Source organism: Carcharodon carcharias, chromosome 26 (genome assembly GCF_017639515.1).
Source record: "Carcharodon carcharias isolate sCarCar2 chromosome 26, sCarCar2.pri, whole genome shotgun sequence".
Lineage (NCBI taxonomy): Eukaryota > Metazoa > Chordata > Chondrichthyes > Lamniformes > Lamnidae > Carcharodon > Carcharodon carcharias.
Window position 1 is genome coordinate 37134094 of NC_054492.1, and position 144179 is coordinate 37278272.

At 42.8% G+C, this 144179-nt stretch overlaps 5 protein-coding genes across 10 annotated transcripts; 2 read left to right on the forward strand and 3 right to left on the reverse strand.

The window, feature by feature from the left end:
* Positions 1–332: 332 nt before the first annotated feature.
* si:cabz01068815.1 (solute carrier family 51 subunit beta) lies at positions 333–29607 on the forward strand. 6 transcript variants are annotated; one of them, XM_041175196.1, is made up of 7 exons: positions 334–492; positions 1821–2204; positions 2767–2893; positions 14880–14980; positions 22365–22514; positions 27354–27444; positions 29227–29607. In XM_041175196.1, exons 4-7 carry the CDS (start codon positions 14923–14925, stop codon positions 29498–29500), a joined length of 573 nt encoding a protein of 190 aa, XP_041031130.1. In that variant the 5' UTR covers positions 334–492; positions 1821–2204; positions 2767–2893; positions 14880–14922; the 3' UTR covers positions 29501–29607. The 6 variants fall into 6 exon arrangements, with proteins under 6 accessions (XP_041031134.1, XP_041031130.1, XP_041031132.1 ...); XM_041175198.1 differs by having other exon boundaries at positions 1821–2190; XM_041175197.1 differs by lacking the exon at positions 1821–2204.
* Positions 29608–46466: 16859 nt separating this feature from the next.
* Positions 46467–54662, reverse strand: rasl12 (RAS-like, family 12). The gene is made up of 5 exons (XM_041175377.1): positions 54462–54662; positions 54053–54109; positions 51905–51978; positions 49877–50067; positions 46467–48648 (listed from the first exon to the last, which is right to left on the reverse strand). Exons 1-5 carry the CDS (start codon positions 54598–54600, stop codon positions 48258–48260), a joined length of 852 nt encoding a protein of 283 aa, XP_041031311.1. The 5' UTR covers positions 54601–54662; the 3' UTR covers positions 46467–48257.
* Positions 54663–67649: 12987 nt separating this feature from the next.
* Positions 67650–69116, forward strand: kbtbd13 (kelch repeat and BTB (POZ) domain containing 13). Its single transcript, XM_041174909.1, has one exon. It carries the CDS (start codon positions 67650–67652, stop codon positions 69012–69014), a length of 1365 nt encoding a protein of 454 aa, XP_041030843.1. The 3' UTR covers positions 69015–69116.
* A 20831-nt stretch (positions 69117–89947) lies between these two features.
* LOC121269872 (ubiquitin-associated protein 1-like) lies at positions 89948–124048 on the reverse strand. Its single transcript, XM_041174910.1, has 6 exons — positions 123935–124048; positions 117011–117153; positions 102308–103063; positions 98383–98592; positions 92314–92415; positions 89948–90723 (listed from the first exon to the last, which is right to left on the reverse strand). Exons 1-6 carry the CDS (start codon positions 123969–123971, stop codon positions 90589–90591), a joined length of 1383 nt encoding a protein of 460 aa, XP_041030844.1. The 5' UTR covers positions 123972–124048; the 3' UTR covers positions 89948–90588.
* Positions 124049–131071: 7023 nt separating this feature from the next.
* pdcd7 (programmed cell death 7) lies at positions 131072–139101 on the reverse strand. Its single transcript, XM_041174687.1, has 5 exons — positions 137623–139101; positions 135913–136051; positions 133734–133970; positions 132193–132277; positions 131072–131287 (listed from the first exon to the last, which is right to left on the reverse strand). Exons 1-5 carry the CDS (start codon positions 138799–138801, stop codon positions 131158–131160), a joined length of 1770 nt encoding a protein of 589 aa, XP_041030621.1. The 5' UTR covers positions 138802–139101; the 3' UTR covers positions 131072–131157.
* Positions 139102–144179: the final 5078 nt, after the last annotated feature.

The following is a 144179-nucleotide window of genomic DNA, read 5'->3' on the forward strand; positions in this document are numbered from 1 at the left end:
TTGGAATTATTGGTCCTTCAGGGAGTGGGGGAAATCAAAGGATTGAATCAGAATTTTTTGTGTTAAAAATGTCACGCTGTTTGATTTAGAAGTTAACACATCATTTGAGCTAACGTTAGTCCATACTTCTGTTAACAACTCTTGAGGTGCTGGATGCTAAAAAAAATACTGGGGTGGGGATGGGTGCGGAGGGGGTGAGTGAAATTCGTTTGCATAGCACCACTGCCAGGTCGATTCCCTTGGGCGCAAGCAGCATGGGTAGTGTCACCAGTGCTCTACTTTCCCCCCGCGGAAATTGGCGTAGTCTTGTGTGGCGCCACTAGCGCTCCACGGACTAATTTTTTTGGTTGTCCACCCGCCCTCCTCCTGCCCCTCAATCATCCGTCTCAGTATTTATATTGCACCAAAGAAGCCGTTTCGGCCTTGGTGCCTCAACTTGCCTTCTGAGGTCACTTTTCAAACGCTGGAATATTTTGATCCAGAAGTTGTACGGTGGGTACAATAATCGGGCTTGATTTTCACAGTCTCCCATAGCACTGAGCTTTAATCCACTCCAAGTAAAGTGTTTTTAGATCTATGTTTTTTTTTCATATGAATTGTGCACAGAAGTGTAAGGGTTTCTTTCCGTGTTGCGGTAGTTTACAAACAATTTTTAAGATTCTTGGTTTTGGCAATGGGTCTTACTGTTGCTTCACAGTCACTTTTACTCAAAATGAAACTTGATCATTTTGTCATAAAATGATCATTTCATCGTAAAGTTAGAACTTTGACAACGCCTAACATTTTCATTTCCCTTACTCATTCTTTGGAAATTTCTTTCATGGTTGACACTTACCATTTACTCCAACATTTAGTTTCATTTTTATGACGTTGGTTGCAGTGTTTGGCACAACTGGTTTAAGTCAGTAAAACAGAACTTGCATTAATGTTTCCAGTTCCGATGAAAGGTCATCGACCTGAAGTGTTTTTATGGCCCCATCACCATAAGCAAGGGGCTGTAAAATGCGGCGAGCCATTCTAAAGTCCGTTGACTTTAGCAAAACGTAAAATCCCACCGGTAAAATTCTGCCTGTCAATTGAGTTTCTTTCTCCTCAGATGCTTACAGAATATTTCCAGCACTTTCTGTTTTTATTTCAAATTTCCAGTGCCTGCAGTACTATACTTTTGCATTAATACAACACCCTTAATGCAATAACTCATCCCCGAAAGAAGCATAATCAGGCAAAAAAAAAAATGACATGGGGGCAAAAAAGGAGATAATTGGAACAGAAGCACAAAGGCTTGGTCAAAGAGATGGGTTTGAAGGAGCATCTTAAAGGCTGAAGAGAGGTGCAGAGGCGGAGAGGTTTAGGGTAGTTACCTTGGAGCTCCGGACTCTGATGGCTGAAGGCACAGGAACCACTGCTGGGATGATGGAAATGGGAGATGGACGAGGCCAGAACTGGAGGAAAGCAGAGTTCTTAGAAGTTGTAGGGTTGGTAGAGGTTACAGAGATGGGGAGAGGGTGACACTATGGAGGGATTTGAACAGCGCGACAAGAGTTGTAAAGCTGTGTTTATTGATTTAGGAGATCTTAAGAGTTGCTGGAAAGAGAGACATGTTGCTGACTCTTTTCGTCTTGTACTTATAAGGACAAATGCAAGAATGCCAAATTTCAAAGGATCACAACAATTCATGCTGTAGGAGAAAAGGGCACTGATTGGTGGGCAAGTCGACTCTGATTGGCCAAAGCATTGCCTTGGAGAAAGCAACAGGCTCCACAAACTACCTGGGAATTGAAAAAAGGCACAAAGCTTTAACATATTCCTTTTGTTTGCAGAGGACGAGTTCCTGCGTGTGAACGAATGTCACTTCTGCCCAGCGTAGATGAGCCTCATTACGACCTCGACTGATTATCTTAAATTAGTTGTTACTGCAGCTACTAACGCATTCAAGATTGTTCGGCAAGTGCTTCTCAATCACAGAACGACGTCTGACAGGAAACATTACGGCACAGAAGGAGGCCATTCAGCCCATCGAGTCCATGCTGGCTCTAGAGAAACCCAGTCAGGCATTCGTGATTGCTGCGTGGAATTTAATGATCTGAATCCAGGATCCAGTTTATACCATGGTTACCACTGGACTGGAGTGGGATTTTCACCCAAACATCATGTCAGAATCTGAAGTATCAGGATCCGGGCCATCGTAAGGTAGAGGCTGAAATGTTAGTTAGAATCTTCAGGTTTCTGTAATACGCCTTGAGGTTGTGTCTCAGTAGTTTTACAGAGGTTGGTAATTACAGTGAGAACATGTCCTGATTGTTGAGTAATAGCGAGTTAGGCAATCGAAGTAGTTACTCAGTAAACTGCTCGCGGGGTCAATGACACCGTCAGAATAAACGTAACGAAACAAGAAACATCCCGCTCACAACCGCAGAGAAAAACGCTTCAACGCAAACTGAACTGTGCAGGGAAAATCGTCTTTACCAAAGGGCAGAGAAACAATGACAAGGTTTAGTTAATTAGAAATGCCAGTCTATTGAAGTCTGCAAGGTGGGAGGGCACTGAAAGTAAAAGAACGACTCCCAGGAAGGTCATGCCGTAATCAAACTAATGCAATTTTTTATGACCACTTATTATGTCTATAAGTGTTTGACAAGAGACTTGGTGAAAGGACATGTTGCTTTCTAACCGCGGCCACTTCCTGTCCAGGGAAATTTGATTTGGGATTTCCAGTCTCCTACCATTCCCCGTGTGTAACCCTTTCCTTTGGGATGTTAACTGCAGATTGAGGACTGTGAAGAAGTTTACGGAGGACCACAATTATCCAGATCAGCCTTTGCACCGCACGGACGCTTGGATTTGACGCTTGCCTGATCAAGTTGACTTGTTGCCCGCTGTACAAGAAGCAAAGGTAAAACAATCCCTGTCTCCCGAATTTGGTAATTCGGTTCAAATGCCAGGACGGAAAATTGATTCAGTGGGGTTGGAATTTCATAGTGGACGGAGGGAGGTAGGTTGCAAAATTCAAATCTCCCAGTCTGCTTCTCCAGGCGGTTCCTCCTCCTGGGGATTTTGTTGGTAATGTAGAGAAGTGTGAAGTGACTCATTTTGGTGGGAAGGACAAGGAGAGGCAATATAAACGGTAAGTGTGCAAAGTGGCAGGGGAGGTTGAGAACACGGTTAACAAAAGTGAATGGAATCCTGGGCTTTGTAAATAGAGGCACTAGAAAAGCAAGGAAGCCCTGAATAATCTTGTAAATTGCACTGGTTCAGGCCACAGCTGGAGTACTGCATCCAGTTCTGCACATTCCAATTTAGGAAGGATGTGAAGGCATTAGAGAGGGTAAAGAAAAGATTCACTAGGATGGTTCTAGGGATGAGGAACTTCAGTTACGTGGATAGACTGGAGAAGTTGTGGCTGTGCTTCTTGGAGAAGAGAAGATTAAGAGGAGATTTGATAGAGGTGTTCAAAATCATAAGAGCTCTGGACAGAGTAGCCAGGGAGAAACTGTTCCTGCTGGCAGAAGGATCGCGAGCCTGAGGAGACTGATGTAAGGTGATTGGCAAAAGAAGCAAAGGCAACACAAGGAAAACTGGTTTATATTGCTTGTGGGTAGGATCTGGAATGCTCTGCCTGAGAGTGTGGTGGAGGCAGATTCAATCGTGGTCTTCAAAAGGGAATTCGATCATTATCTGAAGAGAAAAGTTTTACAGGAAAGGATGGGGGAATGGTACTAGATGAGTTGCTCTTGCAGAGGGCCAGCACAGACACAATGGGTCAAATGGCCTCCTTCTGTGCTGTAACCATTCTATGAAAATGTGATTTTGGAAGGGACATACAGGAAATACACAACTGGAGATGAGGTGGCAGTACAACGTGGAGTTAGCCAAAGAGGTGGGAGCCATTCAACAATGAATAAAAGGAGGGAGGACCCTGGTGCACTTCATGCATTGGCACACAGTGATGATTGCCTGAGCAAAGCTCACAGCAGGTTTAACGTGTTGGGGCAATTAGGAGGGATTGAACCTGCAGGGCTTAGTGAGGCAAAGCAGGGGGTAGGTCCAGGCAACCATAACAGTGCAGCTGGTGGCAAGTAAGGCCATCATTGGACATGGGGCTTAGCAACTTTGAGTTGCTATGAGGAGAATGTGCTCCAACAACAGGTTGGTCCTGAGGGATGCAGAGGTGATGCACGAGGGACAGGGAGGACACAAAAGAGTCAGGATGCATAGAGTCCATCACCAAAGAGTCAGCTTCCTGGATATGTTGGTGCATCAGTGCTATCAAAGTCTGAACTATCAATTGGTTACTGACTGTGTGCCCTTGTGGAGGAGTACCTCAGACCTCACTGATTACGTGGGCACACCCTGCTGGTAGCTGTGAAATTCTCAGTAGCATTGAGCTTCTTTGCTTTTGGTTCGTTTCAAGGACTGGCAGTGGACCTGAGGGGTATAACACACATGGCTACCTATCAGGGCATCCGATAGGCAATGGATGTCTGGTATGGGAGGCCATCGGAGTAACATTGAGTTCCAGACTTATGGTTCCACATAGACACAGAGGGCTGTGGGATTTGCCTCCATGGCAGGATTCCCTCAGGTGCAGGAGTCTATGGATTGCACCCATGTGTTCAACAAGGCCTGGCTGAGCTGCCAGGGCCATTTCTCGATAGAAAGATATTCCGCTCCCTCAGTGTACAGCTGTTGTGCAACCACCACAATTGTTTTCTGCAGGGGTTTGTGTGACATCCTGGCAACTGCTGTGATGCCTTCATCCTGAGGCAATCATAGGTGCCACATCATTTATGCCAGTGGAGTGACTGCATGGATAGCTGTTGGGGGACAAAGGCCATCCATTGAAGCAATGGCTATTGACAACTATGTGCGACTTTACAATGGAGGCACAGAGGTGGTAAAACCACCACCACCTCAGCACAGGACCACCATAAAGCAGGCTATCGGTCTCCTGAAAATATGGTTCTGGTGCCTTTACTGTTCGGGGAAGGGTGCCCTTCACTATGATCCCTCAAGGGTTTCTCACATTGTGGTGGTATGATGTGCTCCTCATAACATGACCCTCCAGAGAAGCCTGGAGAGGAAGATGCAGAGGACCGGTATATGCCTTGGGTGAAGGAGGAGGAAGAAGTGGTGGAGCACAGTAACCCAGCTTTGCAAGGCCCTCCACAGGTCTGGCTAAAGTGTCAAAACCATTGACCAAGATGGCATGAATACACAAGGCAACCAACTACACTAGCATGAGTCACACAAATACAGGCACCCTTCCCCTGAATGCTTCAGATCCTGGAACGGATTTTTAAAAAGTTAATTCATGGGATGCGGGTGTCGCTGGCTAGGCCAGTATTTATTGCCCATCCCTAACTGCCCTCGAAGGTGGTAGTGAGCTGCCTTCATGAACTGCTGCTCACAAGGAGTGAATGCATCCAAGATGCATATGACACAGAGATATGTCCTTTCTCTCCTCAATATTGGAAGACAAGTTGCCACTGGTGACACAATGGGTGGAATTTTACACCGGTGGGAACTTATGGTCCTGCTGAAGTCAATGGACTTTTGAAAGGCATGCCATACTTTACAGCCCCATCCCCGCCGCTTCAGAGCCATAAAATTCCGCCTAGTGTCTCTTTGCACCAGACACCTACTTCATCATTCTTAACGCCATCAAAACATTGGAATCACAGAAGTTTGGGTTCAGTCATCAAACATTTCATTATATTGAATCATTATCACTGAAAATAACCATGACATACGTTGTTCAAATGCACCACAAAATGAAACCACTGACAGGGCACCTTGCACTCGTGGTAGCTCCTACATGGCTGAGACTGAAGTGAAGACAGGGTGCTCGCGTCTGTGTGCCTGTGGCTGAGATGCTCATGGTGGTTGTCCTCGGTGTTGTGGCGCGAGTGGCTGCCCCCACCCTCTGCCATCCCAAAGAATCTGGAATACACATTAATGGCTGCCAGGCTGCCTTTAAATGGTGCTTTGAAATTATGCCCGCCATATTTAGCTTTCACCCCTTCACTATGCCCGCCACCCCTAATTGCACATCAAGCATTCCATCAGGTCACTAATTGGCGGCCTCCTTGGAAATTGTGTTGAACGTCAGGCGCTGATGTGGAGCAGAGTCAGAGTCTGGGAGTGACCGTGATGACAAGGTCCTGACCCTGAAATGAAAATCTAGCCCAAAGACTTTTTTCACTATTAGCTGGGCAAGCTGAAAATGATGACCTTGACTCCTACTCATTGCAACAATGCGATACAAACACCCCAGTTGAGGCCAATAGTTAAATTTGACTCGCTGAATAGGTTGAATAAAGCATGGGAGAAAGTTATTGAATTGTGGACATCATCTGTGTACCAAAACATGACATCAGGGCAAATGAAGAATATAAATCACTGCTTAGGCCTCAATTCTGGACATCACTTTTTGGGAAGGATGTCACGGCCTTAGAGAGGGTGCAGCGGAGATTTGCTGGAATGATACGAGGGATGAGGAATTTCTCTTTTGTGACAAGACTAGAGAAGATGGGATGGTTCTATTTAGAATAAAGAAGATTTGGGCAAAATTTAATAGAGGTGTTCAAAATCATGCAGGATTTTGATAGTGTGAATAAGGAAAAATTGTTTCCACTGGCAGGAGGGATGGTTACCAAAAGATGCCAACTTAAGATAATTGGCAAATGAACCAGAGGGGAGAGCCACATGGAGCATGGAGGATTTCGTGCATTGACGCACACTACCTGAGCAGAGCTCACAGTGGGTTTAATGTGTAGGGGCAATTGGGAGGGATCGAACCTGCAGGTCTTAGTGGGGCATAACAGGGTAGGAGGTCCAGGCACCCAGAATAGTGCTTTAACAGTAAATACAGCACTATTATTTGGAAGTCTCCGTCAAAGATTCATAACTGCAGCCATTTTAATCCCTCATTCAAGAGCCTGCACAGCCATTTAACTGCATGGATGTACTTAAAGAAAAGTTGTATCCTTGTTCTGGCTCACTGCCGAATATTTGGGTTCCCCAATCATCCTTGCCAGTGCGCCACCTTTTTTTTTATCCCACCAGCATTGTTTAAATGACTTAACATCTGAATTATAACGGAGGTAACCTCTTGCTGGGCATTGGTCCCACTCCACCACACTCATGACACGGAGAGGAGCCTCAAAAATCTCCAGGGCACTGCAATGACTCCTCCATATCCATATCACAGAACAGCTACATTGTGCTTGCTAAGTCTCCTTCCATGTGCATTTTCTGGCAGCAGCAGCAGCCAATACACTGAAAAGTGAGCATTAGCATAATTATGTGATCATAAACACTGACCTTTGATTCAGTTGAATTTTTTTGAAGCAGTCTGAAAGATACATGACAGTAGGATTGATGATTTTGGAGGTGTCATTAACCTCACAGTTACAAGGGAGATGGAGGCCACATTTTTGACTTTGCTCATGTTAGTCTTGCATAAGTTAGCCAATGTCATTCCCCTCTATGAATTTAATACATTTTCATCTTCCTGTCTGTTGCAATATTCATCACAGCATTATAAGGGTATATCAGTGAACGATACAATGCTATGAATAATCAGAACGCATTCTGCTATTACTTTGATCAATGTGTCATGAGAAGGACACAATAATTGCATTTGCACTTTTGTCAAAGTCTTTCAAAGCATGCTAAACAAAAGCCACTAGTTTAATTCTATCAATGTGAAATATGAATTCTTCCACATAATTTGGCAACACTATAGTGATTTTTTTTTCAGAGTAGTGAATCTTGCTTGGCATTGCTTATGACAAGTTGGGGGATACGGTATTTTGTAAGTACGCAGCATTGAGGTGTAATGCATGATGCTTTCTTTATTCCACAGTTAATGTGTAACTGGTGTTTTTTTAAGGCCACAAAATACAATTGCTGTGCTTCCCTCAAATCAGTTAGAAGCTATTTTTCTGAGGTCAAATAGAGTTTAGAAGAAAGAAGTAAAAATACATCCGGGTGTATTCTGAGATCTAGCAACATCCTCTGAATCACTTGCAGCTGAAAGGATAACAATGTTGTAATTCACACGTTATATAAAAGTTAATCGCATAAAGTCGTTTAGTTGCATTAATCTTAAATCTGGATTTTCTCCTATTAATTTCTATGGAAACAGGAGCTGAGTAATTAAATACAACAGTATCCTGTTGTAACACAATGGTTAGTACAAGCCAGAGAATACAAAGCACAGATTGTCCCTTAGAGCCATGATCAATACAATTGTTTATTGCACCCAGATTTATAAGGACATTGTAAAATCGCATATCTAATATTGAATTACTTTAGCCAATTATATAAAATGGACAGGTTGTGAATACTGCCATAGTTTTGATATTGGCATTTATTTCAGTACTTAACTAATCGTTAAATACTAAAATATAAAAACAATAAATATGTAACATGTAAAATTCTCAGCTGCACAGAAGTCTAAATTCTCAGTTTCCTGCCATTATGATCTATGTTTAACACAATATGTTTACTATATCAAAATATATGCAGAAATTATGTGTAATTCAGTTTGTTACATAGAGTCACATTGAATTTACAGCACACACCCAGGCCATTCTGCCCATCTCGTATATAACAGTGTTTATGCTCCACATGAACCTCCTTCCACCTTCCTTCATCCAACCCTTTCAACATATGGTTCTATTCTTCTCTCCCTCATGAACATATTTAACTTTCCCTTAAATACATCTATACAATTCGCCCCAACTACACTACATGGTAACAAATTCCAAATTAAACACTCTGTCGGTTTTTTAAAAAGTCCTGTGAATACCTTATTGGATTTTTTGGTGCCAATCTTATATTGATGATCCCTAGCTTTGGACTCTCCCCACAACTGAAAACGCTGTCCACTTGCCTGGATGAGTGCAGTTCCAGCAACACTCAAGAAACTCCACACCACCCAGGACAAAGCAGTCTTCCACAAACAGAACTGTCCCAGTAGACCGATTGTGTCAGCTTGCTCCTGCCCCACGGAACTCATTTCTCGTTATTTTGACTCCCCTCTCTCTCCCCTTGTCCAGTTCCTTCCCACCTACATCCGTGATTCCTCTGACACCTTATGTCACATCAACAATTTCCAGTTCCCTGGCCCCAACCTCTTCCTCTTCACCATGGACGTCCAATCCCTCTACACCTCCATCCCCCACCAGGATGGTCTGAGGGCCCTTAGCTTCTTCCTCGAACAGAGGCCCGAGCAATCCCCATCCACCACTACTCCCCTCCGTCTGGCTGAACTTGTTCTCACATTGAACAATTTCTCCTTCAACTCCTCTTACTTCCTCCAAATAAAAGGTGTGGCTATGGGTACCCCCATGAGCCCCAGCTATGCCTGTCTCTTTAAGGGGTATGTGGAACATTCCTTGTTCCAGTCCTACTCCGGCCCCCTTCTACAACTCTTTCTCCGGTACATCGATGATTACTTCAGTGCTGCTTCATGCTCTCATCGGAACTTGGAAAAATTTATTAATTTTGCTTCCAATCTCCACCCCTCCATCATTTTCATGTGGTCCATCTCTGACACTTCCCTTCCCTTCCTTGACCTCTCTGTCTCAATCTCTGGTGATAGACTGTCCACCAATATCCATTACAAGCCTACTGACTCCCACAGCTACCTCGACCACAGCTCCTCACACCCCACTTCCTGTAAGGACTCCATCCCATTCTCTCAGTTCCTTTGCCTCCGTCACATCTGTTCTGATGATGCCACCTTCAAAAACAGTTCCCTTGACATGTCATCCTTCTTCCTTAACCGAGGTTTTCCACCCACGGTCGTTGACAGGGACCTCAACTGTGTCCGGCCCATCTCCCGCGCATCTGCCCTCACGCCTTCTCCTCCCTCCCAGAAACATGATAGGGCCCCCCTTGTCCTCACTTATCACCCCACCAGCCTCCGCATTCAAAGAATCATCCTCCGCCATCTCGGCCAACTCCAGCATGATGCCACCACCAAACACTTCACCCCCCCGGCGGCATTCCGTAGGGATCGTTCCCTGCAGGACACCTGATCCACTCTTCCATCACCCCCTACTCCTCAACCCCCACCTATGGCACCACCCCATGCCCACGCAAAAGATGCAACACCTGCCCCTTCACTTCCTCTCGCCTCACCGTCCAAGGGCCCAAATACTCCTTTCAAGTGAAGCAGCATTTCGCTTGCATTTCCCCCAAATTAGTCTACTGCATTCGTTGCTCCCAATGTGGTCTCCTCTACATTGGAGAGACCAAACGTAAACTGGGCGACTGCTTTGCAGAACACCTGTGGTCTGTCCGCAAGAATGACCCAAACCTCCCTGTCGCTTGCCATTTTAACACTCCACCCTGCTCTCTTGCCCACATGTCTGTCCTTGGCTTGCTGCATTGTTCCAGTGAAGCCCAACGCAAACTGGAGGAACAGCACCTCATCTTCCGACTAAGCACTTTATAGCCTTCCGGACTGAATATTGAATTCAACAACTTTAGATCTTGAACTCTCTCCTCCATCCCCACCCCCTTTCTGTTTCTTCCCCCTTCCTTTTGTTTTTTCCTATAATTTATATAGATTTTTCTTTTCCCACCTATTTCCATTAGTTTTAAATCTTTTATGCCCCCCCAACCCCCACTAGAGCTATACCTTTAGTGCCCTACCATCCATTCTTAATTAGCACATTTGTTTAGATAATAGCACCAACTTCAACACCTCTGTGTTCTTTTGTTCTTTTGTCTGTGACATATTTTGATTATCTGCTCCTATCACTGCTTGCTTGTCCTTACAACCACACCACCCCCCACCACTTCTCTTCTGTCTCCCCCCCCACCCCCCCTAAACCAGCTTATATTTCACCCCTCTCCTTGGATTCACCTAGTTCTGTTGAAGGGTCATGAGGACTCGAAACATCAACTCTTTTCTTTTCCACCGATGGTGCCAGACCTGCTGAGTTTTTCCAGGTAATTCTGTTTTTGTTTTGGATTTCCAGCATCCGCAGTTTTTTGTTTTTATCTGCTTGATTGGCACCCCATTCACCAGTTTAAACATTCATACCCTCCACCATTGACGCACAGTGGCAGAATTCACAAGATGCACTGCAGCAACTCGCCAAGGCTCCTACAACACCACCTCCCAACCCCACAACTCCTACTATCTAGAAGGACAAGGGCAGCAATGCATGGGAACACCACCAGTTGCAAGTTCCCCTCCAAGCCACACCCCATCCTGACAGGGAACTATATCGCCGTTCCTTCACTGCCCCTGGATCAAAATCCTAGAACTCCCTCCCTATCAGCAATGTGGGTGTATCTATACCACATGGGCTGCAGCAGTTCAAGAAGGCATCTCACCACCACCTTCTCAAGGGCAATTAGGAATGGGAAATGAATGCTGTCCTTGCCAGCACAGCAATGCCACATTCCATGGAAGAATAAAAACTATTCTCTACATGTACTCTATCAAGTTCCTTCATAAATTTAATGATCGATATTATATTAGCCTCAGCATTTTCTGGTGGAGAGACCCCCAGCCTATTCAGTCTTTCCTGATAGTAATAAGGTGGCATAATGGTATTGTCACTGGACTGGTAATCCAGAGACACAGAGTAATGCCCTAGGTACATGGGTTTGAATCCCACAATGGCAGATGGTGGAATTTGAATTCAATCAAAAAAAAAATCTGGAATTCAAAGTCTGATGATGACTGTGAAACCATTGATGATTGTTGTAAAAACCCACCTGGTTCACTAATGTCCCCTTAAATAATTCCCTTAGGGAAGGAAATTTGCTGTCCTCTGCTGGTCTACATGTGACTCCAGACCCACAGCAATGTGGCTGACTTTAAATGCCTTTAAATAAGGGATGGGCAATAAATGCTGGCCTAACCAGTGACACCCACATCCCATGAATGAATATGTAAAAAAAATGTAAAAAAAAACCTTGCAGTTGCTGACACATGCTATGGAAAAAATATAATTGAGGTCAATAATGTGAACACACTCTGGAGCTGGGAATACCAGAGATAGCAGCTATCTTCAATAGAGCTACAAAATGGCTATTCACAGCCCCACAGAATCATCTAAAGGCTAGCCCAAAAGCAAGGTGAGCTCACATCTGTGTTGTGGTCCCACCAGAGACCATTATGCTTTACAGTGATCGCTGAATGATGGATCAAGTCCTTTCTTAGCAATCAGTTCAAAATGATGCCTATGACTTTACAATGTATTAAAATAATATGTTAAAAGCCATTAATATTTCTTCAGTTCTTAGCAAGAAAATTGCTTTTTCTTACTGCTATTGTTGAACGCTATCTTTACAATCTTGTGATAATCAGATTTCCCTGAAGTTTACCACTTTTGTGCTGCCATTCTCTCTATATTATTATTCTTTAGAATTTGCTTTTTCAGAAGGGGAATATAAATTAATTTAAGCCACTGCTCAGCTATTGTCTAGCACTGACCCTGCGGCAATGACCAGCTTCAGGGTGGATAATAAGAGAAATACTGCAGAAAACTAATCTCATAACGACTGCTAGAAAATAATTTAGTTTGGCCATCTGGGCATACATCATTATTTTTAATTGGTAGAAAGAATACAGAAACAATGACAGATCAAATGAAAGGCTTCACTTAGTAGAATAGCAATTGTATGAAACATGAGTGAAATTATTGGTAGGATAACAAAGTAGGGGAATTATGCCTATTAGCTTAATGGAAAAAGTGCTCATTAAACAAAGGAAATAAGGTTACTGATAAAGGATAAGTCAATAAAATTCTCATTGTACAGAATCATATTTTCAACTAAATGTAGAATGATGCGGACTGTCACAGGTGAGAGAAATGTATAAAAACTGGTAGTTTGTGATGGGGATGTCTTGTAATGCAGTGATAGCATCCCTACCTGTGGGTTCAAGTGCCACATCAGGACTTGATGGCCATAGACGGTCATAGTGCGGCCAAACAGTTCACTGCCAATCAGTAAATCCTTCTGATATGCCTCTGGCAGCCGGTAAGAGTGGGAGAGTTTCTGGGTCAGCCATTTGCTGAAGGCAGTAGCAAACCACTGCAGTACCTTGCCAAGCATAACCTTGGACCAAAACAGAAGCCTTTTCACCAGGGCCTTTTCAATTATGAATGGCTTTTAACATTGTTAAGAGAGTAAGTTTGTAATGGGTATTTAGTTTTCTAAAGACCCAAGATATTGAGCTCAAAACTCACCTGAATCACCAAACCAGACCAGACTCTCATCAGGTATGATTGTAAATACTATCTCTTCAAATGTTCAAATACTATACCTAGCTTTTATGCTCAAGAGCCTTATTGTAAACTTCATACACAGGATAAATGAAGAAGGTCAGTTGAACTATCTTATTTCATCTATCTAGAAAGACCATCCAGTTGAATGTACGGACAAGTCATGTCTACTAGAAGCCTTAGATCCCTTTCAACTTAATCCTTAGCTGTGGAACATATTTTCCTCTTTGTGTAAAATTAAGGAAAAAATATTTTAGCAAGTTATCACGATGAACCAAAGAGTTAATCCAATTCACGTTAACTTTATAAACAGGAGAAAATAAAGTCCACCAAAGGTCTTTTTATCATTCTTAGAAGATAGACCAGTGAGTATGGCTGCCGCGGCTTTCCAGATACTCAGTGATACAAGACCCTTGCATTTTTCCAACAATACAGTATACCTAGAAAGTAAAACACAATATTTTAGATTTGCTAGACCTGTTTATTGCTGTTTAAATTGCTATAATAGAAATTAATATCTATAGGAGAAGTAATACCAAGAAAACTTTGAGGACAGGAAAGAAAAACTTACCTCATATTTCTATCTTGATACTTAACAAGCATAAAAGCATAGTATCTTTATAAGCTAATTACAATGTCAACTGATATATAGAGCAAGAATACCATCAAGATGTGCAGCTCGAGTTGGGAAATTTCCAAACCCAGCATACTCATCTCCATAAAAATGCCCTCCGCATGCACTATTTTCACTCAAGGGAGATCTGGGCAAGATCAATTCAGAAAGCCAACCTTGGAAGTAGCTCTGATGCAGCCACGGAAGTGGGTGAGTGTCGAGGTCGGCTGGTTAGAAGGCCTGCCTCAGTTCTCTGGGACTTTGTTATGTTAAAGGTTGTTAGGCCCTTTAGCTCCTCACTCTCCCACATGCCACCTCAATGCCTCCATGCTACTTCCATGCCCCAATGCCATCTCTTTGCACCCATGTCCCTCCCATAGCACCCCCCCTCCCCCCACATCCTTCATGCCCACTCACCCAGTATGCATTATAGAACCAATAACGCAAGGGCAAGTGTTGAAATGCACTTAAAAATGCTCAAATATTTGCTTTAAAAATACTGCTACTCTTATAAAAGTATCAATCAGACAGATCCATTATAATATCAATAACAGAAGCTTTACATCACTTCATACCTCGAAATCTTGTCGAATTAAAAATAATAGCTCATTAAACCTCATAAAAATGTCAATCAATCAAAGCAAACACTCTGCTTCTACCTGTGAAAACATATCCCTGTCGAGCTAATCCGTTAGAGAGCCTTGGAGCTCAGCCAAACATTCATTACTAGGCCATCTGTGAACTGTATCATCAGAAGTAGATGACCAGACATCTGTTTCTGCAGGTAGCCATATGACTTCTGGTTCATATTTACCAGCTGATGATGGGAATAGTTCATTGGATTAATAAATTACAGCTTTAGCTAATAAATTTACCAGCAGGCTATAGCTTTGGTTCATACTCACCGCTTCATTACTTTGACTGAACGAAGCACTTTCTTTGTGAGAAGGAGGATTTCAGGTTATACATGAGTTCTGTTAAGATTCCTTTTATCTTTTTTCCTGTAGATCTCGATATATTGGACTTCCATGTACTGTAATATAGGAAAAAATGTGTGAGTTGAAGAGAGGCCCTTTTGGTTGGCTTATTCTGTGTGTGCTCCTGCAAGGTAATAAATACTGATGTCTTGAGAGGGAGAGTGTCTGAAACACTCATCAACAATTTGCATCTATATTGCCTATCCTTCATGGAAGTGATGTCTCAGAGTATTTTACAAGTGCAGAGAACAACATGTAAAACGGGAAGAAGAATTTTGGGTGGTGAGAGTGCAGGTTGGGACTAATGAATACGTTTTTCCATAGAATCTTACAGCATAGAAGGAGGCCCTTTAGCCCCTTTTGCCTAAGTTTATTTCTTTGGTAGAGCTATCCAATTAGTCCCACTCCCCCATTCTTTTCCCATGGCCCTGCAACATTTTTCTTTTCAAGTATGTATCCAGTTCCTTTTTCAAGAGACTTTTGAAGACAGTGAGCAGGTTAGGAAAAGAAAGTGATTTTTGTGGGACATTTCCAGAGGGGCAGAAATGCGGTGCCAATTTGCTGCAAAGCAAGTTGAAGAATATTTAAATTTTTTTTATTGTTGTCGCAAATGAGAAACATGAGCCCACTTCATACTGTAATAAACCATTAACTGTTTGTCCAATCAAAATCTGGTTAGTAATCCAATATCTAGTTACATCAGAATGTCTTATGTTCATAAGTGTCTTAGAAATCTATGCTGTTGTCATATTTCAGTTCCTGTTCTGAGATTGAGGTGTGCTGGCTCCATCGCACAATAAGCAAACTTTTATTATACTCCTCTAACACATGCACAGAGCTCCATTCCTCAAGGGCCAGCTTTTAATGTAAGCAAAACATGGGCAAGAGTGTCCCCTTTTTCCTGGATTGAAGAAAATCCATATCAATGTTTAACACTTCTCCGATGATCCAGGTGGCCCACCAGATGTTGCAGCTAGATGAAATTTCAGCTGGTGTAAACTCGGAATGTGAGATGGGCTGCTTGTAGGGGTGGTGAAGTCCTGCACTGCTCAGATATGTTATGTTCTGATGTCAAATCAGGACCTGAGTCATAAAATAAACTGCTATCTTTTATGGCAATCACATTGGAAACTTGATGTCAAAACAAAATTATAGTGTAGTGTAACCATTCCCAAAGATAACAGATTGGCCTGTATTTTTAGGTCTGAGATCAAGCCAGTCTGTTCGCAACCTTGATGAGCTTCCAGCCTATATTAGTGCAATCACTAATACTGCCTATTTCCACCTCCATAACATTTCCCAGCTTCATCATTGCCCAAGCTCATCTGCTGCTGAAACCCTCATCCATGCCTTTGTTACTTCTAGACTCAAACATTCCAACGCACTCTTTGCTGGTCTCCCACATTCTACCTTCCGTAAACTTGAGGTAATCCAAAAAGCTGCTGCTTGTATCTTAACTCACTTGAATTCCCATTCCCCTATCACCCCTTGAGCACGCTGACCTACATTGGCTCCTGGTCAAGCAACACCATGATTTTAAAATTCTCATCCTTGTTTTCCAATCCCTCCATGACTTTATCCCTCCCTATCTCTCTAATCTCCTCTAGCCCCTTAACCCTCCAAGACATTTACACTCCTCTAATTCTGGCTGTTTTGCATTTGCAATTATAATTGCCCCACCATTGGTGGCTGTGCCTTAGGTTGCCTAGGCCCTAAGCTCTGGAACTCCCTCCCTATGCCTCCCTGCTTCTCTACTTTGCTTTCCATCTTTAAGGCACTTCTTAAACCCTGCGTGTTTGGCTAAGCTATTGGTCATCTAGCTTAATATCTCCTTATACAGCTCGGAATCATCCTTTCTTTTATAGTGTTCCTGTGAAACACCTTGAGACATTTCATTATGTTAAAGGTGCTAAATAAACATTTGGTGTTGTTGTCCCAACAGCAACAAATCCTGAGATGTTCACCACTATTGAGAGTCGGGACTGCACTGCAACTTCCAGTGTGCGCGATTTTGCGCAGAGGCCATACTTTGACAATTTGGGCTGATTGCCCACAAGTTACACTGATTTTCAGGTCCTTTTTATTTAGAACTGACGTTAGGAAGTGCAGAGTCTGCTCGGGAGCACATCCACCATGCAAGGCTGTCAGTGGAAGGGGTGACAAGCACAGGTGGCTGTCCCTGCCAACTTAATTAAATGAAACAAATAAACAAAGCACTTGTGTTTTTCCGCTACCTTCTTTCGCCACAGTGGAAGATCCCAATAAATTTGCTAAAGTAAAAACAATTGTATCTCCCGTGTAAGCATATTGCCATCATATCTGGAGTTAGGAGATACAACTCACATTAAATCGCTCCAAATGTACTGCACTAAAATATCTATGTAAGCAATTGGGACTAGTTTAATTTTGCCAGCAACCCATGATTTTGAATTGTTTCATGTAAATTCTGCTCACAGAGACTACCTATGTAACTTTAATTAAAGACCACGGTGTTTAGCTCTTTGAGAAATGAGTAAGATTGGAGGTTGGCAGCAATATATTCACAATCACTCAAAAATGATATTGTGCATTATTAAGTGAACAAGGCTTTGATGAAATGTTATTGTAAAGATTATCTTTAATCAGAGAGTGGGGGAGGGATATATGTAAACTCAACGTTAGCTTATAACAAACAGGACTTACATAAGTTTTTATTTTTACACTTATTCGATCATGTTATTTTTAAGGGTGAATTCTGATCGTGATTGCAAAGTTATTTGCATGAAATCTGAATTTTACAGCCACAAATAAAGCATTGACATTCAATGTATTAGTCGTACCTCAGTAGAGTTCAGATACCGGTATTCTTTAAATATAGTTGTGACACAACACTCTCCTTTCTCCCTGTATGCTGAATATATAGGAAACTCTCTCTTTAGTGGCCATCATGGTGCAATTAGGTTTTCTTAAATACCAGGCAAAACCGCAGGCTGGTGTTGTATGTACAGTTACTTCATAAGGGCAGACTATGATGTGGCTTTCGCGGTTCTTTTAAAGAATCACAGAATCTCACAGTGCAGAAGAGGCCCTTCAGCCCATTGAGTCTGCACCGACACATGAGAAACACCTGACCTACCCACCTAATCCCATTTACCAGCACTTGGCCCATAGCCTTGAATGTTGTGATGTGCCAAGTGCTCCTCCAGGTACTTTTTAAAGGATGTGAGGCAACCCACCTCCACCACCCTCCCAGGCAGTGTATTCCAGACCGTCACCACCCTCTGGGTAAAAAAGTTTTTCCTCACATTCCCCTAAACCTCCTGCCCCTCACCTTGAACTTGTGTCCCCTTGTGACTGACCCTTCAACTAAGGGTAACAGCTGCTCCCTGTCCAGCCTGACCATGCCCCTCATAATCTTGTACACCTCGATCAGGTCACCCCTCAGTCTTCTCTGCTCCAAGGGAAACAACCCAAGTCTATCCAACCTCTCTTAAATGTTTCATCCCAGGTGACATCCTGGTGAATTTCCGCTGCACCCCCTCTAGTGCAATCACATTCTTTAAGTCAGGGGCTACCCAAGTTGTTCCGTTTACCAGGGCTATACACTCAAATTCTGATTATTTGGCCTTTGTTTTCTACTCTAATGATTTCAATTCCAAACAAGGGACTGGCTATTTCTCTCACTCATTTCAAGATAATACAGGACAATTCCAGCTTTGTTTGTGTTACTTTTCAGGTGCCATCCAAATTTTACTGGGTATAATTACACTAAACCCCTCATGGCACAAGTGTCATGTTGAAGCTGGTGAGAGGACAGAGTCTTCAGGTGCATGTCTGTGATTCAAGAAGGCACTTTCCCTTCTTCAATTCATCGTAAATTATCTCTAGTCTGTTCTGTGATCCAGATGCCATATACATCCATCATTTTCTGCTGCCTCCAATGATGCTTGCTGACTTTCCCTAAGAATGACCTTCGTTTGGTGGGCATGTTCTTTGAGTTGTGCTACCACTTCCCTTAGATGTACTGTCATGACCTGATCCTCAGAAGGTTCTTCCTCAGAAAGTTCTTCCTTTTCTATCTTATTTGTTTCAGATAGTATCTTTCTCAATCTATTCCGCATGGTGTTTACTGAATGCTCTGTGTTGAATGCAGTGGCAACATCATTGAGTTTAATTCTTTGTGTTCAGTTATGTTTTGTGTTGCTCTTGGGTTCCCTATACAGATCGGCGATTTCTTTCTTGTCTACCGTGGTACCTGTTCTCTCCCAAAATTCTTCACTTAACTGACCTAACTTTCTTTCTTGCAAATCTCTGGTTTTGTGTTTGCACCAAGTGGTAAATCCCATTGTCAGTTAGGTTGAGCATTACTGGCAGCATTTCATGATGCACATCAAGGTATAATACTGTGTTAGGAATGACAGCTAAACCATTGCTATGGCTCTGTCTGAGTTGAGGACATTCTACTTCTCCAATGTCTGGAGGTGTACTAACCGGAGGAGGTGGCTTGATGTCAGGTTTAACTGCTACAATATTGGTGATAAAATCTTCCAAAATGCATTGAGGAACAGCCCACTGTGCCAATAATTGGGAGTCTCCAGATTTACAGGTGTGATCATAAGCAGGGCTGCGTGGAATCAATCTTCTCCAAATGATAGGGACAGGTTTACTTTGCCTTGTCTTCAAAGTACCAATAATCTGGTGTAAAAGCTGTTTAAGGTGTTGCCCTCTTAGTTACTTCCCAATTTTGGTTGTCTGGTCAACATCGTCTGCTCTCATGCACATGTAATTACCTGTGTGAAGTTCACTCCACCATCTAGGCCAACATAACTTAACCTAATACTCAAGTGCATCCGTCATAATCACAGCTGGAATGGTCCTGTTGTCCCAAAGATCCTCTACTTTTCCCAGGTGTCACCGTCTGTTGCCTGTCTCATGAACCAAACAAAGTTGTGAAACTTAGTTCTTTCCCTAGTATATTTCCAGTGGTATTCACATACTATGCATATTCCTTGTCCTTCCTTAACTGTCCATGTCTGTTGTCTACCTCTCAGGACACATACAGTCAGCAAGATAATCTCCCTTAATCTGTCCTCTATAATTCCATGATTCTACCTTTCCTGCATTGCCTGGAATCACCTGTGGTCTTTCAAAACAATATCACGTTCAGCTGGATCCCACCAGTCGAAATGTACCTTTCAAGTTTGAACTAGGAGGGTGGTGTGTCATTGGGCTCTGAGAATTATATACTTCCTTCTCAATTGCGATGAATGGCTGCTAGAGGTTGACGAATTGATAACAATATTAAAGTCCACATTTTCAAAGTCTACTTTCTTCTCTCTCTCATCAACCTTTAAGATAAATGCAGTATTTACTCATTTACAGTTTTTAACGATTAATGTGATACCATTTCCTGACTTCCCTCTTCCCTGTCTTTTCTTCTCCATTTGTACTAGGTACACTGCTGGACTCCATTTATCAATTATGGGAAAAAGTCCCCTCCATTTTAGATTGAATGCAATGTCTCTTTTGCCATCATTGAGTCAAGTTAAGCAGACACACTAAATCGTACTAAAATCAAATCTAAAATGGAGGCCAGTTTAGACTACCACACAACAGCTAATTTTCTGAATCCAAATGTTGTCAGTGACATCAGTCTTCTAATCCTTGTTGATATGAAGGTGTAAAATGCAAAGAGGATTATGTAACCTCGCAGATTTCAGTTTCTTTATCAAATGACTTTGCAGAAACTGATGTCAGTTCATAGGTAAATATGAAGTACATGTGGGTTAACAAACTGCAAATCAATGGAGTTTAGAAGATTGGTGTCTGTTGACAGCCTCAGGTATTGGTGTATCAGATATAGTTACCTAATACTTGATGTGTAGCTACCTGGTTGGGTAAAAATCATTTTTTTTATTCATCATGGGATGTGGGCATTGCTGGCTAGGCCAGCATTAATTGCCCTTGAGAAGGTGGTGGTGAGCTGCCTTCATGAACCGCTGCAGTCCATATGGTGTAGGTACACCCACAGTGCTGTTAGGGAGGCAGTTCCAGAATTTTGACCCAGCGATAGTGAAGGTCGATGCCAGGTGGCCTGTCCAGTCTCATTCCTTATAGAATCTTTAGTGGTTTGATTCAATTGAGTGGTTTGCCAGGCCATTTCAGAGGGCAGCTAAGAGTCAGCCACATTGCTCTGGGTCTGAAGTCACATGTAGGCCAGGCCAGGTAAGGATGGCAGATTTCTTTCCCTAAAGGACATTAGTGAACCAGATGGGTTTTTATAACAATTGACAATGATTTCATGATCATCATTAGACTTTTAATTCCAGATTCTTATTGAATTCAAATTTCACCATCTGCCGTGGTAGGATTCAAACCCGGGTCCACAGAGCATTACCCTGGGTACCTGGAATACTAGTCCAGTGACAATAACACTACAATGAATTGTTAAGTGACAGCGAACACTGTGAGACCGGAGAGACTAAACTCTTCAAACTGATTTAAAATATACATTTCTTTCTGAACAACAACCAATGTGCTTTGTTCTGATTAAAACCTGTACAACTTAAATATTTATTTGATTGAGGTATCACCAAAAACAGAAATAATGCTGTAGTATTTGGTTGGAGTTGGCGCAAAAGTTGGTTTTGGGGTGCTACCAAATTCTAAGGGTCCCTGGTCATTGTTTCACCAGGAGGCTCTTCCATTAGCCAGATTTCACTGATCAGCTGAACCCACCTACCACATTCAGCTAGTTATATGAATTAAGTCTTGTCCTTCTTGAAAAGAGCTGAGGTTGCTTGAATCCTAGTAATATATAAATGGGAACAGTAACCACTATTAAAAATTTTAATGATGTAACTCACTGGATTATGAATTAGCTGCCAGTTTTATCTGTTATATCACAAAACATTAATGGATATAGATAGTAGAAATTTTGGCAGCACCAATGCCATAGGAAGTACAATAGAAACAGAAAATACTGGAAAAGCTCTCTGGAGAGAGATACAGGGTTAACATTTCGAGTCATTTGGCTTCTTCTCCTGTTTTTATTGCAGATTTCCGGCATTCACAGTATTTTGCTTTTATCTTTGTAAAAAGCACAGCAGCCAAAATGCTCATAAGGTCCCACAAACAACAAAGTGATAATGACCAGATAATCTGTTTTCTAGTGATGTTGACTGAGGGATAATCATTGACAAGTACAACAGGGAGAACTCCCCTTGAAAAAGTGCCATGAAATATTTTGCTTTTCACCTGAGAGGGCAGTTGGGGCCTCAGCTTAACATCTGATCAATAGAAAGCACATCCAACTGTGTAGCACTTTCTCTGTACCGCTCTGAATTATCAGCTAGGTTTTGTCCTCCAGTTTCTGGAGTGGGACTTACACCTTTCTGTCTCAGGCATGAGCGTGCAATGCATTGAACTACAGATGATGCAATAGTTGCAATTGATTTGCAAAGGATGGGAGTTGTGGCTTTTAGACTCTGCATAAAGATAAAGCCCTAATAAATATTTTCTAATTGCACTGAACAGAAAACCTAGAGATAACATTAGTAAAGACTGAAATGCTATCAGCGGAATTTAAAGAAACTGGCGATGGGGCTATCAGTGATATGAGGCAGAACAAAACGGAAGTGGAAGAAACTACGACAACGAGACAAGTACCTTATCCAATGGAGGACCGTACGTAGTATACTTCAATTTTCCCTTTTTAATATATGTCGCTTGACTTAAAAAACTTAGATTGTATGGGCATACCTTGTACTTTACAATGAATTATGTAATATTGTTAAAAGTTGGTGATTCAGACCGTTCAAGGTCACTTGAAAAATTAGAGAAGGAATGTTCATGGAAGTAAATTTTTCTTTCCAGTAAATTAATCTGATTGGATCTACAGTTTCTTAAACTACGATATTAACATCTGATGTTATACTACAGGTAATAGGTCTGAGAATGGCACCAACTGAGCATGACTCACAGCCAGCAGATCTAAATGATATGACAGGCTTCATGTTCCTTCTTTGCCCATTGCAAAAGGATCTCTGCACACAATTGTTTGGATACAAGCACAACATTCTACTCTGGCATCTACTCTGGGTTAGTCTTTAGTGTCAGTAGATCCAGTGAACTTACCCTGACAACATTAAAATTATTTAAAATGAGGGGTTCATTTGCCCCTCCTTTTCTAATCAGTTTTCTCCCTTCTCTCTCCTTCCCTTGAGAGAGTCAGCTCCACAATGGAGAATGGGTTCTTGCATAGGAATCCTCACCCATTTCCCCCATCAGTATATCGTCCATCACCAGGTTAAACATTTGACCAACAATAAATGATAAAAGAATGATCTTGCAGTGAATGGGTTCTCTACCTCATTTGAGCAGTCTTTCATGATTGTGGCTGTGATTGGTTGATCTATTGTGGTGGTCATTAGCGAGTCCATCAGGCTGGGAGATTGTTAAAATGAAAACACAATGAGCAGGAAAGACATGACAGACAAGACAACATCTGCGGGGGAAAGCAGGTCTATGAAGAGAGGTTGGATAGACTTGGGTTGTTTTCCTTGGAGCAGAGAAGACTGAGGGGTGACCTGATCGAGGTGTACAAGATTATGAGGGGCATGGACAGGGTGGATAGGGAGCAGCTGTTCCCCTGAGTTGAAGGGTCAATCACAAGGGGGCATAAGTTCAAGGTGAGGGGCAGGAGGTTCAGGGGGGATGTGAGGAAAAACCTTTTTACCCAAAAGGTGGTGACGGTCTGGAATGCGCTGCCTGGGAGGGTGGTGGAGGCAGATTGCCTCACATCCTTTAAAAAGTACCTGGATGAGCACTTGGCACGTCATAACATTCAAGGCTATGGGCCAAGTGCCGGTAAATGGCATTAGGTAGGTAGGTCAGGAGTTTCTCACGTGTCGGTGCAGACTCGATGGGCCGAAGGGCCTCTTCTGCACTCTGTGGTTCTGTGAGGGTTAACTTTTCAAGTGGAGATACCCCATCAATAACCTGTCTATTCTTTTTATTTTCTTCCCATTCTTTTTCAATTTCACATTCCAGTATTTTTTCTTCATTCCTTTCCTGGGGTGTGTGCGCCATTGACAAGGCCAGCATTTGTAGCCTATCCCTAATTGCCCATGAACTGAGTGGCTTGCTATACCATTTCAGAGTCAACTACACTGCAGTGGGTCTGGAGTCACATATAGGCCAGACCCAGTAAGGATGACAGATCTTCTTCCCTAAAGGAAATTAGTGAACCAGATGGGTTTGTTCAACAATTGACGACAGTTTTGTGATCACCATCACTGAGACTGGCTTTCAATTCCAAATTTGTTAATTGAATTTAAATTCCACTAGTTGCCATGGTGGGATTTGAGCTCATGTTTGCAAAGCATTAACCTGGGCCTCTAGATTCCTAGACCACTAGGCCCCCGTTGCCTCATTATCCCTGTCCAAAAATCATTTGTGCTCTGGATGCTGATCACAAGTTGTTAGTCAGTTCTTTAAGTTGATATATTGAGGTTTCCTTGATGGATAATCAATGCTAGTTTGCGAAGTGAACCTTGCCTCCAGAGCACCACCCAGAGATATATAGTGCAAAGTTTTCTGGTCTGCCTGCTACTTACTGATGATATATTTATAGCTGACATCAGCAAAACACATAGAGCTTTGTGTAAAATGTCAGTTCTTTGGAAGACAGCTGCTTGACACAATATTAATCCATATGTCTGAATGCTCATTAAAGTCAATAAGGCAAGAGAACTGAGGGTTATGTAAGTTAAAAGTTATCATTTTAAAAGTTAGGAATAAGAATAACCAATCAGGATGGCGTTACTGGCAGAATCAGTTACCTATAAAGGGCCATTGAAGTGAGACAACAATCCCCATTGTAGAAACAAAGAACTTATTTTTATCCACTCTATGGATTAAGTTGTCACTGGCAAGGGCAGTATTTATTGCCCATCCTAAATTGTCCTGAGAAGACAGTGGTGGTCCTGCTTGCTAGACCACCTCAGAGAGCAGGTAAGAGTCAATCACATTGGTGTCGGACTGGAGTCACATATATAGGCAGCACCCAGGTCAGGGCAGGAGGTTCCTTCCCGAAGAACATTAATGAACTGAGTTGAATTTCTACAACAATCTGACAGCTTCAACGTCAAATTTACTAATATCAACTTTTTATTTCCAGATTTTATTTTTAAACTTAATTCAAATTCTCAAGCTGCTATGTTGGGATTTGAATTTATTTTCACTGGATTACTAATCATTACACTGCTGTAGCAGGGAGATGGGGCTCAACCAAAATGACAGAGATTTGTTGGACTACATATTCTCGTGTCCCCCAAACCTCTTAGTTTCTTGCTTTCAAATACTTCCACTGCCGGCAGTTGTAGATATTACTGTGAACGTAGGGCTATGGTGCCTGTTTCTCAGGGTTCTGATTATGTTGGAAATACACAGCAGGTTCATCAGGGGCATCTGACAGAGAGAGGGACAGGTTAATCTTTTGGGTGCATCTGGAAGGTAAGCGAGTCTCTCAATAGAAGAACTAGATGAGGGGATGGGGAAGTTTGGAGAGACACAAGAGAACAGAAAGGGTTTTGTTGTTCTTTCTTTCCAATACAATGTTACCACTTTACCTGGCATTTTGTTCCTTTAATGCCTCCATATCACCATTCACTTTTAACACCTTTTTAAAAAGCCTGTTTGTAGCATTTCCCATTAATTCTCTGTGGCTAGATTTTGCATTCCTAACCCTTGACTTCCATCTGCCCTCTTTTCCCTTTTTATTTTGTTCAGTCGTATTAAAGGCCTCAATTGCCATTTTGTTTTGGTGAAAGGTCCATGTCTAATGTGTTAACCAATTTTTCTATTTTCAGATGCTAGCATATCTACAAAATAATCCCAACATGTGCAGTTTTCTTTTTAATTGTACGGTCAAGATTACGATGTGGTTTATGGTGTCTTATGAATAAAGAACATTTGAAAGGATTTTGTGATAGTTCAGTATCTTACAAAATGCCTTAGGGTCAAGAGACACCAGTCAGTGCCCACAATGATCACCTGATGATATCTGGATATCAGTGCATTGTGTGGAGGTACTAAATGAAGGTTCAGTCACAAGGGAGGAAAGGAATGTTTGAGGGATAGTTACCTCGGACTATTCTTCAGTAACATCCATAACCATTTACTAAGCAGAATGGGCAGTGCTTGGCCATTTGGTCATAAGAACATAAGAAATAGCACACACTGTGGGCTATATGGCCCATTATGCTTGCCCCACCATTCAATAGGACCATAGCTGATCTTCTTTCTCAGCTATCTCAGCAGTCCATGTCCATATGCAGCAAGACCTGAACAACATTCAGGCATGGGCTGATAAGTGTCAAGTAACATTCATGCAAAGTGCTAGGCACTGATCATCTCCAACAAGAGAAAATCTAACCATCTCCACTAATTGACATTCAATGGCATTACCATCGCTGAATCCCTCACTATCGACATCTGGGGATTACCCTTGACCCCAGAAACTGAGCTGGACTAGCCATATAAATACTGTGGCTACCACAGCAGGTCAGAGGCAAGAAATTCTGCAGTGAGTAACCCACCTCCTGTCCCAAAGCCTGTCCACTATCTCCATGTCACATGTGATGGAATATTCTCCACTTTCCTAGTTGAGTGCAGCTCTAACAACATTCAAGAAGCTCGACACCATCCAGGATAAAGCAGCCTGCTTGCTTGGCACCAATCCACCACCTTAAACACTCACTCCCTCCTCCACCATCAATGCACAGTGGCAGCAGCATGTACCAACTACGAGATGCACTGGAGCAACTCACCAAAGCTCCTTCAAAAGCACCTTCCAACCCTCGAGCTTTACCAGCTAGAGGGTCAAGGGCAGCAGATGTATGGGAACATCACCATCTGCAAGTTCCCCTCCAAGCCACACACCATCCTGACAGGGAACTATACTGCTGTTCCTTCACTGTCGCTGGGTCAAAATCCTGGAACTCGCTTCCTAACAGCACTGTGGATGTACCTACACCACATGGACTGCAGCGGTTCAAGAAAGTTGTGAGCCACCACCTTCTCAAGGGCAATTGTGAATGTGCTATAAATGCCGGTCTAGCCAGTGACGCCCACATCCTGTGAACGAGTGGAAAAAAAATCTCAATTTTCCCACCGAATCCTGACATCCTTTGATTCCCCTAGTATCCAAAAACCCATAAATCTCAGTCCTGAAAATAATCAAGGATTGAGCAGCCACAGCCCTCTGGGATACAGAATTGCAAAGATTCACAACCCTTTGAGTTTCTCCTCATTTTTCTCCTCGTCTCAGTCCTAAATGGTTGACCCCTTATCCAGAGTGGTAGACTGTCTAGCCCAAGGTATTGCACTAAAGACCAATGACTAGAAATGTCTGTGTGAGCCTTTAAAAATTGCCTTGTCTACAGATACCGCAAGCAACAAATGTTGATCCCATTGAGCAGGTTACCAGCTATGTTCGTATGATTTGATTATTTTCTCTTACAGCCACTAACTGGAACTATGCTATGTTGGTGCTTGCATTCATTGCATTGTTCCTGGGATTCCTCATTCTGGTTTTATGCTCTAGGGCAAACAAGTAAGTCAGACCTTGCTGTTTACTTCCAAGTATATTAGTTGACATTTTGTAAAACCTTCCTCACTTCTGTTTTCTGCAGTAAAGTATATTTATAGCTAAAAGATCGTGTTCATTCTGAAGATTGTATATTGTAAATAATCTTACAATGGATTGCTCATGTTCAATGTCACAGGTTCTATTAAACAGGTTCCCCAGTAAATTGTCCTGTTTACTCATTTCTTTTCTCTTCAATAGATTCTAGTTCATTTTTACCTATTTTAATAGAGTTTTAAGGACGCAGAGGAGGAATGAGATTAGAAGATGCAGAAAACCAAGATAATGAATGCTAAAAGGGTTGTCGGGAAGAAAAGAATTGTTAAGAGTAAATTGTAATTGTGGGTTGTTAGAGTAAAAGGATTAGTTGGTGTGCTTACAGAATGAGAATATTTCTTTAATCAGTGAGTGATGCTGTGTTACATGGTCATGTAGCAGGATGGAGCCCGGTTAAACCTCACTCAGCTTTTGATTTTAGTTGCGCTGAGTGAGGTTTTTCTACATTCAAAGTATTATATAAAAGGCAAGTTGTTATTGCTTGAAAATGGGAATAAAGTGGCAGGTTCCAAGGAGCTGGCAATGTGCCTTCAACAATGGCTACAACTTGTATCAATATAGTGCCTCAAATGTAATAAAAATTTGCAAGGTGCTGCACAGGACCATTTTAAAACAAAATGTGACACCAAGCCACGAAAGTAGATATTAGAGCAGATGGCCAAAAGATTTGTCAAAGAGTTAGGTTTTAAGGAGCGTATTAAAAGAGAAAAGTGAAATGGAGAGTCTTAGGGAGGAACTTCCAGAACTAGGCACAGCCGCTAATGGTGGAGCAATTAAAATGAGAGCTCCTCTAGAGGATAGAATTAGAGGAATGCAGTATCAAAAATTAATTTACAAAAATTGGTTCAAAGTGTCTATAATTTTCAAGTATGATTAGTAAGCTAAAGACTTTAGGTTGATCTTTAATGGATAAATTTGAACAAGGTCTCTGAATGGATTCGATAAGGTGGATTACATATTTTGTGTGGAAAAGGGAAAAGAGAACTGAATTTAACCCCATCTCAGCTCATCTGCTGCTGAAACTTTCATTTGTGTTATTGTTACCTCTAGACTTGACCATTTCAATACATTTCTGGTTGGTCTCCCACATTCTACCTCTGTACACTTGAGGTCATCCAAAGCTCTGTTGTCTGTGTGTTAACTCACAGCAAATCCTGTTCCCCTATCACCCCTGTGCTTGCTGACCTACATTGGCAGCTGGTGAAACAACATCTTGATTTTAAAATTCTCATCCTTGTTTTCAAATCCCTCCATGCCCTCATTCTTCCCAATCTCTGGAATCTCCTCAAACCCTACAGTCCTCCAAGATATCTGTGCGCCTCTAAGTCTGGCCTCTTGTACACCCCCAATTTTAATCGCTCCACCATTGGTGGCCATGCCTTCAGTTGCCTGGGCCCCAAGCTCTGAAATTCCTTCCCTACACCTCTCTGTCTCTCTAACTCACTTTTCTCCTTCAAGGCACTCCTTAAAACGTACCTTTTTGACCAAGCTTTTGGCTATCTGATTTTATATCTCCCTATGTGGCTCGGTGTCATACTTTGTTCTATGATGCTCTTGTGGTGTATCATCGCGGTTATATTACTATTATGACTTGTTCTTGTTGAGGAAGATAAGCTTGAAGGGCTCTTCTCAGCCCTTTTTTCTGCACTTGGCCCAAATTCACCAGTCTTCCTGATCCCTTTGTTATTGTAGGAAGAAAAAGATGAAGGCACTGAATGAATTAGAGAGCATGAATGCAAAAGAGAGTGAGCCAGTGCAGAAGATGATGCTACAGTATTCAGATGAAATTGACAGCCCTGCAGAGACTGACCAGATGTTACCGACCAAGGAGACCTACATTTCCTTGGACCAGGTGCCACAGAGTTCATCTCCAAAAATCTCACCCGAACCTGGACAGATCGTGATCGAGTGGAAGGATGGAAAAATAAGTTCCCTTTTCCTGGACGCAAAGGAAGATCATGTGTAGAACCTCAAGTTACAGGACTGAGCTTGCGATAAAGAATTTATTTTTTAGATTGAAAGAATTGATTTTTGTAAAATGCTTCAAGCAAATAAAAGGACAAATAGATAGCAGGATGGCTACAGAATAGAAAATGAGAGTAAGTGGTTGTGAATAGTTACTTAGACTGGCAAAAGGTAGGAAATGATATTCTGCAAGGAACAGTGTTAGAACCACGGTTGTTCACAATTCACATAAACAATATGGACTCTTGATTGGCACCTCATACACCCCCTTAAGCATTCACTCCCTCCACCACTGACACACACAGGCAGCAATGCATACCATCTACAAGATGCACTGCAGCAACTCACCATGTCTCCTTCGACAGCACCTTCCAAACCGGTGGCCTCTACCACCTAGAAGCACAAGGGCAGCAGATGTTTGGAACACCACCACCTGCAGGTTCCCTTCCAATCACACACCATCCTGACTTGGAAGTATATCACTGTTCCTTCACTGTCGCTGGGTCAAAATCCTGGAATTCCCTCCCTAACAGCATAGTGGGTGTACCTACACCACATGGACTGCAGCGGTTCAAAAAGGCAGCTGACCACCACCTTCTCAAGGGTAATTAGGGATGGGCAGCGATACCCACATCCCATGAAAGAATTTTTTTAAATCCTTGGGAATTAGAAGTACAATTTCAAAATGTGTTTTAAGATAATAAATTGGAGAGTATAGTTTAATACTGAGGAAGACTGTGACCAGATACAAGAGGGATAATAATAAACTTGCAGAATGTGCATGTAATTGGCAAATAAATTTCAATATATATTTTATATATATATATATATATACACACACAATATATATATGGAAAGCAAGTGTCTAAATGGGGTAGAGGAGCAAAGAGATCTAAGGGTACAGATACACAAATCACTATGAGTAGTGAAACATTAATAAGGCTGTAGTTTAATTCTAGAGGGATAGAATTGAAAAACAGGGAAGTTACGTTAAACTTGTACTGAACCTTGGTTTGGCTACACGTTAAAATTATTAAACGGTGATAGGGTCTGCACAGAGAAGATGCTTCCACTTACAGGAGAGACCAAAACTCGAGACCATAAATATAAAAGAGTTCAACAGTTAATTCATGATAAACTTCTTTATCCAGAGAATAGTAACTATGTGGAGCTCATTACCTTAAGGAAACATTGAGGTGATTATAAGAGATGCATTTAAGGAGAAGTTAGATAAGCACACTAAGGGAGAAAGGAAAAGGTGGGTATACTGATAGGGAAGAGGGACGCAAGGACCAAGTGCTGACAAAGATCAGATGGGCTGAATAGCCTGTTTTTGTGTGGTAAAACTTAAGTAATAAATCTGGACATGTTTCCTATGAAGACAATTAACCCATGTGGGCTGACTTGCTACACGTAAAGAAAGGAGATTATCTCTTTTGCCCTTAAAGAAGGGAGATTATCTCTTTTGCCCTACGTGGTTTATTTTTATACTTTAAGATTCATCGCTGACATCTTTTTAAACCATGTATAGCGTTCAGAAGCTGTTTCCTGATTTTTAACTAACAGCATGCCTCAGTTTGTAACAGGCTCCATTAACAGATTCTTCCCAGATTATCTGTGTCTAGAGAGCATGCCTCCTCCAGTCTGCCTGTCTCTACTTTGCCTGTTTGTATCTGGGTGGCCAAAACTGACATTAGGCTGGGTTTTGATGGAAAAATAATGGCTTGGGAACAAGGCATGTGCAAATTAATATGCAAATTCACCAGCAAATTCAAGGGATTAAAAAATAAGCTGTGAGTTGGGAATCTTTAGAATTTTGCTGGTTGATTTATGCTGCTTTGACTTTTGCTTTACACAAACAGCATCTCACCCTTAACTGAAGAATCTGAAGAAGAGTGATATGGACTCGAAACGTTAACTGTTTCTCCACAGATGCTGTCAAACCTGCTGAGTTTTTCCAGCATTTTCCGCTTTTATCTCACTCTTAATCTCCTTGTTATTCTGAAGAAATTGCTGGATTTGCAGATTAATTGTCCACCGAACTCACTGCCGAAACCTAATTCTGGTAATTGAGATTGTGAGTACCTTTCAACAATGTGATAATTGTTTGGGGGGAGGTGGTGGCACAGTGGTAATGTCACTGGACTAGTAATCCAGATGCCCAGGCAAATCCCTCAGGGGGCATGGGTTTAAATCCCACCATGGCAGCTGGTGGAATTTAAATTCAATTAATAAAAGCCTGCGATGGAAAGCTAGTCTCAGTAATGGTGACCATGAAACTATCATCAATTGTTATTAGAACCCATCTGACCTTTAGGGAAGGAAATCTGCCGCCCTTAGCTGGTCTGGCCTACATGTGAATCTGGACACACATTAATGTGGTTGACTTTTAACTGCCCTCTGAAATGGTGTGAATGCAGAGATGGGTAACAAATGCTGGCTTTGTCGGTGACACCTTTATCCCATGAAAGAATAAATTAATTGTTAATATAATGCCAATCAACTTCTCTGGCCCAGAACAGGAGCAATAAAATATTCAATCTCATCGCTGTATGTAATCAATTGTTAGAGATCTTTAAAATGTCCACATTTGATTATTTTCTTTTCCACTCTGTCACTTTACTACTGCTTAACCCATATTTATTTCCTTCTCGCTGTTTCCCTTTCTTTATCTGGTTCTAATTCACTTAATTCTTAGTTGCTCCTCAGTTTCTTCTCTAATCGCTAACTGTCATTGATTGAGGAGCTAGGCAGTTCCTCCCTCTGTACCACCAAGGTCCCAGTACCCTTTGCACTCACCGTGCTGTTACCAGCTCACACTTTCAGAAAATTATGGCGCAAAAAAACATTTGAGCTGAAGGCTGCAGAAAAATATCTACCTAACATCCTACATCATGAAATGTCCCATTCCAGTAAGATCCAGCCCATTATATCTTCTCACTGGTACATGAATGCTGCCTAGTATAACGATGCATATGGAATTGATTTATTGCATTAATAAAAGAACATCATCCAACAGCATAAATAACTTCAGTTAATGGAAAAGCAAAGACCGGAAGCAGAGGTTTTAGCACAAAGTGCCTCCTGCCTCCCCAATGCAAAACTATTAAAGGTTTGAGGTGTATTTAGCTCTGTGCAGCAAGTTAAAGAATCTTGTTTTCAGTAAGCGTGTGCTTTTTTGATTAAGCCTCTACACGCAAAAGAGAATATTTTCTCTTACTTTCCTATATTTGGAAATTACATCAATGGAGTTACATATATCCCCTGCCACATTAACCTGCTATTTTCAGTCTTTGTCAATGCAGCAGATTATGGGCGGAATTTTACGGCCCTGATATGTTGGGAGCAAGACCATAAAATGCAGTGAGCCGTTCAAAAGTCCATTAACTTAGGCAAGACGGTAAAATCCCGCTGGTGCAGAGTTCTGCCCTATAAACACAAAGAAACTCCATTCCCACCTGTGATAATTGCCCATTTATACTAGCTTACAGGCCAGTCTAGAAGCAGCTGTGCCAGTGCTTTTTAGTATAAACTAAGTGTACTGAGCTTAAGCTAATAGTTTCTAACTCAGCAGAAATTGGCACAGAAAGAAAGGGATCTCACCTTGGAATGCACCTAAAGTGGCAGGTCCCTTACGTGAGGGTTACTGCCGAATTAACAATATCATAACATGATTATTGCCCGAAAAAAGACGCATGTTGTCAAAGCTTTTCGTCCTGCACTCAGGACAATTCGCAAGAATACCAGATGTAAAGGGAACAACAATTTACACTTCGTGAGAAGAGAGTGCTGATTGGTTGGCAAGTGGACTCTGATAGACTCTGATTTAATATCATAACAATACCATGTTAAAACAACTTTAAAAAATGAGGATGCTTTACATCCTCCTTGCACTTCTTCTTTGAATTTGCTGTTTATTTAGCAAAATTCCTGCATAATTTTATGTTGGCAATATAAAAAAGTGCCATTTTGAATTTAAATAAACATTTGTCAAAGAGTTTAGTTGAATAAAACAACATGGAGTTGGGTGTGCTTTTACTTGATCTATGCACCAGGTCCAGGAAGAGAATGTTGAATTTCCATCATGTTCTAATTAGATACGGAATGCAAAAAAAAAACCCATATTGGAGCAGGATGGAATTTCACAGCCCCATCACAGTGCCACGGGGGCTGTAACATGTGGTGAACCATTCAAAAGTCCATTGACTTTGGCGGGAACGTCAAATCCTACTGGTGTAAGATCCCACCCATCGTGTCTGGGTGTTTCCAGCTTTGTGCCAACACCTTCAAAAATGGCATCATCCAGTAACTGAATTCGAGGAGAATGATGGTTTTCAAAACTGCCTGCAAGTAGATGGACCCAGGAGTGGCCAATACAATTTAATGTGGAAAATCTTATGGTTAATGCATATTGATGGCAAGGCCACAAAATATACATACATACATGCGTTGGTCCTGATTTGAAATGGGCCTGTCAGTTGTAGGATTTCCAGGTTAGTTTGATGGCAAGTGCTTTGGCTTATTAGAAATATGTGCAAACCTCTGTCCTAAACAACTGGCCCCACTGATTAAATGGATACGTTGAGCTGCTTTGTGTAGAAACATGGGTGTGATTTAAAAGCTGAAGTAGCCACAAGGTCAATTATTGCATAATTCTTCAACATTAAGGATGTTCTAATTTGCAGGTTTAGCTTTGCTGCAAAGTGGCTTCTGCTTTCCACTAACACTCAATTTGCAGCATTGGAGTTAAGGCCCAATTCCCCTCGAAGGAAAAATGGTTTGAGGCCCCAGTAAGGGGATAAGGTTTGAGGTTGGCACTGCATTGCTCCAGTGTGGTTCAAAACCAGGTTTTAAAAACCGTCCTTTGAGCATGCCAGGAGCTTCTTAAATCCATCTGGAGTTATGATTAGACACTGCTGACACTTCCAACCATCTTCCTAAACATTTTGGGGCCAGTATTCTGGGAGTTCTTCTCCACGATCAGAATCGTGACGTAGCAGAACCCCAGCATTCCAAACCCCAGGGCAGCGGTCATTTAGATTCATTCTTGTGAAGCCAACTTCAGAGGGACCCTCACCAGTCCTCTTGCTCACATCAGTGTGGCACATGGGACTTTGAGTCCCATTCCCAGGCTGAAGGCAAGATACCAGTAGTTTTGCAGCTAGCTCCAAAGGGAACAATTTCCTGACACTTTAAAGTAATCGATCCTCTCTGGGATTAAACTCCCTATGGGGACCTGCTGGGGTCTTCTCTAAGGCCTCAATTGTACCTCAGATAGCTGATGGGAGTTTGTAGGTTCCTTATAAAGGGGTAGAGGTGGAAATTCTGTCATGACCTGGAACGCTCCCTCTTCACGCAGTTGGTAGATTGAAAACTTGCCCTCTTTGCCCTCCCACTGGAATTTAGAGGGAAGTCCCAGCCAAGCTGTGTTCCTCCCCAAATTCCTGGTGCTTAAGGTAGAAAAGTCCTTTTCCACCCTTCCCCAATCCAGGTATTTTGGTTCCTTAAATATAGCCACCTGGAGAGAGATTGTTATTGTCTATGTAAACATTCATGCAAAGAGCTCACTCTTGTGCAATGTAAACGTGCTACTGCCTGGCTGGAACCAGTACTGCAGATGATAGCCTCAGGCCTGTCACTGCAGTGAGAATGCAGCATCAGGCTTGGCCTAAATAGCCAAGTGGTTATGGTACTGGGTTTGTAACCCCAAGATCAAGGGTTCAAATCTCACAATGACAAACTATGAAACAACGTAACTTCATCTGAAACAGATGGAAACGTGTTTGTACTCGAAAGAGTTACAAAAGAAAGAGAATGCAGCATCAATGTTGTTAATGTATGGGATAGGCTGCCACCTAGTGCAGCAATCGTAGACTCCTAGCATTTAGTTGAGCAGTCTCTTCCTCTTGGTAATGTTCCAAGGTTATGGGGTTGGACTGCAATAAATCAATAACTTCACTTTGGTTAAATATACAAATATAATCTATATATAAATATAGATTTTCCCACACTCAACTTGCTAAGGTCAGTTAAAGGAGGCTGACTGGGATTTTCCAGTTGGCCTCCAGTTGCTTCTTGCATCGGGTGCAGTTTAACAAGCAGCAGGTGAGCATTCAGGGGCAGGCCAAGGTGCCAGTGCCCCAGGGTGGCCTATAGGCCCTTCCTGCCTGTAGCCACAGTCACCCTGGAAAGGAATCTCCCACTCCATCCCTCCCCCTTCACCACTCACACCCTGCCCCCAGCCACCCCCCACCCCCACCACAGTGGTGACCTGGTTACTTTTTCTATTTTCTATTTGAATTTTTAAAGGAATTGGTGAGAGGGCACCTTTGTGTTGAAGCACCTTCTCAGTTACTTACCCTTTATTGCAGGCTTCTGCTCCTCACAAGCTGGAAAGTGTCTGATTGGTCCTTCAGCTTCAAGAGCCTGCCTGCCAATCTTAATTGGACACAGAACTTGAATCTATGCCAACTAAGGGGGAGCTCCAGTCAAAACCCCAAAGTATGCCTGTTACCCCTCAGTGGCAGGTTCCAGACCGAGAAACAGTCCCAACAATCCATATCACACTGTAAAGTGAAAATTCAGCCCAGGGAGTGTACAGGGACAGAGGGACCTGGGGATTCATGGGCAGTGATCTTTGAAGGTGGCAGGACATATTGAGAGAGTAGTTAATGAAGCACATGGGATCCTGAGCTCCATAAAAAGATGTATTGAGTACAAAAGCAGGGAGACTATGCAGAACCTTTATATAGCTCTGTTTAGGCCATAGCTAGAACATTGCACCCAGCTCCGGTCACCACACTTAAGGAAGGGAGGGTCCTTGAGATTGTCCAGAGGAGATTTACGAGAATGATTCCAGGGCTGGGGGCTTTTAGTTACAAAGTTAGGCTAGAGAAACTGGAGTTGTTCTCCTTGGAGCAAAGAAGATTGAGTGGAGGTTATATGGAGGTGTACAAAACTATGGCAGATTTGGATAATGTAGACAAAGAAAAGCTGTTGCCATTACAAGGTACAAGGATTAGGGTCACAGATTTAAGATGCAGAAAGGATGAGAGGAAGATTTTTATTTACACAACGACTGATAATGACTTGGAACTCATTGTCTATGAGGGCGTTGGAAATGGAGATAATGAACAATTTCAAAAGGAAATTGGATGGGCATGAGGGAAATAAATTTGCAGGCTAAGGGGATAGAGTAGCGGAATGGGACTGATTAGATTTCTCTGCAGAGAGCCAGCATGGGCTTGATGGGCCAAATGGCCTCCTTCCATGTTGTAATGACTTTGTGATTATTCACCATTATCTGGGACCTCTGTATACTGGTTACGGGCATTTCCTCACATGAATTGCTCTGCTGGCTGAGGAATTGTGCACAGTTCGGGGGCTACGAGGGGCAATAAATATGCATGGGAGGAAAAAATAAATAAAATAGTAACACTACTTTGGATAGTGACTCAAAGACTGGTGTGGGAGAAGTGGGTTCTGGTTAGTGGGAGACTGGCACCAGTACTGGGTAACGTGAGAGCTGTATCGTTGGGATGGTCTACACCCAAACCTTACTGGGACCAGTGTTCCTGCAAACTAGTGAAGTAGAGAGGGACAGTAGTGGGAGCAAGGGATCATATGCACAAAGCTGTGATACATCAAGGAGTAGAGACAAGGTAGGAGAGGAAAAGAGTAATATGGAAAATGAGGGTGGGAGAATGGCAAGGAGGGACAGAGAGAAAAAAAGCCTAAGAATGCACCAAGAATCAAGACTAGATGTCACAAAGATAACAAAAAGACAATGCTTGTAGCATCTGTAACAAATTAAACAAATTTATAGCGCACATTGACGTAAATAAATATGATCTGATAGTCATTACAGAGACATTGCTGCAGGATGACAAGGAATGGGTCCTGAATATTGAGGGGTATATGACCTTCAAGAGGAATAGGAAGCTAGGTAAAGATGGAGGGGTGGCATTGTTAATCAATGATGGCATTTGTGCAATAGAGATAACCTTGGTTCAGGAAATCAGGATGTAGAATCAGTTCGGGTGGAGATGAAGAATAGGAGGGGAAAGAGGACACTAGTGGGAGTGGTCAACAGACCCTCTAACAGTAACCACAATGTAGGACAAAGTTTACAAGGAAAAATATTGGGTGCCTGTGATAAAGGGACGGCAGTAATCATAGGTGACTTTAATCTACATATAAACTGGAAAAATCAGATTGGCAGTAGTAGCCTGGATGAGTAATTCTTCGAATGCTTTTAGATAGTTTCTTAGAGCAGCACATTCTGGAACCAATCAGAGAGCAGGTTACATTAGACTTGGTATTATGAATGTGACAGGATTAATTAATGACCTCTGGGTAAAAGCACCCCAAGGTAGCAGCAACCATAATATCATTGAATTTTACATACAGTATGAAAGGCAGAAGAGTGGGTCTAAGACTAGTATTTTAAACTTAAATAAGGGCAACTATGGCCAGAATTTTTTCCTCGTTGGATGGGCTCGGTGGGAGCAGGCGAGGGCAGTCAGGAAGCCGACCGTCACCCGTGATCGGCTCCACTCCATGATTCCATGCGGGCGGGCCAATTAAGGAATGCCCTGCATGGATTGTGAATGGCAGCGCTCAGCACTACCTGTGCAGGCTGGAGGAGGAGGGATAGCCAGGCCTTGTGCGCAGTTCGCTTTTTAAAAAAATTTATTAAAGACAATAAAAATTTAATAAAACATGTCCCCTCATGTAATTGTGTCACATGAGATGGGACATGTTTTTGATTTCAAAAATAAAGTTTTGATTTAATGTGCATTAGCTTTAGGAAACCTCAACCCGCTCGTGGATGAGGTTTCCTGAAAAATATAAAGGCCGCTTGGCCTTTTCGCCTGCCCACCAACCGTTAGGATGGACGGGCAGCGTAAATCTCAAGTTAATCACCTTGCTAATGGCCTTAATAGGCCTTTCAATTATCAGCAGGCGTGCAGCCGACTCTGCCGCACGTCCCCTGAACAAAATATCGCGCGAGTGCGCAATGACATCAGGACACGTGCCCGACATCATCGCGCGTCATATTACGCTCGGGGTGGCTGCATGCCAAACCTAAAATTCTAGCCTATGTGGGCATGAAACTGAGCTAGCTGAAGTTAACTGGGATACTGGGCTCGGGGATAGATCAATCATTTAAGGGGATTTTTCAGAATACTCAGAATAAGCATATTCCTACTGTAAAGTAAAATTCTAAAGGGAGGTCCCACCATCTGTGGTTAACTAAAGTAGTTGGGGAAAGCATCAATCTTAAGGAAAAAGCATATAACTGCACAAAGATGAATGGCAGGTCAGATGATTGGTCAGAATATAATGAATGGCAGAGAATGACTAAAAGGTTAATCAGGAGAATGAAATTAGAGTACGAGAGGAAGCTAGCTAGAAATGTAAAAATGGATAGCAAGAGTTTCTACAGGTATTTAAACTGGAAAAGAGCAGGTAAAGTGAGTGTTGGTCCTCTCAAGGGTGAGAATGGGGACTTAATAGTAGATAATAAGAAATGGCGGATGAAAAGAACAAAAAATTTCTTCGGTCTTCACTTTAGAGGATATAAAAACCATTCCATGAATAGCTGTAAATCAGGAGGAGGGGGGGGGAGAGGAATTTGGTGAAATTACAATCACTAGGGAAGCAGTACTGAGCAAATTGATGGAGCTGTGGGCTGACAAGTCTCCGGGTCCTGATGGATTTCATTCCAGGGTCTTATGAGAGGTGGCTAATGAGGTAGTGGATGCGTTAGTGTTAATTTTCCAAAACTCCCTAGATTCTGGAAAGGTTCCATCAGACTGGAAACTGGTAAATATAACTCCTCTATCCAAGAAGGGAGGGAGGAAGAAAACAGAAAACTATAGGCCAGTTAGCTTGATATCTGTAATGGGGAAGGTGTTAGAGTCGATCATTAAAGAGGTTATAACTGGGCACTTAGAAAATACGAGGTAATCAGGAAGAGTCAGAATGGTTTTGTGAAGGGGAAATCATGTTGAACAAATTTATGAGAGCTCTTTTGAAGGAATAACGTGTGGTGGATAAAGGGGAACCTGTAGGCGTGCTGTACTTGGATTTTCAGGAGGCATTTAATGAAGTGCCAATCAAAGGTTATTGCAGAAAATAGAAGCTCGTGGTATATGGGGTAATGTATTAGCATGGATAGAAGTTTGGCTGGCCAGCCAAAAACAAAATATGCATAAATGGATCTTTGTCTGATTGACAGGATGTGACTAGTGGAGTCCCGCAGGGCTCTGTGCTCAGCCTCAACTTTTTACAATTTATATCAATGACGTGAATGAGGAGATCAAAGGCATGGCAGCTAAATTTGCAGATGATAGACCATAAGACATTGGAGCAGAAGTAGGCCATTCAGCCCATCGATCCTGTTCCGCCATTCAATGAGATCATGATTGATCTGATAATCCTCAACTCCACTTTTCTGCCTTTTCCCCATAATGCTTGATTCTCTTACTGATTAAAAATCTGTCTATCTCAGCCTTGAATATACTTAACGACCCAGCCTCTACAGCCCTCTGCGGTAAAGAATTCCAGAGATTGGCTACCCTCTGAGAGAAGAAATTCCTCCTCATCTCTGTTTTAAATGGGCACCCCCTTACTCTAAGATTATGCCCTCTGGTCCTAGACTCTCCCACAGGGGAAATAACCTCTCAGAATCTACCCTGTCAACCCCCCGTAAGAATCTTATGGGCTGAATTTTCTGTTTGGCAGGGGGGGAGGGGGCGGAGAGGGAGTGGATGCGGGTGGGCGTGGACCTGATCGCCACTCTCAATTGGGTCTGTGCCGCCATTTTACGCGGGTGGGCCAATTAAGGCCCGCCCAGTGTACTTCATGACTCCTGTGCACAGCGGGAGTGGGTGGGCGGTGGTGGCGGGTGTGCTCAGGCCGCCAGGTCCAATGGCAACCCAGCGGCCTGTATAAAGGAAGCCCTGGCCGCCTCGGAATGGCTGCTCCCAATGGCTGGGCGAAGGGCTCTGCAGAGGGGCAATGACGTTCATGCAAGTCTGGAGGGTAGGCCAACGGGGCAGACCAGGCCGGAGGGTAGGCCATTGTTGCAGGCCAGGCCAGACGGTAGGCCAACGGGGCAGACCAGGCCGGAGGGTAGGCCATTGTTGCAGGCCAGGCCTGGGGGTAGGGCAAGGGAGCCAGTGTGCCCCTCGTTTTACGGATGACTGCCTTGCTGCCCTCAAGGAGGTGGCAGCACGGTGGGAGGTGCTGGTTCCCCAGGAAGGGAGGAGGAGGCCCCCCCAACATAATGAAACGTTCCTGGGAGGAGGTGGCAGAGGTGGTTAGCTCTCACGACGTGGTGTCTACAGGGGACCAGGCACATGCTCAGTCGGTGCCTGATGATGTGCCTCTGGAGTCGTCCGCGACACAGCAGCTGCAGGAAATGTAGCCGGGTGTGCAGGAGCACCTGGGGGAGATACATGAGGCTGTGCTCGGCTTGGTCCCTGTGGTGGAGGAATCTATCCGATCAATCACCTAAGCAATAAGCCTCATGGCCGAGCGCCATGCGTCCTCCATGGAGAAAGTAGCAACTCTCGTGGAGAGGATCCTCCAGGAGACCCATCAGGGGGTTTCCTGGGGATGTGCTCTGACCAGCAAGCCCTCACATCAGTATTGACCTCAGCTGGTCAGTGCCAGTGTGGGAGATGGTCTGGGCACCAAGTTTCCCAGCTCAGTGCCCATCCACCCACGGTGAGCAGGGAGGTTCAAGGTGACCTTACATTGGCACAGCAGCTGCCTGGCGTCTCTATGGGCTCCTCTCAGGGCGCTCCGGATGAGGGTGGTCACTCCTCTGCCCCTCTCCCAGTGACTGTAGTATCCAGTGATGACTGGGGAGACACCAGCTGTGGAACAGGCAGCTCCCTCCCAGGCGGGATCAGCACAGGCTCCACGGGCCAGAGGACAACCACCAAGGCCATCGAGGCCAACAGGACAGCAGAGTCAGCAGGATGTCTCAGATACCACTCCCAGCCATGAGGCAGCACCAAGACGTAGCATCCAGAAACGTAAACATAAGGCACCTTAGACACACCCCGGGTTTATCACTGGTGCTTTTGTGTTGGCCCGAGATGAGGTCTTTATGATTTGCTTTGATTTGGAACACCCTTGTCATTTCTTTGCCTTAAGTTTCTTTGCCTGTGATTTTAAATTCAGACATGTCACCATGTTCGAGAGTGCCTCTTTTCTTCTGCATGTGTATGGTTTCCAAAAATGTAAGGAGTGCTTTGTGGGACATTCAGCTTTATTAACAAGGTCCTTAGTTACTGTTCATAACCTGGCAGATTCGGCACTTAGGTATCAAGTATGGAGCCTACAGCCCAGGCTATGTTGTGCTAGCTGAAGGTTCGTTGGATTAAAGCCTCCCGAGTGTCCCTGCCTTCCTGCAGTATGCCCGAGTCAGTGTTAAACCCCTCAGCATTTCCCTGTGCATGTTCAACCTCGGACTCACTGCCGGACTCATCGTGTGCAGCCGCAGCCACTGTGTCAATGTCTTCATTGTCCACTGAGTCCCCCCTTTCCAGCGCTAGATTGTGGAGAGCGCAGCATGCAACCACTATCACCGACACACGATCTGGGGGGTACTGGAGTGCGTCCTCTGAGTGGTCCAGGCATCAGAAGTGCATCTTGAGAAGACCAATGACTCTCTCCACCACAACCCTTGTGGTGCCCTGGCTCCTATTGTCCTGCTGCTCAGCTTCTGTTCTTGGATGGCGGAGAGGTGTCATGAGCCACCTTCTGAGGGGATAGACCTTGTCACCTGTGGGAGCTGCCTGGGAACCTTGTACAGACTTGTAGAATCCTGTGGTCACACTATCTGCACGTTCATGGAGTGGAAGCTCTTCCTGTTGGCCAAGGCACCGGGCTCACCTGCTGGCGCCTTGATGGCCACATGTGTACAGTCTGGACATGAGGGAAGCCAGCAATGGCTGCGAAGCCTCTGGCTCGCTGTGTCTGACTTGCCTGGTCACAGTGAAGTGGATGAAGGTTAATGCCAGTCTGAACAGAGCATCTGTAATCTGCTTGACACAAGTGTGGACAGCTGATTGGGAGACACCGCAAAGATCACCCACCAAGCCCCGGAAGGAGCCAGAGGAATAGAAGTTGAGGGCAGCTGTGACCTTTGGAGCCACTGGCATGGGGTGTCCACCCCATGGACACCCCAGGAGATCTCAGGGCTGATCATCTGACAGGTATAGTTGACTGTCTCCCTTGACAGACAGAGCCTCCTTCAGCACTGCACCTCAGACATATTGAGGTAGCTGCTTCGCCGCCTGTATATCCCGGCAGCAGGATAGTGGCGTCTTCTGCGGCCCCTTCCACCTTGGACTACCTCTTGGCCCTGCGCCCCTTGTGCCTGCGCCTGGCCTCCCAAAGGTGGCTCCCCTGGAGGCTGAATGTGCACTCCTGGCCTCCTCCCCCTTCTAGCCCTCCCTTCCTCCTCAGAGGAGCTGCCTCCAGTGAACAGTTCAGCTCCCATTCCCAGGCTAAGGGCAGGCTTCCTGAAACCTGTAGGCCCAGAAAAGATTCCTCACTGCAGAGTGCTGACCTGGAGGTTAAGAGTTTAGACAAAGCAGCTGGAATGTGTTTTGAAGTACTGCAGATCACACAAGCAAGTTTCAATAACTTTGAAAAATAAATACTTGTCACTGAGCCCTCTTATCCCGCCCGTGGATAAAGATTATACAAGTGCCTCCTACCCACCTGCCCGTTGCACCCATGCGCCGACCCGAAGATTGCACGGGCACCGAAAAATCAGCGTCAGTGGGTGAGTCAAGGGCCTTAAGTGGCCTGTTAATTAATGGCGGGTGCGCATTGGACATCATTGTGCACCCGTCCACCCAAAGAAATATCGTGATGGCGTGCAGGGACATCGGGACGCTCGCCCAACGTTACCACGCATCATTTTACGCACAGACGTGTGGGGCCCACACGCCAAAGTGAAAATTCTGCCCTTTTTGTTTCAGTAAGGTCGCCTCTTATTCTTCTAAACTCCAATGAGTACAGGCCCAACCTACTCAACCTCTGCTCATAAGAAAAACCCTCCATACCCAGGATCAACCTAGTGAACCTTCTCTGGACTACCTCCAATGCTAGGGTATCTTTCCTGTAATAAGGGGACAAAAATTGTTCACAGTACTGTAGGTGTGGTCTAAGTAGTGCCTTGTATAGTTTTAGCAAGACTTTCCTGAAATATATCCATCCCTTTTAAAATAAAGGCCAACATTCAATTTGCCTTCCCTATTACCTGTTGAACTTGTATGTTAGCTTTTTGGAATTCATGCACAAAGACTCACAAATCCCTCTGTGCTGCAGCTTTCTGCAGTCTTCCTACAGTTAAATAATATTCAGCTCCTCTATTATTCCTGCCAAAGTGCATAACCTCGTATTTTCCCGTATTATATTCCAACTGCCAAGTTTGTCCCCAATCACCTAACCTGTCTATATCCCTCTGTAAACTCCTTGTGTCATCCTCATCACTTGCTTTCGCACCTATCTTTGTGTCACCCACAAACTTGGCGATAGTGCATTCACTTCCCTCATCCAAGTCATTAATATATATTGTAAATAATTGTGGCCCCAGCACTGATCCCTGTGACACTCCACTAGTTACAGGTTGCCATCCCAAAAATGCGCCTCTTATCCCAACTCTCTAGCCTTCTATTAGTTAGCCAATCCGCTATCCATGCTAATATACTACCCCCAACAACATGGTCTGTTATCTTATTTAATAGCCTTTTGTGTGGTACCTTATTGAACGCCTTTTGGAAATCCAAATATATTGAATCGATTGGTTCCCCTTTATCTATCCCACATGTTACCTCCTCAAGGAATTCTGATAAACTTATTAGGCATGATTTCCCCTTCATGAAGTTATGCTGACTCTGCTTGATTAGATTATGTATTTCTAAATGCTCTGCTATTACATCCTTTATAATAGACTCCACTGTTTTCCCAATGACAGATGTTAAGTCAACTAGCCTATAGTTACATCTGTCATTGGGAAAACAGTGGAATCTATTATAAAGGATGTAATAGCAGGGCATTTAGAAATACATAATCTAATCAAGCAATGTCAGCATAACTTCATGAAGGGGAAATCATGCCTAATAAATTTGAATAAGAGTGTTACACTAGCCATTCTCCAATCTTCTGGGACTTTTCCAGAATCTAAAGATTCTTGGAAGATTACTACCAGTGCATCCACTATCTCTGTAGCTACTTCCTTTAATATCCTAGGATGCAACCCATCAGGTCCAGGGGACTTATCGGCCTTTAGCCCCATTAGAAAGATAGGTAGCAAGGTATGTTGTGAAGAAGGCATAAGGAGTTTGCAGATGGATATAGATAAGTTGAGTGAGTGGGCAAAAACCTGGCAGAAAATGTAGGAAAATGTGAAGTTGTTCACTTTAATGTGAAGAATAAAAAAGCAGAGTTCTCCTAAACGGAGAATTCCAAGGTGCAGAGGGATCTAGGTGTTTGTGTGCATGAGTCACAAAAAATTAGTACGCAGATATATTCGGGAAAACTAATGGATTGCTATCCTTTATTATGAAAGAAATTGAACATAAAAGCAAGGATGTTATGCTTCAGCTATACAGGGTATTGGTGAGACTGCATTTTGAATACTGTGTGCAGTTTTGGTCTCCTTATTTAAGCAAGTAAATAGGTTGAGGGCAGTTCAGAGGACGTTTACTAGATAGATACCTGGATTGAGCAGATTGTCTTATGAGGATAGGTTGAACAGGCTGGACTTGTTTCCACTGGAGTTTAGAAGAGTGAGGGGTGACTGATTGAAGTACATAAGATCCCGAATGGTCTTGACAAGGTGGATGTGGGAAGGACGTTTCCTCTTGTGGGTGAGTCCAGAACTAGGGGGCACTGTTTTAAAATTAGGGGTTGGCCTTTATAGGACAGAGATGAGTAAAAACTTTTTCTCTGAGAGGGTTGATCAACTTTGGACCTCTGCCTCAGGAGGCAGTGGAAGCGGGTCAAGGAATACTTTTAAGGCAGAGGTAGATAGATTCTTGTTAGGCAAGGGAGTCAAAGGTCATCAGGGATAGATGGGAATGTAGAACCCAAAACACAACAGCCATGATCTTAATGAATGGCAGAGCAGGTCTTAGCGACCAAATGGCCTACTTCTGTGCCTATTTTGTATGTTCTTATTAATCCAACATTATTGACTAGTACTAAGTCAGAAATTAGCTTCTGTTTCTGAATCCTTTTTTTAAACTCATTCATTGGATGTGGGTGTTGCTGGCTAGGCCGGCATTTATTTCCCATCCCTAATTGCCCTTGAGAAGGTGGTGGTAAGCTGCTTCCTTGAACCGCTGCAGTCCATGTGGTGTAGGTACACCCGCAGTGCTGTTAGGGAGGGAGTTCCAGGATGTTGACCCAGCGACAGTGAAAGAGCAGCAATATATTTCCAAGTCAGGGTGGCGAGTGGCTTGGAGGGGAAATTCCAGGTGTTGGTGTTCCCATGTGTCTGCTGCCCTTGTCCTTCTTGATGGTAGCAGTCTTGGGTTTGGAAGGTGCTGTCTAAGGAGGCTTGGTGAGTTCCTTCAGTGCATCTTGTAGATGGTACACACTACTGCCACTTTGCATCAGTGGTGGAGGGTATGAATGTTTGTGATTGGGTTTCCAGTCAAGCAGGCTGCTTTGTCCTGCATGGTGTCGAGCTTCTTGAGTGTTGTTGGAGCTGCACTCATCCAGGCAAGTGGAGTGTTCCATCACACTCCTGACTTGTGCCTTGTAGATGGTGGACAGGCATTGAGGAGTCAGGAGGTGAGTTACTCACCGCAGGATTCCTAGCCTCTGACCTGTTCTTGTTGCCACAATATTTATATGGGTGGTCCAGTTCAGTGTCTGGTCAATAGTAACCCTCACGATGTCCTACAATCCAATGAATGATTACAGATAAATTTTGAAAGATAGCTTTTTACTCCCCTGCATAATAAGCAGCTTACATATTCAAATGTACTGAAAATAAAAACAAACAAGATTTAAAAAATGATGCCATTTCACTGATGGATAACAGATATCTGGTGTTATGCAGAAAGTTTTGTAATCATACTGGGAACTGGTCAATTATGTTTTCATTCCAATACATATTCATTGGTTAATTTTCCATGGTTGCCTGGTCATGACTATCAGGAGTTCTTTTCTTATTTAGATCCTCATGTCAACAACACTTGCAGATCAGATAGAGTATGGTCAGATGCCAAGTAAAGCTGTCTCAGCTCAAACATAGTTCAGAACATCCCAGTGCAGCAGTGTGAACACTTCTATTCTTCACACTGGCCATTCTTGTGACCTTGGAGTGAGATTGTGAATCCGGTGATAATTCATGTCAAATTATGGACTGTCATTTTATAACCTCCTACCCAATGGAAAATTAGTGATTGCCCAAATTCACCTTGTTTAGCAACATGTACAGGTGGCAGTAAGGGTAAGAAGAGATAAAGGAAGATGGTCTTCTTACCAACTTGATTTGGACTGAAATCAGGACTCTAGAGAGTCACAGAATCGTTATGATGCAAGAGGCCATTCGGCCCATCATGTCTGCACTGGCTTTCCAAATGAGCATTATGACTCAGTGCCATTCTCCTGCTTTCCCCCTGTACCCTTGCACATTGTTTCAATTCAAATGATCATCTATTGCCCTCTTAAATGCCTCGATTGAACCTACCACCACCATACTTCCAGGCAGTGCATTCCAGACTCGGACCACTCACTATGTGAAAAAGTTTTTTCTCACATCACATTTGCTTCTTTTGAAAATCACCTTAAATCTGTGCCCTCTCATTCTCGATCCCTTGATGAGCGGGAACAGTTTCTCCCTATCTACTCTATCCAGCCCCCTCATTTTTGGGCACCTCAATCAAATCTCCTCTTAGCCTTCTCCTTTCTAAGAACAGTTCCAACGTCTCCAATCCATTTTCATAACTAATGTTTCTCATCCTTGGAACCATTCTTGTAAAAAAAGGACAGTGTCCTTAACTGCACTCATCCCATTCTTAATGACTAATGCTTCATTCTATCATTTGCAAAAAACATTGCATAACCAGACAGATAAAGGATTACAGATAGCATTCCATGTGTAAGTTTATTGAGTCGCTGTGCATTCCTCTTCATTATCAAATGTGCAAAATCTAATGTAATCTAGTGAACACCTCTGGAAATGGACAATTGAAACATAAACACCATTTTCAATGCTGGTTCTTCCTTACTTCTTGAAAAACTTGTTCTGGATTCTTTTTAACCTCTGAAATGTGCTGTTAAAGAATGTTTGACTCCCCATCATCATCTTAAACATATTGAGGAACATGTTTTCACATGGTGATAACCCTCAGGTTACTGAACAGGTAACTTTCCTTCCATGGCTGCACTCTGACAGCAGACTCTGCAACAAAGGCTCTTCTTTCCAATATTTTTGCCTAAAAGAGGTTTCAGCTGGCAATCGACAAAGGTAGACAGTCACAGGTCGTCATCTGCTAAATCTGGTGCTCCATTTACTCAATCCTAAATCCACATAGTCTTACCAAAGATCATACCAATACCAGATGAAGTGCTTGGTGTTCAGTTAGTTAGGTTGATAATTATAAATTTTTGTGACAGTTTTAGTTCCAAAGCCACTAGCCAGAGAAGTTTTGACCTAACTAGATAAAAGAAAGTTACATGGAGCTTTGGTATTCAGAGCAGTGATTAGTATTTTAAAATATTTTAAATCCTTTAAGTAAGGTTAGTGTGGGAGTTCTCCGCTTGCTTTGAGCCCTTGCTGACTTCACCGTGACCAGTTTAGCTGAAGTGATGGTGGGAATTTCCTTGTAGGTGGCAGTGGACAGACGTTGTGTTCCAAATATAGGTGGGTGGTGTTTAACAGCATGGGCAAAGGCAGGTGGGTGGGCAATACCCAACACAGGTCTCTCCTCAGAAATAAAGAGAGGTCTGACAGGAAGGTGACGTTCAGTCTCTCGCCTCACCTCACGAACCAATTCATGGAACACATGCTGCACAGACTCAAAGTCCAAACTGGCAGACACTTCATAAAATGAACAGTTATATTTGGATGCAAGTGACAGTCCATCAGATTTGCTTATCTGTCTGGAAACAGAAAATAATTTATTTTCAAAATACATTAATATGCAGTTAATAAATGGCAAATATCTAAATACTTTGAGATGTCAAAATTGTCTGAATTACGGGTCTTGGAATGTAGATTATTTGAAATAAATTTACATTGTGTACTACTTTCAAGAACTCTACCACGCTTTAATAATTTCAAATAATACATGCTATAGATATTTAAGGTGAAACACAGATTAATATTTCATTTTGCCTCACACAGAGAGTGAGTATTTTGAAATCAAATATATATTTCCTGCTGATGGAAGCATCAGCTCTATACAATAAAGAATATCCTTAAGACCCCCAATGGTTCAAGAAGGCAGCTCACCACCACCTTCTCAAGGGCAATAAATGCTGGCCTAGCCAGTGATGCCCACATCCCATGAATGAATTAAAAAAACCCAATTGTTAGAAACTAGAGATAGTTTAAGTAAGTTATATTTGTATTTGTGGGTGTTAGGAATGAGTTTTAGCTTGAAGTTTAAGTTTAATTTGCATTTCTGTATTGGTGTGTTAAGAAAGGGGGAACTTGAGTTTTAGTTTCACTTTAAAAGATGCCTGCATCTTAATTAAGTTTTACGACTCTTGAAGGAAAGTTAAAACAAACACAAGGTAGAAAACTGTGCTGTTGCCTAGCCTTAGGGGTCCAGAGAGAGGGCTGCCACAGATACAGACAGAAACAGAACAGCAGTTTTTAGTTCTGTTTGCTCTGGGGTCCCAGGTTCAAATCTCATCAGGGCAGATGGTAAAATTTTAATTCAATAAATTTAAACTAAAATAAATTGAATTAAAGTCTAATGATGACCATGAAACCATTGTTGATTGTTGTAAAAACCCATCTGGTTCACTGATGCCTTTTAGGGAAGAAACCTTACCTGGTCTGGCATACATGTGACTCCAGGCCCAATAACTCTTAAATGCCCTCTGGAATGGCCTAGCAAACCAACTGGTTCTCAGGGGCAATCAAGGATGGGCAATAAATGCCCCCATCTCATGAACAAGTTTAAAAAAATCTAATTGAATGGAGGTTACAGACTTGAGAGGCTGAATAGATTACACCTGTTCCTGTATCCTTTTTAATATGGGGAAATTAATGGGCATAAGTCTCAAATGCAGAACCTTATGAGTGGCAATTGAATAAACAAGCCCTTCAAATTCTTGCAGGCCTAAGTCATTCACTTCTATTTTGAATAATATTTCTTACCTGTATCTCTCCATGTCCAGTTTATTCCCCAGCAAAATAATTGGGTAGTCCTGTGGCAGTCCTTTGGCATGGCTAGAAATTACATTTAGATAATGTAGGCACCCTTCAAAGCTTTTCCTATTATCAATACTGTAGACGACAATGAATGCATTTGCCCAGTTCAGGTAACGTTCAGAGTTCACTGGTTTGTCCTAGTTTTCAAAATATAAATTATTGTTTAGCGTTATGAAGTCATGGCATGTGCATTAATAAATTAGAGACTTATCTGAAAAATACTTGTAAGAGCAAACACACACGCACCTTAGCAAAGCATAAACATGAGTGCAGATGTAATACTCATCATACGTATTCACACATACAGCACAATACAATATAGCAACTAAATACTGAATACCATAAAATACTGTAGCTTTATTCTGATATTTAAAGAAAATATGCTTGCTACAATTATTTTGTTCTAGAACAAACAGTGTTCAGTGGAATCGAAGTCATTGGCTAGTTAGTGAGTTGGTTAAAAGTTCTAAAATAGAAACAAATTTTACATGATTGCAGCTAATTTTGCATGGAATCTGCACTGAAACTATAATTATTCAGCTGTTGATACACATCTCATTAACAATGGGGTTAAAATGGGTAGAGGAGCAAAGAAACCTAGGAGTACTGATATATAGGTCACGAAAAGTAGCTTTGTAAATTGCTAAGGCCAATAATACTCTCCTTCAGGGTACGCACTGACAGATTGATGGATTAAACTACACGTACTTTTTCATTAAAAGTACTTGTTTAGTTTCTTATCTCTCTCCATGGTCTCACATCTGCTTGTGTCACGTGATTTTTTTTTCATTTGTATTTTTCATTTTCTTTGTCTGAGGTTCAGTTTAGTGTTCTGCTGCTCGTGAAAGCTACATCTTGTTTTATTCCTGCACAAACTGTTTTACTGTTTTTAAATATACAAGCATTCTCCTGCTCAGCAATAACACAGGCGCAAGAATTTCACTGATTGCTATATGTGATAATATTTGTGGGGATTTCTCCGTTTGTTATTTTTGACAAAGCAATTTTACTGAAATCAAAGCACAGGAAGATATTACTGATTGCACTCACAATGTCTTTTAATTTAAAAAGAAACAGTCCCAGAGTTAATTACTCCTATTTTATTTTACATTCATTCATTGAGAATTCACTGTTGAGAATGAATTGATGGTGAACAACTTTAAAATTGGCTGTCTCCCCATCACAATGCTTATGAGTTTAGTTTTAAAATTAAAGAGTCTTTTGTGGCAGGGTAAAAGGATGACGGCAAAAAAATGGTAATCTAACAAGGCAGGAAAGCATAAAGTATGCAGTATAATGCAGATTTAGTAAGCAAATCAAGGAAAGTTTAAAATTAATGTTTTCTTTTAGTCTCACCAGGGTTATTAACATTCCCACAGTGACTTATCAGTTTAAATGTGTAGTGCAAAAGGCATTAATGTAATATGTGTAAGCTTACCAATAACTGCAGATCATAACAAAGCCCTTTCATTATATTGCACAAATATCTGTGCCATATTTATCTATCGTAATCTTTGCTAAAAGGTATTTTAATTGACAAGAGCTTATTGCTTATTTGTTTTGAAAAAGAAAAGGTAACTGGAAGGGATCCAGTTTCTTTAACACGCAATAGCCAAAGCAGAGCATATACAAAATGCAACACTTCATCTGTCATATAGAGGGGGGAGAATTACCTTGTCCTATTTCTAGTACTGAACAGACTGCTCTCAGAAAATTGTCACGACATTATCCTGCTATTTTAAAACTCTATTAACAGTGCTCTTAGACATGCCTTGTGTAAAAACTCGGTATTTAAAAAGTTCAATGGTTCACTCATTAGCAGTCTATTCAAGCACTTTTCCATTAACTCTGGAGATGTCTAGAAATAAAAAGTTTAGGTTATTTGAATCTGTGTAAAACATTGACTGGGTGTTTTGATATTGCAGCTGCCATATCCTGCATATTTCCTTCTTCCACTGCTAGAGTCTTTATTACCTGATCAGCAGTGTCCATTATTTTTAAGAGGACTGGCTGGTGATCCACAATTTCTTCAGTAGTGTAGGTATCCTCTGGAACAGAGTAATATTGTCAGCAATGAACACTCCTTGGATCACTAATACCAACTGAAACACATCGAGAACTTTGAAAACAGAAGTGCAAATATGTGAATGGCATATAGTATATCTGTTTGGTCTTCATCTGAATCTAGATTACAAAAGTCTTTGTTGAGGAATGTTGACAAGGTAACAATTTATCTTGGTGATAGCTGAGAAATTCTAGAGCTTCTGATAAACACAGAAGTAATTTCCTCTATTACCCCCATCCCCAAAGAACTCTTTTCACTCTCTTTAAAAGAAAATAAAGATGTAGTACACAACTACATAGGGCAGAGTTCCAAACTGAAGCTCTTCAGTTGAATTACTGCCATAATTTTGCATTGGTGGATAAGAGTGGCAAAATTAGATAGACTAATAATGCATTAATAAAAACCTAAAAAATTGCGTGTGGACATTACCAACTGCTCCTGGTATAGAGACACAAATAGATGTTTCAGTAACTTATTGACAGAGATACGTCAAACTATAAACTACTACAGAATATGTAGATCACGTCCTTTTATAAAACTATGGATTGATTATCAGCTGTAACCAAATTAGTTGTGGCATTTTTGTACACTAAATATACTATGCTGAAGTGTTTGTGTTTCAGAACCCTTCTTTGCAATAGTGTTCATGGCAATTGCCACTTGAAATTTGTCAGCTCACTTAAATAGAATCGACAGCACAGATACAGTCAGTCCAACTGGTTTGTTCTGGTGTTTATACTCCACACCAGCTTCCTCCCACTGTAATTACCTCTTCTCACTCAACCCCCTATTACCCTCCTCCTCACATCAAGCCTCATCTTAAATGTATCGATCCTATCTGCTTCAACCAATCCATGTGGCAGCACGTTCCACACTCATCACCTGTTCTGGTGAATCAGCTGATTAATAAAAAGTTTATTGTCGATTTAGTTACTGGTGACTTTTTATAAATAAGATAGCAGAGACCCGCAAAATGCCTGCAGTGAAATTAGTATCTTTATTGCAACAGTACTTCTTAATCCCCATCCCATGCCATTCCTCTCTTGCCATACCCATCCCATTCCTTTCATCCCTCTCTCATCCCTATCCCAATCCCCATTCCACCCCTTCTTCCTATGCCATCCCGATTTCACCCCTCCTGTGCCATCCCATCTCCATGCCCCAGTATTGTTGCTGGACTAGTACTCCAGAGATCCAGGGTAATGCTCTGGGGATAAAGACAAAAAAACTGCGGATGCTGGAAATCCAAAACAAAAACAGAATTACCTGGAAAAACTCAGCAGGTCTGGCAGCATCGGCGGAGAAGAAAAGAGTTGACGTTTCGAGTCCTCGTGACCCTTCACCAGAACTGTTCTGTTGAAGGGTCACGAGGACTCGAAACGTCAACTCTTTTCTTCTCCGCCGATGCTGCCAGACCTGCTGAGTTTTTCCAGGTAATTCTGTTAATGCTCTGGGGACCCTGGGTTTGAATCCCATCTGGTTCACTAATGTCCTTTAGGGAAGGAAATCTGCTTACATGTGACTCCAGGACCTTGGCAATGTGGTTGACTCTTAAATGCCCTCGGAACTAGGGCAATTAGGGATGGGTAATAAATGTTGGCCTGGCCAGCGACACCCACATCCCATAAATGAATAAAAAATATTCCCGTATCTCCTGTGCCCCCCAACAGAACAGTGGGGTCAGACAAAAACTGCATATCGTTATTATTATAGACTCTCTCAAAGAAGTTTATAGCCGCAATCTTCCAGATTGGGTGAGGAACAATAAATGCTTGGGATCGCTGGATAGAAAACCTGTTTGGATTCCAGGGTAGAGAACTTTCAACAGTTGTTCACTGACCCTGACGGGTCGAATGTGGTCACTTGCTCCCTGTCCTGACAGCCTCGAACTGGACATAACCGACCGGGAGCACAGGCAGGAAGGGTCGGACAGAACATGGACATGGCACTGGGAGTAACCGCGCCGGCTCTGACTTCAAGAGCAACAAGCTGGAGATTTCCGTCAGGTCAAATATGAACAGATTGAAACCAGTGGGACGCTGGAAAAATGCACTTACCCAGGTAAGGATCGTACTCGCTGATGAATCTTTTGGTGAGAAATTTCACAGTCAGAGCTAAAGGAACAAAACATTCGTGTTTAGTCTCATTGAACCTTTGGACAGCTTCAGATGCGATGTTTAGAGGCATGAGAGCAACGAACTGATGGTCAGGTTCAGCGCCACTGGCTGCCTGTAAATTCCAGGGTTGCACATTTCACTTGCCTCTGGTCGCTAGGTGTAACTTCCTTCTATCTGTAACTTTTGCTAACGAACGACATTCTCTCCCTCCTCAGGAAATTCTCACGTTCGCCAACAAGCGAGCGACCCAAGTGAGATCTTTGCCCACCTGGCCGGTTTGCGGCGGGGATTTTGGGGGGGAAGCGGTGGCCGAGCCTCTGCGGAAGAGGCTGGGGACCGAGACACTTACCGGATTTCCCGGAGCCCGGACAGCCCAGGATGGCGATGTTACATTCCGGGGTGACCGCCTGGACAGTCCTGTCGCGCTCCGAGGGGGCGGACAGAGCAATGACCCCCCCGCCTCGGACTTTGCCAAACATCGAGGACATCCGCGTCGGAGACTAAAACATTGCGGCTCGCACCTGGGTCTGAAAGGGGAGGGAAACCATCTCCCACCCCCCCGCCAACCCCCACCCCCCGCCCCCTTCCCGGCACTCCCTCCCTCTCCCTCTCTCTCCCTCCCCCTTTCCCGCACTCCCCCCCCTCTCCCTCTCTCCCTCTCCTCTCCCTCTCTCTCCCTCTCTCTCCCTCCCCCTTTCCCGCACTCCCTCCCCTCTCCCTCTCTCCCTCTCCTCCCCCCCCCTCTCCCTCTCTCCCTCTCCCTCTCTCTCCCTCCCCCTTTCCCGCACTCCCCCCCCCCTCTCCCTCCCTCCCTCTCCCTCCCTCTCTCTCCCTCCCTCTCCCTCTCTCTCCCTCCCCCTTTCCCGCACTCCCCCCCCCTCTCCCTCCCTCTCTCTCCCTCCCTCTCCCTCCTCCTTTCCCGCACTCCCTCTCTCTCCCTCTCTCTCCCTCTCTCCCTCTCTCCCTCTCCTCTCCCTCTCTCTCCCTCCCTCTCCCTCCTCCTTTCCCGCACTCCCTCTCTCTCCCTCCCTCTCCTCTCCCTCTCTCTCCCTCCCTCTCCCTCCTCCTTTCCCGCACTCCCCCCCCTCTCCCTCTCTCCCTCTCCTCTCCCTCCCCTCTCCCTCCCTCTCCCTCCCTCCTCCTTTCCCGCACCCTCTCTCTCCCTCCCTCTCCCTCTCTCCCTCTCCTCTCCCTCTCTCTCCCTCCCTCTCCCTCTCTCCCTCTCCTCTCCCTCTCTCTCCCTCCCTCTCCCTTTCCCGCACTCCCTCTCTCTCCCTCCCTCTCCCTTTCCCGCACTCCCTCCCCTCTCCCTCCCTCTCCCTTTCCCGCACTCCCTCTCTCTCCCTCCCTCTCCCTTTCCCGCACTCCCTCCCCTCTCCCTCCCTCTCCCTTTCCCGCACCCTCTCTCTCCCTCCCTCTCCCTCTCTCCCTCTCCTCTCCCTCTCTCTCCCTCCCTCTCCCTTTCCCGCACTCCCTCTCTCTCCCTCCCTCTCCCTTTCCCGCACTCCCTCCCCTCTCCCTCCCTCTCTCTCCCTCCCTCTCCCTCCTCCTTTCCCTCTCTCCCTCCCTCTCCCTCCCTCTCCCTCCCTCTCCCTCCCTCTCCCTCCCCCTTTCCCGCACTCCCTCCCCTCTCCCTCTCTCCCTCTCTCTCCCTCCCTCCCTCTCCCTTTCCCGCACTCCCTCCCCTCTCCCTCCCTCTCCCTCCTCCTTTCCCGCACTCCCTCCCCTCTCCCTCTCTCCCTCCCCTCTCCCTCCTCCTTTCCCGCACTCCCTCCCCTCTCCCTCTCTCCCTCTCCTCTCCCTCCCCTCTCCCTCCCCTCTCCCTCCCTCTCCCTCCTCCTTTCCCGCACTCCCTCCCCTCTCCCTCTCTCCCTCTCCTCTCCCTCCCCTCTCCCTCCCTCTCCCTCCTCCTTTCCCGCACTCCCTCCCTTCTCCCTCTCTCCCTCTCCTCTCCCTCCCTCCTCCCTCTCCCCCTCGCAATCCTCCTCCCTCCCCCTTCCCGGCACTCCCTCCCTTCTCCCTCCCTCTCCCTTTCCCGCACTCCCTCCCTCTCCCCCTCCCTCCCCTCTCCCTCTCTCTCCCTTTCCCGCACTCCCTCTCTCTCCCTCCCTCCTCCCTCTCAATCCCCCTCCCTCCCCTCTCCCTCTCTCCTCCCTCTCAATCCCCCTCCCCCGCCCCCTTCCCGGCACTCCCTCCCCTCCCTCTCCCTTTCCCGCACTCCCTCCCCTCTCCCTCCCTCCTCCCTCTCAATCCCCCTCCCTCCCCTCTCCCTCCCTCCCCCTTTCCCGCACTCCCTCTCCCCCCCTCCCTCCCAATCCCCCTCCCCTCTCCCTCCCCCTCGCAATCCCCCTCCCTCCCTCTCACCTTCCCTCCCCTCTCCCTCCCCCTTTCCCGCACTCCCTCTCCCCCCCTCCCCCCTCCCTCTCAATCCCCCTCCCTCCCCTCTCCCTCTCCCTCCCCCTCGCAATCCCCCTCCCTCTCACCCCCCCTCCCCTCTCCCTCCCCCTTTCCCGCACTCCCTCCCCCTCCCCCCCTCCTCCCTCTCCCCCTCGCAATCCCCCTCCCTCCCCTCTCCCTCTCCCTCCCCCTCGCAATCCCCCTCCCTCTCCCTTTCCCGCACTCCCTCCCCCTCCCCCCTCCTCCCTCTCCCCCTCGCAATCCCCCTCCCTCCCCTCTCCCTTTCCCTCCCCCTCTCCCCCTTTCCCTCTAACCCCTTTCCCTCCCCCTTTCCGGCACTCCCTCCCCTCTCCCTCCCTCCCCCTTTCCCTCTAACCCCTCTCCCTCCCTCCCCCTTTCCCTCTAACCCCTCTCCCTCCCTCCCCCTTTCCCTCTAACCCCACTCCCTCCCCCTCCCTCCCTCCCCCTTTCCCTCTAACCCCACTCCCTGCCCCTCCCTCCCTCCCCCTTTCCCTCTAACCCCTCTCCCCCTCCCTCCCCTCCCTCTCTCCCTCTCCCCCTCCTTTCCCTCCTCCCCCTTTCCCTCCTCCCTCCCTCGCACTCTCCCTCCTCCCTCCTCCCGGGATCGCAGCTTCGCACAGAATGAATACGGCTGCAAACCTCCGGGAGTCGGCAACAATAGCAGTGACGCCCCCACAGTCGACCTGCGGGGAGGGGAGGGTCAGCATCGCGGAGAGAGAGAGAGAGAGAGAGAGAGGGAGGGAGGGGTTCAAGGTTTGAAAGGAGTCCCGAGGCTTTGAACCGCAGCCACATTTCCTTGTAAGGAAAACCGTCACTTTCTCCTTTACGGGAACATGTGCAGAACAAAGGGAATTTAATCAGTCAAGTAGCTCCAGGGTTTAGCCCCTGTAAATGGGGCTTTCCAACATCAAAGTGAGCTGCCCGCCGTATAAATACATTAAATGCGTTAAATCAGCAGCAAGATCGGCCACTGCGAGCACATTCAAACTGGGAGATGTGGTGACTGCCTCGCTCGCTCAAGCCTCAGGACAAGACTTCGGTCCTTCTGAACAATTTGTGGCGATTTTTTTTTTTTCTTAAAAATCAGAAACTCTGCTCCAGAAATGACCCCTTCCCCATAACACTCAGTGATGAATAGAACTGACCCCACCCAGTCCTTCTGACCAAGAGCTTAGCCCCGAAAAGCTGCTATGGGGAGGGGGGAATGGGGGGGGGGGGGTTGTGGGGAGAGATCTGAGGAGTAATTGAAGATTGAGGTTTTCTGGGTACAAAGGGGAGACCCTCTCTCTATACTGGGTAATATTACCATGCCCCACGAGGGCATTGGTGCCCATGGACCTCTAATTGATTCATGTTGGCCCATGATTAGGATTGGCAAAGTACAGCAGTGGTAAAAGCAAAAAAAAAAAAAACTGCGGATGCTGGAAATCCGAAACAAAAATAAAAATAAAAAACACCCGGAAAGACTCAGCAGGTCTGACAGCGTCTGCGGAGAGGGACACGGTTAACGTTTCGAGTCCGTATGACTCTTGGTTTGTCATTTGCCATTGTTCTGTAGAGTCACGCAGCGGAATCTCAGCACTGGGTGGGGACAGGTTGGGGGGCAGGAAGAGTGTGTAATCAGCTTGCTCGGCTCCACCAGAATTAAGCTCTGGGTGGGAAGGCCCATGGTCGACCTGCACCCCGCCCCGACCGCCTACTGAAGTAGCCGCAGGCGGGCCTGTGACAAGTAAACCTGTGCGGGCTGCATGTCACCACCGGGGTGAGGGTCCCTCGATCAAAGGCACTCAGTGCCTGATCGAGGGACTCGACACGAGGAGAGGGAGAGTGTGCAGTTGAGAATCACACTCGTGCCCCTGCTACTGCACCCACTACACTCCTCCCCATGTGACCCCACCCCCCCATGACTGTTTTCCACACCCTTCCCCCCCCCATTACATACCTGTGACCTGGGTTGCTCTGTGATGCTGGGACTCCAGTAGGTGTTTTCCCTGCAGCAGCCACCGCCTCCACCGTGGCGCTGCTGAGCACAAGAGCTGCTGGCTTCTGATTGGACCTCTTGGGGGGTGAAACTTCCGCACTCCCCCCAGCCCCCCGGGGACATGATTCCAGGGGAAGGCTTGCCAATGGCCTTGCCATTGCGGGATGGACTTGTGGTTTGGCAGGCCTTCCCGAAAAGAGGCAGCACAGGTCTCTCGCTGGCTCTTCAGCTGGCAGGTCAGATACCCAATGCCTCAAAACAATTCCACCCATAGAATGATACAGCACAGGAGGCCATTCAGCCCATCATGTCTCTGCTGGCTTTTTGAAAGAGTTATTCCATTAGTTCCATTCCTCTGCGTTTTCCCCAGAATTTTCCTTTTTCAAGTATAAATCCAATTCCCTTCTGCAAGTCACTATTGAATCTGCTTCCACTAATCTTGCACACATTGCATTACAGATCACAGCAACTCACAGCTTGAAAAAAAAAGTCTCATCTCCCTTTGGCTTTTTTTTTTAAACCAATCACCTCAAACCTCTGTCCCCTGCTCACTGATCCTCATGTTAGTGGAGATAGAGTTGCCTTTTACTTTTTGGATCATTGCACTAAATTTAACCAACACAATTGTTGATTTCTCCATTGTAGACATAGTATGTCATTGCATCCCAATGACCTATTGGACGATAACTAAATTTTAAGTACATACAAACATATGAAATAGGAACAAAAGTAGGCCATTCAGCCCCTCGAGCCTAATCTGCCATTTATTAAGACCATGGCTGATCTGTTTGCGTTTCGATTTCCACATTCCTATCTACCCCCGATAACTTTTGATTCCCTTGCCTAACAATAATCTATCTACCTCCACCTTAAAAATGTTCAATGACTTCGCCTCCACTGCCTTTTGAGGCAGAGTTCCAATCACACAACCCTCTGAGAGAAAAAAATTTCTCCTCATCTCTGTCCTAAAAGGGCGACCCCTAATTTTAAAACAGTGCCCTCTAGTTATGGACTCACCCCACCCCCAGAGGAAACATCCTTTCCACATCCACCATGTCGATACCATTCAGGATCTTGTTTATTTCAATCAAACCACCCCTCACACTTCTAAACTCCAGGGAAAACAAGCCCAGTCTGTCTAACCTTTCCTCATAAGACAACCTGCTTATTCCAGTTATCAATCTAGTAACCTGCCCTGAACCACCTTCAATGTATTTACATCCTTCCTTAAATAAAGAGACCAAAACTGCACACAATATTCAAGATGTTGTCTCACCAATGCCCTGTATAACTGACAAATAGAAAAATCGCAAAATACCTATAGATTCAGAAAATAATTCAGCCCATTTTTGGTTCATTTATCCAGAAAAAACTCTACACCTCCCTCATTCTTACATTTAGTTGCTCCTTAAATGTATCCAGGGTGTTTTCCTCTACCGAGCTGGCTGGAATCCATGACTGCAAGAAGAAGAACTTTGTAATGTCAGTTCTAACATTACTATTTACATTGGAATATAGGAGGAGGCCATTCAGCCCCTCAAGCCTGCTCCACCATTCAACTAAATCAAGGCTGATCATCTATGTTAATGCCATTTTTCCACACTTTCTCCATTTACCTTGATGTCATTAGTGTCCAGAAACCTATCGATTTCTTTCAATGACTGAGCGTCCAAGCCCCCTGGGGTAGAGAATTCCAAAGATTCACCACCCTTTGACTGAAGAAATTCCTCCCCATCTCAGTACTAAATGGCTTGCCCCTTATTCTCAGATTGTGTTCCCTGGTTCTAGACCCGCCAGCCAGAGAATCATCCTTTCTGCATCTATCCTGTCTAGCCCTTTAAGAATTTTGTAAGTCTCAATGAGATCACCTCTCATTCTTCTAAACTCCAGTTTAAACTAGTGTCCCCTGCTCTGCTCCCACAAATCAATTTAAAGCAGTATTCCAGATTAACCTTTTGATGAACTTATATCCCTGTATAAGATCATGTCTCAGATGGCTTCTAAGCAGGCAGAAAAGTCCAAGGCTATCCATAACTCAGAACCTGACACAAGGGATGAGCACAGCCACCTGCCCTTGGCAATCTCCCCCGTGCCTCATGAACACAGTAATCAAGTTGTGGTCTGCGCAGAGCACTGTACAATACAATCACAATTTGTATATAGAGTTAACACTGACTTGTATTCTACTGTTGTTTCGGTTATATGACTTAAGCGTCTATTGGTTCTGTTAGCTGCTTCCTTTATTGTTTGGAGATGATTGGTATTGAGGCTATTAAGTACTTACTCCTAGGGAACCTCACTCAGTTCTTTCTCCACCTCTAATCAATCTTCAGTCTTTGCAATCTTCTGTCAAATTTGTATCAATACCCTAAGATTTGAACCAAATCCCCACAGCTTTGAACTTAATCAGTAGTTTTTTTATGACAACATTATCAAATGCCTTTTGGATAACCAAATCTGAATTCAAAGTCTGATGACGACCATGAAACCATTGCTGATTATCATAAAAACCATCTGGTTCACTAATACCCTTGAGGGAAGGAAATCTGCTGTCCTTACCTGGTCTGGCCTACATGTGACTCCAGACCCACAGCAATGTGGTCGACTCTTAAATGCCCTTGTTCAGAGGGCATTTAGGGATGGGCAATGAATGTTGGCCTAGCCAGCGACACCCACATCCCGTGAACGAATAAAAAAAAAACATAATGTCACAGGGTTTCTTGCAGTTGACTTGGTTTGTCACTTCAAGAAAAATCAAGGAATTTGGTAAGGCAGGAGCTGCCCATCTAGAGTGGTATTGGCTGCTTGACTCTGGGATGAGCACCGTTTAATCCTGGAGATTTGCATTATGACCTTTTAGCTTGACTAGAAGTTCAACCTCACTGATATCCATGCCTGAATTTTGTCTTGGCTCTCTATGGGGAGGCTATGTCTTTCCGTGTGAACACTTTGAAGAGGTAGCCATTCTGCTGATCTTTGGTTTCACGCCAATTTGCATCTTTTAATGTTTCCACCTCTTCTTGTGCCATTGCATCGAAAGAATGTTTTAGTGTTATGTGTTGCCTCTGAAGCTATGCTTTATTCTAGCCCTCACTTCTCCCTTCCGATCACCTTTCTAACTTGCTCTGGTGTAATCCTACATTGATTCCAGTGATCCCTTTTCCTTTCTCCCTGCAGGATTTGTGAACATCACTGAAAGGTATAGAAAATAGTTTTGTAATGCATTTTAACACTGTCCAGAGAATGATTTTTTTGAGGACTTTGCCCAAGCTCTCACTATTTCATAATATTTGGCCAGTAACATTCCACAAATAGACCAAAAAGCAAATGCAATCACATATTTAGCATTCTTGAATCCAGCCTCAACAATTATCAATTGGTGAAAATACTTGAATAAAAATGCCAAGTATTTTTCTAAGCTGGGTGATGTGGAAGAATTCATGATCTGCGTTTCAAAATGTCCTTAGTTGTAATACTGTAATGAGTGTTTGCTTATAGAGTCCATTAAACAGTAAGGGTTGGTTGTTTCTATTCTGTCAGGTAATGTCTCTGTGCATTTCTGTGTACTCATGACCCAATCTGGAAAGAGTCACAGCGCGTCCTCTATTGATCTTATTTTTGAAATCCTGCCTTTGATGCTGAAAATGCTACTATAACAATGAAACTTTTGATCAGATTAGTAAAATTGATTAAACATCGTGCTTTCCAGCACCATCTTACCAACTATTGAGAGCCTTCGTGCTTGCCAAGGCTCTTTTAAATCAATGGCTAACTGGCTTCTCTGTGCATCAAGTAAATTTAAACTTTCAACTGTACGGATTGTTCTCAAGGATGACAACGAGATAAACACCAACCATGGCTGGAGGACCCTCAACTCGGTGAAAGGTACTCCTTGGTCTGCTCGAAATGCATTGGCCTTCCAGAGCAGAGTTGTCCTCGACCAAGTGTCACAGATTGGCACATTCCCAGGTCCAGGACTATGTGCTAAGGGATGCACTGCAGCTTAGCGCAGCTGCCACTGAGGCTCAATGGGAAAAGGCTGCTGTCGAAGGCATTTCATCCATGGTATACTGAGGCTATTTAGAACCCCTTGGGATGTATACTTGACATGGAATGTATATTATTAATATCAAGAGCATTGAAATTGTATTGAGACACCTCAGAGTGGAACATGCTGTATGAAGAAAAGTTGAATTTTATTGCACTTTCTGTCATACTCAATTTGAAATGGTAGGGGTGTATTTTTGCAAATTTTATGAATAAAGTATATTTTTGGAAAAAAGATGTTGAACTTTACTGGAATCAAATATTTCATCAAAATAACAGCGTAATCATCGTTTGAGAGTCATCAAACTAACAGAGTAAATTAAATCAGCAGCTCAACTAGTTCTCCAAGCTCATCGCCATTTATCTCAGGAAAGCTGCAAAAGTCCATGGATGCATTTACGTTATATATTCACCTTGGTGCAAAACGATTCCAGCTTCACACGATAGTAATCAGGCTTTGTTAATCTGGAGCTAGGGCCCAACTAAACCTACCTAATGTTAATTTGTATAACAGAAATTCTCCCCTCCCTGCTCTCTAAATATTTACATTTCTAATTTTTGGGACCGAACTCTCCTCATTCATGTATCCTGAGACTGGCACAGCTCCCTCCTAAACAGGAGAGTTAAAGTTCTAGTCAGGCAGGCGCCAGACAATGTAAACAGCATTGCTGCCTAACTGGAACCTATGCTGCAGCTACTAGTCTGACTTGTAGCTGGGGTGAGGTACCCCTTTGAAGACATCCTTGGTCTCAAATTGAAATTTTTTTCTCACCAGATAACAATTAACTTCTCACAAAAATAATCGAGTCTGATTACCATGGTGACTACAAGGTAAAAGCTAATGGTTGTAAATGCCATCACCTTATGAATTCTTTGCCATAATCTAGTGTTAGCCAAATGACTCCTGTTAATCAAACTGTTTATTGCTGGTTTGGATATGAGACTGGTACAGTCGGAGAAACAGAAAACTACCAACAAAGGTGGGTGACTTGTGTGGCCCTGTGATAACATTTTCTTCCTCTTATTCAAAAGTTTGTAGGATCAAGAACTGCTCCAGAGACTTGAGCACAAAATTTAGGTGGACACTCCCATGTCATACTGAAGGAGTCCGGCACTGATTGAGTTGTGATGTTTCAGATGAATTATTAAAGTGAGGCACGGTCCTCTTAGTTGGACATAAAGGAACCCATGTAACAACTTCAAAAAGCAGGGAAGTGTGGAGTTTTGTTTCTTTGTTTATAATTGTTGTTGAAGATTTTTAAAAATATTTTGTTTATGTTTCTATCTCTTTTTCTTTTTTTTAAAATCACATCTACCTTTCCATCTCTTTATCTCTACAGAGCTTAAGGAGTCCATTCGTCTTCACTGGCTCTCTGAAAAACCTAGTCCCACTCCCTTACCTTTTCCCCGTAACCTTGCACACTCTCTCTTTTCAGGTAGCAGTCCAATTCCCTTTAGAATACCTCGATCGAACCTGCCTCCACCACCTGTTCAGGAAGTTTGTTTCAGACTCCAACCACCCTCTGGGTGGAAACATTTTTCCTCACATCACATTGATTCCTTTTGCCAATTATTTTGATTCTGAGTCCTCTCGTTCTTGATGTTCTCTTGAGTTTCTCACTATTTACCCTGTCCATACCCCGCAGGATCTGGAAGACCTCTAGCAAGTCTCCTCTCAGCCTTCTTTTCGCCAAGGAAAAGAGTCCCAAACTCTCCAGTCTATCCTCATAGCTACAGTTCTTTATCACTGAATTTACCATTCTACCTGACACTTGGTTTTGACTCTGTGCTGCTTGTTAGTAATTCTTCATTCTGATTGGTTAAGGAGTTACACAGTTCAGACCCCTCTCAGATGCCCTGTGGAGGTTGTTGTGGTGTAGAGTTCACTAAGTAGGAACACATTACAGTATAAAAGATCATAGAATATGCACAGGAATGTGCAAGCTTAAGAATGGTGGCATTTATTCACTGTGTACAGTAAATTCTGGTCCTGTATCTCCTTGCTGTTTGTTGGACCTTGCTGTGTGACAATTGACCAGAACAGTAACTTCACTTCAAAAGCATTTAATTGGCTTTAAAGTACCTTGGGACATCCTGAGGTCGTGAAAGGTGCTATATAAATGCAAATCTTTGTTTCCTTTATATGATTATCAGCATGTGATCCTTAAATCCTGTTTGTGGAGTATTATCCAAAGAGAAATCTATTTACAAACTGCCTTAGACTTGGTACACCCAGAAATTGATACTATTTGTGAAAATGAGCCCACAGACTGTCTTGGGTTTTGTGATTCAAATACAGGTTCCACAGCATAAAACGCACATTCTGTTCTGGGTTTAATTACTTCTGAGTGTGTGCCCTGATTTTAACAGCCCTTTCCAGCTATTTCTAATTTCAGTGAGTTTACTGTAATTCTTTGCCTACTGCAAACAATTATCTAGGTTGGCTTTGGTTTGCTGCTGGGAAAGTTAACTCCTCACACCAAATCACTGAATCAAAGTATTTTTAGTTTTCCACCTCAAAACCAGCAGTTAAGTCCACCTATCAATTGTTCCAAGGCAACGACCCTGTGCATCCAAGATATATGCTCAATACAGCTTCAGTTCCTGAACTATAGAGCCTCGTAATACCTTCTCTTGGATTATTTGTCATTCTGAGAACTCATTTGATCATCCCAATCTCTGAATTTATATAAAAAAATAACCACTAGGCACCATAGCTTAAAGTAAAAGGCTTAATTGATCCTCCAAGCATAATTCCACCATGTGCTACATACACAATGACAAACCATGAGATGTTTGCAGTCTATTTTGTTTTGTTTATTCTTCATTTTGAGCTGTTCTGCCTCCATGTTGTGTGGCAAGTTCTATTTGATACAAGCATCATCCTCCACTGTGACTCAGACTGGTTTAGCAAAACAAGCACCGTGTGGGCGGGGGGGGTGCGGTTATGGTGTTGTGTGGTGGGCACAGTGCCTCCAGGCGCAAATATGTTTGCAGTCTTAGCATTTGCAGCTGCCAGTGCGAATTTGGCTGCAGTGCTCCAAAATTCTTTAAGAATATAAACGTTTACAGGCATGAAGAAGGCCGCTTAGTTCACATAGCTCACTCCGACATGCAAACTCAACTTTGGGACAAGATGAACATTTACTTTTTTCCCCTGAACTGACAGGGCAGGAGAAGCAGAATCAATAACCACTCTCAAAAGAAAATTGGATCTCTACTTAAGAAAGAAAAAAAATTGCAGGACTGTGAGGAATGAGCTCGGATATGGCACTAATTGGATGATTCAGAGACCCAGCACAGGCACAATGGGCTGAATGGCCTAGTTCTGTGCAATACAATTCTATGACCCTAAATCCCTCCATTTACTTCAACCAAAACTTGATCCAACCCCTTTTCGAATGCTTCAACCCATATGAACATATGAATTAGGAGGAGTAGGCCATTTGGCCCTTCGAACGTGCTCTGCCATTCAATAAGATCATGACTGATCTGATCATGGCCTCAACTCCACATTCCCACCCACCCCCAATAACTTTGACTCCCTTGTTAGTCAAAGTTTGCTGCACAAGACTGTTTTGTGTGAAGAATGTCAAAAAATCATTGATCAATAAAGGCCTTTTGGCCTATTTAGTACATTAGCCCTCTGCTTATGGCATCTAAATATCTCCAAATGTTTTGCCTCTTGTTCTGTTTAGTGGCTTGTTCTTTACATTGAACACTTCTTGAGTAAGGACAGTTTTCCTAATATTTCTTTTCAATTTACTCTTCACTAGCTTTCAGTTTGATTCTAATTTCCTGGCATGGTTTGAAGCATTATTTTGAGTGATGTTTACTAATTAATATTTAGTACATTTTGATGAGGCTCTATCTTAATTATATTCTTCCTAGAGAGTAAATTTTAAGCTTCTCTCCTCATAGTCCATTGTTCTTACATCAGAAACAAATTTTCTGCACCTTGCTTTTGTTACAATGGTCTAGAAATTCAGTTGCGCTGTCCCCATTTTGTGAATACTAAACAGGCCAGTATTTTTTTGCCTGTGCCAGGAATGACGGGCAGGAAGTTCCCCTTTATCATGAGTTGGATATGTGCCACCTACCATATTGGCATAGGCTGAAAGAAATGAGGGCTGAGGCCCTGTACCAAGTGTACCTTGAGCCTGAACATTCAGGTGCGGTGATCACTACCTGCACCCAGTTTGTGTTGGCAGGCCTATAGCATTTCTATGTCTTATGACTAAATCTGAATGCAGTATTCTAAGTGCAGTTTGAACACTGAATTATAAAGCTTTTTTATGACTCCCGGAGAGGTAGATTGGAATATTCTGAGGATTCATCGGACTGGCAGGACTTTGCATGCAATATGCAACCTATCTTATGGCTCCTGGCTCCCTCTATAATAGAGACGTTGACGGGCTAGAAATTAGGTCTGGTTGCACTTGCTTTTCAGGTGCAAAACAGGAGCAAAGGGATCCAATTTTGGGGGGTGTCCACAACAAGAATGAGGAGCCCAAAATGTACCTAAACCAATTTCTGCTCCAAAATGTTGCCTGTGAATCTTTGACTGAATTTCAGACAAAGAGGTCCTACAATATCATCAAACCAGCCTGACGAGCCCTGCTAATATGAATAAATACTAGTTATGACCTACTTGGATACAACATAGAGCTGTTGATTATTTTTCTCAACATTGAGGGTGATTATATGGGGTAAAAGTATGAAGCAAAACAGAACTAAAATAATTCAATGTCGGTAATACAGGCTGGTAGAGGCTGTGGAAATGGCCTGTAGCTCAACCATGATATTCTGGCTTCTCCTCAGAATACCTGCTGTGTGAGACACATAACAGGCAAGGTCAGCTATCTATAGCCTGAGATATTAATAACAACGGCAAAGGCTGTGGTCACAGCTAGTGGTTCAAAGGACTTTGTAAACAAGCAACTTGAATCTGAGAAGTACAAAGGCTTGGGTTGAGTTTAATTGCTTATCAGCTGAAGTAGTTCAACTTTGCATAAGTCCTGCTACTCCAAATCGCAATTCAAAGAATTTGAAGTGAGTGGTGGATAATCATAGGATCTGAACAGGGCAGCGATGCAACCACCAGGAAGTTACGTGCATGTGAAAGTGGAGCATGAGCTTTTCACTGTTGAGAAGAACATGCTGATTGAAAGCAGCGACTACTTCAGGGCTCTCTTTGAGTCCGGCATGCGGGAGTGCACACAGGAGGAGATCCAGCTACAAGGGTTACCAGCCCGTGGCTTTGATGTCATGCTGAAGGTCCTGAAAGAGGATCAACCTATCCTGGACAATGAGGAAATCCTTGATGCCATTGAGTGTGCAGCCTTTCTACTAGTGAAGCCTCTGACAAAGCATCTTATTCATATCATCAGTTCAAACAACTGCATTCTAATGCTCCAGGCTGCATCCACATATGGGGTGTTTGACTTGGTTCATGCTTCAGCTCAGTTTATTAGGGATGTTTATGTTAACATAAGGGAAGATTTGAGCTTTTTGCCTGAAGATCAGTTAGATTATATTGAATCCATCTCTCCCAGTACATTTGTGGCCATGGCCACTCACTCCCCTTCTGTCGGCTACTTGGATGATATTTCTAGAACCATTTGTTATTTGGATGAGGCAGAAAATCATTGGACAACCTTGACTTCTTTACCAGACAAAGCCAGCACTTCTCTCGCAGGCATTACTGTGCTGGACAACAATATCTATATAGTCGGAGGGGTTGATGGACTGAGCAAGCAGATAGTAAAGTCTAGCTTTTGTTACAATACTGAAAGAAATAGCTGGAGTGAATTTTCAAGTCTTCAGCACCTTCGTTACAACCTAACATTGACAGGACAAGATGGTTGTCTCCTTGCCATGGGAGGAATGTGCAAGAATACAGTTCTTGCAACTGTGGAAAAGTTCCACGTGGCATCCAACACATGGTCCTTCGCTGCACATCTGCCTAGGCCTGGAGCGGGCATAGCATGTGCACGCACAATGGGCAGGATCTTCGTATGCCTTTGGTTACCATTGGACACCACCGATGTCTATGAGTACAGGACCCATAAAGATGAATGGCTGCTTGTAACCACTCTAAAACGCCAACAAAGCTATGGTCATTGTATGGTTGCACATCAGGACAATCTGTATGTCATGAGAAATGGACCAGCAGATGACTTCTTGAGGTGTATGATTGATTGCTTCAACCTCACTAAGCAACAATGGACTGCTTTGGCTGGTCAGTATGTGAACAGCAAAGGGGCACTTTTTACAGCAGCCATCAGAGGGGATACAGTTTTTACAGTCAACAGAATGTTAACTTTGATTTATAATATACAGGAAGATAAATGGAAGCCAGCAAAGGAAGAAGCTGGATTTCCTCGAAGTGGATCTATGCACACCTTCTTACTTAGGCTGCCAAAGAACAGACTGACCACTCTACACCAAAACTAAGGTTGGGAATTGATTTATAATGCTCCCCATGTACCTTTAATTCTAGAAACTGATACACAGATAAGGTAGGAGTGGGGAAAGGGCACTCTGCTAAAAAAAAAATCAGCCAATTGTTTTGTTTCATCTGTAGGATCTGCTCAAATGATTTTCATCATTAACTTGTCCAGGCATTAAAATGGTTGTGCGATTATCTGAATGAGAAATCAGTCCATTTCCTTTTACTGAACATTTAAATTAAATCATCACTCATGGACTCAGAAGATAATTCACTCCACAAGTCTTCAGAATACCAAGCACATAATTTCCTTAGTTTGTCAATTTGATTCACTCCACAGAAATCAAGAAACAGCTGAAGGGACTGGATACTGCAAAAGCTATGGGCCTGACAATGTTCTGGCAATAGTACTGAAGACTTGTGCTCCAGAACTGCCATGCACCTAGCCAAATTGTTCAAGTACAGCTACAACACTGGCATCTATCCGGCAATTGGAAAATTGCCTAGGTATGTCATGTACACAAAAAGCAGGACAAATCTAACACAGCCAATTACCGCCCCATCAGTCTACTCTCGATCATCAGTAAAGCAATGGAAGGGGTCATCAACAGTGATATGAAGAGCCACTTGCTTAGTAATAACCTGCTCACTGATGCCCAGATTGGGTTCTGCCAGGGCCACTCAGCTCCTGACCTAATTGCAGCCTTGGTTCAAACATGGACAAAAGAGCTGAACTCCCAAGATGAGGTGAGAGTGACTGCCCTTGACATCAAGGCAGCATTTGACCAAATGTGGCATCGAGGAGCCCTAGCAAAACTGGAATCAATGGGAATCAGGGAGAAAACTCTCAGTTGGTTGGAGTCATACTTAGCACAAAGGGAGATGGTTGTGGTAGTTGGAGGACAATCATCTCAGCTCCAGGACATCACTGCAGGAGTTCCTCAGGGCCGTGTCCTCGGCCCAACCATCTTCAGCTGCTTCATCAATGACCTTCCTTCCATCATAATGTCAGAAGTAGGGATGTTCTCTGATGATTGCACAATGTTCAGCACCATTTGTGACTCTTAAGTTATTGAAACAGTCCATGTCCAAATGCAGCAACACCTGGACAATAGCTAGGCTTGGGCTGACAAGTGACAAGTAACATTCGCGCCATATAAGTTTCAGGCAATGACCATCTCCAACAAGAGAGAATCCAACCACTGCCCCTTGATGTTCAATGGCATTACCATCACTGAATCTCCCACTATCAACATCCTGCGGGGTTATCATTGACCAGAAACTGAACTGGACTCGCCATATAAATACTGTGGCTACAAGAGCAGGTCAGAGGCTAGGAATCCTGTGGTGAGTAACTCACCCCCTGACTCCCCAAAGCCTGTCCACCATCTACAATGCACAAGTCATGAGTGCAATGGGATACTCCCTACTTGCCTGGATGAGTGCAGCTTCCACAACACTTAAGAAGCTTGACACCATCCAAGACAAAGCAGCCCGCTTGATTGGAGCACATCCCACAAACATTCACTCCCTCCAACACCAATGCACAGTAGCAGCAGTGTATACCATCTACAAGATGCACTGCAGGAACTCACCAAGGCTCCTTTGACAGCATCTTCCAAACCCACGACCACCACCATCTAGAAGGGCAAGGGCAGCAGGTAGATGGAACACCACCACCTGGAAGTTACCCTCCAAGCCGCTCACCATCCTGACTTGGAAATATATCGCCATTCCTTCATTGTCGCTGGGTCAAAATCCTGGAACTTTGTTCCTAACAGCACTGTGGGTGTACCAACACCACATAGACTGCAGCAGTTCAAGAAGGCAGCTCACCACCACCTTCACCAGGGTAACTGGGGATGGGCAATAAATGCTGGCCCAGCCAGCAAAGCCCACATCTCGTGAATGAATTTTTAAAAACCATCGCGTCCCCTGATTTTCTTCTCATTGGGAATGTGAATGTGAGATGACTATTGAGAAAATTAAGATAGTGTATACAGATGCAAAACTGAAGAACAGTTTTATATGCATGCCTGAATTCCAGCACCTACCCACCACACGTGAAATGTTACACCAAAGTATTAACAGAAACAAAGTAAGTTATTTTCACGATGCTATCTTCTGACTGGGAGTAGGAAATTTATAGCCACTTGCCAATTCTATTACAGAATCACAGAGCAGAAGAGGCCCTTTGGCCCATCGAGTCTGCACCGACATGTGAGAAACACCTGACCTACCTACCTAATCCCATTTACCAGCACTTGGCCCATAGCCTTGAATGTTATGACGTGCCAAGTGCTCATCCAGGTACTTTTTAAAGGATGTGAGGCAACCCGCCTCCACCACCCTCCCAGGCAGCGCATTCCAGACCGTCACTACCCTCTGGGTAAAACAGTTTTTCCTCACATCCCCCCTAAACCTCCTGCCCCTCATCTTGAACTTATGCCCCCTTGTGAGTGACCCTTCAACTACGGGGGATCAGCTGCTCCCTATCCACCCTGTCCATGCCCCTCATAATCTTGTACACCTCGATCAGGTCACCCCTCAGTCTTCTCTGCTCCAACGAAAACAACCCAAGTCTATCCAACCTCTCTTCGTAACTTAAATGTTTTATCCCAGGAAATGTCCTGGTGAATCTCCTCTGCAACCCCTCCAGTGCAATCACATCCTTCCTATAATGTGGCGACCAGAACTGCACACAGTACTCCAGCTGTGGCCTCACCAAGGTTCTATACAACTCCAACATGAGCTCCCTACTTTCGTAATCTATGCCTTGATTGATAAAGGCAAGTGTCCCATATGACTTTTTCACCACCCCACTAACATGCCCGTCTGCCTTCAGAGATCTATGGACACACATGTCAAGGTCCCTTTGTTCCTCAGAACTTCCTAGTGTCATGCCATTCATTGAATACTTCCTTGTCAAATTACTCCTTCCAAAATGTATCACCTCACATTTTTCAGGGTTAATTTCCATCTGCCACTTATCTGCCCATTTGACCATCCCGCCTATATCTTCCTGTAGCCCAAGACACTCAACCTCACTGTTAACCACCTGGCCAATCTTTGTGTCATCCGCAAACTTACTAATCCTACCCTACACATAGTCATCTATGTCATTTATATAAATGAGAAATAATAGGGGACCAAGCACAGAGCCCTGTGGTACATCACTGGACAACTGGCTTCCAGTCACTAAAGCATCCTTCTGTCATCACCCTCTGCCTCTTACAACTAAGCCAATTTGGAATCCACCTTATCAAATTACCCTGAATCCCATGTGCCTTTGCCTTCTTTATAAGTCTCCCATGCGGGACCTTGAAAAAGGCTTTGTTGAAATCCATATAAACTTCATCAACTGCACTACCCTCATCTACACACCTGGTCATCGCCTCAAAAAATTCAATCAAATTTGTTAGGCATGACCTCCCTCTGACAAAGCCATGCTGACTATCTCTGATCAAACCTTGCCTCTCCAAATGGAGATAGATACTCTGCTTCAGAAATTTCCCTACCACTGACGTGAGACTCACTGGTCTGTAGTTCCCTGACTTATCTCTACAACCCTTCTTAAATAGCAGAACCACATTAGCTGTTCTCCAGTCCTCTGGCACCTCCCCCATGACCAGAGAGGAATTAAAAATTTTGGTCAGAGCCCCTGTGATCTCCTCCCTTGCCTCCCTCAGCAGTCTGGGACACAAATCATCTGGACCTGGAGATTTGTCCACTTTTAAGCCTGCCAACACCTCCAATACCTTGTCACTCCCTATATCAATTTGCTTAAGAACCTCACAGTCTCTCTCCCCAAGTTCAATACCTTCATCCTCATTCTCTTGGGTGAAGACAGACATGAAGTACTAAGTCAACACTCTAGCGATGTCCTCTGGCTCCACCCATAGCATGTCCCCTTGGTCCCTTATGGGTCCTACTCTTTTCCTGATTATCCTCTTCCCATTGATATAGAATATCTTGGGATTTTTCCTACTTTTACCAGGCAGAGCTTTCTCATATCCCCTCTTTGCTCTCCTAATTGCTTTCTTAAGCTCCACCTTGCACTGTCTGTACTCCACTAATGCCTCTGCTGATTTGTTTCCCTTGTACCTGCTAAAAGCTTCTCTTTTCCTTCTCATCGTAACCTGAATATCTCTGGTCATCCATGGTTCTCTGGGCTTGTTACTCCTTCCTATCACCCTAGAAGGAACATGTTGAGCCTGTACCCTCCCCATTTCCTTTTCTAAAGCCCCCCACTGTTCCTCTGTAGATTTCCCCACAAGTAACTGTTCCCAGTCTAGCTTGGCCAGATCCTGCCTTATTTTACTAAAATCCACTCTCCCCTAATTCAAAACATTTTTTTGCAACTTGTCAATTCCTTTGTCCATAACAAACTTAAACTGTACCATGTTGTGATTGCTATCGCTAAAATGCTCCCCCACCACCACCTCAGCCACCTGTCCGGCTTCATTCCCCAGAATTAGGTCCAGCACTGCACTGTCCCTTGTTGGACCCTCTACATATTGACCTAAAAAGTTCTCCTGTACACATTTCAAGAAATCCGATCCATCCAAGCTCTTAGCACTATGTCTATCCCAATTAATGTTGGGAAAGTTGAAATCACCTAATATAATTACCCTATTGTTATTGTTTTTACACACCTCCACAAATTGTGCTCATATTTGCTCCTCAATTTCCCGCTGACTATCTGGGGGTCTATAATAAACACCTAACAATGTGCTGCCCCTTTTATATTCCTAAGCTCTACCCACAAAGCAATCGATGCCCCCTCCAAGATATCATCTCTCCTTACTGCAGTAACTGACTCCTTAACTAATAATGCAACACCTCCTCCTCTTTTACCCCCTCCCCGTCTCACCTGAAGATTCTATATCCCGGAATGTTGAGCTGCCAATCCTGCCCTTCCCTCAACCACGTCTCAGTGATGGATACTATATTACAATTCCATATGTCAATCCTCACCCTTTGCTCATCCATTTTACCTGTAATACTCCTGGCATTAAAGTAGAGGCCATCCAGCCTTGCCTTACTCCCTTGAAACTTATTGCAGCTGTACTCCCTCTGACTTGATTATTTAACTTCCTTCACTAACAGTAATCAACCTCTAATTGACCTGAAGGACTAAAACAATTATGCATTGTGTCTTTAAGGTCAATTAAACACTCAGCTCAGCAGCAGAATAATGCATTGTGTATTATCACCTAACATCTAACTTGTGAGCAATGTCACAGAGATCCACTAGTTGCTCACAAAACAATAATTGGTGCTTCTGCATGCACCCATTGTTCACATCCATCATTCTAAAGCTAGTATCCCACAATAAATGTAATAACAATTGTCTTCAATGGAAATTCTTCAGCAAATTGATTGAAACATATTAGATCCTGAGGGGTCTTGACAGGTGGATGTGGAGAGAATCTAGGACGAGAGGTCATTGTTTAAAAATAAGGGGTCGCCCATTTAAAACAGAGATGAGGTGAAATTTTTTCACTCAGAGGGCCATGAGTCTTTGGAACTCTCTTCCTGAAAAGGTGGTGGAAGCAGAGTCTTTAAATATTTTTAAGGCAGAGGTGGATAGATTCTTGGTAAGCAAGGGGGTGATAGGTTATCGGGGGTAGTTGGGATGCAGGTTTAAGGTTACTATCAGATCAGACATCATCTTATTAAATGGCGGAGCAGGCTCGAGGGGCTGAATGGCCTAATCCTGCTCCTTGTTCGTATTTCGTGTGTTCAGAGCTGAAAAAGTACAGCTACTCATCGCCCATTCTGCTTGCTGTATTTTCACACTGATTTCAACCTTTACCTTGTCCAAAATGTTTAAACATCAGCCCATATGGTCTACCCGAACCTTCTAAACATCAGAAATATGGCTTTTTTTATTTGTTCATGGGATGTGGGCATTGCTGGCCAGGCCAGCATTTATTGTCCATCCTTAATTGCCCCTTGAGAAGGTGGTGGTGCAGAATTTCCTTGTTATCTAGGTAGGGATTGTGAACTTTCTTTAGAAGTAGTACTTTACTCCATTCTTTTCCCAACACAGGCTTGAATTGTGCGGATAGCAGAATGCAACTTTCTTATTAATCACGCTGGGAGGTTCCCCAGGTGGTTTTGGATGAATATTTGTCTCCACCTTCTGCCTATTTCATCTTATCTTTCCAGAACGCCAAACCATCTTTTTTCTGAGGGTGCATCTTATTGTGCATTCACAGTTTTCCCGGATCAGACATCCATGAAGATTTTCACATTTTCTATTTGGAACGATTGCATCTGGGTTATTTCCATAGCACCACGGTTTGCTCCAAATGTATTACTGAGCAACTCTTCTCAAGTAACACTAAAGTGGAGAGGTTATGTTTCAGTTATACAGAGCTTTGGCGAGACCACATATGGAGCACTTGTACAGTGCTGTCTTCCTTATTTAATGAAGGATTTGAAAGTGTTGGAAGCCATTCAGAGAAGACTTACTAGACTAATACCTGGAATGGGAGGGTTGTTTTATGAGGAAAAGTTGAACAGGCTGGGCTTACATTCACTGGAGTTTAGAAGAGTAAGAGGCAATTTGTTTGAAACAAAAGGCAAGATTTTCAGGCTGTCGGACAGACCCGTGAGCAGCCGGGAAACAGTCCCCCGCCCGCGATTGGCCCCCGCCCGCGATTTCACACCGGACGGCCAATTAACAGGCAGCCAGCATGAAAGGCACGCTGAGAACCTCAGCACGGCCGGGGTGGGAGGAGGGCGAGAGCTGAAGTCTGCGCATGCACGGGGGAATGCGCAGTGAAAGCTTCTGGAAGGCAGGGAGCAGCCTCAAGGAGCTGAAGAATGTTAAAATCAAAAATAAATATTTTCAAAGTCTGAAAAAAATGTCCTGACATGAGTCTCACTCATAGTAACATCAACAGAATAAAAATTCTGCCGAATAGTTTATATTTATTCTTTATTTAATTGCAGAAACCTCACCCCACCTGCGGGATCGAAATCAAAAGGCTGTCTGGTCGATTTGCTTGCCCGTCAAACTTTAGGTTAGATGGGCAGCAAAAAATAGGATTAAGTTAATTGATCAAGGGCCTTAATAGGCCTCCTAATTGTCAGCGGGTGCGCTGCCAACTCGTGTGTGCCCACCGACCGAAGTATTGTGCGAGTGCGTGATGACATCAGGACATGCGCCCAACGTCATCGCGCACTATATTATGCCTGTTCGGGTCAGGCACGCGCCCTCCCACAGGTCGGAATTGTCCAGCCCCTCACACTGGCAGAATCTTCTAGTCCTGCCAATGTGAATGGAGATTTCAGTAGCTCGCCAGCCCCGACATGGAGGGGGACCTACCCCAGGGAGTGGGATGAGGTGTGGGGGGTTGCTGGAAATTTCTGGCCATAAGGTCCTGAGGTGTCTTGACAGGGTGGAGGGGGAGAGGATGTTTCCTCTTGTGGGAGGATCTAGAATTAGGAGTCGCTGTTTAAAAATAAGGGGGTCACCCATTTAAGACAGAGATGAAGAGAATTTTTGTCCCTCAGAGGGTCATGGGTCTTTGGAACTCTCTTCCTCAAAAGGTGGTGGAACCAGAGTCTTTCAATATTTTTAAGGCAGCGCTAGATAGATTCTTGATAAGTGAGGGGGTGAAAGGTTATCAGGGGCAGTTGGGAATGTGGGACTGAGGCCACAATCAGATCAGCCATGGTCTTATTGAATGGTGGAGCAGGTTTGCGGGACCATGCAGCCTACTCCTGCTCCTAATTCATATGTTCATGTATGATGTTAGGGTAATAATAATGCTTTAATTGGTAGCTGGTTGTAAGCCAAGTTGGTAGAAGCTATATATTTAAAGCACCTTTCAACACAGCAAGAAAAATAAATATTTCTTTAGAAACTTTGCTATGAAGGAGAACTTTTAAGAAATAAAAAATACATCCCTGTACACACCTGTATGATCTTGTCTATTTTATTCAATGTGAAAGTACAGCCTGCTTTTCCAGTAGTTTAGCTGTGCTGAGGTGTGTTCCCTCAATAGAACAAATCTGTTGGTGTTTTATATTCTCTCTGTTTGGAACCCACGAGATTATTTATGCCTCTCACTGTTGTGGTTAGAATATGCAACACTTCCTTTGATTGAAGAAAATAAAAAAAGAAAGTACACAGTTTCCTGAATCGTGCTAAATGTTGTGCTGCCCCATTGGGACAGAGATGGCTGGTGATGCAGCTGATTTTATTATAGTTCTCGTTTGATCCTGTTCAAATCCTTTATCTTTCCATTTCTCCACTAGCTCTAGGGAAATATCTCCATATATAGATCTCTGTCAGACTTGCCAAATGAGCTGGACCTGAGCCCTGGATTTTTTGTAGGACGGTTGTTTCCTGTGATAATTCAAGAATCTGACTAGCAATGTTAAGCAGATTGAGGGTGAAGGCATTGGTGATGTGGTCTCTCCCACTGCCATCTTTCCAATGTTAAAATTCTAATTATAGACAATTTGTTCCAGTTGTTCAGGCTGTTATTTTGTTTAATGTGATGAGGCCATTGGCTTTTTCCATGATGATTCAGGCTTTGTTGAGTGGGCAGTAAGTTTCTAGTCCTTTGGAAAATGAAATGTCTGTACTCCTCATCGCATCATTGCCTCTCCTAGTTTTAGGTGCTACTTGTTTGCTAAGTGGTTTGTTTTGTTTAGAGCGGCTCCATTGTTAATGGAGCCAAATTGCCATTTACCTTTAACTTATGGCCTCTGATTTCAGCAAGAATTGTTAATATGTTCCATGGCTTGCATTTTTCGGATGGCAGGGTTTCATTTCCCACCATCCAAAGAGTTGGCGAGGAACACATACCCACCGACTCCCACTGCCCTGCAACCATTTCACGCTCGAATGAGCGTCGGTTGGCTGCAGGTGGGACTTCTGCCCCTCAGTCGGGAGGAAGTCCTGCCTCAGAGAGTGGTCGGCCAATCTGATTGACCGGCAGCTCTCTAATCCCTGCGGTGGTCTGAAGAGGAACTTCAGGAAGGTGCCTGAGCCTAAGTGCCGGGACTGGACAGGAAGATAAGTTTAGGAGGGTCCCAGGATGAGGAGGATAGGGAAGGCCTGGGGTGGGGGTGGACACAAAGTAGGTGATCGGGGCATCAGGGGAGAGGCCAGTGGAGAGGGAGGTCCAATGGCCACCGGACCTGAAGGCCTGAAGTCAAAAGGGGGCTCCTGACGGAGGCGTGCCCCACCAGAGCTCGAAGCCCGTTCATTTTCAGACTTTCCCTGCCCCAGGTAAATCCTCCTGCCAGCCTGAAAATTGAGGCTGGGCGGGAAATGGCCCTTAAGTGGCTAATGGGCCTCAGCTGGGGCAAAGGTGGGCATCCCATCCGAGCCCTTGTCCACTCCAGCATAAAATCACTGTGGGGTCAAGACAGGTGGGAACGCAGAGGGAATCCTGTCCCTTCAATTTCATTCTTCGCCCCCACCTGAAATCCCACTGACAGGGGAGCGTGAAATTCAGGCCCATAACTTGATGTATTATTCCACAAGACATGTTTCTCATTTTGAACTTGATTGAAAGGCCCATTAACTTTGGTAACATTGGAACAGTTCGGTTAAACTTGCGGCTTCACTTACCAGCCCGTGTTTCCTACCACTGCACCCAGAAAATCACGACCCACAAGTCCAGAAGCACAAAGTCCAATCCATTATAACAGAGAGCTTTCTGTCTTGGCTACGATCAGAAACACCCATTTTAGAATGTGTTGCGGGGACTTTTGCCCGGTTTTAGCAGCAGTTGAGAGAGGAGACTTTGGGTCTGCAATGTGGGTCTTTTTCCCCCTTGTGAATAAGAAGGCCTGAAGATCAGAATTTCCCTGTGATTGGATCTACATATGGTTTTCTCTTTATTATTTTCATTCATGTCAGTCTGCTCAGGTCTTCATTGCCCAACTTCTTTCTGGTTTTGTGCAGATAGTAATGCTATTCTGAAAAATGGAATTAATCTTCACAGACAGAGTTAACATTTCGAGTCCGTATGACTCTTCAGAAGAGTCTGAAGAAGAGTCATATGGACTCGAAATGTTAACTCTGTCTTTCTCTCCACAGATGCTGTCAGACCTGCTGAGCTTTTCCAGCAATTTTTGTTTTTGTTTCAGATTTCCAGCATCCGCAGTATTTTGCTTTTAACTAATCATCACTGTTGCTTTTTGCAGTAAAATGCAACGGGTAAGCTTGAAAATATAATCTGAAAGTGCCAAATTCTACCTTGCCCAATTGGATTAATGTTGGAGATGATGTGACCATGAATGATGGACCTTCTGGTCCTTCCCCTGAATCTAACTATTTTGGAAAAGATCTGCCACAAAGGGCAGGAGCAGCATTGACCTGTCCACAGTGCTATTCCCCTATCTGTAAACCTGATCCCAGGACTGCAAAGTCTACCTGAGATGCAAGTACTACCACAATTCTCACTGCCGGCATTGATTCACCCCATCCCCATTATAGCAAGATTATATCTCTCCCACCATGCACATATGTGGATTAAGCAGCAATGAGATTGGTCAGAGCAACATCTGCCCAGAACTGGCAGACCTACACCATACAAGCCCCCTCTTACAGACCACACTACATACTCCTGTGAAAGAATGGGAGTTTGATGTCAGACAAATATTAATAGTGCACCACCTTTGATCCCAGCCTCCTCAAAGTGTAGGATAGTCTCTGTGCCCCCCACATCCAATGTGGTACCTACCTGCCCTACATCAACTTTGATTCTGAAATGAGTTAAACCACCCTACAACAATACACAATTATTCCATCAATGTGCTCTCCTGTAAAGGCTGAGAATATATAGTCACCCATTGTTAGAATATATATGTTAATAGTGGGTCCCCTTCCCATGTTAGGCAGGAATTCTCACCATAAATTCAATTGCAATGAATGGGAGTGCAAAGTGGGACATAAATGGCAGTGAAACCAAGGGAAAAGGGGGCAAAGGAAAAGAAGATGTAAGGGACAGAAGCTGGGAGAAGCCCTTTGGGAGGAGGCAGGGAAAACTGGGTGTAGTGCTTTGGGGGGACAGAGTAAGGAGACTGTAGTATTAACTGAGGGGGAATGCAAGGGAGAGTCCCCAGAATTAACGGAGGGAAGGGAGAACTCCATTTTGAACAGAAGTAAGAGGAGAAGGTTTGTACCAGCACAAACAGAGAGGGGAAAAGAAGAACTGGCAGATTCTTGGGAGTTGTATCGGCTTTTATGAAGCAGTTGCTCCACGTTGGCATCCATGGCTACCTATATATGGTCTTAGGGAAGGGGAGCTGATGTTTCACTCAAGGCCAGCACACATCTATGCTCAGTTGGAAATTATTCCAATTTCAAATTGTCTCATGACAATCTCTCCACTGGAACCATATTGAATGATAAGAATGTTCAATCAAACTTTCTTTCAAACGTTGAACCTTGCTCTGATGGCTTGAAGGGCGTTTTTAAAGAATAATATTTAGCACTTTGTGTGTTGCATAAAAAAAAATTTCTTTTTATCTCCATCTCCTGCACAACATGTTTCCATAAAACAAATGCACATTTCCAGAGTTCAGTGACGTTAGCAGATATGAATCCTGCCTGTGCTGATAGATAGTGTTCACTGAATGTTTGCTGTTGGAGCCAGTAATAAAATTCCTCTGAGACACAGCCAGCCTGACATAATCTGTAACCTTTACCGGCACCAATTCTGCAGAAATTGAGTTACGGCAAAACATAAATTAAACTGTACTGACGGTGTAGTTATGTATATGTGTATGTGTGTTGGGGTGGTATTCTAGTTTCCATGGTTGCAGTAAGTTCTAACTGAAAACATAACTCTCCAAATTAAAATGGAAGTAGTTATGTAAAAGAACACTTTGTTAAATATCTTCAGGACCAACTCAAATATGCAGCATATCCATTACCATAATCGCCAACAATGGCACTAATAGCTATCCAACATATTTCAGTTTCTCTTTGGCCAGATATTTTGATTTACTGGGTTAGAAATAAAAGCTGGTATAACTTTTAAAAAGTTCCTTTCTGGACCTGTGACTTCTTAAAATTCTGTTGTTTAAATACTTTTTTCCTTTTTAGTTCACATTTAGTGGAAGACCCTAGTTGCATAGGTTTCACTCTTCCCCTCCCTCTACTACTCTGGTAATAGTTGTGCACAGCCTTAAGGATAGACCTTTTGCGACATAACACTCCATTCTCCATATTGACACTGACAGCTAGTTGAGCCATGTTGTCACATCAGGTATCTTTCACAAAGTACTTTTGCCTTCCATCATTGCTCACTGACAACATAAGTATAGATAAAATGGCCTTTAAGCTGATAACCACCACCACCAATTCCACAGGCAGGGGTGGTGTGAAGCCTTTTGATTTTTAGTCTTCAGAGTGAGATATCAGTGGCAAAGATCTTTGAAGTTAACTGTTCCCAGATGTGTTCTGTGAAGCCAGATGTTCTACCCTGTGAAAAACCTCTCTGAAATTTTAGCTGCCTTATTAGGTGCAGGCAGCATTCACACTGCTGCAATCCTGCTCCGACTTAAGCACAATCTAATTTCTAGACCAAGATCTCTGGGGAACATATTCCAGATAAATGGCACCCATTACTCCAATACTCAACTAATTTGCTTGCATGGTATCTCATTTAAAGAAGAATACACATTATATTTACACACACACTGTTATAACCAGCCATAGCTGGGTAATATGATGCCACTGGCCCATCACTTCGGGCCATGGATTTCTATATTTTTTTCAATAAACTAGCAGCATCACTCAGAGGTTACACCGATCATTGTGAGAAATATTAAATGGATAAGGAATGTCCCCCCCTTATAGTTTGAGTTGCAGCGCACTGTTGGGTCAGTGTGGAGGGGATTTTCCTAAACTGATCAACAAAGTCATCTTACACCTGACCTGGGAGTGCATGATGGCGACACTGGGTACTAAAGTTGCAAAAATCTTTCACTTTTTGGTACTAACATATCCTGTACAGATAATCACAAAAACATACAAACGCACAAGCAGGCTATTCATTGTAACTGTGGTCCTGTTTATGCAGCACCAGAGGGGTTCCTCACGAGTAGCCATATAGGCTGGAGCTCCTGATTATTCTGCAAGGTAAAGGCTAAGTGCTGTAATTGTATGGAATTGCAGTTTATTCAGTAAGTAAAGATCACATCTGTATAACTGTAGATTTCCTGGCCATTTGGCACAACAAGAATTAAACACAGTGTGATGTGGTTGCTGATTCAGCATTGGTACACTTTATGCGACAGTGTGGAATTGATATTCAGTAAGTGCAGAAAGGGTTAAAACATTTTCCCCAAAAGCTCTATATCCTGCCATTAGTGGATGTATCTGCATCTAATTATCTAGGGAATAGTTGGCGCATTCACAATACAACGTCAAGGGAGTTTATAATAAAGTTCCCAGCGTATTTTCATCTTGTGGAAAGCTCTGCATGTGAGAAGGGGGAGTGGGGTTCTGAACTTTGCCTCCTGGATTTGGAAACAGATGGGCTTTGATTTCAACACTTATAACTCTCTATTTGAAGCTTGTCTTTCTACGCAGAACAGTGTTTCTTGTTTTCTAAAATAATTTTTCTCGAACATGCAACAGAAAATCTTAAGTCTGCCGACAACTTATAAATTTCACCTCAGCCAAAAAAAAAGCAAAGTCTGCCAAATTCTCACATAGTAAAATCTAGTGGTTTGGATTATACAGAGTCTTAATAATGTTATATCTAAATTAAATAGACATACCATGGATAGAGTACACAGCACCCTAATCATTACTGTTACAATGTGCCTGTATAATATTTTATGCTTTAACTGATTTAAAATGCAAAATCTCATAATTATCCTATCCAAATATTCATTTTTAAGGCTATAAAAGCCTAACAGTCCATGGAAGCCCAGAATAAAAAAATGCACTCAAACCCTTACTCTCCTCTATGCTTTTTGTTGATGTAATGTAAGAGAACTGTTAAACTAATAAACTATTGTGACTAATCTACACCTTTGTGTACCTGAGACCCACATTTCAACGAAAGACTCCACTTGCATTTTTAGGCTCAAAGTTGGAAACGATACCTAAACAGACCACTTCGATTGTAAACTGATGAACAAAAATTATTCTCCACTTCCTCCATTTTGCTTCCCTCTTGCTCCGGAGGCTTTCTGGGATTTGGTTCTGGGGACATCAGAAGCTCTCCCGGAGCTTGTGAAGTTCTGGGCCAGCACACTCTTTGAGAGTTGTCACAGCCAAGCTTGGTGTGTCAGTCACACGCTTACACGTTCCAAAAGTCACTGGGCAACAATTAGAAATGTGGGCACTGGCTAGTCTTTCCCTCCCTTCAATATGCTGAGAATTGCTGCCCTGTTCAAATGACAGCCTTGCCCAAAGTAAGAAAGCGTTTATCATTAAGGCAGACCAGTTTACAAGTGCAATCAAAGATCAGTTCATCAGTCTGAAGATATGAAGGAACAACAGATCACAATTTTTAAGAACAGTCTTTATTTCTATTGACACATTTGTTTTCTTTATGTCAAGAATTCAAAAAGCATAGGGGGCTATAGAGCAGATCGTCTAGTGAACATGTTTTATATTAAACAATTACCAAGCGCCAGACTGAGGAAGTATTAAAACAAATCTGCATGGTAAGTTCATGAGTCGCTTTAAACATTTATACAAGCAGATTGCAGAGAGAGACAAGCTAATTCAGGATAAACACATTTGAAAAACATTGTATGGAATATACATCAGATACGAACTGAACAGGTCTGATAGATCCAGAAGGAAGAAATAAGCCTCCAATAGGACACCAGTGCCTTGAATATTAAGTTGTGCTTATAAATTTCTTTAAAATGTATGGATTAATGTCTCTTAAAATAAATATCAAAGGAATTTTATACAAATAATGCTAATAATGCATTAATTTTTGAAGAGCCTAATTTCAAGACAGAGCCTCTTTGCATTTGAAAATGTCCAAGACTAGCTAGCATCAATCACTGCTCCTAAGAAAGTAAGTACAGATTCTCCATTCTCATGTATAAAATAGGATAGTAAGCTCAGTAACTAATATCTGAATATTAGAGAACAGTGACCATGTATCCTAAGTTTTAGGTTAGCTATGAAAAAGGACAAGAAACAATCCGGGACAAAACTACTGAATTGGAGGAAGGCCCATTTCAGTGGGGGTGAGAAAAGATCTGGTTGAAATAAATTTGAATCAAAGATTTGTAGACAAAACTGTAACAGAACAGTGAAGAGGGTTTGGGTATATTCCCATGAGGCGGAAAGGTAACACAATCAAGGCCAGAGCTCCTCGGAATATTTTGTAATGTACTTTTACAAATTTTATGAATATATTTTTGGATAAGAAAAAGATAGAGAGGGAGATGAAGCAGAAAGAATGTGCGTTTAAGAGATATCGGGGTGAAAATAGAAGTGAGAACCATGTTGAACACAGAAAGTGCAGAGAAGTGAAAAAAAAGGAGAAAATATAAGAAACTGGCAGCTAACATAGGAGGGAATCCATAAATCTTCTATAGGCATATAAATAGTAGAAGGGTTGTAAGAGGAAGTTGGGGCTGATTAGAGGCAAAACGGGGCATCTCATTCTTGGAGGCAGAGGGCACTGGTGAGAAATTAAAAGAACACTCTACAACTGTCTTTATCAAGAAAGAAGATGTTGCCAAATTAATGGTGAAACTGCAGGTAGTTGAGAAACTGGATGGGGTAAAGATTGAGAAAAGGGTGATATTTAAAGTCGATAAGTTACCAGGACCAGATGGGATGCATCTGAGAATACTGAGGGAATAAAGGGTGGAAATTGCAGAGGTTCTGCCCATAATTTTCAAATCCTCCTTATAGATATGGGCAGTGGTGCAAAGAGGCCCGGAGACTTGCACATGTTACAGCCTTGTTCAAAAAAGGAGTGTAATCAGTACTTCCCCAACAACTCCAGGCCCATTGAATTTTATACAAATGTGTTAACTGCTATTAATGCACTAATTTTAGAAATGATAAACTGCGGCAAAATTAACAGTCAATTGGAAAGGGAAGCCAGCATAAATTTGTTAAAGACAAATCAGGAATGTGACTCCAGTGCAGCTTCAACATGGTTGACTCTGAACTGCCCTCTGAAGTAGCTTGGCAAACCGTTCAGTTGTATCAAGCAAGTCACCACTATCCTTTCAAGATGATGCAGGATGGACAATAAATGCTGGCCTTGTCAGTGGCAGCCAAACCCAAGAATGAATTAAAAACTTAATTTACCCTTACATCCTTTAATGAGTGCTTTATTTTTGTCCAGTGTTCTATGATTTGTAGTTATTGTATGATCTGTAATAATGACCATCTGAAACTCATATGATAAAAAGCAGCACAGATAAAAGAGTAACTAACAAAACATGGTGCTACAGAATGCTGGCATGTGTGAGAGAACTCTTTTCCTGATGGTGGAACATAATGGACTTGGAGATCCTAATAGAAGCAGTGAGTGGTTTCCAGCCAGGACCATATGGGTCTCTCTGGAAATGTAAAATTAGATTATAAGAGATGATTTTTTTTTTGGAAGTGAATGAAAGGGGGTGGGTGCCAGAGCCAAAAGCCCTTCAGTGAAATCTGCTAACTGAAGAAAATGTTAAAAACAAAATACTGAGGATGCTGGAAATCTTAAATAAAAACAAAATGCTGGAAAAACTCAGCAAGTCTGGCAGCATCTGTGGAGAGAGAAATAGAGTTAACATTTTGAGTCCCTAAAGAGAAGTAGAAATGTGATGGATGTTATACTGTTTAAAAGGGGCAGGTGGAGCAAAATAAATCAGGGAAAGGTGGGAGCTAAGGCGAAATTTGACAAAGATGTCATGGGCACGGGACAAAGCGAGTATTGATGGTAGTGTTAAAGACTAAAGAAGCTGTTGATAGTGGCATAAAGGTAAGACAGCAGAATGTGTTAATAGCAGAACAAGGGTCAGTGCTCTGTGAAAGCAAAACATAAAGTCAAGTGACAGATGGCCTTGTTTGGAGGCACAGGGATGTGGAGAAGTTGAGGAAAAAGGATCTTAAAAATAAATAAATAAACAATAAAAAAATATGTAAAAATCATTGTATTAAAAAGGGGTAATGTTGGAAGAGAGAGCTCGTAGTCTGAAGTTGTTGAACTCAATGTTAAGTCCGGAAGGCCGTGAAGTGCCTAGTCGGAAGATGAGGTGCTGTTCCTCCAGTTTGTGTTGGGCTTCATTGGAACAATGCAGCAGGCCAAGGACGGACATGTGGGCATGAGAGCAGGGTGGAGTGTTGAAATGGCAAGTGACAGGGAGGTTTGGGTCATTCTTGTGGACAGACCACAGGTGTTCTGCAAAACGGTCACCCAGTCTGCATTTAACCTCTCCAGTGTAGAGGAGACCGCATTGGGAGCAGCGAATACAGTAGACTAAATTGAAGGAGGTGCCAGTGAAGTGCTGCTTCACCTGAAATGATTGTTTGGGGCCTTGGATGATGAGGAGGGAGGTGGTAAAGGGGCAGGGTTGCACCTTCTGCAATTGCATGGGAAGGTGCTGTGAGAAGGGGGTGAGGAATTGAGAGTGATGGAGGAGTGGACCAGGGTGTCACAGAGGGAACATTTCCAATAGAATGCCATCAGGTGGTGGGGGGGTCAGTAAGGGGAAGATATGTTTGGTGGTGGCATCAAGCTGGAGTTGGCGGAAATGGCAGAGGATGATCCTTTGAACGCGGAGGCTGGGGGAGTGAACAGTGAGGACAAGGGGGACCCAATCATGATTCTGGGAGGGAGAGGAAGGAGTGAGGGCAGAGGTGTGGGAGATGGATCAGACATGGTGAGGGGCCCTGTCAACCACAGTCAGAGGGGATCCGCAGTTAGGGAAAAGGAAGACATGTCAGAAGCATCATTTTGGAAGGTAGCATCATGAAAACAGATGCGACGGAGGTGAAGGAACTGGGTGAATGGGGTGGAATCTTTACAGGAAGCAGGGTGTGAGGAGCTGTAGTCAAGGTAGCTGTGGTAGTCGATGGTCTTGTAATGAATATTGGTGGTCAGTCTATCACCAGATATGGAGGTAGAGAGGTCAAGGAAGGGAAGGGAAAGGAAATGTCAGAGATGGACCATGTGAAGGTAAGAAAGTTGTGGAAAGTGTTAGCAAAATCGATAAATTTTTCCAGGTCCAGACGAGAGCATAAAGTGGCACCAATACTGTCATCGATGTACCAGAAAAAGAGCCATGGGAGGCAGCCTAGGTAGGGCTGCAACAAGAAATGTTCCACATACTCAAGATAAAGACAGGCATAACTGGGGCCCATGCAGGTACCCATAGTCACACCCTTAGGTCACCCCTTCCTCTCCCTCCCAGAACCATGATAGGGTCCCTCTTGTCCTCACTTTTCACCTCATCAGCCTCCGCATTCAAAGGATCATCCTCTGTCATTTCCACCAACTCCAGCGTGATGCTACTACCAAAAATATCTCCCTCTCACACACCCTGTCAGCATTTCATAAGGACTGTTCCCTCCATAGCACCCTCGTCCACTTGTCTATCACCCCAACTCCTCATCCCCTTTCCAAGGCACCTTCCCATGCAATCACAGAAGGTACAACACCAGCCCCTTTACCTGCTCCCTCCTCATCGTCCAAGGCCCAAAACACTCCTTTCAGCTGAAGCAGTGCTTCACTTGGACCTCCTTCAATTTAGTCTACTGTATTCACTGCTCCCAATGTGGCCTCCTCTACATCGGAGAGACCAAACACAGACTGGGTGACCGCTTTGTGTAACACCTTCGCTCAGTCCACAAGCATGACCCAGACCTCCCTGTCGCTTGCCGTTTCAACACACCACCCTGCTCTCATGCCCACATGTCCATCCTTGGCTTGCTGCATTGTTCCAGTGAAGCCCAACGCAAACTGGAGGAACAGCACCTCATCTTCTGATTAGGCACTTTACAGCCTTCCGGACTCAACAATTTCAGACCACGAACTCTCTGCTCCATCTTTACCCTTTTTTAACTGATTTATTTATTAAATCCTTTTTTCCCCACCCTGCTGCCCCAGTCCCCAAACAGGGCCTCTGTCATTTGTTTAAATGTTTTGCTTTCACAGGATGCTGACTCTTGTTTTGCTATTAACGCATTCTGCCATCTTACCTTTATGCCACTATCAGCACCTGCTTTAGTCTTTAACAGATGACCAATAACACTTGCTTTGTCCTGTGTCCATGACATCTTTGTCAAATTTCTCCTTACCTCCCACCTACCCCTGACCTTCTATTTTGCTCCCCCCGCACTTAAACAGTATAAAATCAATCACATTCCACTTCTCTTTAGCCCTGAAGAGTCATACAGACACAAAACGTTAACTCTTCCTTCCCCCTCCACAGATGCTGCCAAACCTGAGTTTTTCCAGTATTTTCTGTTTTTATTATTGAAGAAAAGAATAGTTTTGACTTGGAAAGAAGAGCAGGGGTCACCTAGGTTGAAGGTTCTAAATATGTTAGCCTTTATAACAAAGACTGTAAGAGTAAAGTCTTCCTGCAAATGCATGTGGCCTTGGTGAGACCACACTTTCAGTACTGTGCGCAGTTTTGGTCTCCTTATCTAAGGAAGGACAACTTTCCTTGCAATGAAGGCCCATTAGCTTAATTTCTGAGGTGAGGGGATTGTCCTTTAATGAGATATTGTGTAGTCTAGGCCTATATTCTCAGGAATAAAGAAGAATGAGAGATGACCTCATTGTAACAAACAATTCTTAAGGGGCTTGATAGGGTAGATGCTGGAGGACGTTTCGCCAGTTGACCAGTCTAGAACTAGGTGGTCGCAGTCTTGGAATAGGGCTCAGCCTTGTCGGGCTGAGATGAGGAGAAATATTTTCCCTCAAAGGGTTGTGGATCTTTGGAATTCTCTCTTCAAAAGGGATGTCCATTCATTGCGTATATTTAAGACAGCGAGCGCTGTAATTGGTTGGGGTTCAATGTTGTCCATTTGCAGCATCACCCAAAGTTAGAATATCACATGCTGTCTTTGTTCAAAAAGAAATTGCCAGCAACACATTAGCATTTTCAGATTCTTCAGTGTTTTCCTGCAGTGAGCAATGTTGAGCTGAATAGCCACTTCTCCTTCAATAGTTCTATCGAATTGTCCATCAAGTGAGCGTTCAGACGAAGGAATTAAGTTAAAATGTGGCAGATTGTAACAACACGCTATATGCTAGGGTTCAGCCTCCGAGTTCCACATTATTAGGATTCAGACTTTGCACTTCTAATTATTTCCTAACTAATCATTTGTTTTTAATGGGCAGGTGCCCACTGCAGTTTAGCCTCTTGTTATGAACCAGCTGCTGCTTTAATACGTCCAGCTTTTAATCTAATGTCTCATCGAATTTCATTTGTTTTAATGCAGAGATCTCAATGCTAACAAAACATTTGCTTCAAGAGAATTTCAAGATGGCCACATTCTAAGAATAACCACAACTCCATCATAAACACTGTTAAATATTACCGCCCTGCATTACCATTACAAAATAAGCCTTGGAATTCTGTGTACTTTTTAAAATGAATCCACTCTTTGATGTTGCTAGCTGCTTAGCTACCGTATTAAGCTAAAGACTTAGGAGTTTTTAGGATATCATTAGCATTAAAATATTACAGTTCAAAAGGTTGCCTCTGTCTGCAGGCTCCAATAAACTGAATGTTACATTCAGTTCAATCTTTTCTTTATCAGCTCTGGCATTTGGTGCTATCTGATAATTATTTAAAAAAAAAAATTCTGTTTTTAAAAACTGCTGGGTTCTTAAATCTATCCTGCAAAGTACCCAGTCCAATCATTAAGGAGAAGGAGTTTTAAACTTTCCTGAAGAACTGACAGTCCTGTGGAAACCAGGTATGGTCAGCATGTGGTTCCTTAAGAATATATACCACAATACCCAATCCAGCAGAATCCGATTTAAGGATAGGCCTGCAGCTGTGCTCCTGGTTTCTGCCTTATTTCTAAAGCTAAGCCCAGCTAGGAGGCAGGCCTCTCACTCATCCAGTCATAGCCAGAGAATTTCCTCCAATGGCTTTTCTTCCCCTCACCTCAGGAGTTCCCCAGGGATTTATTTTTCATCCCCTCTTCCTTCTCATTTACATGCTGCCCTTAGTCTATAATGCGCAAGGACACAATGTCGAAAACACCCAGTTCTCACTCTGAACTCCAACACTGTCTTTGTGTTGTCAGCTTAACGGTCTGACTCCCGTCCTAGAAGAACCTCAATTTTCTCTAATTAAACATACTTTCAAATAAACACTTAAAATAACAATTAACTGAACCAGATTATTCTCCTTACTACATAAGCAGTATAAACACAGAATGGGATGGGGAGCATTGCTGTATTTCAAATACTGGATAAATTACTTTATATATTAAAAATGGCTTTACCTTGTACAGATATATAATGTGCTTTCAATAAGGGTAGATCCATTTTTAAAGACTGCATAAAGGATAAGAATAAACAAATGCCATATCCAGGAGATTTAGGATTAGACTACTTAATTGCACAATACCAAATATAGAAGCTTTATCTACTATCGGGCGCGTGTCATAAGTTCCTCCAGTGCCTTTTCCCGGTGATTGTTGTGGATGAGAAGAACTTCCTTAATATCTTCATGCTGGAAACCCATCTCGTCAAATTGTGTCATTAAGGTCAAGAACTCTGCTGCCTGCGTGCAGAAGGGTGCAAGAAATGAAAAAGGGAGTCAGTGAAGTTTGGCAGCAAACAAAAGCAGCTCAGCTTATCAGTTTTGGACATCTTTGAAGGACATGGTGATAAAATCCAGACAAAGAGTAACTGTGCTGCTATCACACGATCTAAACTGAGAACAGGAGGGACCGCAGGGAACCATCAGGCTTCATTTTATGGAGAGTTTGAAGCTTTCAAATGATCGTAGATCTCATAATCCTGCACACTCTGGCATTAGGAAGGACTTTGCTGTTCAAATTTCACCAGCATTTGTGATTTCAAAACAAATTGAGCTTGCTCTAGAAATTCTTCAGAATAACCACAAATGAAACATTTCCAGGTTTCTTACTTTTTGATGCCCCATGTCTAACTTTCAGAGAAAGACGGATGCTGACCAATCAAGCACTTTAAATATCAACGGGTGAGCACTTAACGATTATCCTTCATCCGAAGCATTGAAATAACAAAATAATTTTATACAAACAAATTAGACATTGACATAGTAATATTCAAAGGGTATAATTTAGTGGTCAGAGGCCTGGCACAATAATTAAGATAGATCGGAACAGCAAGCTGTAATATGATGCAACAAGTGCAATACAGAGCAGAAGAGTGCATGAGAAACAGGCCAAGATATAGGTGACTGAATTTTCTGTCACAACGCCACTGAAAATCTAAGCAGACTCAGGTCTTTGGGACTACCAATTGATAAATTACAATAAATAAACTATTCGTTTTGAGGCGAATATGACTTCTTTCGGAGAGTCATATTTTACTCGTAACATTAACTCTGTTTCTCCACAGATGCTCTCAGACCTGCTGAGTTTTTCCAGCACTTCCGGTTTCTATTTTAGATTTCCAGTATCCACACTATTTTGCTTTAATTCTTTTTGAAGGTTTGATTCTTAATCTTAATTACTATTCCATTCTTGAAAGGGGGAAATCAACTGCACAAAACCATCAAGGTAATTCAACTCAATGCAAATGCATTGCAGGATCTATATTACATTGTTTTGATCAAAAACTAGTAAACCTTGTAAGATTAAGAGTCATTTTAAACAATACTGCACACAGTCTCCTTGAAGAGTAGAAGCTGTCATCACTATGTTAATTAAGATAAATGCATAACATGCCCATATCTTTGTCTGTTATTTTAGCAGAAGTGTTAACTCATTTTGAAGTAAATAGTTAATATCTGGTTTGGTTTGTAGCATTCTTATTCTGGAGTCAGAAGGTTTTAGGTTCAAACCTCATTATGAGCTTGGCTAATAACCTAGGCTATCACTTCAGTGCAATAGTAAGGGAGTGCTACACTACTGTGCCTGTATGATTCAGCCAGTAGCACTCATACAGTGGTGACTGCACTTCAAAAGCAATCCATCAGTTATTAAAACCAGTAGGGATTTCCTTGGTCTCTAATAAAGGTTATTTTTATTGCCAGCAGAAATTTCTAGTGACATTATTCAGTGGAATATGGGTAAAAGATTAGGTAATATGATGTCTATAGGACAGAATAAGCAAAAAAGGGTAATGATACTTTGAAAATAAAGGACATTAAAGAGCTTCAGACCTTTTCCTCTGAATTCTGAAATATCTCCATGGCTTCTTCCACTAGTCTCTTCTCATAGCCCTCCTTACAGAGACGGTCCCAGGCACTCAGGTACTTGAGGATCTGGCATACAACCATTCGACAATTAAAGAATGAAAGCATCACAAAATATTACCCCTAACATTACTTTTCGTGCAAAATTACAGAAAGATCACGAACATTGGTGGCTACTGCTATTTAAGAACAGTTACAAAAAATGCATCATTATGGTCAGTCGAACCTATCTCATTATTTGATTCTCAATTTATTTCTGGTGTTTTACGACATGTTGGTTATAAGTAAAGAATTGGAAGGGATTAGAAAACAATTCAATGTTTGCTCAAATTATGAAACTAAATTCTATTTATCTGACACTTATTTTCATTTAGTTATTTCAATAATTTTTCTGATTGAGTTAAAACAATTAACACACACTATTCCTCAGGTAACTTAATCATTCAATAGTTATATATAACCCCCAGTGAAATGTTCAATCTTCAAATGACTTATACAAAATTCAGAGAATACAAGGACAGAAATAGAGATTTGTATTTATTTGGCACTTTTCATGACCACCAGCGATCACAAAGCACTTTCTAGACAATGAAGTACTTTTGAAGTGTGATCACTGTTATAGTGTAGGAAACACAGCAATCAAATTGTGCACAGCAAGCTCCCACAAACAGCAATGCAATAATGAGCAGATAATCTGTTTTGTGATGTTGATCGACAAGGACATGAGGGTACTCTTCTTCAAAATGGTGTTGTGCGATATTTTATGTTCACCTAAGCAGGTGAACAGGGCTTTACTTTAACATCTCATTCTAAACACCTCTTACAGTGCAGCACGACCTCAGTACTGTAATGACAGCCTTGATTTTTGTGCTGGAGTACAGGAATGGATCTTGAACCTAGGACCTTAGAACTCAGAAACAAGTGTGCTACCCACTGAGCCACAGCTGACACAAAAGACATCAGAAGAACTTTTAGGATAGCTTTATAATGAGCTTTATCTCAAATACCTTGCACTACATTGACAAATAGGGGATTTTTTCCTAACATGTTTAGTGCTTATCAAAGTGAGACTTGCAGGTCAATAGGTCAGAACTGGGGGCAGAATTGTCCCAGATTTGCCCGCCATGCCGTATTCTTGCTGCTTCCTCATGCAGGACACCATTTTGAAACTGCAGCCGCATGCACACTTCTCAATGCTTGCAGCCCAGGACTGCTCCGGTGAAGGCATGGCCCCAAAAGCCAAGAACAGTGCAGCCCCCCGATTTCAGTGACGCCTCCCTGGGACGCCTTCCGCATGCTGTGATGTCCTCTACTCCCACTCTGGCCACAGGAGGCCTATCAGTCTCACCACTCTAGCTTGGGAGGTAGTGGCAGAGGTGGTCAGTGCTAATGCTACACACAAGAGGTCAGCCATGCAGTGCAGAAAGAGGATGAATGATCTCAACTGTACCGCCAGGGTAAGGCAACTATCTCATCACTCTAAAATTACACACTCACAAGCCCATCACAGATTCACGGACATCTCACTCACTGCCAGCTCAAGGGACATCACCACTCATTTTCTCACACACACCCTCACATCTCCATCTGGCCTCATCTCCTCTGGAGACTGTCTCCTCAGCTCTCACCCCTTTGAGGCCATTTGCACAGGTCAACAGGTGCCCCCACACACACACCCTGGGATACCCCCCCTTCCCCAGTACAGGCCTCACCCTGCAGCCTCTTCCCTTGCCTCAGGCCACTTCTCCCCCTTCCCCAAGAAAGACCTTGCCCAGCAGCCATTGAAAAGCCATCCCCCTTAAGGCTGGTCTGGTAGGTAGAGACCTATCATGAGGCCCCCTAAAAGTGATGTTGTCCTGCCCTGCAAAGCCTGGCGCTGACGACAGCGAGTGCTGCCTGAAGCAAGGTAGGTGAGCAAACCTCGAAGTCCCGAGTGAAGGGTAGCTCACCAGGCCCACAGTTGTGAAACATGAAAGCGTAATCCCGGATGATCCAGTGTGGGGGAGATGATTCCGGCGAGCAGGGCTTATAATGCTAAAGTATTGAAATTAGGTTCCTGATGCACAGCAGCAGGAAACTCAGCCTGCCACTGATGTGCGGAGCGGGTGGTCGCTAACTGTTTCACGATGCCGAGAAACCGATTTTTGGGCATCTCACCATATTGTCCCCCCATCCACCATGACACAGATGCCAACAGGGCCGGAAAATTCTGGCTTGGGTTTCTAATAAAAGTTACAATATATAAAAAATACAGACTTCCTGTTTAATGAGCAGGGTTAGTGTCACGCACGGTATAATTTTGCAGAGCCTTTGTTTTTGCAGCAGGTAAGTGTTACCTACTGTGTCAATGCAGAGGCTTTGGTTATTCAGCACCTTATAAAGAGTTGAGCCTATTTTTATTCAAGAGAGTTACTCACTGTCCGGCTGTATGGACCCTCTTCTTAATCAACAGGGTAAGGGTTACGAATGCAGAGCATCTGTATGATGGTATGGATTCCTCCATTATTCAGCAGTGTATAAGGTTACATTCTGTATGACGCTGATCAAAGCTTATCAGGAAAGTAAAGCTAAAGAGAAGAATCCTGACCTCTAAGTTTCTTCTTAGGCCATCATTAGATTGTTTTTGCTTTCAAAATCAATGCAAAGTGAAAAAAAAATTGCTAACTCTTTGTCATTAGCATTTGAAATGCCTTGTCAATGAAGTCTGGTTAAATGCAAAGAGTAATTCTGGAAACTGGCGGCAGCTACAAGTGGTGCAGCTCTCCAATTGAAAACTATTCCTAACAGTTGAGTGAGTGTCTTTCCTCACTTTCAAAACATCCACACTGAGAATGTTAAGAATTTCTAAAGCTGAAGGTTAAAAGTTACAAAAAAAAAAAATTGATGGAGCCAAAAAATGTTTGCAACTTAAGCTTCTCTCATTAGTTTACATTTACTGTGGAATTAGTTGAGCAGAAATAAAATGGTTTTCAGCTGAAGTGATTATTGCCAAGGGAGTCTAACATGTTTACCGCAGAACAATTCCAGGATTTATATTGTGATAGAATTTACTGTAAATATAATGGTAAAGGCTAACAGCACTTATCATTATTTATGTTCAAATGGGCATGGAAGCAGGCACTGTTCACCCACTTGCTACAGTAAATTCTGGCCCATTAAGTAACTTCAGGCAAGCGCAGATGTGCAATTAAGTGAAAAACCATAATTTGCTGTCTGAGATATGCTGCAAGCTGCACAAAAACAGCATCTCACTGTTTAGCTCCCTATTCAAATGAATTAGAGGGTGTTAAGTTCCTGTACTGACATCATTTGTATGGACTAAACTTGCTACAGAAATTTAGGACTTGTCCATTTCAGTCTAAGCACCCCTTTTAACAGTGCAAGAAGTCTTAATTACTGCGAAACAATATCAAGCACTGAAAATTAACATTTACAAGTGTGGAGTCTCATTCCATCAGATTTTAATTGTTGTTGGTGGTTTAAAAAAATAATTACTTTTTTTAAACTTTTTCTTTCTGCCTCTTTTCTCTCACTCTCTTAATTCAGTCTTTCTTTTCCTCTCTTTATTTTGCTTTCTGCATTTGATTTGACATTGATTTCACTATTCTAATTGACATTTCTTGATTCTGATACTGCACTGCTCATTAATGATTCTCAATGTGATTGGTTAAGGAGATACGCAATTGGTTGCCCTGTTCATATAGGTCCTAGATGCCATACACAGGGCACTGCTGTTTGGATCTTGTGCTTAGAGAAACTTCCAGTACAAAAGGTCAAAGAAATTAAATGGGCATGGAGGCAGGCACTGTTTATTCATTGGCTACAGTAAATTCTGGCCCATTGAATAAAGTACTTTATTTCTGTAATCAATGCAGCAAAGGTTTTAATGTTTTCAAGCTAATCTGCTTTGTTTAGTTCAGCCATAATTCCAAACTATCAAACATCAAACCAAGACTACATCAGAATTCCTTTTACAGTACTGATTTTCAAGGAAAAAAATAGAGGTTATTATTTCAAAGAATTTTATATGGATCTTTGAATTTGTCTTAAAACAATGTGTGTGATGTTGCCATACAAACTAGCACGTTCTGACAGCAGATATATATAGTTTCTTTAAATTTGAAATTTAACCTGCACATGTCAAGCAGAGATGGTTCAAGTTATATTGATTCCCTGAGTATTTGTTGAGTTTAGATTATTGCTATTGCCACTGGTGGTTTTGGACAACTGCAATTCTTCTTTAATCAACAATGATAGATGGCCCTGGTCACCAATCACTTTGCTTCCTCCATTATCCAGGAGGAGTAGATAGACCAGCACATTGATGTCTCCAAGTGTCCTACATCCCCCTCCCCAAGAGGAACAGATGGGTCAGGTCACTGATGTCTCCTTCAGGGTAGGAATGGCACTGCTGTTCCTGAATACCCCAAATTCTTCCTTTTGAGCAACAGGGCAGTGTGCTTTACTGATACCCCAGACCATGTTTCCCATCCCTTTGGGAGAATGCAAAGGTCTCCAGTTAACTACTGTCACCAATTGATTTTCTCCTTCAGCTGAGGACCTGGTGGTACGGTTTTGGCCCTGATATGGTGACAGGAAGGGAGGTGGGCAGGCATGGAATTTCCCCATGCCAGATGACATGCCAGTTCTCCACTGCAGCCGAAATTTCTGCCACTTCCTTGGATACGGTTAGCTTAATAAGTCAATTAAAAGGCCAATTAAGGCCATTGAACAGAGGCCAACTGGAATTTTCAGTCTATAGATCCCCATGGGGCCTCAGAAATGTGGCAGCTGCCTACAGGAGGCCCCAGTGACAAACTGGGGAGGGGGTGTGGGTGTGGGTGCCAGTGCTCCAGGATTACTTGGAAGTCACCACCCACTGCAGCTGTCATACCGATCTGGTCACAGCTGCAGCTGCATGCTGCTCTGTTGCGAGGTTTCCCCTCCACAATCATGGTCTTGCAACTGTAATCATTCTTAATTTCAAATATGTTAAAAGTACTGAGAGGCCACCTCAAGATGGCTGCGCTCTCTCTGTCTCCCTAACCTGCTGCTCCCTCACTGTTGGAAGGGTTCCTATTGACCCTCCAGCTTCAAGAGCCCACCCACCATCCTTAATTGGATGGCAAGCAGCCTTCTAGTAACGAATTAGCTAATCAGGGCAAACCGATGTCAGTGTCCACTCCCTGACACGGTGCAGGGCCACGACCATATTTGACCCCAACTCTGGGGTTCTGACCTAAAACAGAAAGTCCTGTCTGATGAGTGGTCAATGCCAAGATTTCCCAGACTGCTCTGTTGTTGCTTATTAGGAGGCAACGTTTTGCAGGGGAACTGTAGCCTGGTCAGTTTTCCCTCTTCAAAAACAGAAATACCTGGAAAAACTCAGCAGGTCTGGCAGCATCGGCAGAGAAGAGCAAAGTTGACGTTTCGAGTCCTCATGACCCTTCAACAGAACTAAGTAAAAATAGGAGGGGTGAAATATAAGCTGGTTTAAGGTGGGGGGGGGGGGGGTGGACCAGCTTATATTTCACCCCTCTCCTATTTTTACTTAGTTCTGTTGAAGGGTCATGAGGACTCGAAACGTCAACTTTGCTCTTCTCCGCCGACGCTGCAAGACCTGCTGAGTTTTTCCAGGTATTTCTGTTTTTGTTTTGGATTTTCCAGCATCCGCAGTTTTTTGTTTTTAATCTCAGTTTTCCCTCTTGTCAGACATGGCCTGTTGAAACAAAGGACTGAATTCAGTGCCCCACCCAGAAAACTATCGAATGTCACCTAGAGGGTGGGGTACAAGTCTCAATGCCACTGGAGGCTGGATTTCAGATTCACTCCCTGACCAACCTGCTATCCAGGAGAGTGACCACCCTACAAAACTTGAAATTATTCTTGATTTCTTTTTCTCCTTGCATAACGATTTAACATTTTGAAAGGAAAAACTAAAAAAAGCAAAGTTTTTAAAAGTACATTTTGATTTGATGTTGTGAAAACATTTAATGACACCTCACCACCCCTCTGCTCCTGCAGGAATTAACACACCTGTTTCGTGCTTTGTTGTCCAACATTCTGGATAGCCCAAATCACTCTGCTTATTGGATATCCCTGTTTCATCACTGGCTGAATGAGGTCCTGCTCTTTTTGACTCAGTGCCAATAGTAGGTCAGCAGTAGAGTCTGGGAGAGTTTTGTGGGAATATAAAGGTCTTGGAGTTGACGGAGGAGCTGGAAAGCAGGAATGGTTACTGAGGGCCTATGAAAAAATAAACAAACATTCAGAAGACAAGTTATCTATCAGTGTATTCCACGCAAAGAACCTTCGGATTTACGAAAGAATTTTATTTGTTTTCATCCAGGGAAAGTTTTCTTTTCCTTTTGTTTCATATTGATCTATTCCGAGTGTCCCTATTTAACAACACATCCAACAACAGTGGGATCACATATCCTTTGGTCACATCGAAGCCTTTATTACACTATCTCCTCACAGTCGGTACTTGCTTAGAATGTTAAGATTTTCACATTTAAAGATGAGTTCATTGAAAGAATAATTAGTTATTCCGGGATCTTGGCTCAGCTCACAGCATGTTACAATGTTGAAACACAATTCTGGTTTCTTGCTGTAGCGTCAGCAGGGAAAGTCTCAACCGAGACTCTAAACTGGAGCTCAGTCAGTATTTAATATTTGTGCCTCTTGCCTAGTTTTTGCACCTTTACACAATTGCTTGAAACAACATCACTGAATGAGTTGTTCATATTTGATTAAAAAAGTGATTTTAATAAAATTGAAAGAGTGCCCCAGCGAACTTGTCTCATTCTCTTCTGCATTGTCTGACATTTGAATGTCATTAAAAAAGGTGGGCATACGATGTGCCAATGTCTTTTTTATGGAACAAAAATGCTTCATGATTTAATGCTATTTCCTGGGCAAGCAGGATTTTTCAATTTAAAACAGAAAGTGCTCTGAATATTCAGCAGGTCTGGCAGCATCTATGGAGAGGGAAACAGCGTTATCGTTTCAGACCAATGACATTTCATCAGAACATTTTCAAAGATGGTTTGGAAACTTTTCCTATTTCAGTCCTCCTGATCAACCTGTCTCGAATGCTGTGGCCTGCAAGTAAAAATGGAAGTTAGGATTTATTACTGTTTGCAACATCTTGCAGATTGCATCCATGCCAAGCAGCAATGCCCATTGCATATGTGGTCAAAAATAATTGGGCCAAATGTTAAGGGGTGTGACCCCCCTCCCCCCCATGAAAAGTGCCTGTTACTTTTTTCCAGGATAAGTCAAGAGTTAAAAATAACAAGTAGTAAGAGCTCTTTGAGTTAGGATTTGATAGTTCCAATTAACATCCATGGGATGTAAAAGGAAATGATTCTCAGTCAGTGTTACACATTTAATGCAAACCATAATTTAAATTAGCCGTAATACATTATAATATATTAAACATCTAGCCAGGCCCACTTTCCATCATTGGCATTTACACCCTGCGGTTTCAAATTGCTGCTTTAGGATCAGCAGTTTTGATTGACAGCTGGAAACTTGCTATTAAAGAACCTGTCTAGTAGTGAATCAGCAGAGTCTGCAGTGAAGAGGGGGAAAAGAATGGTGCTGTATTTGTGGGCAAACTGTGAGCTTACTAGCTCAGCCTCTCCAGAATACAATGGAGCAATATGATGGAGGACAGTATTAATGAATTAAATTTATTTTGTTGTTGAAGCATTTTCTGCTTCACTGGTTGTGTCCATGCCATACAAGAGGATGGGTGACAACCCATGCTAAGCACTTTCCCAAAGCTACTTGGAAACTGGCCACCAGGAGAAAGATCAGAGTGTCTCAGAATAACTAACCTCCCGTTTTCTTCACATTCTGCAGGGACGTACTTAGTCTGGTCTTATTTAGTCTAGCCTTGGTTCTTTCAAGGCTGAGGCTGTTGTCTCCAACTTTGAAGTGTGCTTGGCCTATAACTCCATTTGATAGTACTAAAGTTAACAGTTTGTTAGAAATTCCAGTAGGACGAAGTTAATTTAGTAGGCTGTGCAGGAGATATGATTTTGATTTGACTGTACCCTAGCCAACTCTTTTGAATGCCTATTTATTTAGGTTGTTAAAGTCCCAATTGGAAAGACATGAATGCACAGGTAACCTTGTTGGAAAGGCGATGTGACTGAAAAGGGATAATAGCAGCTAAAACTGCAAAAATCAGAAAAGGATTTTTCTGGATTGTGTAGAAGATGTAGAAGCTTGAAGCATTGACATGCCAAGGTTCTCAACACAACATAAAATATTGGGAATCATCATCAGAACTAGAAGAGGGTAAGAAAGCAAAGAAGAAACTGTTGTAATTTAAACAGAACTCTCTGGAACTTTTACTAACTGACTTGACTTTAACTAATTGCGATGGATGGCTGAAAATGTGATTCATTAATTGAGTTTGTTAAATTAAATTGGTGGTTGGTAGTTCAGAATGATCCTTTCCCTTGCCCAATATGTTATTTAGCCAAATTTCATTTGAGTTAGAATTATAGAGTGGTTACAGCACAGGAGCACAACATTCAGCCCGTCAAACCACTGCCAGCTTTCTGCAAGAGAATTTAGCTAGTTTCACTCCCCAGCCCTTTCCCTGAAGCCCTGCAAATGCTTTCCTTTCAGGTGCTTATCCAATTCCCTTTTGAAAGTCATGATTGAATCTACATCCACCACTCTTTCAGACAGTGCATTCCAGATCATAACCACTTGCTGTATAAAGAAGTTCTCCCTTCATGTTGCCTTTGGTTCTTTTACCATTCACCTTAAATTGGTGTCCTCTGCGAATGGGAACAGTTTATCTATTGTGTCTAGGCCCCTCCTGATTATGAACACCTCTATCAAATCTCCACTCAACATTCTTTTCTCTAAGAAGAATAACCCTAGATTCACTGACCTATCCATTTAACTGAAGTCCTTCATTCCTGGAACCATTCTCGTAAGGCTTTGCTGCAAAGCCTCTCCAAAGCCATCACATCCTTCCTAAAATGTGGTGCCCAGAATTGGACACAATATTCCAGTTGAGGCCAAACCAATCTTTTATAAAAGGTTCATCATAACTTCCTTAAGAAAGATATTAACTCATTGGACAAGGTGAGAGAATGAGGCTTTCAGTTTCACTATAATGAAGTAGTTATTTTACCAAAGCAAAACTTGGAAAGGGAAGTAGCAAAATGTATTCTAGAATGATCACAGAGCACAGATTTAAAAAGTAATTTAGGTAGTCCAGCATTGTACAATTAACCAGGATGTACAAATGTAAGACTCTGCTTCCTATTCACACCTCCCCACATAGCTAGTCCCAGATCTTGCTCATACTGTCAATAGAGGTGGCAGTCAAAGTCATTTTCTGTTGCTGGGCATTGAGGGGCAAGAACCAGAGAACAAGTCAGATTGAGCTTTGAGACATATTGGGCTGAAATTCCTCTCAACACTGGAGTAGAAGTAGAATTCAACCCCTATGAGTGTCGGCCATAAAGCAAGCTTTCTTACCAGTCATATCCTGAAGAAGTTATGGATAAATTGTTATTAGCTTGAAATATAATTTTTATTCATGTCTGTCTGTTTTCCACTTGGCATAGAAGGGAATTCTGCCCCTAAGGATGAACTTACTCACCATTGGAAGTGGGAGGATATCAATTTCTAATGAAGCACTGATAAAATCTTGGGAATAAATGGCTATGAAGCATATGATTTCTGAAATGCAATTTCATCAATGCATTGCTAATTGGATTAGCATTCTCCCATTTTATCATTAAAAGAGAAATTGCATGTCCACCTTCAGTGTTGTTAGGCATTTTCAAGCATGCCAGATTTTGTGACAATGAGTTTGTTCCTTGCTGAGAAATGTATTTATACGGATACTGAGTTTCTACAGAAGAATGATATCAAGCAGTATAATTCCACAATGGAGTTAAAAGAAGATGCCCCTAATTCTTACCGGGAATGGTGGCTTGTGTTTTCTGAGTGGAGTTCTTGCTCTAATCAGGAAAGACCTTTCCAAGTGACATCGGGCAGAGGATAATGGTAGACTTCCAATAGCAATTTGTTCTGAGTTCAGATTCTTGATGTTTCTATTGTTCTGGTGCTGACAGAGAGATTTTCTACGAAGCTTTCTTGGTATATATCCCTGCGATAAGTTTGATCCTTGCTTCCTAATGTCTTCCTCACCATCAGGATTGTTGCAAAGAGGTGATGGCCTACGGCCAGACATGTGAGGGAGTCTAGTTAAGCTAGCACTGAAACATCTCTCACAGTGTCGACTTCTGGAAGAGCTCTCTGAACAGAAAGGGGAGGAAGCCGGTCTTTTATCTAGGAATCTGGAATGAAGATTAAATTTGCTCCTGAGAAGTGGCACAGAAGGAAGCTTCTGCTTTTCATTTTCATCAGATGATGAGAGTTCATCATCCTCCGAGTACCCATCATCGCTTTCTGTGTCTGACTGATACACAACCCTCGAGCGAATATATTTAATGTCTGTCACACTGAAACTCTTGAACCTCCTGCTTTGCAAAATCATATGATCCTTTTGAACTTTTGTATTGTGAGTGTCATTATTCATGTCATCTGTATCCTCTCCATCAATATCAGAAAATGCAAGCCAAAATGGTGGACATGTTGGTATAAGCCTTGGAGGTTCTCTTAGGGAACAGTCTCGCAGCCATTCCAAAATCTCCTTTTCCAGAGTAAAATCATACTGCAAAAGATTAAAAATTACATTAGTCATAACAAAGTGTTAGCATTTTTTGTAAACACACTAGTAGTGGTTAAATTTCCACAGGGGCTCTCCCGAAGATCTGAGAAATCCTGCTTCTCAGGGACTTGAGTGAATCTTCTGCCAAAGTTACAGTGGACAAAGAGTAGAATTTTGCGGAAATGAATGGCAATAATTCAGAATTGTAATTAAAGTTCTTACATAGTAAAAGTACTGTGGAAATAATCTTTGAAATGGAGACCCTTTTCATTAGCAAATCATTTTTTCTCTCTCTCTCTCTCATGCACATATCTACATGTGAATGACTTTAGGATTTTCTCTTGGATCGCTCTTGACAAGTCAGTTGATATTTTGCTTTATAAATTTAGGAGCCTTATAACCATGCAAGGCACAATGTATCGTTCTGCTGAAATGTGGCTAAGTCCCTTTAGGGCCAAAGAGTGTAATTACCGTTTAGTGGTAAATAAGGACTCATTGCATTCAGAGTTTAACTGTTGATTGATTATGGAATTTTGCAGTTTGCCAGTTTCAGGCTACATGGATTCTTTAACATCTGTGTGAAATCTGAAATGGGATGGACAAAATACTTACTGTTTTGATTATACACACTACCAATGTTTTGCATCCAGCTTACAAACTTTAAATTTGATTTGTGATGTATAAAGATTCGCAATTCACTTCCAGACACCCAATAGCTAGAAGAACAATGGCGAAATCCTTGGTATCTGAAATTTACAACTGTCCTTTGATAGGCATCAGCAATTTATTGCACAGATTGGCCAGGATTTTGCATGAATAGTAACAGAGAGGCTTACAGCACTCACTGTTAATATGGAGTAAATGAGACAAGACTTTCAGAGTTCACACTTGCACAGTTATACTTAGAAGGAAATACAAAAGTTGTGATCCAAGTTACCCTGCTCCTCCATTGACTACTATCAAAGAGCCTCGCCAATAGGTTCGACATTGAAAGACAAGCAATGACCTAAAGTTGGAGTACTTACCCATTAGTTATTGACTAAACACACCATAAGAAAAGTTAGGTCTGGTCCATTCAGGAGTAAGTGAACTTTTAATGGGGAACTAAGTTATAATTATTGTGAAACAACCTCTCTGGTCATGAAATGTTAATTTTACATGCGTGGAGTCTCATTCCTTTATTTCACTTTCTGCACGTGATTTTACATTGAATTAAATCTACTTTACATTTCCTGGACCATACATCCGTGCTTTAACTCCGCATATTTCAATGAGGACACTTCAAGCTGATTAAGAAAGAAGCCTCACTGTTTCCTTCTTGCTCGCAGACGCCATTGATCCCCCATAGGAGGCATCACTCTGGATCAGATGCCAGATTAGATCCAAGTCCCCACCCAAGTGCCTGTGAAAGCATTTGTAGGCAAGTTTTCAGCGAGGTGAACAGCAAACACTACTCCTTCATCACTGACTGAAAAATCTAGGCCATTGCATGTTGATATTGGCAGGAGTGGGAGAGGCAGTATTGGAAAGACTTTCTGGCCTCATTGTGGTTACCTCAACAAAAGCAATGGAAAATGACTTGGAGCATATACCTTCTTTTTAAGAAAAGGTGTGAAACTTGGAGAAATGGGAAGAATGGCTGAACCTGAAGAAAAAGTCAATAAAATCTGTTAAGAGTAAGGTTTAAAAGGTTTTATTAACGAATTCAAATCAGGATAACATTTGGACCTGACTGCATCCCCATTTTATGAGGTAGGACCAGCCCTCCTCCTGATGAAAAGTTAAATTAAAAAATAAATCTCAAATAAATCATGAAAACATGAAAGTAAAAACGAAAGCAAAAACTCTGATTTGAAAACATTTCCAAATCGGGAGTTGATATGTCACTCAGCTTTGTACACAACAAATTGGAATGTGAGCAAGACCAAATAACAGTTAGGGCTGAATTTTCCCCCCATGGCGGGGTGGGGGGGGGGAGTTGATGGGCGGGTACACTTCCGATTGATGCCCCATTTTATGTGGGTGGGCCAATTAAGGCCCGCCCAGCGTGACGTCCGCACAGAAGCGCTACGTGCTCCCTGTGTGGGCAGGGGGAATGCCTAAAATCGAGAGTGCACGTGCACAAAAGCGAGCACACGTCTCCCTGAGGCTAAGTGCTGCCTCAGGGAGATCGCCACTACTTTCAAAAATATTAAAAGTAGAAAAAAAAAAATCCCCTTACATGACCCCTCATGTGACAATGTCTCATGAGTTGGGACATGTTCATAATTTCCAAAAAAACTTAATTAAAATTTTTAAAACCCTACACGAAACCTCATCCCGCCCGTGGATGAGGTTGCATGTTTTTTCTAATTCCCGCCAGGGCTCTTGGCCTGTCCGACAACCTTAAGGTTGGACGGGCAGGTCCACTAATTACTTTAATTGCTCTGTCAATAGCCTCAATTGGCCATTGACAGGTCGGCGGGTGCACAGCTGATTTTGCTGCATCCCCACCTTCCTGAAAATTTAAAGCGGGCGCGGTGATATCGGGAGTTCCGCCCAACATCACTGCGTGTCACTTTATGCGTGTCAGCCCTGCTCCCGCTTGCCGACAGTAAAATCCAGCCCTTAAAAGTTGCTACCAGATGGAAAGGATCACTTCAAACAGCAAATGATGGCAGCTCATTGCCTCAATGTAATTAGACCAGTGCTATAGAGCTGATCTTAAGACAACTTTTCTTAGTGGAAACATTTAACTTTATTTACAAGGCAGCAGCAGCAACTACACGTGTGCATCAAACTAACTAAAGAAGAACTCTCTTGTAGAGGTTCCCTGCGCTGTTGACATATTGATTTACACAGATCATGTGATCTTACAACACAGGATTATTCTTAAAGCTACAGTCCTACATTTCCCAAAACGATAATGATTACATTGCTCCCCCTTTAATTTTTCTGTACATCTTGCATTTATAAGGATATTTATCTCACAGCATTACAATATTTGCACAGGTCATGAAATCAAAAGTTTAGTCTTTCAGGTGGTTTCCTGATCCGTGTGGAATGTCGCAGCTCCACGACTTCAGATTCTTATGTAGGAAACACATTCCATGGAACCGTATTAACACCAAGTATCTCATCAGGCACAGGCAGTTCAGTGTCGTCCACTCCGACAGAGACATTGGGCACGTCTGTCCGTCGTTGAGCAACTTCAACAGGAACCACTGGTTCAGTAATGGTTACAGCTGGAACATCATTTTGTTGGGGTCTCTCTCTTTTTCTTAAATGATCCACATGCATCTGGGCGATCCGGCCCTCCACTTCCACATGGTATGACAATGGTCCGGTCACACAACTCACTATTGGGTAGCCACTTTGGTCCTCCACTGAAATTCTTTACATATACTGCTTCTCCATCAGTAAATTGTTGCTCACGACTATGCAGATCATGAGTCACTTTTTGGTTCCCATAACTTTTCTCCATCTTCCCCTCCAAATTAGGAAGTATCAGGCTTAGTCTTATCTGAAGACGGGGCCTCATCAGTAATTCTGCAGGTGTTGCTCCTGTCATAGTGTGGGGGGGTGGGGGGTTGTTCTGTAGTGAAATAGAAAATGAGCAAGTTTGGTCTCCAACAAATCACCTGTTAGCTTTCACATTCCCGCCTTAAAAGTTTGTACTGCCTTTTCCACCAGTCAATTTGATGACGGATGATACGGTCCAGTCTTCACATGGTTGATACCGTTGAGGCTGATAAATTGTTGGAACTCAGTGCTTGTAAATGCAGCGCCATTATCTGAGAAGATTACCTCTGGCAATCCATGGTTGGTGAAGCTCAGACGAGTGTTTCTATCATAGTGCCTGATGTTGGCGACTTTACCTCATAAACGTCTACCCACTTGAAATGAGCATCTATAATCAGTAGAGACATGGTTCCAAGGGAAGGACCTATGTAATCAATGTGCAATCGCACCCAAGGCCGACCAGGCCACTCCCATGGGTGTAATGGGGCTGCCACCGGCAACTTTTGTAGCTGTTGATACTGCGCACAGTGTTTTAATACATTTTCAATATCGCCGTCCACCAGATAACTTCGTGCTATCGTCTTCACTTGGAAGATCCCTGGATGGGCACTGTGTAGCTCTACTAAAAGTGGTTCCCTTCCTTGCGCAGGAACTATTACCCATTCACCCCATAATTGAATACCAACTTGACTGCTCATCTCGTGTCTTCAGTTGAAAAATAGTTTCAATTAATTAGAGACAGGATCCTGGGACCAACCATGTAACACTTGGTCTCTCACTCGAGACAGGACGGGTTCATGATTCTTCCAGTTTCTTATCTGCCTGGCACAGACTGGTGAGGAATCTAGAAAATTCATCACTAACATGAGCTCCTGTGCGATTGGGACATGTTCATCGTTCTCTTGCAAAGGAAGGTGACTTAGAGCATCGACATTTGCGATATGAATCCCTGGTCTATGTACAAAGCTGTATTTATATGCTGCCAAAATTAGGCTCATCTTTGAATTTGTGCAGAAGCTATGGGAGGTATAGCCTTTTCCTTGCTAAACAGACCCAAAGGTAGCTTGTGGACTGATACTATTAGAAAATGTTGCCCTTGCACATATTATGAATTTTTTTTATACCAAAAATCATCGACAGACCTTCCTTTTCCATCTGAGAATATCCTTTTTCAGCTGTGGTAAGTGTCCTGGATACATAGCCTATCGGCCACTCTGTGCTGTTGTCCATTAATGCTCCATTCCCAGTCAAGGCTTAAAATCACTGACTGAAGCCAGGGCAGTGTTTGGGCCATTATTATTTATCTCAGCTCGGGTTAGGCAGTAGAAAAATCAGTCGTGATTTCAAATTCTGATCACTGCTTAAAACTGGAAAGTTTGTATGAGTGGTCACCAGATGAGGACAGTTTCAGACTGGCTGTGATGCCTTCCATAGTTGGATAGCCTGCTGAAACTCATGTTAGGGTACAGATGAAGAATGGCCACCTAAAGAACAACTGGAAGGCCACGGAATTCTATGCATAGGATTCTACATATACAGTAAAGATCTAAAACCTTAGGGAAATCAGTCCACTGTGCATTAATATCTACATGTAGATTTGCAGAACGAGGGTCAGTGCTCTGTGAAAGCAAAACATAAAAATGGATGACTAATGGCCCTGTTGGGTGGGGTGCTGGTGGGGTTGGGGGCTAAGGATAAAGAAAAATGTTTTAAATTTAAAAATAATAAATTAGAAAGAATGAATGAATAAATAAATACAATAAAAATAAAAATATTGGGTTAAAATAGGGGTACAAATGGAGGAGAGAGTTCATGAGTTGTTGAACTCAATATTAAATCCAGAAGGCTGTAAAGTGCCTAGACGGAAGATGAGGTGCTGTTCCTCCAGTTTGCGTTGGGCATCAGTGGAACAATGCAGCAGGCCAAGGACGGACATGTGGGCATGAGAGCAGGGTGGGGTGCTGAAATAGCAAGCGACAGGGAGGTCTGGGTCATGCTTGCGGACAGACCGAAGGTGTTCTGCAAAGCGGTCACCCAGTCTGCGTTTGGTCTCCCCAGTGTAAAGGAGATCACATTGGGAGCAGCGAAAGCAGTAGACTAAATTGAAGGAGGTGCAATTGAAGCGCTGCTTCACCTGAAAGGAGTGTTTAGAGCCTTGGACAGTGAGGAGGGAGGAGGGAAAGAGGCAGGCGTTGCACATTCTGTAATTTCATGGGAAGGGGATGAGGAGTTGGGGTGATGGAGGAGTGGACCAGAATGTCACGGAAGGAATGGTCCCGATGTAATGCTGACGAAGAGAGGAGTGGGGGGGAGGTGTTGGCGGTGGGAGGGTGGGGGTGGTGGTGGTGAAGGGAAGATGTGTTTGGTGGTGGCATCATGCTGGAGTTGGTGGAAATGGTGGAGGATGATCCTTTGAATGTGGAGGCTGGTGGGGTGAAAAGTGAGGACAAGAAGGACTTTAGCATGGTTCTGGGAGGGAGACGAAGAGGCGAGGGCAGAGGTGCGAGAGATGGGTCGGACATGGTTGAGGGCCCTGTCAACCACCGTGGGGGGATCCCTCAGTTAAGGAAAAACTGAACAGCCTATTTATGTAAATCTGAAACTAAAAGTACATCCAACAATGATATTAGGCTCTTTTGTTTGCTGAGTAAGGTGACACTATGATGAACACAACAGCCTGTTTGGATATATTGTGAATGGCAGTACAAGTACCGACTGTAGATGCTAACACCACCCTGTAATCTGAGTTCATATATTTCACGGCATTCAGTCTCAACTGAAAATCTGATTCCAAATATAATCAAACAAAACTTGGTTGGTTATTTGCTGAGGCAGATTAAAAGATTTATCAAAACTTTAAGTCAGAGAAGTAGGCTCTTAAGTGGTAGTTACTTAAATACACATAGGATTTCAACTGTATTCTAGCGTTGACTATGCAATGCTGATAACAGTAGATGTAACAGATTTTTCTGATCTGCTACCACAATCATGGCAAAAGTAACTAAATATAAATGTATGGGTTAAACATCCATATATATTGTAAAATCAGATATTTCTCGAATCTCCTTTTCCAACCCAACTGCAAATGTTGTAGTCTTTTTCTAAAAAGATATTTTGTTTTTTTTTTGTACTTACTGCAATGCTCTACTGCTGCAGTTTGTCAAAGTTAGGAAAATTTGTAATCAAGCCAGCTAAAATGAATCATTTCTAAGGTAATATAGTTCTCCCACACTATTCCCATGCTACGTATAAACATACTTTTAGTTTTGAGTGTGCAGCGCATAAGCCAAGTTTGAAAATGTATTTCCATTTCCAAAATTGTACTGAGTCTCACTTGGAGAAACTGCCACCATTGTTAAGAATTAAACAGTTTTCTATTCTCAGTCTATGAAGACACATTCCCATAATTGATGTGGAAAATTACAAACATTTAGCAATTCTTGCGGCTGGCTTTGTAGTAACTACAATATGTTCAGCGCTCCAACATAAATATATTAAAACCAAAAGCGTGTGACAGAAAATTCATTCCCCTTCTAAACTCTAATCTTTCTCGTCTCAACTGAAAGATAGGCAGAAACTTACCACCTATTTCTCATCATTGGTTGGGACCATTTCTGGGATCCAAACCCAAGGGGCAGAATTTTCTGGCTGACGCAGGTCAGTGCTTAAAATGTCCCTACGTCAGCACGCAGCATCGCGATGTTTAGGTGGGCGGGGGCGCTATGTAGCGGGACGCCCACCCGCCATTAATTAAAGGCCTGGTTAAGGCCCTTAACTCGGCAATCGACGCCGATTTTGAGGAGCCCGTGTGATCTTCAGCTCGGCGCACAGGCCCAATGGGCAGGCGGGTAACTGATTTTTTAACAAACCTCATCCACGGGCGGGATATGTGGGCTCAGAGGGGTTGTTCATGTTTTTTCTGAAGTATTTAATGCTGAAAGTGTTTTAAACTTGCCTGTGTGATTGTTACCAGTTCAGATCGATTTCCAATAGCTTTCTCTGTACTTTGAAGCTTCAGCTCAGCTCTCTGCAGACAGTAATCTTTATCGGGCCTGCAGCCTTCCGGAGGCCTCCGTTTAGCCTGGGTATGGGTTCTGACATCTCCACTGGAGGCAGCTCCTCTGAGGAGGAAGGGAGGGATAGAATAAGGAGGAGGCCAGGAGTGGACAATCAGCCTCCAGGGAACCCACCTTTGGGAGGACAGGTGCAGGCACAAGGGGCGCAGGGTCAAGAGGTTGTCCAAGGTGGAAGGGGCCACAGAAGATGCCACTATCCTGCTGCCAGGGTTTACAGGGGGCGAAGCAGCTACCTCAATATGTCTGAGGTGCAGTGCCGAAGGAGGCTCCGTCTCTCAGGGGGGACAGTCAACTATATCTGTCAGATGATTGGCCCTGAGATCTCCCCTAATTGTGTGGGCGGACACCCCATGCCAGTGGCTCCAAAGGTCACAGCTGCCCTCAACTTCCAAAGCTCTGGCTCCTTCCAGGGCTCGGTGGGTGATCTTTGCGGTGTCTCCCAATCAGTTGTCCACACTTGTGTCAAGCAGGTTACAGACGCTCTGTTCTGACGGGCATTGACCTTCATCCACTTGAGCACCATGAGGTTCACAGGTGCTGAGGAGCTTTTGGACAGAGTGATGTGGGACGCACTGGCTGAAAGGGTGGTGGAGGTACAAACCCTCCTAAGATGCAAAAGGTCTTTGGATGTGCAGCAGTGATGCCATGGCATGTTAGGCCATGGGGATAGTGGTCACAAATGGGATAAGGTGACTTTGGAAGGTGCTGGAGACTCACATCCTCAAGGGGCTGAGGGACCTTTCTGTATGACCCACACGTCTGACTGTATCAGTCTGTGAATGAGCAGTGTTGCTGCATTAATGATTGCAGCAACCATCTGTGGTTTGGATGGTGGGCAGACAGAGTGGGTGGGACTGTGGACCTCAAATACCTGGCCGCTGCACCCCAGCCTCACTGACACCTGCTACCGTGGCCGCCTGCCTCCTCCCCAGCTCCATGGCCTGTTCATCATAGGTGGTGAGGCGCTGGAGCTGGGTGTGCCCACCACCAGTCCGCTGGCGCTCCCGCACATTGCTCTCAGTTTTTGCCTGCAGAACAGAGAAGAGGATTTATTGGGGCTGATTGCTCATGTACTCTGCATGCGCACGCAGCACCCCAACCACAGTGGCCCATCTGAGGCCTCCAGCGGCTCCTGGCCACACTACTGGTGATCAGTCCCCAGAAGATAGTACAGCTGGTCCCAACCCCCTCCCCCAATGGACACCTTGGACACATTTGGCGTCCATCACTTTGAATAACACACGGGTCTTAGCGCCCATGGCAAGGAGGCGCAACTAGGTGCAGCGCCAAGGCCAGCAGATGGCTCTTGGCCACGAGACCTTGAGGCTCCCCTTCCACCATCTCATCACCATCAATAAGACATGTGTTGGGGTTCTGAGTATGTGTCTAGCTGCCTCCCCTGCAGGTTGCCCCCAGACTACTCAAATGTGACAAACACCAACATATGCTGCAGGGAGAACCCACCTTCTCCTCAACCACTAAGGCTGATGTAAGCATGGCCACTATCTGTTTGCCCACCCAGTGTGTGCCAAATGCCCAGTGCAGTAACAACACTAAGACATGGGGAGGGGTCCTCAAAGGCTAAGGCTACCTCCTGGGTCAAATGGCCAAGGCTGACATGGTACTCACCCTTCCAGAGCGCAACAAACCATTGAAGCGCTTGCGGCACTGTGTCCCGGTGCGCTGCACAGCATCATGAGAGCTAAAAGCCTCCGCCACCTCCTCGCCTGCCTGGTGACATGGGGGGGTCCCTCCTCCTCCCATCCTCGGGAAACAAGACATCCCGATGGTTGGACACCTCTTGGAGGAGGACAGCAAGGCAGGCATCTGAGAACAGAGGGACACAGCGGCTCCCTGCTGGCCTAGCCTGCAGCCTGCCCCCCTCCTCCTCCTCTGCTCTCAAACCAGCACGTCCTTCTCTATGAGTGGCCATGGTGAACTGCCTCAAGGAGGCTGCCTGTCCGCTCTTTATACAGACAGCCAGTTCCCCATTGGAACCGGGGGTCTGAACATGCCCACCGCCGATTCAACGTTCCTGTTGTACACGGGAGTTGTAAACCCGCTAGGCAGTCCTTAATTGGCCCACCCGCGCAAAATGGTGGCACGGCCCATTTCGGTGATGGCAATCAGCTGCCCGCCCGTCATGGGCGAAATTCAGCCCCAGTGGTTTTTGAGGTCTGTTGGCCTGTATGATCTTCCTCGAGGCAATCTCTTAATTGGCTGCCTCAGGAGCCTCGTCTCATTAAGGATGGCAGGTGGAAAGGTCAATAGGGGCTCTGGGTGGCTGGCAGCACCACCATGAGAGCTGCTGTTGGGGGAGGGAGAGCCCTTCCACAGGTGACCTATTGCTATCACTGTGGTCCTCTGGCACCCTGCAGCCCCAGAGGGGTGGAGGAAGTAAAGGAGGCCTCATTCAGTGCCTGGCCTTGCTGCCTAGAGACTGACTCCAGTAATCTGTCAGAATCCAGCCTTAGTGGGGGGCCCAGCCACTGCTGGGAGTGTCACAGATGCAATTTTGGGTGCAATTTGCACCGGAATCACTGATTCTACCCAAAGTGGTAACTCTACCCCAATTAATTCAGACACATGATTGCACAATCACAAAACAACCTTTCTATTTAAACTCAGATAAAATGCACTTGACTAGCTTGGGTACAGCAGCTACCCTGTTTTAACATTTACAATAATTCCAGCTGGAAACAGATTTCCTGTTTAGATTAGATCAGGCAGTATGTAACTTGCCATCACGTTCGAATCCCGACACATTTAGTTTAATATTGCAAGAATGCTCCTTCTCCTTTTTGGTGGAGCTAAATAACTAGATGTAAAACTTTGAAGTGGAGAAAGCGCAGCAGAATATCTGCCCCAGCCTTAAATGAAATGAAAGAAACTACAAGCCATCAATCTTGACAATTCAACCCTTGACCAGTTAAGTTACACAGATGACATTCCAATGGTCCCAGTAGCACTGCAACCACATTGTCCCATCAAAGAGTGCCCTGTCCAAATAATCATTGATTCCTTTCATATTCAGATATTCGTTCATCTCTTTTAAAGAAAATAGTCAAATTATTACTATTTTTCAAAAATCTAATAATCTCCAAGAGCAATTCCATGACCCCAAGTTCCCAACACAGTCATGAGTACAGGGAGTTTGAGCTGGTGAATTGGGGCTTCAGTATTGCAGCATTCTCTTGGAATGATGCAGGCTGTCAGTGTGGATTGCAGAACTGCAGGACCTTTCATCAAATCCCTAACCTTTCTTGAGGCTGCCCATTACTTTGCCAGTCATTCTAAGTTAGGCTCCACAACTAAGTTACAAAGGATGAACATGATTTACTTCAACTTACAATTAAATGTTCAGGTTGCATTTCACTATTTGATTATCATTGACAGCAGCTTTGTATTAACTGGATACTTCCAGTGAATGATTGATAATCATTACAATCTTATTCCTCTTCCACTTTTGCCAATAGGCAACCATTGATCATGTCGATATTTCACACTTCCTGTACCAATATGTGTTAGTTCTTTTTAACTCATTAAACATCAGATGTTATTTCTTAGCTGAAGTACTTCAATTGGGTTAAATGCCACTAATATCTCTATACCAGTCACTTGGCCATGGAGTTTGGTATGCCAGTTGCAAATTTAAATAATTACAAGGCCTATTTTCCTCCATCTTAATTTTCTATTACCATAAACAACAAGGGATCCAGAATGAACATCTGCAAAACTCCACTATAGTCATTGAGTAAGCGTGGTGGGATTGTCTTATGAAGACAGACTGAGGAAACTGGGCCTGTATTCTCTAGAGTTTTAAAGAATGAAAAATAATCTCATTGAAACTTACAAAGTTCTTACATGGCGTGACAGGGTAGATGCAGGAAGGATGTTTTCCCTGGCTGGTGAGCCTAGAACCAGGGGACACAGTCTCAGAATAAGGGGTAGGCCATTTAAAACTGAGATGAAGATGAATTTCTTCACCCAGGGTGGTGAATCTTTAGAATTTGGTATCCCAGAGAGCTGTGGAAGCTCATACATTGAGCATGTTTAAGACGAAGATAGATAGATTTCTGGATACTAATGACATCAAGGGATTTGGGGTTCGTGGAGAAAAATGGCGTTAGAGGTAGATGATCAACCCTGATCTGTTTGAATGGGGGGGAAGGCTTGATGGGCTGAATGGCCTACTTCTGCTCCTATTTCCCATGTTCCTATGTGAGCCTAGCTTTTTATCATAACTATCTTTACTCTACTGCTAAACCACTTTTAGACCCAACTAGCTTAAGTACCATTAAATCCATGAGTCAATACTGTTTTACAAGGTTCAGATGCACCTTCTTAATTACTAAATATATCACACCCATTTGGATATTCCTCAGTCATTAAGTTATCTTTCTCCTCAAAGATCTCTGACAGATTTGTGAGGTGTTATTTATTGTTTCTAATACATTTTCCCATTATGGTCTCTGCGTTTTAGATGAATGCTGCCAGCATTCAACAAAATACTCAAGTACTTCCAATGACTGTTGTTGGTCTGATTGCTGTAGAATTCCTGATAAATGTCTCAGCATTTCTTTCAATATTGACATTAAGTGTGCCTTAGGACCAACATGTACCTTGGCAATTCTAAACATATTAGAAATAAAAAAGATGACTTCAGTTCTGGTACAGGATATACACTCAAAACATTAATTTGTTGCTTCTCTTTACAAACTGTCCTATGTTTCCCTGACATTTTCTAATTTTATTACTAAAAATATGACCTGTAATCTTGCCTACGTCTTTGGAAGTGGAAAAACGGGCAGGGAAGGGGGAGTGTAGGTAGATTTGAGTTCAATTATGTTGCTAGGGTTGCAGTAGTGGCCAGTGAGAATTCCAAATGTGGAGATATGCTGAAGCAAACATTGGTTATTCCAAATTATTAACATATTAACTGATTAATTAATGATTAATAAATAAATGCGGAATTAAAAAGCTATCATCAGTATTGGTGATCGTGAAACTACTGAACTGTTGTAAAAACCCATCTGGTTCATTAAAGTCCTTAAGGGAAGGAAATTCACCTTCTTTACCCAATCTGACTTCCACATGACTCCAGGCAATGGGAGCGTGGTTGACTTTTAACTGCCTTCTGAAATGGACTAGGGAGCTGCTCAGTTACATACGAACAAGGAGCAGGAGTAGGCCATTCAGCCCCTCGAGCCTGCTCTGCCATTTAATAAGATCATGGCTGATCTGATAGTAACCTTAAACCTGCATCCCACTACCCCCGATAACCTATCACCCCCTTGCTTACCAAGAATCTATCCACCTCGGCCTTAAAAATATTCAAAGACTCTGTTTCCATCACCATTACAGGAAGGGGGTTCCAAATAATCATGACCCCGAGTGAAAAAATTTTGCCTCATCTCTGTTTTAAATGGGCGACCCCTTATTTTTAAACAGTGACCCCTAGTTCTAGATTCTGCCACAAGAAGAAACATCCTCTCCACATCCACCCTGTCAAGACCCCTCAGGATCTTATATGTTTCAATCAAGTCGCCTCTTACTCTTCTAAACTCCAGCGGATACAAGCCTAGTCGTCCAACCTTTCCTCATAAGACAACCCACCCATTCCAGGTAGTAGTCTGGTAAACCTTCTCTGAACTGCTTTCAATGCGTTTACATCCTTTCTTAAATAAGATGACTAATACTGTACACAGTATCAAGCCACTATGAAGAAGTTTAATCAGCACTGTACCGACATCATACAGACTTGTTAAAAAATCATTTATGGGGTGTGGGCATCGCTTGAGGTGGTGGTGGTGAGCTGGCTTCTTGAACCATGGCAATCCCTCTGGTGTAGGTACACCCACAGTACTTTTAGGGAGGGAGTTCCAGGATTTTGGCTCAGCAACTGTGAAGGAATGGCGATATATTTCCAAGTCAGGATGTTCAGTGGCTTGGAGGGGAACTTCCAGGTGGTGGTGTTCCCATCTATCTGCTGCCCTTGTCCTTCTAGATGGTAGTGGTCATGGAGCAATTCAAAAGGTAGTTCATTACCACCTTCTCAAGGGCAATTAGGGATTGGCAATAAATACTCCCTTTGCAAATGACTCCCTCATCCCATGAATGAACATATAGAAAATTCTTTGGAGTTTATTATCGAACTTTATACGAGTATGGAGATGATTGGTTTAGGACTTTTGAAAATAACACTGGAAGGGATTGCTGTAGTCCATCAAGATGAAAACCGTACCATTCCTAATGTTATCATAGTTTATGCAAGAACAAAATTATTCCACTAAAACAATGGTATTACATGGTTATGTCATTTAATGTGATGCTCAACAGTATTAGTTTACAAAATTACCCAGTTATAATTTACCTGTGTTTGCATCAATATCTCAGAGTGATCAGGCACATGGAGATATGGTAGAGGAGAGACTGGGTTGATTTCTTCCGAAACAACAATCTGGAACTTCTGGGAAATTTTAAAAGGTACTTCATCCAAATAAGTTGAAGTTCCTCCTAAACAGTAAAATATTCAAGTAAATTTAAGAATATGAGCCTGCATTAGAGGCAGGTTTACCAGATATGCTTATGCTTTATGAGGCCATTATCATCATTTAAAATCATGACTGTGAAATAGCATACATTCTGAGAATGCCTATCCTATCCAGTGGTCAATGTTTAACAAGTATATCAGCGCCCAAATCATAGCCGAGGAAACATATTTAAGTTAAATGTAGGACCATTGCTGACACTCTTGCCTGGGTCAAGAGATTCAGTGTTCAAGCTGTGCTCGAGGGCTTTATCATACAATCCTGGCTGACACCTCCAGGACCTGAGCACATAAAGTAAATGTACACTTCAAAGCAGACCTGAGAGAGTATTGTCAAATTTAGTCCCTATTCCAATCCAGGTGCATGTAAAAGATCCAAAAGTATTATTTGAAGAAGGGCGGGTGGGTTTTCTTGGAGACCTAGTCAATATTTTTCTCTCAGGTAACACCAAAGTGGGTGAGCTATTCACTCACATGCTGCTTGTGGGACCTTGTTTCCACAGATTGGCTGCTGCATGTGCTTATTAAACAATAGTGAGCACACTTCAAAAGTGATTTATTGGCTGTGATGCTCTTTGGAATGTTCTCAGGGTATGAAAGGCACACTATAAATGCAACTTCTTCCTTTCTTAGAGACCACAAAATGAATGAATTGGTTCCTTAAAATAGGAGTAAGAACCAAGCATTAACTATACAAAGACAATAAAAAAAGGTACTGGGAGATCTGGCAAAACTATTGTAATTTGCTGAAGCAGGATATGGAGCTATAGATATTTACAGTGCAGAAGGAAGCTATTCAGCCTTTTTAGGGTAATCACCCCTCCTGGATTGTCCATGAGTCCCTAGAATCTGGCAGGAATTTCCCAGCACCGTTGTTAGGAGCCTAAGAGAATCTCACTCTTTCAATTTGTAATAAATTTATAATAAAAGGTGGGCAAATGTTTTTGCGAAGTGCCTGTCAAGCCAGATGGTGAGAGCAACCACACTGCAAAGTAGAAGAAGCCTATCAACCAGTAAACAATATACCCACTTATTGCCTATATTTATTTCTGTCTGCAGCAGTTAGCATTTTGTTTGTGGTTTGTTTTGGAGCCTTTCTCCAAATAGGTATATTCTGGCAAAGCATGTTCCGCTTTGGCATTAAAATTCTTTGACGATCGTTGCCTTGGTGGCTATTTTCAAGGTAATAAGCAGTGTGCTGATTGCCAGCAAATAATATATAATAAATATAATAAAATACAATATAAAAGTCTGCTTTCCGAAGCTAAGAATATGATATAGGGACAAAATGTGGCCACTTTATATAAGAGATCACGTGAATATAACTGACTAAAATCCAGATCCGATGGATTCAATATTACACCTTTGCCCATCAGTGATCTCTTCAGTTCCCTGCTGAATGAAAGAAAGAATACAAAATTCACCATATGGGTCCCAATGCAACTGCACTAATTGGACAACCGTCCCTTCTAATAGCACTTACCCGAGGTTCTCTCATTTTAAAGCAATGGCCTTTTGTTTAAAATCCTTAGCATGCTGGGATTGACAGATACTCCATTTTACATTGGTTCTTAATTCTCCCCAGTTTATTGCTTAAACTGTGATTCACATGAAACAATTTTCATTAATTAATTGGTAAAAACACTTTATCTGCTGCAACATAAAACTCATAACATCACCTTGTGTTATTAGCCTAATTTTCTCACTGCCCTTTTGTTCACTTAGTTGATGGGGAACAAATTGTCCAAATTTTGTTTCCATATATTTCAGATTTTACAGTCTGCTGTTTATCTAAATGGATGCCATGTGCTGAAGTTGGCATGACTTTACTGCACTGTGTTCTGGAATGTTGATACTGGCGCAGAGATTGCTTACCTTTTAACACTGAGGTTATGCCAGCATTGAACTAACTAATCATTGAATCAAGAGCCCCAGACATGTTATTTTTATACGTATGTAGTTTGACTTGGAATACTTAGACTGAATGTTTGCACAATTTGATTGGATTGCTATCAGTGCAAATTTTCCAGTGTTCCAAGATAATTAGAATAATTTACTTGCTTCTAATTCATTTACTGCCCTTTGTTTCTTCATCTTGCTAAATATTCCTGATGACTGTTCAAGGAATGGTTCCTTTCTTTTTGTTTAGCTGAGGAATCTGGGTGAAAGGTCGAGGTTTAAGTTTGAAAATAAGGCAATAATAAATTTCTGTTGCACACAATCATATCTGAAGACGCATCTACTCCAAAGCCATTGCATTGATGTGAAACTGTTGATGCAGTTTTTAATCTAGGGCTGGATTTTCCATTTGGGGTTGGGATCAAATGTGGGTCCTGTGCCTGCATCATGTTAGGAAAAGCTACTAGATACAATGTTTGCAGGATTGGCCAATCAATGTCCACGGGATGCGCTCACCATCCTATTAAGGCCTGCGGATGGGCTTGCGATGTTGGACAGCAGATATGAGGCTCTCCAACACAAAGAGCTGCAGCCTGCCAACACAGGTGAGAGAGAAAGAGGGAACCTCAAGATGGAGGCACCCTTTCAGCATTTTAAAAACTTTGGAAATTAAGAATGGCCACAACTATGAGACTACCATTGTGGGGTGCGAACCCTTCCACAGGATGCCCTGCAGCCATAAATGTAATGGTTTGTAAGCTGGGAGGCCACCTCCTTTCACTGACCTTGTTTCAGCTGCCACTAGGAGCCCGCCTGCAGGTAAAGCCCCTTAATTACCTTAACTGGCTCCTTGCCACTTCAGGAAGGTGCTGGAAAACCAGCACGCTGCTCCTTCACGGTGATTCTTCTGCCTACCCAGCTCCAGTCCCACTCCCACTGGGTTTCATAAACCCAGCCCCTGTTGTCGTGGTCAGACAGCTGCTGCAGTACAACTCTGCTCTGAAAGCAGTTTTGGCCTTCACCCCTGATTTGCATTTCAAAATTATCAGTTTGAACCATTCTATATCAGTGCTGAACTTGCACCATGAACGCACAGGTAGTATCTTCAAGTGTTTCAGATATAGAACAAGTGCAGCAGCTAGTTCCAGGGGCAAATATTTAGGGGTGTTGACGAAGTGAGAGGCCTTGGATGCATGTCCACAGGTCCCTGGAGGGATAAGGTGGTAAAGAAAGTATCTGGAACGCTTTCCTTTATTGGGTGAGGTATAGAATACAAAAATAGGGATGTAATGCTGGAACATGTAATGCTAAAACGCTGGTTAGACCACAGATGGAATTTTGTGTACAGTTCTGGTTGCAACGTTCTAGGAAAGGCATAATTTTCCTGGAGATAGTACAGGGAGATTTACAAGAATGTTGCCAGGACTTGGAAATTGCAGCTATAAGGAAACATAGGGAAGGCTAGTGTTGTTTTCCTCAGAACAGAGGTGACTTATTTGAGGTGTACAAGATTATGAGGGGTCTAGATAGAGTAGACAGGAAAGATCTGTTTCCCCTAGCGGAGAAGTCAATTACCAGGGGGGTACAGATTCAAGGTGATTGTGAAAGGATTAGAAGGGACATGAGGAAAAACTTCTTCACCCAGAGGGTGGTGGGTGTCTGGGATTTGCTTCTTGGTTCAGTGGTGGAGGCAAAAATCCTCAACTCATTTAAAGAGGTACCTGGATCTGCCCCTGAAATGTTATAACCTGCAAGTTATGGACCAGGTGCTGGAAGGTGGGATTAGAATGGGCAGCTAGTTTTTTATTTTTTATTTTTTGGCCGGTGTAGACACAATGGGCTGAATGGGCTCCTTCTATGCCGTAACTTTTCTATGGTTCTATAGTTAAGTACAGCAGCTAGTTTACTCACAGCAAACTCCTGAAACAGGAGGATTTGACATCTCATTCAAAGGACATTAGCCCAGTAGCACTGAAATATCCATCGGTCTATGAAACCTGTATTCATTACTTAACCCTTGGAACTGTGGTGTCATTCCGGTAAATCTGCACTACAGCCCTCCCAAGACTAATATATCCTTCCTGTGGTGTAGTGCTCAAAGCTGAAGGCAATGCTCCAGGTGGGGTCTGACCAGATCAAAGCTGCCTGACTCAGCATTAAACCAATGAATTTAACTATGTAACTCATTTGTCCAACCTTTAAAAAAAATTCTAAGACAGTGTGTGTTTTTGCAATGTAGTGGTTTTTAGTGATTTAATTTCTTTTAAACACAGGAAAGAACAAAGATGACAAGTGAGGCGTCCAGAGAAAACCATTGGCATCTCTCATCTTTGTTTAAATAAATAGTTTATGGACACTCCATAGACACTGAGTTTTAATAAAACCTCTGCCATTCAGAGGTGAGTATGGTGGCCATTACCAAGGAGAAGGTGCTAGGAAAACTGAAAGGTCTGAAGGTGGATAAATCACCTGGACTAGATGGATTACACCCCAGAGTTCTGAAGGAGATAGCTGAAGAGATAGTGGAGGCGTTAGTGGTGATCTTTCAGGAATCACTGGAGTCAGGGAGGGTCCCAGAGGACTGGAAAATCGCTAATGTAACCCTCCCTGTTTAAGAAGGGAGTGAGGCAAAAGACGGGAAATTAGCCTGACCTCAGTCGTTGGTAAGATTTTAGAGTCCATTATTAAGGACGAGATTTCAGAATACTTGGAAGTGCATGATAAAACAGGGCAAAGTCAGCATGGTTTCATCAAGGGGAGGTCATGCCTGACAAATCTGTTAGAATTCTTTGAGGACGTGATGAATAGGTTAGACAAAGGAGAGCCAATGGATGTTATCTACTTGGACTTCCAGAGGCCTTTGACAAGGTGCCGCACAGGAGGCTGCTCAGTAAGGTAAGAGCCCATGGTGTTAGAGGCAAGGTACTAGCATGGATAGAAGATTGGCTGTCTGGCAGGAGGCAGAGAGTGGGGATAAGGGGTCCTTCTCAGGATGGAAGGTGAGAAGGTGACTAATGGAGTTCCGCAGGGGTCAATGTTGAGACCACAACTTTTCACTTTATACATTACTAGATGAAGGAACTGAGGGCATCCTGGCTAAGTTTGCAGATGATACAAAGATATGTGGAGGGGCAGGTAATATTGAGGAGGCGGGGAGGCTGCAGAAGGATTTGGACAGGTTAGGAGAATGGGCAAAGAAATGGCAGATGGAATATAATGTGGGGAAGTGTGAGGTCATGAACTTTGGTAGGAAGAATAGAGGCATAGACTATTTTCTAAATGGGGAGAGAATTCAGAAGTCTGGAGTGCAAAGGGACTTGGGAGTCCTAGTCCAGGATCCTCTTAAGGTTAACTTGCAGGTTGAGTCAGTAGTTAGGAAGGCAAATGCAATGTTGGCATTTATTTCGAGAGGACTAGAACATAAAAGCAGGGATGTGCTGCTGAGGCTGGTCAGACCACATTTAGAATATTGTGAGCAATTTTGGGCCCCATATCTCAGGAAGGATGTTCTGGTCCTGGAGAGGGTCCAGAGGAGGTTCACGAGAACGATCCCAGGAATGAAAGGCTTAACATATGAGGAACATTTGAGGACTTTGGGTCTATACTCGATGGAGTTTAGAAGGATGAGGGGGGATCTGATTGAAACTTACAGAATACTGAAAGGCCTGGATAGAGTGGACATGGGGAAGATGTTTCCATTAGTAGGAGAGACTAGGACCCGAGGGCACAGCCTCAGAGTAAAGGAAAGACCTTTGAGAACAGAGATGAGGAGAAATTTCTTTAGCCAGAGAGTGGTGAATCTATGGAATTCATTGCCACAGAAGGCTGTGGAAGCCAGGTCATTGAGTGTATTTAAATCTGAGATAGATAGGTGCTTGATTGGTAAGGGGATCAAAGGTTACGGGGAGAAGGTAGGAGAATGGGGATTGAGAAACTTATCAGTCATAATTGAATGGCGGAGCAGACTTGATGGGCCGAATGGCCTAATTTCTGCTCCTATGTCTTATGGCCTTATGGTCACTCACAAACTGGGGAGTGGTAACACTGCTGGCCCACTATGGTTTTCCTTTAATATTTGTGAAGATCTGTAGAGCACCACTTCACAAACCGGGAGTGGCACATGTGACAGTCACACTGCATTCCTACCTATGGGCTTTAGCCGCACTAAACTCCAGCTCAATTATTTTGAGAGCAACAGCCCACCCTCTGCCCCAATCCCCAAAAGTCCCCAGGTGCTCACAGAAGCCAGTTTCAGAACTACTGTCCTAGAACAGGTTCATTTCTCTGAAGGCGAGTCTGATGTTTTCCAGGCATTTTTTTCTTCAATTGGTATTTGGGTTTTTCTGTTCTTTGCTCTCATAGGATCATAATGCCACAACAAAATAGGAGCAGGAGTAGGCCATTCAGAGCCTGCTCCGCCATTGAATAAGATCACGATTATGTGACTGTGGCCTTGGTGTCACTCTCTTGCCTGTCCCCTGGAACCCTTGACTCCCTTGTCAAACAAAAATCTAACTCAGCCTTGAAGATATTCAGAATCGAATTCCAAAGACTAAGGGTGCTCTAAGAGCCGAAATTCCTCCTCACCTCTGTCTTAAATGTTAAACCATTTATCTTTAAACTCTCCCAGGCCACTGGTAGGGGAATGAGAATATCCATTCATGATGGACTGTGTGAGGCAGACTTGATGGACCAGCTGGTCGCTTTTTGTTTAAATTAGGAGATTGCCATTGAGAAAGATCTCATCCACAAATGTTACAGCCATGGGAGCACAACCGTTTAGTTTTAATTAACAGGACAGGCCACATTCGCCTTACCACCCATGCATTCATTTGTGGAATTACTTACCCAAGCTGCTGTAAACCTCATTCTCGGAACTGCTCATTGTTGCCACACTTGACACAAACAATCTGAAAAGAAGGAAACAATCGGCTAACAACTCTGATGAAATTGGGAGATTCAACGTCGTGGTGATGTAGTCAAGTCACTGGGAACGTACTCGCACACAGCACGTAGATACCGCTGGCTGGAACATAATAGATGGAAACGTGCGAATTTACACGTGATAGGTTCTTTTGTAAGTCTGCATTTCAGATTACGTTTCAGACAGATCAACGCGTTTCATTAATGGAAAGTGTGTTTATAATTAAACTGATGATAACATAGGTTTAGCACAGACTAATCTCCAGAAAGATGATCCCTCTTGGACATGCAACCCCCACGTGATTGAAGCTCTAAACAGATTTGCCGAGGGTTACCAGTGAACAAGAGACCAACAAGAAAATACATCTCCAAGCTTAGATCTGATGTTCGTGATTAACAAGCACAACTCAACGCACTATAATTACCCCCCCAAACTGACCTTGACACACACAACCATTCGCAAAGCCCTTCTCATGTTAAGATTACAGATTTCACGTAGATTGGTGTCAATAATTATATTAATAACCTCTCTCATTGCCCTGGAGCAAGTTCCCATTTTGTTAGTATTTCAAATGCCAAATAAGAATAATCATCTAAATTGGTATTGCCGTGGTCCAGTAATGGGGAATTGGATTCTTGGGCTGCCGATCAGTGTTCACTTTTGTCGATCAACATGCGTGGGTTAATTGGGTTAGAAGCTCCTCCAGGAAATATCCAATTATCTGGTCGGAAAGTTCGGTTTTAGATGCGATGTTATGCCAAATTGCAATTAGAAAAAGTGATGCTGCAGTTACGGAATGGTTGAGTTTAGTCAGAAATAGAAACAAGTGCTGGATATGCAGAGTATCTGGAAGGAGTGGGAACAGAGAACAAAACTCTCATCCGCAGTTTTTTTGTTTTTAAAACTCTCTCGGGTGCGGACAGGCTCCGGCATTTTCTGTTTTTTATTTGCGATTTCCAACATTCGTATTTTCTGATTTCTTCAAAGTTAGGTGGCGACGATATACTGTTTTGAGGCCATTCGTCAGGAATGAATAGGCGAATAAATGTGATTTCAGAACAATCAATACAAGAATTAAGATTTTTTTTTGCGTCCGCATTAACGTGACTGGAAAAGCTGTCGAAATTTGTCACCTCAGGGGACAGCTAAACATTCCTTCGATAAAATGGGAAAGAGTTTGGCGCATGTATTGTGTATACATTATATTGTATATGTGTGGAAAAAATGTCTTCCGTAAGACATTTAAAACATACATAGTCACTAGTTTTAATTAAAAAGGGAAAAACATAATAATAACAGGAGCAATCAGAGCAGAAATATTCAGGCGTACATGTGTTATATTTGTCCACTGGAAACCATCCAACTCCAGTAATCACATCAAAAACACAAATAGAATATGCCGGTGTGCAAAATATATTAGAATTGTTAACTACTTTCTTTTATCTTAAGTTCCGCATATTCATAAACGTCCTGCAGCTTTCCCCCTTTCATCTTGATGCTCTATGTCACAAAAGGTTATTACATTCAAAACTGGGAAACGCTTGAGATATCAAAGATAGGTAAAGAACATTCCTAATTTCGATATTTCTAAAATAGTGTTTACTGTAGCTATCACGTTTCTTAAATAGCGTGAAGCGTGTAAGCGAACAATGTTCTACTGTGATTTTTATGCCATTACTGGTATTTAAAATTGCTTACTGTTGGGGACCAGGTTTGGGGGAGGATTGCTTCCTTCAAACTATCTTCACGGCGAGCTGTTGCTGCAGAAAATGCTCTGTGCAATGTGTGTGTGTGTGAGAGAGAGATGTCACCTGAATGGCTATCTGACGAAATCAGTGATTACTGATTAGAGCTTCTTAGGATGATGGGCATCCTAATCCGGCGTTATGTTAATACATCTACTATCCCCACAGCACCACACCAGCGTCCGACGCTTGTATTTATACATAATGCCTTGATGGTAGGAAAACAACCTAAGGCGCTTCACCGGGAGCATGAGAACACACACTGATACAGAAAAGGAAACGTTACCAGGGCTAACCAGAAGATTGGTCGAAGCTGTAGGTTTGGTTAGGTATTCCAGGAGGAGAGTGAGTTTGAGAGGTAGGGAGCTTTAGGGAAGGAATTCCAATGGTTCGGGGCACAATTGCCAATGGGGAGGGGAAGGATGCCTGCGTTAGAGGAAGACAAGAGTTCTCAGGGTTGGAGGAGGGTACAGAGAAAGGGAGGGGGTGAGGACATGGGGCCGGGGGATTTGAACACAAGGTTGAGAATTTTAAAATCGAAGAGTTGCTGGACCAGGAGCCAACGTAGGTCAGGAGTGATGGGTGAATGGGGCTTGTTGCAATGTAGAGTACAGACAGTAGAGTTTTGGTTGAACTCAAGTTGATGGAGAATGAAATATTGGAGGCCAGCCAGCTTTGGACTATTTAAGTGTGGAGATATTGGAAATGGAAGGAGGTCATAGTGGCAGATGGACTGAGGTATGGAGACTGATGATGTACAGAGGTGGATGAAAGGGGTCTTGGTGATGGAAGAGGATATGGAAAATTATATATATGTATAATTTCATCAATTTAGCCAAATCAATGCTGTTCATCTGAAAATACAGCAGCTTTTTAACAACCTTTACAAACCCAATCTCCTTTCACCCAGTGATGGAGATTCAGCCCCCTGAAATTCAGATAATCTAACTTTAAAATTAGAGAGAAGAGGCAACTGTCAAGATGTCCTTCTGGTTTAAGAGAAGTAAAGGTAAGGAAAAATAGATTTGCATTTATCTTATGATTTATCAGGTCTTTCTGGAAACTTCTCAAAGCACAGGTAAAAGACTTGGAACTCCCATCCCAACAGCACTCTGGGTGTTCTAACATCACATGGACAGTAGTTGGTTCAAGGAGGTGACTCGCCATCACCTACTCGGGGGCAATTACGCCCCTAAATGTTGGCCCCTACCAGCAATGCACACATTCCATGAATGAATTTTTAAAAATACAATGAATGACTTTGAAGTTGTGACAAGTAAGCGAGCACAGCAACCATTTTGCACACCAGATTCCACAACCAACAGTAAATTGATTGGTCAACTAATCTACTTTTGGTGCTGGTTTGGGAAATGGTGGCCAGAACTCTTCAGTGGTCTCTAAATAGTGTCATGGAATCTGTTACATCCCACTAAATCCCAGGCAGACTTGGCTTCGTATTTCATCCAAATCATTCCTTCAGTATTGCGTTAAATGTCAGTCTAGGTGAAGCACACAATTCCTGGAGTGGACTTTTGAGTCAGAACTAAGGGTAATTCCAATGGAACCAAGCTGATTAGGAGTGACAGCTGGAAGAAATCAGGGGGCTGGCTAAAAAAATGGAGTGAGTAACCATGTCTGAATGAATTGAGGGATGAAGAAATTTGAATCAGAGACAGAAATTGGAGAAATTCCCCTGGTGAATCAAAGTAGCATAAAGAATGGAGAAAAATAACAGAAAAAAATTACAGAATCACAAAAAAATCTAAAAGCTAAAAAGGAGAAATAAGCCTAAAAAGAATGAATCAGAGGTAACAAATTACATATATTATCCTATTATTTTTCTATTTGTTTGCTGATTCAAAAAGGACACTCCTTCAAAAAAAATATTTATGCATTTGGTGAAAACAGATCTCCATATAAATTCTGATCAATATGTGGGAGCAATGTTTTCTTGGTGACCGACCATGCAAATCAATCAGGGTTGCATTTTTGGAACAGAGGAGGCCGAGGGGCAATTTAATTGAGATGAACAAAATGATAAGGGGTCGAGATAGAGTGGATAGAAAGGATTAATTTTCCTTTGCAGAGAGATCAGTAACAGGTGGAGGGGAGGGGGGTGGGGTGTGGCAATACATTTAAAGTGATTGGCAAAGGTTAGAGGGGAGTTGAAGAGAATGTTTATCACCCAGGGATTGGCAAGGAACTGGAATTCACTGTCTGAAAACAGGATGGAGGCAGAAACCCTTATCACATTTGAAAGATATTTGCATATGTTCTTGAATTGCTGCAACCTACAGGCCAAGAGTTGGAAAATAGGATTAGGTCAGATGGCTCTTTTTTTTTGGCCAACATAGGCCAAATAGCCTCCTTCTGTGCTGTAAATTTTCAATGATGTTATTTTGAATTGAATCAAAATTCTGATTGTTTCAATCTAAAATATGGTATGTAATTTCTTCTTCTTAAATTCTCTACCTGAAGGCAGGTCCAACCCACGATGCTGCAATCTCCACCAAGGGTAGGTCCAGGAGACGGATCCCAAATCCACCCCAGCCAGAAAAAGGGCATCAAACCCTCTGCTGTTGGTACTAATATGATCCACAGGCCATCCAGACAACTGAGTTGCTGTGACAACATAGTTTAAATGCATGTTATGATCTGGAGCTATGCACAGGGATGGAAGAGGCTCCAATTTCTTTCCATCACATGGCTGACCAGCAATCTCTCCCACTCTTACTGCCTGCCACTGGCATGCATTGGAAGGATTTACAAGTTGGTCCTCAAATCTGTTTGGCCGCGTTATGAACGCATCTTCCTTGGCCATCAAGTCCTGGAGTGTAACTTGAACCTGGAGCTTCTGGTTCAGAGGTAGGGGCGCTACTCACTGCTCCATAAAACCTCCCCTGGTGTAACTTATCCAACTTTAAAGTGCAATTGCTCAAAGCTACTCTCTAATCTTATGTATCTAAGTATAACCACATCCTACCCTGATGCACCCACCACCCCACCTTTCCTGAAGTATTGTAGCATCTTCATACTTTATGTTGAAATATGTCTGCACTGGTTACTAAAAACAAAATAGATAATTTTCCAAACATTTGCATTCATTTCTAGGGTAAAATCTAGAAATATATTTTGTTTCATTATCGGAAAGATAGTGAAATATGTATAATTTTCCAGTTACTCCCTTGGAGTTACTGCCACCTGCTGGAGATTGACAAGTTTTGCTGCAGCTTACAGAAACCAAAACAGAATAGCTGCAGTATTTTACTGTGCTCCTGCATCAACATTTTCTTACCTGCAGAGCTACACCTGAATTTCCGTGATCTTGATAGCACCAAAAATTGATTGTTCTAAATCCAAATTTACCCTTTGAAAAATTCTCTCCCTTTGTAATCCTCCTTTGCCTCTCCAACATGTTGTCATATTCTGTCTCTCAATCAGCAACAACTTGCTTAAGCCTCTCCTCAAAGGCAGCTTCAACAACTTACAAAAATAAATTGACCATCATCCTCTACAAATGCAGTAGCATTGAATCATATAATTTACAGAAGACCATTCAAACCAATTACACCTAACATCACCATTTATGCTCTCAAAAGTTTTCCCAAATTTTAAACCCTCTATTTGAACTCTTCACCCTGTCTGAGTCAGAAAAGCCCCAATTTTGAGCCATTCGTCATATCTATAAGCTCTTGTTCCCAATATTCTAATCATACTTACTATACAGCTGCACCACCTGTACAGTAACCAGTATAGTGAGATCAATATTTTATATTCAACGTTCCATGCGAAAGTCAGAATTCCATACACTATCCTGCTGTCCCAAAATCTTCTGGCAACTCAATCTCATTTTCTCCAAAACCATGCTGTCCCTCAGCCTGCTTCACACTCTTAAAGCATCTTATCACCACCCTCCCCGAAGAATATCACTTTCTTGCCCATGATCTATCAACATATGACTCAGCGCTTGAACATGCAACAAGATCTCAATTTGCCTCTCCAAACTAAAAGTGATCTTTGTTCATTGGAGATGGCCAATGTGAATGCGCAGCTAGAAGAAAATGTAGATATTCTTGAGATGTTAAGAGCACATATGATGTGGAAAATATATTACAACCATGGGATTCTGCAAAGGACTCTCTAGACAGCTATAAGCATGGCTGCAAACTACTGATTTAATTATCTTCCTTTTTCTCCCTACGGTTATATTCTCTTTCAGGTCCCACACAGCACACAACATTCCTATTTGAAAGGCAATTTATTCCTAGGTTTTCAATCAATGTCACTCCTTAGTCAGTGACCAAAGGAATACAAGCGTGGCTGATCATGACAGTGCAGCTGCAGAGAGGTAACCAGAGTCCATCCTTGTTCACATTACAAAGGACAGGTTCAAAACATTGGTACTAACCACTTGCTTGTCCTTTAAACTATTGAATACACATGGCCTAGTGAGAACAAGAAAAACTACAGGGTGAGGGTGAATGAATGAATAAGCAAGCTAAGGAAAGTACTTGGGGGTTCTAAAGATTTAAATAATATAACTCATTGCACCCCTCAAACAGAATCTTTGTACATGATCAGTCTAATCGAAAACTATTAAAAGCATTGAATTAGCTCCTGCTCAATAATATTACCCATTTTACAGATCCAGAGGTGTTACTATTTGCTTTAGCTGTTAACAATAGACCTCAGTAAGTTAGGATATTTGCTTTGATTGAGATTGAAGTATATTTACAGCCCCAACTAGAGTTAACGGGAACAAGAGGGGATCAGATAAATTAGAAATTCTGGTTAGAAACGTTAGTCATCATTTGAAATATTGCTAATTTTAGCCCTTATTTCTGAAAACTTCCATCTGTCTATACTTCCTGCCTTCTTTGCTCTTCCTACATCCAGAATTAGAATTAAAACTTCCCGTGTAAAACTTGTCAGGCTGTAATTATAACTTATCCTTAGTGATAGAATGCGTGTATAAATTTTAGAGCAGACTAGTTACTGCAAGCTCTCTAACCCCATTTCATCTGAAGACTACATTTGGTTCTGACTCTTCATGTGCAATGTCACAGGAGATCCACTAGTAATATAGTGTATCAGATTCACTATAAATGTCATACTCTTACCTGGGCATCACTATTCTGTGACACACAGTCACACCTGCATGGTTCTACCACTACATGAAATATATATTCCAGAAATGACAGAACCCCATAATGTACTGAAGAAAATTTGCTTTGTCCTGTCTTTCTGCAGGCAAAGCAAACCAGTCCACTAGTCTTATGAATTTAGGATGGTATCAAAATGAGACAGAACTCTGAACAAGGTGAATCCATCTTTATTAAATATAAAAGAGATACTAATTGGCGATAAAATACTTCAGCCACAGAGAAAACTGTTCAACAGCATCAACTCTCATTCTGTTTGAGTGCAGTTGCCCATGTGGCAGTAGAGGGTGGGTGTGGAAAGACCCAGCCCTGGGGAATACTGCTTCCATCAGGATGATCTCCTGGCACAAGATATCGATCCCATTCTTGTCTAACAAGGAGAGAAAGAAAAGCATTAAATCTAATTACAATAGTTACCATATCCTGCACCATTATGTATTCATCACAAGTATAAATCAGTTCTGCCTGCTCGCACTAATCATATGGCAGGTTTCAAATAGCACCTGCAATATTATTTCACGAGTTTTTTGACGGGGGCTAAAAGATTCTGCTTAATCTCAAACAAGAAAAAAAAGGATACCTATTCAATAAAAGTAAAACCAACTATTTTGAGCATGGCGACCACAATGGTAGATTACTCAGTCATTCCATTAGAATGTAGAAAGGAGATGGCATGGCTCTCCACATGAAGAAACAGGTAACAAACATGGCAACTCTATCTTTTGGAAATTAACATAAGAGTCTAGTAAATATTACTGAGCATTGTAAATGTCCCATCTGAAAAATAACTAATTTTTAATGACAGATGATAAATGAACTGCTACAGAAAAACATCCTGGAAAGAGTAACAGGTGGAGGCTTGCCTGTCTCCAAGCACCAGCGTTAGATGGCTAATAATTTCCTTTTATAAACAGCTAGGGTCTGGGTGACTTCATTACTGCCAAATTAATAGTGCAAAACGATCGCGTTCCATGTGAAAATTATAGACCAACTTCTGTCATCACCTTCAACTCTGAGGTAATGTACTAGCAAAAATTAGTGCCCTCAGCTGAAGAGGATCATTTCCTTCCTCAATTCATCCCATTCTACAGGAGCTACTCTAGTTTATAAGATACATTTGGAAAAAGTGATAACATTAAAAATCTGAGTTGTGTGAAATATTCAAACAGTTTGGGTAAATGTTCCTTTTGTTCCTTGTTTTAGGGGTACCAATTACACATAATGATGCCAACATATACGAAGGCTTCAGATATGAACATATTTATTAATCCTTACCTGATTTGCACAAGCACATGTGAAGAATGCTCAGCTTGCAGATAATATTGGCGAAATGGCTGCAGTGGGTGGTCTGAAGGTAATTCTATTGAATGAAGTAAAAAATAAACAAATCATTTGGTGTTTCTTTTTTAGTATGCCATAGCAATGGTAATTTAATACGTTAATTTAGTTTGGTGTTCCATTGAGGTCCAACCCTTCAGAATCTTTAGTTATACTGTTTTAATCCAGTTGCACCCTGGAGTTCTTTTAAATAAGGTTTTTTTTTTAAAAGACGAGGAATAAATTTTACTTGAGACTGATGTAAGGCTATGTACACAACAAGGCTGGTCCTTATAAAGATCTTTAAAATGTGAAAAGGTCCTGTTAAAGTTTCACTTCATATAACAAAAGGAAATCTTAATTAAATGTAACTCAATAATAGCATAAAATGCTATTTCTGATCTCTTCAAAAAGTGGTGGATTCTTCAGCAACAGAGGTAATGGTGGAGTGTTAATCCCTGTTACTTTAGTTGGATATCTTTACGCATTGTATTTGGGCTATTGTAACAAAAGGGGAAAAATCTTTCAGTTTAACTATTTCTCCAGTCATGAAACGTTCTTCATCACAAGGGATATGGAGTACTAATGTCTCCCGTACGCAGAGACAGGAAGAATAAAATTGTTCTCGTGTGTGAGCCACAATTCTATTTGCAGTCCTGCAGTGACTGAGATTGGCTGCTAGTTAGCAAAACACAGCAAATAGCAATTGGCTGGATGAATAGAAAATAAGCAAATGGTAATAAGGTTATTTCATGGGCACTTCATGTTTTAATTAACTATTACCAGGAGCCTATATATTAAGATAACATATGGCAATGTAGACAATGCTAACTGAAAAGAACAAATTATTGAGATCCCCAAAAATCAGCATTGGTAATTTATCAGACATCTGATAATTGAAGTTGTAAAATATGATTGAGTGGGTTCCTGCACTTCTGCAATTTGATGGAACTCCAAATAACACTCAAGTGAAATGTTAACATAGAATGTATATTGTACCATATTAGTGACCACACTTCAAAAGTACTACACTGGCACCAAAGCACTTTGAAACATCCCGAGGTCACAGAAGGTGCTCTATAAATGCAAGTTTTTCTTCTGTTGATGGTCTGGATCTCATCTATAGCTACAATTGACAATCATCAGGAAACTTTCCAAGTTAGCCATTGGTTTGACTTGACTAACTTAAAGCAAAATACCGCGGATGCTGGGAATCAAATAAAAATAGAAAATGCAGAAAATACTCAGCCGGCCTGGCAGCATCTGTGCAGAGAAAAAGAGTGTTAATGTTTCAGGTGGATGATCTGTCATCAGAGTATTGTGAGAGGTCTTCAATCTGAAACATTAACGTTGTATAATTTTACATTAGTCTTCAGTTACTAGATCCTCAGTAAAACAAAGACCAATTATCTAACTTGCTCATTATAACAATACAGTTTGTTTTAAAAACTGAATTTATTTATATTAAAGAAGAGAAATAGAAAAGGGGAAACAAATACCTGGATCTCCAAACATCATGGATTCTATTTCACGTTGCTGTTTCTCTAGTTTTTCTCTCTCTTTCTTCAGTTTTTTCTCATTTTCCCTTTTTCTTTCTTCTTCTTGTTCTCCTTCTAGCATAACTCTCAGGGCTCGCTCTTCTGCATCATACAATTCACTGCGTTTTTTAATTAGTTTTCTCAGCCTCTCAATATGATGTTCAAAAGTTTCATCAGCTGAAGGAGGAGGTTGAACACCTGTACAAGCAACACAGCATTTGAATCGTCAGATTGATTTAATTATATAGTTACAGTTAAACTGGTACAAAACCTTAAGAAAACTGAAATAAAAGCAGAAAATGCTGGAAAAACTGAGCAAGTCTGACAACATTTGCGGAGAGAGAAACAGAGTTAACGTTTCAAGTCCGTATGACCCTTCTTCATACAGACTCGAAACATTAACCCTGTTTCTCTCTCCACAGATGCTGTCAGACCTGCTGGGTTTTTCCAGAATTTTCTGTTTTTATTTCAAACTTCCAGCATCCCAGGTAATTTGCTTTTATCTTAAAAAAACCGTGCTCATTAGCTTGAGCCTTTACTGCGCAAACCTTTGCAATTTTAAACATCCATTATAGTGCAATCTAGTATCACGAAATTATAGGATTCAGAATTTATCAAAGCTTATGGGTTTATTCCACCAAAGTTACAGAGTAGGGACTGGAAGTGTAAAACAACATTTCTACGAAGGCTGACAAAAAATGGTCCCTGTTTCAGTCTTGCACTAGGATAACACATCAGAACACATTTGTTACTCAATCAGGTCAAGGTTTCCATATGCTAGAATATTCAAAATTCACTGCATCTTTTATCCTCCACACAGGATTTGTGCAAGAACAAATCAGCATATTTTTCTATCCTTAGTCTATTTGTAGAGTTTGTGTTCATATTCATGTTGCATAAAATCAAATGAACTAAATGCCTCATCAAACACAAGTCATGACCTTTTTCAAATAGCTGTAAGGTTCTCAGCTTTGCAAATCAAATACTAGATGTAGATAAATATTTCCAATAATACATAATATTTAGTTTCAAAAGGGAAAAAAATGAAGTTTGTTTCCAAATACATTTTTTCTATAAATTTATAGAATATAAATTAATTTATTAATATTTTTAAAAAGACAAAACATTTATATATTTACAGTATGAGGTTTCATTTAATGAATAAGTAGTGGAAACACAATTTGTTAACTAGACAACTATCTGGTAGTCAAGATGTTAAAGGTTAGAGACTCCCAGCACAGGAGTCCACTACAGGTCCTTTGGCAAAATCAGGGTTAATGAGGCATGCTATTATGTGCAAAATACAAGCAAATAGCCTAACGGGGAAATTATTGTGCTTGCAGGATGAGTTTTTACGTGCTAAATCCCCTTTCCTCATTTCTGAACATTTGTGTGTTCTTACGTACATACTGCATTTTTAAGATGCACTGGAGTTAAAAGTTCGAATGGAAGTGTGTAACATTCTAAGGACACAGGCATAAACTTGCTGAGTTCTCTGGGGAAGTCACTTTGCCATTCCAGCACTTGAAAGCACCCCTGTGAAAATATCAGTACTTATTTTTTGTAAATATTTGGTACCATATTTGCAGAAAGCAACTGAAAGAATAGATAATTAGCAGTGATCTAGTTACTGCTGAGATCAACTTAACAAGGAATAATCTTACAGTATTTTGTGGCCTAATACATAATTTAACCAGGGTTCAGCAAAGCATTGTAAATTATGCATTGCAATCTTTTGTGTGAATCATAGTTCTAGGCAATAATGTTCTCTGGGAAACGATCTGCAGTATAGTAAAATGGAGTAGTTGAGGCAGAGACCATTGCATCTTTTAAGGGAAAAGTAAATAAACATTTGAAAGAGGAAAATAAGGGGCAATAAAGTAGGGTTAGTTCTAGATTCTTAGCAAAGAATCTACACAGGCAGGATAGGTTGAATAGCTTTCTATTGGCATTCTACACTGTGTAATGTGATATGAAGTGTTGAGCTCCTGACAGTCTATAGTGTAATGTAAAGTCATTGGCTGTCACACAAGACTGACATACATGAAGCAGCAATCTCAGGCCCTGTAGAAAATGGTTTGTTGAACTAAAGTTGAAAATACATGGCTGAATGTGGGCCACTTCCTTTTTACCAACACACCTTTTCTAGCTGCAGCTTCCTTCCTCAGTTTCCGCAGCTTCTCCAGTGCCCGCAGGATATCCACTAGTCGTTTTGCATCTGCCTGTTTCTTCCGCACCTCTGACAAGACACTGTCTGCTGCAGCTTTCAGTTCACGTTCCTACAAACCAAAAATATTGTTGCTCTGAACAGAATATCCAAAGTGGTGATGGTGTAAATCAAAATATTAAACAAGATGAAACAGAGAATGCCTATTCTTTCCACAAACTATCTACAGTACCATGACATCTCTTCCACTGATTAATCCAAGAAAGTCTATTGCAAATTCCACACCTCCATTGGTTCACTGAATTAACAGGTATGTTTTCTAACTTTTGCTTTTGAAAAAGTGAAATTTCTGCAAACACTTAATGGGCTTGTTAATTTCCCCCAGCAATTCCTTGATTACATGCTGCGCATATTCATTTACTACACCAACCATCCTTGTGGCTTCTATAAGCAAAATGTGTATGAGAATGAGAGTACTGGCTGTTATATGAATATATAAGTTTCTTAAAAGTCCTAAGGTGGGTTGTTGCAAAGTTGAAACTGTTACCTTATAATTCATCAATCCTTTGAATTTTAATTTTCCTCCAAAACCATGACAATACACTAGTATAACATAACACCCCAAATTCATTAGGTTTCTGATAAGTCCAAAGCCTGAATATCTCTTCCTATATTTAACAATTTGATAGAACAAGAAAACAAAGATTATGGCAAAAACATCTTCGGTAAATTACTGTGACTATGATGCAATAGAGCAACAGTTTTAATATATTTTTATGCTGTATAAAACACAATTCTGAAGAATTTCTACAGTGACCATTCATTCTTAGCAACATTGCATTTGACTACACATGGAAGCTATTTAACTTTAAAATAAATTCAAATCAACAAAACGGGACAAGTTATTGGATAACTTATAATAAATCCCTGCTGAGAGTATTCTGTACAACATGTATGCAAGGACTAAAGGCTCAAACACTGTGTATATAACTTTAGCAGTCTTCTGAAGAACTGTATTAAACTTGTCCAGGTCGTATTTCTATGCTTACAATTGAACAAATTATGTGTAATACAAGGTGCATCCATATTTAAGTAAGGATTAAGCAGCTGAACCAACTGTAAATTTATCACCCATTATTTTATCCACCCATTAAAGCTGCCTTTGTGGTACTGAACTACACAAGCCAGAAGAACTAGTTTCCATCTCTGTGCTGGGCAGCTGCTGGGGTGCAACAATTCCTCTTATTACATCTACATTAGAAATAGAAGAATATGCCCGGCTGGTCATTTCTCATTATTATCCAATGGCCTTTGCTGCAAATAGCGCATGCCAAACCTGGTTGAGAATTGGATTTGACAAGTCTGATAAGAAGTTGCCATCAAGGTTCATAGATTGAAAATGGCCATCAGGCAGTTGACTGCACCTGAGGAACTGCAGTATAGTGCAATTATAGTAACAAACTAGACCATTCCCAATATCTTCCTAATCATTAGTTCTGAATGAAGTAAACACTATGGCCAGTGTGATTTAATGCATTTACAGCACTAAGTAATTGGCACACTTCAAATCTATATTTGTATTTATGTCTATGTTTGCTATTGCCCAGACCTTACAATTGCTAAGCTGTGCAAATCACTGTGTCCCAATCACACATGCAATGCAGTAAAGATAAAATTAAATACCCTCTTTTTTTCTTCAACTTCTCGGACACACTTCATTCGCCATTCGTCAATTTTTGCTTCTTTTTCTGCTGCCCTTGCCTCTTCCTCTTGTTTTTCTAACCGCCACTCTTGCTTCTTCCGTTGAATGTTGCTTCTTTTCTTTTTTATTCTTTCCAGTTTCTTTTTCACAGCACTGAGGTAGTCGCTGTCGTTTAACGTCTTTAGTTTTTCCTGTAAAGCAGTCTTTATTTCAATTGCTTTTAGATAAGATTCAGTCCAGACTACTTCATTTTCCACATTATGCCTTAACTGCTGGCATAAGGCAGTCAGCTCAGTGACAAGTTTACAAGCACTAAGCACCGATTCCTTTACTTCACTAACTAACGGGAAAGATTTGGGCTTTTTAATCTCGGAAGGTTGCACCCTACGTTTTGACAAGAATCTTGTAAGCCATAACTCATCTTGCTCTTTTAGAGGTTCATTACATTTAAAATTATGAGAGAATTGGTCTGATGATGACTTCCTGGTCATCAAGTCATTTCTGTGCAATTGTTCCACACTGATGTCTTTTAGGTTTTGTGAGAAATTAGCAACACTGGGCCACGGTGTTCCCATCTTTTCATTGTTATACTGCATGCTGTGATCATTTTCCCAAGGTGGCATCTCCCCTGATGAATTTGGAAAGTTCTGATTATTCTGGATGCTGTGATTTATTAACTGAGAATTTTGAGGTCCATACCCAGCAGGTAAATTAGGAGTTTCACTACGAAGCAAGTTTTGGTCTTGGCAGGAACTGTTCTGAGGCTGGGAAGACATGCTGTGGATGTGAGGTGGTACATTGTTGGCAACTCCAGTTCTCTCAGAGAAGGGTGGATATTGCTCAGGATGTAAACGTTCCCGGAATGGATACTGTTGCTGAGAATCCGGGTGTTCGTGTTGATAGGGAGGTTGAGGACGATGATACGACTGTCCCTGCTGAGGATAGCATTCCTGAAATTGATCAGCTGACTGGTCCGGATGTGAAAATCCCTGTGGGAAACTAGCTTGGTCTCTGCATTCATATCCCTGCACTTGGGGCAGACGTTCCTTCTGCTCATGACCCTGAGGGAGGGGAGGGTAGCCCTGCAGGTGGGGAGTTTGACCTTGGTGGTGATGATTCCATGGGTGGGGAGGGTGCTCATGTCCTTGTGAGAGAGACATATGGTCCAGATGCTGATGGCCTTGTGGGTGAGGAGGGTGGTTTGGATGTTGCTGACTTTGGGGGTGGCCTCGATGTTGCTGATTCAATGGGTAAGGGGGGTGGTTTGCATGTTGCTGACTCTGCTCCTGTGGGCGAGGGGGGTGGTTTGGGTGTTGCTGACTCTGCTCCTGTGGGCGAGGGGGGTGGTTTGGGTGTTGCTGACTCTGCTCCTGTGGGTGAGGGGGGTGGTTTGGGTGCTGCTGACCCTGTGGGTGAGGGTGATGATCTCCGTGCTGCTGACCCTGTGGGTGAGGGGGGTGGTTTGGGTGCTGCTGACCCTGTGGGTGAGGGGGGTGGTTTGGGTGCTGCTGACCCTGTGGGTGAGGGGGGTGGTTTGGGTGTTGCTGACCCTGTGGGTGAGGGGGGTGGTTTGGGTGCTGCTGACCCTGTGGGTGAGGGGGGTGGTTTGGGTGCTGCTGACCCTGTGGGTGGTTTGGGTGTTGCTGACCCTGTGGGTGAGGGGGGTGGTCTCGGTGCTGCTGACCCTGTGGGTGAGGGGGATGGGCACGGCCCCAGGGCTGGGATGGACACTGCGGGTGCTTATGCTGTGGGTGGTGAGAGTAGTTCCGCTGGTGGTCCTGTGGGTGTTCTCGAGGCCCCTGATCCCACTGCTGCTGCTGCTGGCTGTGCTCTTCTAACGGCTCCACTCTGCCCATAGCCGGAGCAGGCCCTCCCGGGCCGGGCTGAAGGTAACTCTCGGTGAGGGGAGCAGGCGGCCCCCAGTCTCCGCCGGCCACAGCCCGGCCCTGGGCCAGGCCCCTCTCCGGCACAGGGAAGCCATGCTGCCGGGGGAGAGGGAACGCGGCACCAGGCTTCTCCTCACTCCTACTCCCAGGGTTATAAAAGGCGTCTCGGCCTTGGTTCGGCGGGGTGAAAGCCGCAGCCGGCGGAACGGGCGGCCCATGGCGCCGATCGGGAAGACCAGCATAAAATGGTGGCGGCCGCTCCATCTCAGCCCGAACCGCCAGCTCCCCCCCACCACCACGTCATCTGATTGACAGCCACGGATATCCAATCAGCGCGTAGAAAGGGCGGGGTTTATCAGGAGCCAACAGGAGTCGCGGTTGCGCGCCCCCTAGAGCCAGGCTGACCAACCCCTCCAGGAGAAGCCAAAGTCCTCGACTCACCTGTACCCTCAGGTAGAATCAAGAATTGGTCAGGACTCAATCCCATCACCTTCACTCCGACTCCTAGGTACGATAGGTTGGTTTTACCTTTCTTTACAGGATTGGAAAACTCCACAGGAAAAAGTACTTCCTGCAGGTTGCCATGACTATTACCTTCATTGAAGCAACTGCTCTTCAAATCCATCACATCACCAGTCACTTAATGATTAATATAATAAAAACTATACATGAAGTTAGTATTAGTCTTACAGTTGATTAAATTTGGTCTAATAACACGAAAGCCCAACACAATTAATTAATTTCTATGAAGCTATCTAGAATACAATTAATTCTACCAGCTGTGGGTGTACCTACAACACCACATGGACTGCAGCAGCTCAAGAAGGCTGCTCACCACCATCTTCTCAAGGACAATTAGGAATGGCAATAAATGCTGGCCTAGCCAGCGGTGCCCACAACCCATGAATGAATAAAAAAGCACTAAAATTATTTTTTTTAAATGTATTTCTAAAATGTACTAGAAAAGCTAAATGCAGTTAAACATAACAGTAATTGTATGATTTGGCTTCTTTAAAATTAGGGAGATTTTGGCAAGTAGATATTTGATGATTTAATATGTTTGTTATCCAAAATTTTAATTATAAGTTGCCACTAGGACATCCTGGAATACTAACAAGTATACAGGGTTGGAAAAAGAGCACACAGATGCAAGCAACTGAAAATATTTAAAGGTTTGAACATTGTTAAGGGACAAATTTGAATGCACTGAATCTTCCAGCTGATTGATTCAAATACCAGACCCTATAACTTCTAAAGCTATGTAGAGCTGAAAAGTAACATAGAAACTGGAAGAGGCCACCTAGCCTGTTCTGTCATTCAATGAGATTAAGTCTGATCTACAACTTAACTCCATAGCAGTTCCAATACAAATCACACCTGGATGAAGTTGAATCACTAAACAGCTCTCATAGTAGTCTAACATTTACAGGTATTGGAAAAAACAATATTTTTGTAGGTTTTTAGGGATATTGCATGAATAGGGTTCAACATCATGTGTGAGGAACAAATTTTACTGTCCTGTACTGTCATTATTGTCTGAATAAACAATGCAAAGGATACGATTGATGCCAATGTTCTTGTCAGATCTGAAAGTATTTATTGAGTGTTGCCGTAGAATGAATGTTAATGGTCTTTGAGTTTGTTGAACATGGAACTTCTTTTCTCTAAGATTTATTCCCAATATTTTACATTGCAGAAGAGACAAAACTCTGGCATTCTATTAGGTTAGGTTATAAACATTAGCTACATGAATTACTTAGATTAGTATTGAGAAGCATCATGCCGTCTTGCAAGTGTTTGAAGATTTTTTTTCTACTTAAAATCAAATTTTCTAGTTGGTCATATTTGACCAATTTATCCACTTGGTCAGTTATACTGTCCTCTGGGAGGTATGAATAAACCAACAGATTCGGCAGAAGGAGTTGGTAAAAGCTGGTCAAAAGCATCTCCTTTAACCTTGTCCATTTTACTGAAAGCCATGTGCATGGAGTACAAGACAGTTTGTTACTGGTCACAGCTCTTGTTGTCCTTTTCCTAAGAAGTAGGATTGATTCATGTTTCTCCAATTCCTAATCTCCATGGCTTGTGCATAAACTTGTAACATTACTTTTCCTTAGTTTAGAGGGTATGAAACTTTTACAGAAGTGTTACAATTTGGGTTTTCATTAAAGTAGTTGTACAATTATTCCCATGAACTGAGTTGTTTTCTACAATCTAGAAGTTGAGTCTTTTCAATAAATTGCTCTTTGAAGTGAGTAGCTATCCATGAATAATTAAAAGTACGCTACCTACAGGAATCAGCTCACTGGATTAAACGATTTTTGCATTATGCTATCCACCTCACTTTGGAATGGCAAAGATTAAACACAGGTTAGGTTTATCAGACCGAAACAACTAATATTTATGTACAATCAAATAGCAATATGAAGTATAATATTTCAAATACAGTCTCTATGATATATGGGATGGAAAAGGAAGAAACACATTTACAAAGTCTTGTTTTGATTTATTTTTAGTATCAACTTACTTCTTGTATCATACGTTTTATAACCCAACATAAGGATTAAAAGTGTTTTGACCATATATGGAATAAGAATCAGTGAACCAGAAGCTGAGTTGCTTATATCCTTTGATCAGGGATTTTCAAAGAAATATAGATTTGATAATGGTAGACAAAAATCCAGTTGCATAATGCAAGTGTACCACTTGACAGAATTCATCTAATCTGATCAAACCAGTTCACAAACTTGTCCATGGAAATACAAATTCCATTCATAATGTATTATCAATGAACTAAGTCACTTCCATTTTTTTAATTAGACACCATATCCTCTTTAATGAACTATATGAAACAAGGCAGTTAATGAATCCATGACAAGGATACCATATTGGTATTAAAATACTTTCACTTGGCTGAGACCTCCCAATTCTCTTGAGTGATGAGGCTTGAGGTTCCTGCATCCCAATGAAGTTAGGATAAAAGGACCATAGCAATGACAGCACATGGGGCAGACATTTGGCTCTTCAGGTCTTTGCTGGAGCTGAAACTTCAACTGGTGCTATCTCCGAGTCCCAACATAATCAGAGATAATAAACTAATTGTGGACACCCTGGCATTTCGTCTTTAACCATCCAACTCATTTTTAATCAACAACATAGGAGTTCAAACAAAACACTTAAGGCAGTATAATAAAAACAAAAGCAAAACACTGCGGATGCTGGAAATCCAAAACAAAGACAAAAATACCTGGAAAAACTCAGCAGGTCTGGCAGCATCTGCGGAGAGGAACACAGTTAAAATTTCGAGTCCGAATGACCCTTCAACAGAACTAAGTAAAAATAGAAGAGAGGTGAAATATAAGCAGTTTTGGCGGGGGAGGGGGGGGGTTGTTGCGGGTGGGGGGTTGTGTGTGGGGGGGGCGGTGGCACAAGAGGAGCTGGATAGAGGGCCAGTGATAGGTGGAGATAACCAAAAGATGTCACAGACAAAAGGACAAAGAGGTGTTGAAGGTGGTGATATTATCTAAAGGAATGTCCTAATTAAAGGAAGAAAGCAGGACGCGCAAGCTACAGATAGCCCTAGTGGGGGTGGGGGTGGGGTGGGGTGGGGGAAGGGATCGAAATAGGTTAAAAGGTAGAGATAAAACAATGGATGAAATACACTTAAAAATAATGGAAGTAGGTGGGAAAAGAAAAATCTATATAAATTATTGGAAAAAAACAAAAAGGAGGGGGAAATCAGAAAGGGGGTGGGGATGGAGGAGGGAGTTCATGATCTAAAATTGTTGAACTCAATATTCAGACCGGAAGGCTGTAAAGTGCCTAGTCTGAAGATGAGGTGCTGTTCCTCCAGTTTGCGTTGAGCTTCACTGGAACAATGCAGCAAGCCAAGGACAGACATATGGGCATGAGAGCGGTGTGGAGTGTTAAAATGGTAAGTGACAGGGAGGTCTGGGTAATGCTTGCGGACAGACCGAAGGTGTTCTGCAAAGCGGTCACCCAGTCTGCGTTTGGCCTCTCCAATGTAGAGGAAACCGCATTGGGAGCAACAAATGCAGTAGACAAAGTTGAGGGAAGTGCAAGTGAAATGCTGCTTCACTTGAAAGGAGTGTTTGGGTCCTTGGAAGGTGAGGAGAGGGGAAGTAAAGGGGCAGGTGTTGCACCTTCTGCGGTTGCTTGGAAAGGTGCTATGGGAGGGGGTTGAGGTGCAGGGGGTGATGGAAGAGTGGACCAGGGTGACCGGAGGGAACGATCCCTGCGGAATGCCGCCAGGTGGTGGGGGGTGAAGGGAAGATGTGTTTGGTGGTGGCATTGTGCTGGAGTTGGCAGAAATGGCGGAGGATGATCCTTTGAATGCGGAGGCTGGTGGGGTGATAAGTGAGGACAAGGGGGACCCTATCACGTTTCTGGGAGGGAGAAGAAGGCGTGAGGGCGGATGCATGGGAGATGGGCCGGACACAGTTGAGGGCCCTGTCAACCACCGTGGGTGGAAAACCTCGGTTAAGGAAGAAGGAGGACATGTCAGAGGAACTGTTTTTGAAAGTGGCATCATCAGAACAGATGCGACGGAGGCAAAGGAACTGAGAGAATGGGATGGACTCCTTACAGGAAGCGTGGTGAGGAGCTGTAGTTGAGGTAGCTGTGGGAGTCGG

Bases quoted from the DNA above. Each gene is read 5' to 3' on its own strand.
- si:cabz01068815.1 (XM_041175200.1), top strand. From the start codon at position 14,923: ATGTGTGAGTTGAAGAGAGGCCCTTTTGGTTGGCTTATTCTGTGTGTG. The intron at 22,515-27,353 runs GTACGTAGTATA...TTTCTCTTACAG, and splicing joins ACCTTATCCAATGGAGGACC to CCACTAACTGGAACTATGCT. The intron at 27,445-29,226 runs GTAAGTCAGACC...TTGTTATTGTAG, and splicing joins TTATGCTCTAGGGCAAACAA to GAAGAAAAAGATGAAGGCAC.
- rasl12 (XM_041175377.1), bottom strand. From the start codon at position 54,600: ATGTCCTCGATGTTTGGCAAAGTCCGAGGCGGGGGGGTCATTGCTCTG. The intron at 54,110-54,461 runs GTAAGTGTCTCG...TTGTTCCTTTAG, and splicing joins TCCGGGCTCCGGGAAATCCG to CTCTGACTGTGAAATTTCTC. The intron at 50,068-51,904 runs GTAATAAAGACT...TTTGAAAACTAG, and splicing joins TAATGGACACTGCTGATCAG to GACAAACCAGTGAACTCTGA.
- kbtbd13 (XM_041174909.1), top strand. From the start codon at position 67,650: ATGCAACCACCAGGAAGTTACGTGCATGTGAAAGTGGAGCATGAGCTT.
- LOC121269872 (XM_041174910.1), bottom strand. From the start codon at position 123,971: ATGAGCAGTTCCGAGAATGAGGTTTACAGCAGCTTGG. The intron at 92,416-98,382 runs GTGTGTTAATTC...GTTGTATGCCAG, and splicing joins GACAACAAAGCACGAAACAG to ATCCTCAAGTACCTGAGTGC. The intron at 90,724-92,313 runs GTCTGAAGCTCT...TTCTGCACGCAG, and splicing joins TTCAGAATTCAGAGGAAAAG to GCAGCAGAGTTCTTGACCTT.
- pdcd7 (XM_041174687.1), bottom strand. From the start codon at position 138,801: ATGTCTCTCTCACAAGGACATGAGCACCCTCCCCACCCATGGAATCAT. The intron at 132,278-133,733 runs GTATTTGTTTCC...TTCATTCAATAG, and splicing joins CATGATGTTTGGAGATCCAG to AATTACCTTCAGACCACCCA. The intron at 131,288-132,192 runs GTAAGGATTAAT...TCTCCTTGTTAG, and splicing joins CATGTGCTTGTGCAAATCAG to ACAAGAATGGGATCGATATC.